Here is a 144,179-nt window from a genome sequence, read left to right on the forward strand (position 1 = left end):
CGAACACAAGGAGTGGCATTGTATAACGTCGGTGGGACTCGCTCGTTGGATTTCGTGCCGACCGGTAGTGCCCCCACGATCTCCGAGGACAGCGCAGCTCTGGCCGACTGGTTCGCCCTACGCCACCTCCTGACGCAGAGAAGAGCTCTCGCTGAGTGGTGCCCCGTCCTCGCACTCTTGCGACCGCGTCCACCTTTTCTATCTTGTTCTTATTTCCGTATGTCGTCTTTATGTCTCTCCGCCCCTCTCTATCTCTATATCTTCATTTTTCCTTATCCTTTTAATCCCTTCTTACCCCCATCCCTCGTGAGCTAATGTTAGGGTGTCCTTCCCCTGAGCAACAGTTACGGGGCTCACTTTTATTTTATTTTCACTCATTTAAAATCACTCCCCCCTCCAATAACGTCAGCACTTTACGCTAGCCATACAGAATCCTAAATTCGAACTCACCTGTGTGAGCACAATCTCAAACCACACGAACTGGCGAATGTAGCGGTGGTCTTTTCGCTGACGACGGCAATCCTCCTCAAATTCGACATGAGGACAACGAAAGCTGCTCATGAGGTTCACTTCGTTCACTGATCTATACTGTAATTTAACATCACACGAAACCACTTTTGTACTAGTCAAAATTCAGAATTAGGCAGTGGCTTGTATATTATCGCTTGCAGTACAAAAGGAAGGCTGCTTTGCACTAATCCTGTATAAAAATACCATTGATGTGATGTACCCACAGAAAAAAGACATTCAGTCACAAGTATCACGATGCGACTATTTAGTAACGAATAATCACAGTTAGCCTTTAGCAAAACCGCGACGTGCCCACGAGGAGCCTGTGCCGAGTGAAGAAAAAGAAGTGCCGAAGCGACGACGCGAGGTTGAGACTTAAGTAAAAATTAAAAAAATAATAGAACGGCAAAGATGAAGTGCGGCAAAATATTTATACATTAGTCATCATTCCTCGTGGACGGATGAAGTGAAAAACTTTGTTATGATACCCCGGAACGCAATTTTCATGTCTTGGCTAATCCTTCAGAGTAGGTATATATATATGAGCCATACATGAACACACATTATCATCATCATCGTGACATAACCGCTTTCGGATCACATGGTGTACTGGATAGTCGAATGAAAACTGGCCTCGTGGTGTTCTAAAGGCGTGGTGGGCTGCAATTGGACCACGTGTGCGGAGTATGTCATATAAGAAAGCAGTGGACCAGAAGCGAGACAGCTTAGCCTTACACAGGCCATCGTGAGACTTGCCTGGCTTTACCTCCGACTCGACGGCTTGCGCGAGGTCACAGCTCCCGGAGAAAAGGGAACCATTCGTCGATCCAGTTCTACGGTGGCTTCCGGCGGCAGCGGAGACGAGGCCCCCGCGGGATGGACAGCTGGGACAACAGCCAGCCAACGCCGACAGGCGACCGCCAGCTTCATCGCCGCCGTTGGCGTCTCGCCCTGCGAGGGAGACCTCGACTGTCTCTGCTATCCAGTACAAGGCCCGCCACAACTTCCTTGCCGAGGCAACGTCAGCTGCTGGTAAGAGCGTTGAAGTTTTCGTTATTCTCTTGACTCATTGGACATGTAGCTCACAGCCCGCCACGGTAGTCTATTGGTTGTGGTGCTCGACTGCTGACCCGCCGATCACGGGATCGAGTACCGCGCCGCGGCCGCTGCGGCCACATCCCCGATGTAGGCGATAATTCTCGAGGATCGAGTACTTCGGTATAAGTGCACGTTAAAAAGCCTCAGGAGGTTTAAATTTCCGTAACCATCGACTACATTCCCTCTCATAATCATATCCTGATTTTGAAACCCCATCAATTATTATATTATTACTTCCAGCTCATATAGGTTTCTATTGGTTTACGCGTAGATAATGTGCGTTTTTTTTCTCGGTCGCTGTCTTCCTTGCTTTCTTCTGCTGATTGTTTATTCGTGCACGTCCCTAGAAACCTGTATTTAGTCTCACGACAATTGGATGCCACGTACGTAGTTGAACGAGACCCTGTAAGTTAATCAGTCAAGCCCATAAATGCACCAAGTTTTACTTACATCTTTACATATAGCTTGTACTTGCGATTCGTGCATCTCATGAGCATGCGTTGTATTTAAGGAAAGTTTAACGTTTCCAAAATGCGTAGAGAAAAGGGCTGCCGAAAGTACGCAGCTTGTGTGGGTCATGTTTACTCATCTGCTGCAAGTTCTAACCGGTTTCGGCCGCGGGTGTTTACAAAAATATGACCTTTAGCTGTGTGTAGATATCCGTGGGGAAGACCTCACATCAAGTATTATGAATCATGTATGGATCAACAATTATTGTAACCTTTTTTATCTCTCTTTCTATTTGGTTTTTCTGCATGCATTACTGTAATCTACAAGCAAAGCCGTTCCAGTAGAGTATAATGAATTCCGCTCTCTTGATGGACGAACGTATTTAATATTATATTTACGGTCACACCTACAACGCTGTGCACAGATATTTCATGTTACCTAAAGAAGCTAGTGTTATGCCCGAAAGAATGCATGTATCTGCTTAATCTGTTACCAAAGGTAAATCTACGTAATTGTGAATGTAATCAGATTTGCATTTTTTTCGAAATTACTAGCTTTTTGGTGTTTTGTTTGTTTCTTTTCACGTCCTACTACCTGTATTTTCGTGGGTTTCTTCTTTTGTGTAAAGGCTGTCTTGTTATATTGTGAGATTCGACTTCGCCCATATTTCACACTGGTTCTCTTATTCTTTATTGCTCTGTGGTTTTCACCCTTGCCGACCTCAACTTTAGAGACCCCAAAGTGACCATGCTGATCAGCCTGCTCATGGACGACGACACCCTGCTCGAGCTCGCCTGTGCACCGTCGTTGGCTCAAAAACGTGGCCAGGATTTGCCCATTGCCTGGCCAAGACCAGGGGCACTTTGCGCAACCTGACACTCCAGTCGACCGGTTTCTACAGCCCACCAGACTGCAAAATGATTGTGTTTCAGGAACTGGACGTGGCCCCCTCATCAAGGCTTTGTCGTGGAACTTGAAATGGTTCCGTGTATTTCAATTCGTGTAAATTCGTGTATTTGTGTGTAAATTCGTGTAATTCGTGTAAATTCGTGTGTTCGTGTAAATTCGTGTATTTTGTATCTAAGACCAAAGGACCCGTGAAACTTTGGCAGCCTGAAAGAAGGCGACTCGGTCATAATAGACGTTCAAGACAGTCCGCCACAGTTTACAGTCGCATACAAGCTGTACGGGTGCAACTCGAACACTGTGATGCGACGCTGCACAGGAGAACGCCCGATCTGTGCCAGGGTCTGGTTCGAAGAAAGTGAAAAATTCAGATACTAAATCAAGATCAAGAACTTTTTGTTTGATATTTACATTTGTATAATTGGTATTTTTGTGCTTTTTTATTCAATGTATAATAAAGAGCAATGCTTCGAAGAAGAGCCATGATTATTACACTTTCGCTAGTCAGCGAGACCGGTGTACCTTCTTATTCAGGAGTCTTAAATGAGTCGACATGCGCGTGCTGGTCCAAACCTCACCTGCTCTCACTTTGCAACGAATCATTGCTTGCCGTGCGGGGGCCCTGACAGGCAGAACACAAGCACGTCGTGCTTTCTGGGGTAGATGGTGCCATCAATCGACAACCTTGGTTCGCAATGCTCTTTTGCAGAGGCCGGCTAGATTGCTCCAATAAAAAAAATTTATGCGCTAAGTTGATTGGTATTAAACCTATTTATAGCTGGATCTAGGCAGAAGTTGGCTGTATCCGAAGGTAGTAGCAAATTTGGTGTTACTGTTTTCCTTGCGGTCCTCGGTTCTCAACCTATGGTATCGGTCTTTGATAAGGAGTCTGTGCTCTGTAGATAACCCAGGAGCTTTACAGCCTTTTCTGTGAATAACTGTTGGCTTCTGCACTGCAAGTACTTAGGGATTTACCCAATTTTTGTGACAGATGATTGTTTGGATACCCGTTATAATGATGTTATGATGGGTTAACTGGCAGAACATGGGAGAGGCCTTTGTCCTGCAGTGGACGGAGTCAGGCCGATGATGATGATGTGCCATTTGTTTACAAAGTTTTAATACATAGTGAACTAAAATATACCACATCCATTTGGGATCCGTCCTTTACTCTCCTCCGGTCTTGAGCTAGTCCAACATTATTCTGCCCGCTTTATCCTTGCAAGCTTCTGGTGTACCTTAAGTATCACTTCTATGATAGATTCTAGATCTTTTGTCACTCATCTGTTGCCACCTTTTCTCAGGCATATGTGTTTTTCCCAAAATATGTCACAAGTGCACCCTGCATAACAACCATAATATCTCTCCACTGTACATCTCCACTCTTTGTCCCAAAAGTGTGGGAATCATGCAATGCTCAATATAATCAGTCATTTATACACATATAATCAGTCACATTAGATTACACATATAATCAGTCATTTATTACCCTAACCTCACAGGACAGGAACAACCTTTTTAGATCAGTCCAGTTGATAGGTCGGGCAAACAAATCGATTGCACTCAGACTCACTGAAGAGGTATGTCTCTCACTTTGGAGTCACTGAGACCTCTGAAATGTTTTCTGAGCCAAAATGTCAAAAATTTTCTTCCAAAGGACTCACTTGGGCACAAACTCACTAAAATATTACTCATCAGGGCTCACTCAAACTCAAACTCTCGGCTCGATCTTAGTCTGAGTGAGTCCGAGTGAGTTGAGCCGTGAGTGACCTTGCTGACCTATTCACGTCCATTGTGCATGACTCCCATTTTCACAATATTTTATACTCAGTGCACTGCAACTATTGCAAGAAATAACTGTTATGAATATTCTTTTTTTTTTTCAAAACAATAACAGACTGGATGAATGTTAATGCCGTAATTATGATAAAAAAGTGCTTAACAATGCTTGGAAAATGTTTTAAAAATGTTATGAGGCTGTTCCTATATTTCATACGTTCACTTGCACTATTCGTGTAATTCTTCACGTATGTTTGAGTAATGCTTGTATTCAATATGAACTTGTATGTGCTAAAATGCTTGTACATTTTCTATGTATACCTACCCTACTAAGAAATGGTACCATATTGCTGTACCTATAAATAAATAAATAGATAAATATACAACAATAATAATAATAACAATGACAAATGATGTGATAGTGCATTTTTTGCAAACTGTCTGATTCTTCTCTGTTTAATTGACACTTGCACTGTTATTTGTTTAAATATGAAATTATGCTAATTTCGCAAATTATTGAATTTTTGTATGTTCAGTTACGACTTAGCTATCATTTTTAGCTAACATTGTACGTACAGAATAATTGCATTATTTTAATCTACTGCACGCCTGCCCTCCCGGAGGTCATGGTGTGTAGAGAGAAGTGCGCTTTGACGTGTGAGGGTGCTCGCATTGAAAACCTATACCACTTTATAGAACAGAAAACTGTACCTTTAGACTGTTGTATCAAAATAACATGTAAATAAGTAATGGCGGCGTACTGAACTGCAATACTGCAAGGACAGATGGCGTTCATTCTAGTTCACTATAACACTGAAATTGCTTTGAGAGCTATGGTTCTAGAGGTTTTTTTCTACACTCGCACGCCAGCACAAAATTATTAGATGCAAGAAACTGGAGGCGATGACACTATCTGACAGTCATCGCGTTTTTATAAGAGAATATCGCCAGACGACCGAAATGGACCTCAACTGGCAAAGGCACACGCAACAACGTGGTAAGTGAAATCATTTTATTGTCGTAGTAAACAACTAGACACAAAAAAATAATTTGTCTCAAACTACACAGCAATGCTCTATACAAGCAATAAAATATATCTAAGCATAAAATAACGCTCAAATATGCACGCTAACAGCCTACTGAATCATAATTTGCCTTCAGCTTACTGCTAGGGCAGCTTGCTAAAAAAAATAAAATGAAAAAGAAGCGCATCATTCGCCTGCAACGGAATTGTTGTAAGCGAAACGAGGCCCATGTGCTTAGATCTAGGTGCACGTTGTACCCCAGGTGCTCGATATTTTTGGAGCCCTTCACTACAGGGTCTCTCATGCATATCATGGTTTTGAAAGTTAAATGCAAACTATTTATTATATCGTTTATGACAAAACACCCAATGTGCGTCCATACGACCCGACTGCAACACAGTAAAGCTTATCGAGACATACCAGCATAGTCACGATTATATTGATCGCAATTGGTTCCTTGTGCATGTTGTGAAAGAAGTCAACCGCGATATTAAAAAAAGAAATTGCAATCCAAAGTGGCCAGTGCAACACTTGCTGCAGTATATCCTGCTCAGCAAACCGACTGAAAACGCGCCTCGAGCAAATAGAACTGTGCACACTAGCTGGTGATGGCAGTGACTGCAACCAACAGCGCCAAAAGGAATCTGGGCATGCATGCCGAAGGGGCCCGCTTGGCAGTACGGCAAGTGCCTGGTCAGGAATGCATTCTCGTTAGAATTGGTCCTGCACTTGTATGCAGCTGTGCATTTTTTTTTACGATGATAGCACATTTGTACAGAAGCACAAGTTTAAAAGATACACTGCGATAAAAGTTTGTAAAATACACTATGCATTTGCAGTTGATTGCGATTTTAACAGTACAGCAAGAATACTCACGCAGATTTCTGAACAATAAAAAAAAACTGAAGATAAAGCACTGTACACTTAGTTTACAAGGACAATGAAAATACCACTTGGTTCACTTATTGCTGGTATTCCAGGGTTCCTGAACTTCTTGCTAATTTGTTTCTTGCTTTAAGAACTTATAATGCAATGGTGAAGTTAAACTAGTGTTGAAACTGTCAAATGACAAAACTAGATTAGGGTAATAACATTGAAGAGTGGGAAGGTCTTGATGAGGTCAGAATTGGGGAAAGACAGGGTGACCGATCGGCACAGTATTAGTCGAAGAAAGCTCCCAGAGAAGCAGAAGAATGGCATAGAGTTCTAACCTACACATGCAGGAGACTAATGAATATGAATGGTATCAACGAAAGAACACCACATGTAATGGAGAATCTGAATACCATTTACAAATTGAACTCTACACTAAGCCATGACAAGAAGGAGGTGAAAAAACGAATAGGCATGGTGCTTGAATGGTTTAAGAGCTACTCAGAAAACGAATGCAGTATCACCATCATGCAACTAAGAACATTTACTACAGCTCAATATTCATGAAAGACTTACATGCAAGAATAGGAAGAATCGAAGCAAATGAAGCATTATGAAACTAATTATTAATATGTGGGTTTTAATACATTATGAAACTATGGCTTCGAGTGTTGGGATAGGTAAAGTGAAATCTTGAGAAAAAGTAATTTACACTACGTAACAAACGCCTTCAGAAAGGAGGACAAGAAAAAGCCTTAGTGAACCAATAAAATGTCAGATAGACTTGTGTTATGAGGGAACCCCGGAATGATGCCGACTATGAAAGTAGTGTGCACAGGCTCAGAGAGAGCTCAAACACTGCACTCAACCTGAAGAAAAAATGAAAGAAAACCGGCCACCCTTTATGCAGTCCGCATAAAAATGGGGATGCAGAAGTGGCATTAAGAACAAATAAGATACATAAAAAATGACTATGAAAAAAATTAGCAATACAGTCATGCAATGAAAACTTGTTGCTGGCAAGTGTGTTCTTCACATTGAAGGAGCAAACAACGTGCTAAGCTATATAAAGACAAAGCACGCAACACGGACAGGTGCAAAATTTCTGACGCAATTGAAGCAGTTTAGAAGTATAGCACTAAGGTGAAAAATAGGTAAGCTTTTTCAAATCACCGAAGACAATAATAGATGAAAGTACTGTACCTCAAGAGATAAAGAAAGGAAGCACCAAAGTGGGATGAACCAAAATGCATGCAGCAAAGGGTAAGAAGGGCAATAAGCAGGGCAACTTATTTGAGTTACAGTAGAGGTGGCGTCTAATTTTCACTAAAATGAAAGCCAGAGCTCTTATTGAAGTCCTAGTCACCTAAATCAGTGCAACGTCTGCCCTATGCATTGAGGTGGAAGGGGTCAATGCAATGAATGTCCCTTTTCCCCACCTGAAGGGGAACACTGTACATGCCTGACCAAACAAAGATCAGCTGGAGCTATGGAATGGATACCAAGACATGGGATATGTCAATTTATTGTACATTTTGACCTCAAATCGCGCCACTGACCTCAGTTAATTGCTGTGTCAGTGAAATAAGCTTCAGATTAGTACCAACTGTGCAGGAATTGCACCTGGTTAAGTACGAATAAGCAGTTGTTTGCTCTAAATAACTGCAATTACTGGTGTCAGTGCATGCACTGACACCAGCATTGTCGCAGCACAAAGCAAGTGTAAAAAAAGCAGCACCCATACCAAGTTGGCTTCACTTTGCAAAGTGAACAGTTAGGGTCGATTCTATGAAAGATAGAAAAACATGGTATACTTGATATCTCAGATTTTTATCTTTTTCTTATAATATACCCACACGATGCAGTCACTCAAAATAACATTTAGTTTTCAAATGAACACTTTTTTATACCAAGGAAAGATGAGAATCATTGCCAGGTGACAACGGCCATCTTACCAAAAGTGCACTTTCCTGAATGCATGAACATGCTAACAGTGATGCAAGCTGTTTATCACAAATATCTTCTTACTTAGTACAATTAGAAGTAATGAAGAAAAAGCTCACGTGATCATTCAAAATTCTAGATAATCTAAGTATTTTTAAAAATTCTCAAAACACCATGTTTATGAAACTCGCTCATTTTTTGGGTGCGATTTCTGCTTTTGTGATTTACATAGCTAGATCATGTTTACAGTTCTGATAGTACCTAATCAGGATAATTATACTCTGCATTTTTATTTGTCTAGTGATTTTCAAGGGAGTGAAAAAATACCTGCTCTCAATTTTAATCAAAATGTTTTAAACTGCGCTATTATATTCTGGAAAAGCATGGTAATCATTTTGGTCAGAACTAACTTACAAATTTTCAAACATCGTGTTTTCACAAAGCAGAATATAAATCATACATTTTTTGAAAAGAATTTACAGTAACGCACTTTTTTTGCTCCGATTTTGCAAAATAACCGTAGAGAGGTATTTACGAAGAGTACAAAGTGTTTCTTAAAAAAAGCTACCCCTTTAATGAAATGCATTTGAGTAGTTCGCGACTTGGCTGGCGTTCGATACCACTCAGCCCAAAGAAAGCCCCTCCAGAAATGTCCTCCTTTTCTTCCCGTTGTTCAGATAGAACAAAAATTTTGTATCTTGGATACTAATCAGTCAGCTTTCCTAATGCATGCGACCTGCCTTTCTAATTGTGCTAAGAAATAAGATATTTGCAATATATAGCTTGCATTGCTGTTAGCATAAGCACTTTTCGTAAAATGGCCATCATCAGCCGGCGATGCTTCTCGATGTTTCCTATGTTGGCAAAATTGTTTGTTTGAAAACAAAATGGGATTTCGGGCTGTTCGATCATATGGGCATACTATAAAAAAACGCATGAGGAAAATTTGAGATATTAACCATACCACAGTTTTTGATCGTTTTCCGAATGGACCTTAATTAACTGTGAGTACATTTATAGATTTCCTGATTCTACAAAGTGATGCATTCTTATTGTCAATTGTCCAGGTGGCATACCCCTCCTTTTCATGCATTTTTGCAATGGAGAATCTAATTTCATCGAAACATGCTTATTAACTCCACCACAGTCAGCAGAGCAAATATTAGTCATATAGCACAATTTAAATGATTAGAGACGAGTGCTCCTTTGGAAAGTATAGCTCTATTTGGGACATATAGGAAAATTCTTTTCACCTTTAAACTATGCACTTTAGGCAACTACTCATCTTTTCAAAATACAACCTGCCTTTTTGATGGTCACACGACACATGCAGCCATCCCCTTAGAAAGAAAAAATAGGATACGTTTTGGTGTGCTCACCCGAAACCCTTCAGATTTTGTAAGCTTTTCATTCTGGCAATCTTGGCAGTCTTAGATCATCGCACAACACTCCAGCCTCCTACCATAACCTAATAAAATGACAGGGATACAGCTCTAAAAAGGTCGACTCTGCATCTAGACTATACTGTAGTGAAGAAGAATGCATTAGAAGCTCACAAAAAGAAGAGACAATCCGCTGTGAAGGTAGTACACCTCCCGACACCGGCAATGGGTAAAACAACATTATTTGTGTGATACTATAGGTGCATTATATATTAGGACTACTGAGGCACATAAGAACCCGAACGAAATGCAAGCATAACGTAAGATCAGATATTGCTAAAGAAAAAAACCCACCTAATCTGAAACATGACGAAGCCACCTACTTCAAACGCACTAAAATTGGGCAGGACATTTCATTTTCCCACCAATGGCTGTCACACTAGTTTTTGAAGTTTTCTTTTCGCAGCTGATTTCAATGCCTTAGCTTTGCTTAACTCTCTGTACTTGAAATTTTGAAACCAGAGTATCCTGATTCGTACATTTTTTTCAGGAACAATTTATGGCAGTCTCGACTGCAGAATGGCCCTTCGGGGATCTCCAGCGTCAAGAAGTGTGCAAGATACTCCTACAAGGTGTGCAACAGCGCCGATTAGTACATTGAATAGGGCTTCCAGTTTATGAAAAAAAGAGAGCGCTGCCTCAGTTGGCACAGTGATATGTCCTCGTGGCTTGCCCTCTATCTCCACAGCATCATGTATACCTGACAATCTGAAGACAGCTCTTGGCTGCTATCCTTCAGCAGTACTGTACACTTCTCACAAACTTTTTTCTTTAGGAAAGTGTGTACCAAATAACCCGACACATAACAAAATATATTTGGCTCAAGCACATTAACTGATTCATCTCCAGACAAATTTATATACTCAGTTTGTTCACTGATAGAATGCTTCATCTTCCTTTTTTCGATTTGGACACACAAGCTATTCAACAAGTCGAATAGCTGAACTATTCTTTTGACAAATTTAGCTGTTTTCATGGCTTCTGGCGGAAGAACTGTGAAGGCTACGAAAGCTTTGATGGCGAAATAAGCGCTGTTGCTTAAAACCTGTGCAGCGAACAACACTACCATATTCCCAAACGGGCTCTTGTATATATGTTCATCAGTCAACTTTGGGACATACTTCAGCTTCATATGGTGGCTAGACTGGTATAAATTTCTTATGAGCTTCCAAGATACAACAGATTCACCGATTTTAAGGTCATATTTGTGCAAGTTATATCCCTTGCAGCTTTACACAAGATATATGCATTAAAAATGGCCTATCAGGACTTGCGCAAAGTGTTTTTGCTACCGCACAATTGCTCCCCCTTGGTCACATATTATTGCTTTTACAGAGAGCTTGCATAATTTTAGGTTGCTGAATAGCTGCTCGAGCAAGAAAAGAACGGGTCATGAATGAACTGTGCCATCCCTTGTTAAAAAGGCTACTACTAGGACCCATTTTTTGGCTTTTCCTAGTGCCACCGCGAGCATAGTAGTATTCGCTACACTGCCCGTCCTATCTTCTTCATTATCAACATACCCGTGAATAACATCTTCTGTAGGGTCGTACTGAAAGTTTCTTTTCAATGAAATTTCATTGAACACCAAGCAACAAGCTCGTTCCGATTAACGGTCAGTTTTCGGTTTGTTGATTAGATCGAGGATAGCAGGCAGCAAATCAGATTTAATGGTAACGGCAGATATCAAAGTCCTCAGCGTTCTCACAGTTGAAAGGCTAAAAAATTTGAAAAAATATTTATATGCCTTCAGAATTGAAAAGGAGAGATTTAGTGCAAGCTTACTAAATAGCATGGGCCAATGGCTCCCATGTTTTCTGAGGGGTTCACAGGCACTTGTACTTTTAGTAGGTCTAAGAAGTCCTTGCTGAGGTGATTTCCAGCTTCAGCAATGAGCTCTGCATGCGGGAGAGTACGGTTCACAGGTCTTTTTATTCTGGAGATGACTCGATGAAGCCTCATGACTATGCTGCAGTAGTGCTGTAGCTTCTGCTTCGTACGTGGGGCCCGCAATTTCGGGACTCTGATCCTGGCCTTTTTCGATGTGCCTGGAAAATGGATGGTGAAAGCAATGTAATGCAAATGCACAAAATTACCATATTTATTATTATCACTAGCCTGCCTCTGAACAGAAAGCCGAAACTTACTCTGTATGGGTGTGGTGCCCACAAATTGATGTCCTTTAGGTTCTAGGGAGGCTATTCCAAATGACGTAGATGCCTCAGATAGCACTACAAGGAGAGAACCAATAGATCATATTTTGCATTTCCTCAAGCAAGAGAAGATTCACATGAAATCCTATATGAAGACAAGCAAGTATGGTATGAAACTTACGGTCCATGGAAGTAGAAGCCTTGGCTGCTTTAGTGAATTGAAGCGGGCATGTTAACATTACATGAATCAAATAAACAAAAAGATTTCAGTACATTAGAGTGAAGTCCAATTGGAATGAACTAATTACTGGGTGTAAGGATGTGGGAGCACTTACTTGTATTTCCTAAACGACATATTTATGGAAGCTTTCGTAATGATCATAATCGATAGGCCAGTTTATTGTTCAGAGTTCTGAGTGTTAAGTCTGTCGGCAAACTATCCACAAGGAAAACGAGCGAAAAGCTGTCTGTATTTGGTCCTTGTAGTCCTACACGCGTAATGGCTGGTGTTCGCTCTTCGTGTGCAAGGGCATCGGTGGCTGGTGTTCACTCGCGACTCATGCAAACGTTTCGCAAGATATAAGGCGATACCTATAGAAATGGTCAATCGTGGACGGCACATTTTCTGTGCACGTAAAAATTTTCTAAACATCACCACACTGCTAAAAAGGGCGAGGCATTGCAACAAGTCTCAATTAAAAAAGATTCCTCAAGCTGCAGCACCGTCGTAAATGAACATAATGAAAAGTCGACAACAGTCACCAAGCCTTGCTGCTAAGCAAATTTCAGCTTCCAAACCAGCCTTTCCCATAACATACTCAACTTACGACATTGTGCCAGTTTTCATGACGAGCGAGAAAATCTAGTGTTTAATGTGCCATAAATGATATAATTCGGATGCCCGCAAAGAGCACGATGCGCTGCATGCTGTGTGTATGTGCATGTGCTTGTGTGTATGTGTGTGCATGTGCTAGGGTGTATGTGTGCGTGTGTGTGTGGCTGTGTATTAACGTGCTTGTGTGTGTGCCTCTGTATTAACGTGCATGTGTGCTTGTGTGTGTGTGCGTGTGCACGTGCATGTGTGCGTGTGTGTGTGGAAAAAAGCTATGTCGCGCTCGCGCAAAATAGCTTTCTTTGCCGAAAAGTTATCCAGCTAACAAGATTTGCTAGATTTGCTACCAAGATTTGCTAGAAACATGGCTCCTGCTGCTTGGAGAAGCACGACAAGCGATGTCCTTTTGTCCGCAAAGCTTTTGTCCACTACACAAACTTTTTATATATTTTGGACGAACAAAAAACATTTTGTGGTATAGATACTTGTCCTTTAAATTTCAGTATAATTCAATGGAGAATATTGTGTAATCGCACTGCCACACGCGCCGGTGCCCACCGTGGTGAAAATCTCGTGTGTTTTACGCCGTCAAGAGCTGGGAATTCTACCCGGATGACGGGCTCCAGTGGGGCTAGACTTACCTGCGTGTCATGTTGATAGCGGAGTTTGTTTACCGCTTCTATATCGGCCTGAGCCGGATCGAGTTATCGCTGAATAACTACACACGCTGTTATCGCCTGGACCATGGTACGCTTTCTTTCTTCTCTATTTAAGAAGTATGAAAATTGGGCCTTGGCCACAAGTGGAGCCAGCTTTGCCAAAAAGTGAAGGTATGTAAAACGATCGCAACAAAAACAATAACAAGTATAATGAAAATATAAAGTACAAATGGCACAAGTATGCAGAGGTTGTGGTACATACAAGAATTAAAAAAACACTTACGTTAACGACTCTACAAAAGGAATTGATCAGTCCACCGTCTTCGAGAAAACTCACAGCGCTTCTCGAGAGCCAACCTCTGTTTGTTGAAGCAGGACCATGACGGAAGCACTTTGTGCACAGATAAAGGGCACCTATCGAAAGCACAGTGTTTCTTGTCCCGTGAAGCAGACACTGCTTTACAGAAGCTTCTTTTCTGCTGTGGCCTTCCGGCATTCAAATGGTGTAATTATCTTACGCGACGCAATAAGACGCATGTAGGGTTCTTCGAGGCGTATGTAGAAGTGCGTAAATGAGCGACCGTTATTGAGATTCACGGAGATTCGTGGCTGAGCTGTGGATCACTGTATGACAAAATACATTAAATACGTGGTCACCAAACCACGTAGTTCGGCGGGTCTGGGGCCGGTTACCCAACACGAAATTGGGTCACCCGACGCAACCATATTATTTGTGGTTTCTTAAATGTATTGTAATGATTTTCACCTGAATTTAAAGAATTTACCGTGGACAAAAAATCACCTTTTTTGCGGATAGGATCCATACTCACAACTTCGAATCACGTATTTCCAAGGTTGTGCGTACGGATCGAACATAAAGGAAGGATGATTTTTCATCTAGTTCACTTTCGTTCAATTTAGGTTCGAATTATTATTTAGAGGTAAGAACCACGGCTAATGCCCCTGTGCTTTCCTTGGCTTCCCTGTCGGTTTCATTAGCTGCGTACAAACGATACGATGTGTGATAATCGGTATAACACGAAAAAAGCGTTTCTACGTGGGGTTCAGCAAAAATGAAATCTTCCATACTAAACGAGCACACTCTACATTTAATAGTACAGTGCTTTGTTTCATAGAGTTCCCGATTGAATTCAATTCTTTTAGTAGTCTGTATTATTGTGTTTAATAAAAAGTCTTTAAATTTACACTATTTTTCTTCATTAATCGCGAGTCTCGTTCTGGCAGACTACATGCCATCAGGTAGTATGCGAGGGATTTTAAATGCGGAGCATTTCTTGGTCACGCGAGGTCGCGGATCCGGCGTCGGCGGTGTCGTCCACATCCCTACTGCACATGCTCGCGTCTCGTGCCAACTACCACTCCCCTCCTCCTCTCCCCCGGCAAGGCCCACGCCGGCAGCGTCTGCTAGTAAAGAATCGACTGCTCGCGCTTGAAAACCATTCACTGGCCACCCCTATAGGCAGGCACTGCATCGCGCGTTCGGAATTCAGTCACGGGCGTATTGACTTGGCTTTCGCCTGTCCTGATGCTTTGCTTGACTCGAGTACATGCGATAGGAGCAGAGCAACAGTACCTTCAACCATTCGTGGGGCACAACCACAGCGTCCCGCCACTCGTTGAAGACAATCCTTCTCCTTCGTTCAATGAATCAGAAGAGTAAAGACGAAATAACAATTAAGCATTCCGGAACCATGCTAAATTACGTAACATTCACGCGATACCCCCAGCTCACTGCGACGCATTTACTAGAGTTCCCCCTGTGGAGGGATGTGGGCTGCTTTTTTTCGTCAGCTGCCAGCTCGTAATAAGATCTTGTGCTGTGCGTGACGCCAACGGGCAAAAAGAGTGTTCCGCACTCGCCGCAATGGCAACAGGCAGCGCCGACTGACGCTCCCACTTTTAAATACACATGTATACCCAATAAAGTGAACGAAGGGATGACCGCCATCAGAGCTCAGTCGTATAGCATCAGACGTGTAATTCGAAGGTCGCACTTTCGCTCTAATATCGAGCTAACTTTCACTGTCTTTAATGACGAAAATTTTGGAAAGAGAATGTCCAGTGAAAGACGGTAAAGGTTGCACATAACGCAATGAAAAATACGAGCCAGAGATCACTCTATTTCATGTATATTTTTTTCCGCTACACTTTCCCAACGACCAGGCCTGCTCTAATATGACGCGGCCCTGAATGCTACGGCTTCCGGAACAGCTGATGGATCGACCGCACACGCGTCGCACGGAGCATGTGAACTTGCCCTCAATTCATTGGCTGCAAGCTGTATACAATAGCGTGTAGTGGTGCGCCACAAAGGAAGATGCCGACAAGCGTTTCCTCTGCACAGAACACTGCAGCCGTCACACTGGAGTGCCGCCAGCAGTAACCGTATGCTTACCTCGAGCGTTGCTCAACGCTGCGGTTGGGAATGTGAATCTAAAATCATGCCTGGGGCTCTGTGGAGGATCGGCCGAGTTTCGCCCGAGTTGGACGAAACTCGGGATCTTCCCGAGCCCTGGCGACACCCCCTTAAGAATGAGCCAACAGTAAAAAAAAATCAAATTTACCACTCAGCGCGCTGAGGCGTTTGATTGGTTACGATAGAATTAGTCATCGCGTCAAGGACGATTGACTAAGTTGGGCGGTGTTTTCAAACCAGAGGCATCTTTTTCCATTCGTTTTTTTTTTATTCTAGTGAGTGCTGAAGTGATTGATTGATATATTGGGTTTAACATCCCAAAACCACCATATCATTATGGGAGACGCCGTAGTGGAGGGCTCCAGAAATTTCGACCACCTGGGGTTCTTTAACGTGCACCCAAATCTAAGCACAAGGGCCAGCCGCATTTTCACCTCCATCGAATATGAAGCCGCCACAGCCGGGCTTCCATACTGTGACCTTCGGGTCAGCAGCCGATTATATACCACCGCGGCGGGGCGAGTGCTGAAGTGCACCCATGCTATATAATGCCCGCAATATGTATGTTTTGGAATAATCGAATGGTGGGCTCGGAAATCAGTACGAGCAGATTGCCTTACAAGATCGCAAAAGCAGCTAAATACGAGGCCACGTGTTAATCATCCTAAGCCTGTACATTATGGCGCGCTGCTCGGTCAGTGCACATCGTCTTTGTTTTCTTCACCCGCTAGCACTCGAGCATAGCGGGTTGTCTTCACCCGCTAGCACTCTTTGTTCGCCAGCACTTGAGCACATGCGGCCGGCTAATTAGCTATCAGGGGCAAAGTTCCTAAGCAGCGGGTCTGTTCCTCTTAGCTCGCGGTACGTAATCTCCTATAGTTCCATGACTCACTCAGCATGTGCGGACGGACGGACGGAGAGGTGAATGGATTGATGAACGGACGAACGTACAGAGAGATATACAGACAGAATATTCACGGTTTACTAACATGCTTTCGCTGCAAAATAACACACACAAAGTAAACAAAAACTGTGTTTCTTTACTTTCTGTGTGTGTGTTATTTTGTGGCCAAAGCATGTAAGTAAACAAGTACCAACAAGGCCAACAATCAGTACTGTCACAATTAACGGTTTACCAATAAAACCCTCCGAAGCTTCGCCCCACTCTTCATCATTCACTCCGATAAAATTCCGTGATTTTTTGGCTGGACGGTATACTTGGTTAGTTAAGCCAGGACATGCTTTGACCAAGCTAATTATGCCCGGTCATTGTAAGGCCAAGGTAATTACGCCACATCTTAAGAACACCGAGCTGATGAAGGCATGGCAAGCTATAGAACTGTGCTACCTAAAGCATGCTAGGTGATGAGCACACCAAACTATGCTAATTACCTCGATGTTATTCATGAGCACGTTAGGTAAAACCATGGTATTTAGCCCTTACTGATACGATAACAGTCAGTATCTTGCTAATCAGGATTACGTTTAATAGCACCATACTGATCATGGCCTCACTAATAGCGCCTGAGATAATTGATTTTTATTTGAAGCCTTATCAATGAAGACAAAGAAGCTCAGTGTAATGGTAGTTAATCATCAGTCATTTAGTACAACCGAATTGAGACAGAGCTGACGCGGTCTTCACTTCGAAGCCGACGATGCACATGAGTAGACGACCAACATTAAAAAGATGCAAGAAGCTATAGGTTATCAGAAGCTCTTCTATTGTATACTGTAAGCTCACCAAATTATTTTATATGCAAAGAAACTGCCGCTTAGCGTTCACCGCATCAAACGCTTTACAGTCACACCGGCACCATCATAGTTACGAGTTGAACTGAGGCCTTCTAAGAATGAACGAGTTTGTATTAAGGTTCACACGTCAATTACCTTGATTGAGAGACGCCCGCGGCGCAGATCGGGTATGCCCACCACGCTTGGTCTTGCCGAGGAGCAGTAGCCAAGTCGTGCGGCACGATTAATCTATCAGCTTTATCGCACAGACTATGCATACATGCAAGCTCAAGTAAAAGTGATATCGCCACGTGGCTACGATGTCTCGCATTATATTTCACCGCGCTCACTACGTATCCTACCACAGCTGCGTTCCCGCCATGATGCGAATGCCCTTAGTGGACACCTGTCCTTATATTATTCTGCAATATTTGATAGAAGCGAAGCGAGCAGCACGAGAGTTCTGCATGAGCGCGCTTGCTGCCTTCGAGAATGGAAATGATAATGCAGTAGGTGGAACGAATTCTTGTCTGAAACAGGACATACGCCCACAAACACGCCTGGGGGACTCGCTTGGCGACAATCAAACTTGACCCGCTGGTCGCAGCATCGAGTCCCAGTTGCGACGGCTGCATTTCTGATGGAGGCGGAAATGCTGTAGGCACATGTGCTCAGATTCGGCTGCACGTTAAAGAGCCCCAGGTGGTCGAAATTTCCGGAGCCCTCCACTAAGGCATCTCTCGCAATCATATGATGGTTTTTGGGACGTTAAACCCCACATATCAATCGGCATGTTGACTGAGTGGAGGTGCTAAAGTGTTCACACGTGGCGTATCTTTGATAAGCGCCGCAAATGTCCTACAGTCATTCCCAACGACAGGTGCGTTCCTGTAGCCATTTTCATCAGCGCTGCCATCACGCGCTTCGCGATGTCTTCATGCCATGGCTACCACAGAGCGAGCTCGGAGCAAACTCGTCTGCCCGAGAAGCTCGGGCCATTCTGCATAGCACCCCTGTCACGATTCAATTAGTTGTTTCATCCTATATATGTACACAGTTGAAGGGTTTGAGGGTAAAGCTGAACAACCAAAGAATCGCATTTTGCAATGGGCATATGAGCAAACTGAGATTGAAAGCGATCTGTTATTTAAGGTTGTGGGCTGCTTGCTGCATACGGTAAGGTAATAATACATGGCTCGCATTGCACGTGACGGTGCTGTCTGGCGGCGGCACTCTCTTGAATTGTATTTGAACATGCACGTTCAATAACATTCGCGTGCCCTTTGATGTTTCAAGAAAATATGTAAAAACATGACCTGAGCGGAACAGTAATGAAACAGACATCAACATTATTAGTCTTTTTTGTTTCCTGAATCTTAGATTAAGTCTGTTTTTTACACTATAACTCCAAATTCCGGCAATTTTTAATAAATAGTATTGTCCACGTTGAACTTCCTCTGGCTTCAATTGACGGGTAACTTATCGCACGAAATTTACCTCCATTTTCTCTTTTTTATGACTACCTTATCACTTATGCCGTAGACGCAATCTTTGACTAAATTTCTTGCTCTCTATAACCGTGCTTGTAAACAATATACAGAATAACAGTTTTACAAAAAAGAAAGCTTCTCAAGGGCGGAGGTCAAGCGTGGCGCTACGAAAGAATTACAAATACGTTCACTTAGAGCTAGAGCTGAAAAATAATGTGGTTTTATTTTGTGCCAATAAATGTATACACACCGTATAACACAATGTTACAACAAAGAACACTGACATAGAAAGGAAATAAACTCCACGAACACAAGTTATCGTTAGCGTCAGTATATGTCGGCAACCTGAAGTCTGCAGGGATCATCGCAATGCTAGGCAAAACTGACTTTAAAGTGGCCCTGCCACACTTCTTGAGCTTGGTCAGAAAGCATTGCCGATCGGTAGTAAAGACTCTGGACAACACGCGAGCCAAATATTATAGTGCAGCACGCGGCCTGGAATTCACAATAAATGATCAAATTCAGCTGAAAATTGCTTTCTCTTCTCCCGACAATTCACTGAGTAAATCCGAAAATCCCTCTTAGTAAGCTCATCTATCAGCCATTGACCGATTTGAACATGAGGCGCTCGGTCGTTATAGAGATTGCCGGGGCAGGCCGGGACTTATCCACGCGTGCACACATGATCACACTGAAAAAGCCACGCAATCGAAGAAAAAAAAAGAAAAGGTGCCAAATGTCACAAGACGCGCGTGACCTTATTCTTTGCGCCTGCCATCTCTCTCTGCTTAGCTTCCAACACTTTTGTCGGGACGAGAGAGAATGCAATCGCAGAATGCGACGGCTCTTTGTAACTCCACTCGCACTGGACGGAGTTTTACAATTTTTGCGCCGTTTAGTTCGTAAGGAAATAAGCTATTCTAGAGATTTCATTTCATGGTTACTTCACAAAGTGTTTCCGGGCCCCTTTAAAAAGAAAAGAAAAGGTTATTAGGGTAACATACGCTAACAAGTGACGTTGACCTCGTCGAGATCCTAATGTCAGAGCGCATACAGACTCCCACTAACTAGATTTTATTGGTGTTCAGATAAAACCGAAAAGCTGAGCGGAAGGAAACACGATATACTTACTTCCGGCTCAAATGGGAAACGCTAAAGTCTATAGTAATGATCCATAAATATTGTATATATAATGAGGCACTGGCCACTCATAACGAGAGAGAGAAAGAGAAAATAACGAGAAAGACTGAGGGTAAACAAGGGCCGAGCCGCGGTACGCTATTCTGCACTGAAGAAGGAGAGAGGGGGAAGGAAAGTTATAGAGGAGCAGAAAACATTCAGTGACTGCGCCGACACGTAACAATTTCGAGGAAAGACAGGCACTCGATGACCTTATGGAATTCACAAGAATGCAAGTTCATAAACCTGAAATAATAACCCCTGTAAATGCCACTAATAATATTGTACACAGCACCGTAATATTGCATTTTACTATATTATAGTAATTTATTTGAAACTTAAATATATCTTTTTACTTTTGCGTACTGCCACCGAAGGATAGTACTAACATCAGTGTTATGGGAAGCGGAGGTTATAGTCGTTACTCGCTCACCGGATTCCGTGCCGACCAGTTGAGCCCTCGCGATCTCCGACGTCAGCGTAACCCTGGCCGACTGGGCTGGCCCTACGTCATCTCCTGACACCGATCTCCGACGACAGCGTAGCTCTGACCAACTGGACTTGCCCTACGCCATCTCCTGACGCCGACAAGAGCTCTCGCAAGTGGTGCCCCGTCCTTGGACTCCTGTGACCGTGTTTCCATCTTTCCTATCTCTCCTATCCCCTTATATGTCCTCCCTCGTTGTACCAGCGCATATCTCTCTCTATTTATATATACCTTTAATCCTATCCTTTTAATCCCTCCTGACCCCATCAATTGTGAGCTACTGTAGAGGTGTCGCAACCTGGTGCAGACAGTTACGGGGCTCACTTTTCTCTTCCCTCTTATAACCACTTCTCTCTCTCTTTCTGTACACATGTTCAGGCTTGTGAACTCAGGCGAACATACTTTTACCTTTATTTTGTAGGCTTTGCTTTTTTGCCCTTAGAAGGAGAGAATAGCGTTTACATTCTCGGTAGCAGAGAATTAGCCGCCGCCTATGGGAGGCGCAAAGCTAGTGTTGGTGACCCTGTTTGACCGATAGGCCATAATGACAAACGAGGCTACAGACAGTGAAGAAAATTATTGTTACGAGAAAGCAGACAGAGAATATACAAGATATTTACACCATTCCAAAGCGTGGACAACATGGGTATAAAAGCACGCACCAGTCTCAAATCACGTTGCCATGTTCCTCGATGATCTTCTTTGGCCTTTAGTATGAGATATATTAGGGCAGCAAAACAGTAAAGATATACTCGCACTTTTCAACATGTCACAAATGGAACACAATTTCCTAAAAATATAAAAATGATGTTATTAGTAAACTTTGGGATATTGCACTGGTTTGTTTATTTTAGTGATTTAGTATTTTACTCAAGATCGCTCGTGGGCGGCTGGGTAGGAGCCGTTACACTTCGATGTGGTCAGGCAGTGTTGTGTTAGTATTGAACACCGCACTTGGAAATATCGTGCTCGACTGCTGACCCGAAAGTTGCGGGATCGAGTCCCGGCCGCGGTGGCCACATTTTCGATGCAGGCGAAAATGCTTGAGGTTTGTATAGATTAGGCACTCATTCAAAAACACCAGACACTCGAAATTTCCACAGCCCTCTATTCCGGCGTCTTTCGTTATCTTGTCGTATTATGGGGACATTAAACTCTAGCAATTAAAAAAACACCTTAGGCAGGGGTATAGCCAGAAATTTTTTTTCAGGGGGAGGGCGATTCAAGTATACTTTATGTATTTTCATGCGTGCGTTTATATGTGGGCCTATATATATAAACAAGCAAAGTTTAAAAATCACCCCGCCGCGGTGGTCTAGTGGCTAAGGTACTCGGCGGCTGACCCGCAGGTTGCGGGATGGAATCACGGCTGCGGCGGCTGAATTTCCGATGGAGGCGGAAATGTTGTAGGCCCGTGTGCTCAGATTTGGGTGCATGCACGTTAAAGAACCCCAGGTGGTTGAAATTCCTGGAGCCCTCCACTACGGCGCCTCTCATAATCATAGCGTGGTTTTGGGACGTTAAACCCCACAAATCAATAAATCAATCAAAGTTTGAAAATTATTTAGAGGGTGGCAGAGGGTTTTAACCCTCTAATTCCCCACCCCCACCACACACACGCATACACTCACCTACACCCAGGAGACTTAGGCATCCAAAGTTCATTAAGTTCGCTAAGAAAAAAAAGGAACATATCACGAACTCGTGTGTTTGGTTTCCCTTTGCAGCAGGCTCATGCAAGTATAGGATGCCTGAGACAATAAAGTATCGCCAGACTATTAGCTTGCATGACTTCCAAGTGGCCCGTTGTAAATGCGCGTACTTATACGCGATAGGAATAAGCACCCACACGTATAGCATTATGTAGTCCACAGTGTATACATGCGAGACTTCCATCGAAAGTGCTGCTATACAAATGGAGTTTCCGATGAAAGCCTGTGCATGAGCACACAGGAAGTAAAGTAGGTTTAGTCCGATTACGACCAGCTATAAGGCAGCTCCACATGCGGTCGTTATTGTCTCAAAATATATATACATCTGTCACGATTTCGTTGAATCACTTACAAGCTGAACTTATTTTCAATATTAAGAGTCAATAAACTGTGTTTTGAATTATTTTCGATGCCCTTTCATGCACTTGTGAATACAAAAACTCAAATTAATGTGTGGATATAGTAAATTGAAAATAAATTTAAAGGACATTGATAACGGTTGCTGGTCAATGACATAAACTCCCGCTGGCACAGTGTTTGCAATAACAAATAAAGGAATAAAGTACGAAATTTCTAATATTGCAGCATAAGGACTGTGCTTATTTGTATTACAATTTTTATTTTCCTTTTTTTTCGCTACAGACTGGTATTGACAATGTCAGCTAGACAACAAGGCCAAGCTGTCAAGACCCCTACAGGCCACAAGTGTCCGTTGAAGCGCCGACAGTGACAGTCTTCATCGGCGAATCGGAAGTGGTCTCAGAATGCGACGAAGAGGTCCAAACGACGCAGCAGGACAGGTTGTCTAGTTTGACAAAGGTGAAACCAAGCTTTCAGCCAAAACAAAGCCGTTGTCCACCACAGCAAAGTCAGCACTTGCTCCAGAGCCTAACCACCAAATGAACCTGGCAGCAGCCACGATCAAGTGGGTGACCATTTACCGAGCCCTCAAGTCTGCATGAATACGTCGACAACCGCGTTCCTGGCTGTGGTAGAATGGCTAAATTCTTGCGAGTCACCTGTGATGCAGAAAGAAATAACGAAATAACCACAAGAAAAACGGTGTCATACACAGAAGTTCGCCAAGCTATGCAGACCGATGCGATGAGCTACAAGACACAAACAATAGCCCCCGCGGGAACTGCGAGGTCACAGCAAACTCTGCAGGGACACCAAGCAGGCTGGGCAGCTCTAGACGCTGACAATACTCGTTGTGTATCTGAAGGCAAAACTTTCGAAGAAGCTAGAAGTAAGCCTACGAACCATGTGACAGTCGCGCATCTACGGGAAAAGACGTTCACGCAACTTGGCGCAAGTGCTTCTGCACAGACGGTTCATTATGCCTCAAGTGGTGAGGCCACCAAGAACGCAGTACCTGGTCACACAAATGTGGTACTGCAAGTGCAGAAGGCGTCCACACAGTTTGAAGATAAGCGGAGCAGCTTTAGCGCTCCCGCGCGAGAATATCAATGATGCTTCTCGCTGCGAAAATCATGAAAAACGCAAAAGGTGGAATCCTCGCCCAGGCTAGGTCTGCGATGCGACAGGGCAACCCATTCACGCAACTTGTAAATTGAAGGGCGTGTCGACAATGGCAGCACAGGACATGCGTGACTTCGCACGTCGTACAACTTCTCTGTCTTCGGGTGGTAGGCAAGTAAAGGAAACTAATACTGATCAATCAGCACAGAACGCTTCTTCCGTGCTGCTCAAAGGAGTGTGGAACCCAGCGATTTATTTATCACCGAGCACGCCACCATACGACAACACAAGGAAACTCTGTTAAAATGCGCAGGCAGCGAGAAACCCTCAGTTCAAAAAGCACTGACAAGCAGTTGTTCAGCCATATCTGCATCATTCAGTCAAGCAGGTCAGGGAGACCCTGCCACCCAACAAGGAAAATAATAACCAGAAAATCACTTTCAATCACCACTCAGCAGCACAGCCCCGCCCGGCTCCTCCATTTAAGCCTAAAGTGACCAGTTTGTCGATTATCAAGACAAAAGACGAAAAGAGGATCACTTTCGAACGATACTCCTCACACAAGCGTGTAGCAACAGGCGCGGCAAAAACTCTTGCTAGCCCAGGTGACAAAGCTTACCAAGACGAAGAGGCCAGCTATTCGTGTGTTACCAACATTCTTGTAGACGAGAATGCAACAGACCGAGAGATCGCCTGGCAACCCTTGCAGTCAACGCCGAAAGAAGCAGATGACTTCTCGCCATTATGCAGCACACAACTGGAGGTAAGCATATTATATTTGTGCTTGCGCTAAAAAAACTGGAAATACTTCTACAGGAGCAGTTTAACATGCATGAATAACTAACTTTTTATTCCCATCGATTCAACTAGAACAGTCAGTCGTATACCTCGTTCACTAAGTTATCCACTGAGGTGAGCAATTTAGCCACCCGAACAGCAGCATTCAGCAGAATGAAATGAAAACGGCTTGACGTAAACGCAGGTGCCATGGCTAAACTATTGACTATTATGAGCGGTATTTCTTGCTTCCTGTCTTATCATGAAACGAAGTCACGGTGAATAAATGATATGGCTTCTGTGCCGAAAGAAAATGAACATTCACGCTTTACATAAATTTGCCTCCTTGCATAACAGTGATAATTCCCATTACTGATTTATTTTCTTTATGTACCACCTGACACAATTATGCAACTCCAGTGGATACCTTTTTCAATTGTAGTGTGACCTAAATCACCTCAGAAGCACCACCTTACTTGCAATCAGCCACGTCTAACTCCGATTTGCCAATAGTTGCTCTCATAATAACTGGCATGATATGTAGCACAACACGATCGTGCCTTACAGAAATTTAAGTCCATTTTGTCTGACCCTCATTTTATCCCTCACTATGCATACCACATGGCAATAGCACATAGTTTTTTTTTTCATATAGTAACATATTCAGCTACTTCACAGAGTGTCCATTAGCGATTGTTGGAATTGTCAGTGTAAGCATTTGAATTATGACTAAAGGCTTCGACACGGATCATATGTTTATATATCATCAAAAAGGGGCGGCCTTTCGTACGATGTTCAACCATATTAGCTCGTAAAGGCGCCGTAAAAACGAGTGTTTAGTTCATCTTTGTAAGCTCTCTCATGTATTCTTCAAACAGTTTCTCTATTTAGCGAAGAATATTCCAAAGATTCTTTTCAACAGCAGAACTGTTTAAGCTTGCAATCTCTGATCGGGCCGAACGTTAACTGTCATACTCGTGCCTCCACCTTTGAAGTTCAAAGTGTCTAACGCAGTGATGTGGAAAGGAGAAAAGAGTAGGAAAGGAGAAAGAAAGAGAGAATTTAAACAAAAAAAACTTTCATGGCAAGGCGAGATTCGAATTCGTGTACCCATGATACGAAAGAGAACGTCAATACGAGTACTATGCGCCCACGCACGTAGAGCATGCACTTATGGGAAGCATATGATCGAGTTGTTGTAAGGATTTTGGGGGGATCTTACTATCAGCTAGAAAATGTGAAAGCTAGAGAAAGAGAGAACCACAGACAGTGAATAAAATGGAGGGGGAAGAAAGAGGGAGACATTGAAGGAGAGGTACAAGTAGAGCGTAAAAAAGGGAGAGATAAAAAAACAGAAAGAGGTACCGTAATACGGAAAAAAAGAAAGTGGCGCGGCGGAGGCAATAAAACTCTGGTGGGCACAGTCTCAAGACGAACACTAAGAAATGGCACACACTGAGTTAGGTGCTAAAAGTTGGGCGTGGCTTTGCTAAAGAATCCCTACACCTTTGCTTAGCTAATCCACCCCAGCTCTGCTGGTCATTGGTAATTTGCCTAAATGTTTCATCCGACTTATTCAATAAGACATGCAATGAGGTGTTTTAACGATAGGATTGTTGAAGAAGCCGTCAAGTGCCTATAAAAAAGGACGCCACAGAACAAATGAATGAAGGTTGCAGCAACCTTACGGTGGAGTGTGCCTTCTTGGGCGAATGAGAAAAGCCTTCTTGCAGGCTTGTGCCTTACAGTGGCAAAATGAGATACGCAGCAAAGGACAAACGAGAGGGCTCTATAAGCGAATTTCATTGAAAAGTATTTCTCGTGCATGAGTCTTTTTCTGCAAGCGTTACCTCGCCACTGTCTCGGAAAGCATAACTCTACCAGCTTGCTGTATGCTGACTCTACTTGCCCATAGCGCATAATTTCAAATGTTTCACGAATTTAGCGGACAGCCTTACAATGTCAGTATCATTTTTAACCTGCACTCAAACTAATATGTTTTATTACGTGATGCACAAGTCACCTCGAAACAAAGCAAGCACCCGGAAGTGTTGGACCATTGCAGAAGTGGACAGCCTGCTCAAACAGAAGAAGGTAAGCACGAATTTTTACAGACCTTTGCTCACTCAATCTAGCAGAAGATGGTTGGTTAATGCAGTCTTCTCCAAACCAAACGAATGCGTTCATAAGCAGCGCATGAAAAACATTCACGGTCACTGATCACGAACTCTCGTCGAAGAACCCTCGGTAAAATACTTGGTATTTTACCTAATTTTTGCATTTAGAAAAATAGATAAAATGTTGCGTATTTCAATAGGACATCCTTGGATATCATGGTGACTTTTCAGGTTATGTCGCAGGTTAGATCAAGTTAAGCACGTGCACTCCAATTATTGCTTGTTCTGTTTTCCATTTGGGAGATCAATACGGCAGAAATACTCTTGGTTCTATTGGTTATTACGTAATATCGAGACGTACCGAACGACACCTAATCACTATGTTCCCAAGGGCACATCACAATGATGATTAATGTCATAAAATAAGAGACACCATCAATAGAATTGTAATTTGTACAATACACGCTCTAAGACTACTGTGTTTACATAGTAAGAGAAATGCAGATGGCACTTTTCTACCAGCAAAACACGTCGTGAAAGGCTGCTCATGCGCCCATTGCTCACTTGCAAAAGCTCAAGCCTGGGCACTTATGGGCATATACATACTTTTGTAGAAATGTATTTATTTATTTACTTAACCACACAAGAAACCGAGAGAAAGAGACTACGCAAAGGGAGAAAATAAAGAAAAGCAATGAAGCCTACCTAGCTCAGCTCCTCCTTCAGGAGTGTGGCAGTTTGGGCTAGTTGGTATGAGGTGACGATACTGATAGCGCGAGAACAAAATGACGAACAAGAGACAAGAAGGACATGAGCACTAACTTCCAACTGAGTTTATTGCGCAGAGCGCGAAAACATATAGAGGAGACAGTACACCATGTGATAAAAACCATGTGGCACGAAGAGCAATACATGAGTAAGCGGGGAAAAACAAAAGCACAGAAAAAAGCAAAGAAAATTCTATAAGGAAACGAAACAGAAAACTAAAAGTAATGTAACTACTTCCGCGCACCGAAACCTTCGATGAACCTTAGTGCCTTCTCAGACAGAAACACGGGAGGGGGTCTTGCTAATGCATGACACCTCTTCGAGTGCCCTCTGCGCGGCCTCGATGATAACTCGGGTACGCTCATCCCTTTGCTTATACAGCGTCACTGTGTCTATGAAAAGAGGCACACAGTTGCCCTCAGTGCAGTGCTGAGCAGGAAAACCATTTTTCCCGTTTCTAACATTGTTAGCGTATTCTCTCAGTTGATCGTTCAGACAGCTTCCGGTCGTTCCGACATAACAAGCACATAACATGGAAGGGGGTCTTATAGACAACTTCCCTGACCCAGAGCGACAGAAAGAGGCCCGCGTGATTGCGGACCACAGAAAAAAGAGATACCCGAAAAACTTCATTTGAGCCACCACACATAGGACGATAGTTATAGCGCGAGAACAAAACGACGACACAGAGACAAGAAGGACACCAATGACAGGAGCGCTCGTGTCTTTCGTGTCCTTCTTGTCTCTGTGTCGTCGTTTTGTTCTCGCGCTATAACCATAGCCATGCCATACCAACTAGCCCAAGCTGCCACACCACCCGCAGCGCACAGAAGCAGAGGATACAAAAACCCCAATCAACCATAATTGGCAGCCCCCCGAAAAGCGTAGCGGTTCTATACATTCAGGGAACCAGCGAGATGTTGGCGCGGATCTTCAAAAAGGAAGGGGTTCAAATCGCGCACGTGCCTTAGTGTATGCTGGGCCGCCTCCTCCCCAGCCCGAAAGACCGGACAACACTGGACAGGACCCCCGAATTCGTTTACGAAATTCCGTGCGCCGAGTGCCCCCTCGTCGTATATCGGCAAAACGAAAAACCCACCGGAATGACTGAAGCAACACGCCAACGATGTGCGGAGGTTCTACAAAGAGCGTAGCGCAGTCGCCGAACATGTTGAGACGTTGGATCACCCGATAATTTTAGAAGCGACGGCCATCCTTGAAAGCGAGCCGAACTGGAGAAGGTTGTTACTGGAGTCGTGGCACATACAGAGGACAGCCCATAACATCAACCGCTCTCTTGGAACCCTTCCCTCAGTGTATGCACGCGGACTGCACCCCACAGCAAAACGAGAGAGAAAGAAAAACAGTCAAGCAGCTCGGAGCAACGTACGTAAACAGAGGTCACGTGGGACTCCGAGAAGGCGTGGGGCGCAGCGCGATCTATTCTCGCACGAAGCAAATGACTATGAATGGGGGGGGGAACGAGAGAAAGGAAGAAATAAGCGCATGCGCACAAGAAGCAGACCGGTATGCCACCCTCAGTCGACTGGAACTACCACCAAGAAGGCCAGCGGTACAGTGATGTGCACATTTTAACACGGGCCAGAGTGGAACTCATGATATGAAGCCGATTCGTTCAGGGAGAGGCAAAACCGTTCCGCCATGGCCTCGAAGGCCAGTAGGAGCACAACCGCGAAATTGCGCTCGTGCGAGCCACCTGGTAGGGCCCTGAGCGCCACTCGAAGTCCCGCAGCAAGAACACTGAGGCTGTCGTTCCTCGTTTGGATGTCCCGTTGCTGTGAGGTCAAAGTAGTGGGGTCAGTCGTCGTGCTTCTGATGACGGGGACAGGAACCGGCGGTTGTGAGAAAGCATGCGGTGTCTGCGTTGCCGTCGAGCGCTTTTGGACGACGGTAGGGGCAGGCTGAGCTGTGGATGAAGGCGGGGCCGTCGTCATTGTAGTGGGCACGATGGGCGCACTCGTTGTAGGACGAAGGGTGACCTCCGAGGTAGTGTGGCCGGTACCGGCGAGCGCATCTCGGAAGGAGCATCCCTTGATATAGAGGCGTTGCTGCCAGGGATCCTAGCATGCTGCAGGGCTTGGCAGCGAGTCACGGTGCCCTAGGTTGAGGCCATGATAACCGCGGCCCTGCAATAAAGCTGCCAGGCTGGACAGCGGGACTCGGTTGCAGGGTGTTTCCCGCTGCAGTTTATGCAACGAGGGTGTGCTGCACACGATCCTGCGGCGTGCTTGAGGCTGCAGCGCAGGCACCATTCGTCTCAATAGCAGGTGGCAGTCGCGTGCCCGAAGCAGCCGCAATGAGACCACTGCAGGAGCCGTGGCTGACGGGGTCGAACTGGGCGCCTTTGTTTGTAAAGCAGTATATCCGGCGGGACGGCAGTCCCAGCGAAGGTGAGGGTGAGACACGAGGGGCACAGGTGATGCAATGTTGTCGGCGAGGTCCTCGAAGGGGATCGTTGGGTCCACTCCAAAGACCATGCCAACACAGGTGTTCAGGTCGAGTTGTTTGGCTCGAACTTTGGTCGCGCAGATCGCTCCAACCTGAAGTAGGGCAGTCAGATCGATGGTAGGGTAGGTGTCGACAGAAACAAGGTTGCACCGAAAATCGACCCGCACAACGCTGGGTGGCTGGGAACCCCGAAATGAACGCGGCGATCGCATCCCCCGACGCACCCAGGAAGTTGGCCTTCCCGACAGGCCGAAAGACGATGGTGGCCACATATCCACTCGACAGAGGGTCACCAACAATGTAGGGACCGTCAGAACGCGGAGGCGTGCTTGGGGGCACACCACGCTCACTGGAGGCGGGCACCGTTTGCTCGGCAGTCCCAGTAGTACAGTGCCAGTATTTGAAGGAGATGAGGAGGTGTTGTTGCCAGGAGGGTATCCTTCGCAGATAGACAAGGCCGTGGCAAGAGACGAGCAAGCTCCGGTGTGCGCCTTCGCTTTGCTCGAAGCCGGGGAGAGAGCAGCAGTGTGATGACTGCTGACTTTCTGCGGCTGGGTTTTCTTGGAGCGTGCTGGCCTGGATTGTACCTGCTGCTGCTGTGCTGGCACTGAAAATGGTGCCGAGGCTGCCACGACGGCATCCTGATGTGTTGTTTTTTTTTTTTTCGGTTGAATCGCTGAGGTGCCATATGTAGCCCTTAAAAGGTCTGCGCGCTAAGAGCGCTGAGCGAAGATCGGGGTAAAGATGGAAGAGCAAAAACATGCGTCCTTCTTGGTTGAAATCTCATCCGCCTTTTTTTTTTCCTTACTCATGCATTGCTCTTTGTGCCACATGGTTTTTGTCACATGGTTTACTGTCTCCTCTATATGTTTTCGCACTCTGCGCAATAAACTCAGTTGGAAGTTAGCACTCGTGTCCTTCTTGTCTCTTTGTCGTCGTTCTGTTCTCGCGCTATAACTATCGTCCTCCTTCAGGCTTCGAATCACTTGCGTGACGCTACTATACTTTTAATTAAAATATGCTGTTCACATGGCTTAATCTTGCACATGTGCACGTGTTTCCAAAATGCTTCCTTAAATATATGCAAAAATTCCCTTAAAAAGTAAGTATACCGAGAAGTGTACTACACAGATCCCTCAAATCATTTTTAATCACTCTTTGTTCTTCTTGTAACGCACAGTCGCATTGACTGTCGCTCGCCACTTAAGCCGGCAGGACATTTTCGTTGCACAATTTAGATATATTTGTCACACACACCTCAGTAAACTTGAGTATAGGTTTGAGTTAGCTCAGTATCACTCAGGAACAGTTAAAGCACGTCACTAATTGAGATCGATTGTTATAGCTCTTGTTCTGAACACTTTCTTTTCAAGTGCACATTCACCCAATAAAATAAGCCAGTTTGTTCTTTTCTTCGCCCTTGCGGCGGAAGTGCCCTTATTGTTTTCCTCGCGAATATGTAATCGCCATGATCTCTAAATATACTACTTTTTCTTCGTTTCACCGAAATCACGGAGCAAAGAGCAATTGTAAGTGAGAAACCTTGACATAACGAAGTCGGTAAAACAGCAATGTACTTCATTATAAAAAAAACTTCCTGAAATTGAAATATAAAACTTCATGCGATGTCTAATCACCAAATGCTTCTTTTTTTTCTTTTTCATTGATGTTTTATGGTCACGAATTTGTGACAAAAATTAGATAGACGCCTTTAAATCGATAATTTTGTTCATTTGCTATGCAGGCGTTTGACCGGACAACGTTTATTGATACCCGAATAAACTGTTTCTGACCAGCCAACTTCCGAGTTAATAATAATAAAAGTAGTTTATATTAAGCAATAATTGCTACTGTTTTACGAGCCCAAACCATGATATGTTCGCAATGGCGTAGCCAGGAGTGTGCACACCGGGCATGTGTACCTCCCCCTTCCCCGTATCGTTTTTCTGTTTTACCAAGGAATAGAGGTCCCAAAAATGACACTCGACCACATCTGTCTCATGAATACCAATTCATATTAAGGGGGTGCCCCCCTTTTCCGAAAAAGATTTCTGTACACTCGACCACATCTGCCTCATGGCTACAAATTCATATGAAGGGGGTGCCCCCCTCTTCAGAAAAAGATTTCTGTCTACGCCCCTGTATGATTGTGAGGGACCCCATGATGGGTGACTCCAGATTATTTTCGACAACCTAAAGTGCTCAAAGGCGAACATAAACGTTTTTTTTTTTTCAATTTCGCACTTATCGAAACGCAGCCACCGTCGTAGGGAAGCAAACCCGCACCCTTGAGCTTCGCAGTAGTGCGGCAACTTTCATGCCTCCGGCTGTTTCCTGGGTAGTTTCTGTGTAGGTTTCATGACTAAAGTAGTACGCTCTGCTGTAACCTAAGGCACGAGATCGTAAAATGGGTCTACGTAGAAACGCTTTCGCTTGACTAATTGGCTCATTTCCTGGGTGTTACAGAAATGCAGCTTTGGAAATGTGACCCTGTATGCTTAAGGCGAAAATCGCAGTTGCTCGCGACAGATGTTGCCAATACGTCATGGAAAGTGATCGAAATGAAGGCCACTGACTTGGCCTCAGGGAGGAATTGTTTTTTCGGGTGTTCGAGTTCGTTGCTGCAAATTTTGCGAGAGCAAGGGCACAGGCAGAGCATTGAGATTGAGAAACTAATTATTATCTTGATCTTTGAATGAATGATTCGCGTGCAGCACTTCAAGCTATCCATGTGCAGAGGTTTGATTCCGCAGACGTGTGCTGGGGTCAATACAAGTGGAGCTAAATACATTTGCTCGATCATGTACATACGTGTCCACTGATAAAGGGAACACCTGTGTGCACAGCATGCTTAGATTTTCCTACCTTACGGAGGCATAGTAGCTTAAATCTCCATCAAACTATAGTGGTAGTTGAAAGTTCTGACTCCTATTGACACACTGATGATGTGCATGAAGATTGTTTTCATAACCACTTGCTGTTAGAGGGCCAGCAATATTGATGGCGTGCATTCGAGTGTTCCCTTCAAAAGTGGATGCTACTGTACATGATTTCTCTAGTCTTTATAAAGAGCTTTAAATGTTATTGAACAATCTCTGCTTGAGCTAAATCTAAGCAAACAAAAAAGCGAAAAAAAAAAACAAAACAAAGAAAGCTGTTTTCCAAAAACTCCATACTGTGGGCCCGAATAGCACTGACCTTTTTGCATAATTCGCCATTCAAACCTAATAAAGTCTTCGGAAACAAAAAAGCGTAATTTTAAAAGCCATAAGAGATATAATGCCCAATGTTCAATGTTTGTTATTTTTTTAAAGGCTCAATAAATATGCATTCTGTTCTACTTAGGGAAAAAAAGGCCTATCAACGGTGTGGCACATATATCAACCCAGATGACGTCCAGCAACAACCCAGATGACGTCCCACCAGTAGTGACAGAATAAATAAAGAAAGCCTAGGAGGAAACGTAAAGAGACGAAGCTGCTGGTTAGGATGGGGTAACATAATATTTGCTGAAAGACGAAGAACAGATTGTGTTAAAAAAACTAGCGACCATGTTTACAAAGTGTCTCCTGAGAGAAAAGTTACCAGAATTTAAAAAGAATGCTAACATCCTCTTATTGGATAAGAAAGAAGATAACAAGGACTTGAAGAATTACAGACCGTTCAGCTTGCTCTCCGTCTTGTACAAGCTGTTTACAAAGGGTAACAGAATCAAGACAACATCAGAATTCAATCAAACAAAGAAACAATCACGATTTCGAACAGGCTACTCAACAATCGACCACTCTTATACTATCAATCGTGCAATAGAGATATGCTCAGAATACAATCAAGCATTACACATAGCGTTCATATAGATTACGAGAAGGCATTTAATTCAGTAGAAATATCAGCACTCATGCAGACATTGCGAAATAAGGGCATAGACAAAGAATATATAAACATCCTGGAAAAAATCTACAGAGGATCAACTGCCACATAGTGCTCCACAAAGAAAGCGACAGAATACCACTCAAGAAGGGTGTAAGACAAGGGGACATAATCTCCTCAATGCTATTTACCTCGTGTTTACAGGAGGTTTTCAGAGGCCTAGAGTGGGAAGTGTTAGGGATAAAAGTTAATAGAGAGTATACTTAGTAACCTGCGCTATGCCGATGACATTACATAGCTAAGTAACTCATGGGACGAATTGCAGTTCATGATTACTCAAAACTAGACAAGGATGGTAGAAAGGTAAGTCTTAAAATTAATCTGCACAAAACGAAAGTAATGTACAACAACTTCAGAAGCGAATGGCGCTTCGAGATAGGTAGCAGTGCACTTGGTAGTAGGGCACTTGATGTTGCAAAAGAGTACGTCTAGTGAGGAGAGGTAGTAACCGCGGAGTAGAAGCACGAGATTGAATTAACTAGAAGTATAAGAATGGGGTGGAGAACATTTGGCAAGCATTCTAAAATCATTATAGGTAAATTACCACTACTCATCAAAAGGAAGGTATACAACAGCTGCATCCTACCAGTACTTACCTACGAAGCAGAAACCTGGAGGATTACAAAGAGGGTTACACTTAAGTTGAGGACAACGCAATAGCAAGCAATAGAAAAGAAAATGATAGGTGTAACCCTAAGGGACAGACGGAGAGCAGAGTATATCAAGGAACAAACTGGTGTTAAGGACATCATAGTCGAAGTCACGAATAAGAAATAATGGTCGTGGGCAGGGCACGTTGCCGAATGTAAGATAACCGCTGGTCATTAGGGATCACAGACTAGATTCCAAGAGAAGGAACGCAGGTGAGGGGGAGATAGAAAGTGAGGTGGGCAGATACATTAAAATGTTTGTGCATGTAAAGTGACAGCAGCAAATGCAGGACAGAGTTGCCTGGCGGATCAAGCGAGAGGCATTCGTCTTGCGCTGGGCGTAGTCAGGCTGCTGATGATAATGATGGCGACGCCATTTCTCTTAAGGTATACACTGTGGCCCCTTCCAAGCTACCCTGCAAGGCGGCCGTGTCAAATAGCTTCGTTTGCAAAATTATTCTAAAGATTTTTTATTAATAACACTAAGTATTTGCCCTGTATCTGAGTCGTCTCTTGTAATGGCTATCTCACGCTCCTTCTAATAATTATCGTGCTAATAACTGATCAATCACTTTGTGAAAGTATATCTAGAATAGGTGGGGACACTTAATGCCATCTATAAACTAGCGTATTGCAATTTTCATAACATGCTTCATATTTAAGGCTATGTTTGATAAAGCGAAGAGCAGACCAACGGGCCCAAAATTCTACTCTGTCAAAGTTGTTATTGTACGACTGCCAGTTGTTTGATCTCCGCGTAACATACATTTACTTTCGCTTCTGAATTTCCTTGTGTAATTTTGAACTTCAAACAAGAGCTGAAGTCTCATACAAAAGCTGGAAGCCTTGCTGAACAAAATGTTCTTGCCAACCCTCTCAATTACACATTCTTACTTTTGCGCGCCTGGCCTCCATGGCTGCGTCCCCTCCACCATATTTACCACAGCATTCAGAGCAATGATCAACATCTCTGGACATTAATTTGTAAGACTTCGATTGAACTGCAGAGAAAAATACTTTTCAAAGATTTTTTTCCAAAATTCGGCCTCGACTTCTCTTTTTGGTAGTGCTTTATCTAATGCTGCCGCTTTGGATTTTAGCTACAAGTGCACTTGTAGCCACATTCGGTTTTCTGAGAACCACAACAGTGACCAGCTATACTTTCTTCCTTCTCCAGTTCCCAATCTTACAATAACATTTCCTTGCTTATTTTTTTATGTCAATTCACTTATTCACAATTTAATTTGCAATTACTCCACTTCATATATTTATTGAAGGAAAACCAACACAAAATTTCTCGGGTGAGATGCCCTGCAAATTCATTTCCAGTGAGCATGCGCATATGATCTGCCAAAGATAAACACCAAATAAGGCTCGGAAGCTATTTCACAGCAATTTTCAAATTTCAATTTGGAGATTATGAACACCATTAAGAAGGACCCATTGGGACTCCCTTACTTCCCTCACGTCAACATGGTGCAGTCAGTAAAACAAGTTATGATGACGTCATAGCCGCGGTTTTTGTCGTGTTAGTTCCAGCAGTCCATACTTCTCGGCCGTGCATTGAAAGTTTTGTCTTTGGTGGCACTCCAGTCCCGTTTTCTATTCAAAAGGACTTCATGATCCCGACCGTTCCAAAGTGAGTCATAGTTCTGTGTGCTGATGTGGTTGAGAGCTGCACACACTGGGTGGCCATAGTTGCTCCTGGCAGCTATTCGTTTTTGGAGCTTTCTCAAACCGAAACTGGTCGATAATGAGCGGCATATAATTAATTATTTGTCATGCACTACAGCAAACGATGTGTCGCGTTAGGACTACTAGGCACCCAGAAACTATTTGCAGCAAAAAAAAAAATGTGAGGCCAAAAGATTTGTGTCGGCACCCCTTTATTGAGACCAGAAAAAGAGGGAAGTTTACAATGTAAACATGATTCCAAAAAAAGCACTCATTCGATTCACCATGATAAAAACCGTTGGTTTCAAGCAATATTTCTCTGACGTATACAATCTGCAATGGCTGTTTGCTGCTGCAGCACACAACGGCGTGCCATAACACCGGAAGACATCATCTTAATTTGTGACAACAGAGTGATAAAGTTGGGGTGATTTCCATGTAAAAGCTCGCTGGGATTTGTCGTAGTCCCAGCGCACTAGATCATGATGTTATTTTCCTCTAGGAACAGAACTAGCTGGATGTTCTGCTTCCAGAACTCCAAGAATTGTGGAGGCCCAACATTAGTAGTCACTATGGAAGTCGTCTTGATTTTTAATAAACGGGATATGATAGAAAGCATGAAGAGAGTAGACAAGAGAGTTTTTCAGTTATTAAGAACCCAAAAAATTTTTTAGGAACATCAGCATCACTAGGAGATTATGTGAGAAATTTCAACAACACCTTCTGCTTCTTTTCTTTTCTTTGAACACGAGTCAGGACACGCTCATATGGTCACGGTTAAAGAAACTGAAATTTGTAGGTTCTCAGCGAAACATGAAGCATACGTTGTTATTACAACCAAGCATTTTGTGGTTTTTAACAGAATTCCTAAATGCAGAACCCTAACCATCAAAGAGTATGTATTACACTTTTAACATCAAATTTTATTTACCCCCAAAGAAATTTTGGATCGGGCAAAAGAAGATTACACATGGTTGTCCTAAGTCGGGGGTCTCAGCAAGCAAGTGGCAATAATGACGTTTAGACTTGCAAGGGGCGAGATATGAATAAAGTCGAAGCGGGGAGTTGGGGCGAATCGAAGCTAGATGAAATTCGAACAAAATGCCAACTAATGTTGCCATTTGAAAGCAAGCATTTCCCATTGGTAATAAATAAGTAAATTTTGAAGGGGATATCATTAAAGGTTTCAATAAACATATCAATAATGACCTCCAGAATGAGTGCAACCTGGGAATCAATTCTGAAATATAGTTTTTGTTACACAGTCATGCCTTACAGCATGATGACCACATGAGGTGCCTTAAGGAAAGAAGGATAGAGCCCAATATGTAAGTCTCTGTGGCTTATGAAGAAACATCACGTGCGTAGCGGGCAATTAACAAAGTGTCCGTGGGCCACGTGTTTGAGATCCCTGTCTTAAGTAAAAACAGACTACGAATATACTTCACACGTGACATTTTTTTCTTTCCTGAATCAGGAGACTTTGCAATGGAAGTGGATTTAAATATTTACTCTGAATAAATAAATCTGCTTCACAAATGCTACTGATCATGAATCTAACGTGCCAAAACAAATAAAAAAAAAGGGGCGACCAATCTTGGCTAATAAATCATATCAAGTTTTAAAGCAACTCTGCAGGGTATGCCATAGTCTTGTAACCTGTACGATTCATGCAGACCTAGCGAGACATTCATTATAACTGGTCAAGTATTGAACAGATGCACTCTTCACTGATAGGTGATTTTATTAAAAATAAACCACCAGTTGAAAACAGCCGAGAAAAAGTTCAAAAAGCTAGTTGGTTCTTTTACTAGTGTTTAATAATTGTGCAGGCAGTGAAAAGGACAACCCAGAGGCCAGAAGGAAAGAAAATTGAAATACATCATGCTCTGTTGCAATTTGCACTAAGTGCTAAAAGTGTAAATATTCATTTAAACTACTATTTTGTCACTCTACTACAAAACTGTCCATTCCTGGTTTTAAAGCTACTGATATCAATACTTCAACACACTAATTCAGGAAAATATGGTGTTTTTTACCAGTCTAAACTGATTTAGTATTGTGCTTTAGAGTTCTTTGAAAGCAAATTGTTACAAAGGCATAGGAGAATTACCTAACTTACAGGACAAAAACTTTCGCTTAGCGTCTTCAAGGTGCTCAGAGGAAGTGGGGCACCATCGGATGTAACTGGAGATAACACTGGGAACAAGGTCAATCAAGCTGCTCAACAAGGTGTCCGCCAGCAGGCATGTGTGTTTCAGCAGTCGTAACCTGTGCACCCAATGCAAACAAGCTGTCGTCACACACACGAACATGCAAACACTAATTGCACTTACAATGCCCCTATTATGTGGAACTTAATCAAAGTATTATCATTGAAAAACACCTTGCAATGTCGACAGTGGTGCCAATGATACACAGAAAAAACTAAAATGGAAATTAATGGAACATTGGCCACAGAAAAGACAACAAGAAATAGTTTGGCTTTCGGTTTAAAAAATTTCAATAATTAAAAAAAACACCATGGAACATGCTGTCAAATAAAATACAAATCTTACAGTTTGATATTTAACAATTACATAGTAGACAAGCATAGTGAAGCCTTGCGATGGACATCAGAAGACTGGCCATGTCAGCACATCGTTCGATGCGACTGTGCTGTGGGCAGGCATGCCTCCACACCTAATTGTTAATCCCCAATATACACCTTTCAAAAACATACAAACAAGAAGACAATTCACCAGTAGCACACATACTTTTAAAAATGTTTCAAAAACAGTGATTTCTTCTACAACATTTATTGCGTCAAACCTAAAGTAGCTCTAGCTACAAGAAGCCAATCGAAGAACATAACATGCTAAGCCTGGTGCAAAATTACAAGGGACAGCATGCAGCAGCATTTCATAATTTCCCCAATATGACAAGAACCTGACACTTTGACTGGTAAGTGACATAAAGAGAAATCACCAATACATGAATGTCAATTCCAAAACTTATTTATCACAATAATATACAAAAGAATCCATACATATAGGTATAAAAAAGAATAATGCCTGTGCCTTTCTCCATCACAGCCCTATCAGCAATAGACATCTAAAATTTTATTGTACGGACTAAAGAAAAAATTTCTGGTGATCAAACACAAATATTTTCAAATTGGTTCAAATATTAGAGAAAAAGCGAAAAATTATCAAATTAAATATTTTCTTGATTATAAAGCAACACAAAATACAGAGTCGGCAAAGTTCATCCATTGAATAAAAAAAAAACATTCATGCTTGTATGCAATGCAGTGATGGAAGTGACATTTTGATTTTTGGAGCAGATTCTGGGGTAGAAAAATCGTGCTTCACAGCAGCCAATCTTTCAATTCAGTGGGGTTGCTTTATTTTACTAATTGCATAAAAATATACCTGGAAGATGGCTTTAGCACATGGCAATACAGTGAAAGATGGCTAAAGAACTAAAGCTTAGATACAAATGGGACATGAACAAGTGTAGCCATCTAGTGCCAAAACACAACTAAAGGTACGTCTAGTCTCCACCGGTTCCATGTGTAGCTAATTTTTGTTAATGATGAGTACAGCCATCAACGGTCATTACGTACGAAGTCTCGTGACTGTATAGTCATTAATGGAAGCAAAAAGGTCAAGAGATGAACTGGCTTCAATCATATAAAATACAACCTATATATAATCTGAAATAATAAAACAAAAGAATAGCATGCAGTCAGATGCACATACACTTTTGTGTACACTGAAAAAAAAAAAAGAGAATGTGATAGTACGGCCACTTACAGTGCATTTAAAGATACACACATTTCGTGGGCCTGGCGAAATCATTCGTTAGAACAAATACATATGTAAGCTGCTTAAGAGCGAGCCATCTTTACAGAAGAACTAGAAAGTATTGAAACAAACGTACCTAGCTTATATGTTAATTCAAGAACAGATTCCTCTCTTCATCAGCCACAGCTGCTCAATAGAGCAATTCTACACCTTACCCCCATGTCTCCCTCAAGACTAACAGTTTTCATACCTTATATTTTTGAAAGAAAAGTATTTACCAAGATCGAATAGTGAATTCCATGAAACAGCATGGTCTATTCTATTCATATCCAAAAAGCTATACACAGCTGAAAAATAAGAAAAAGAAAAGGAGAGCCTTCCAGCGAAAGAATATTGTGACACCACAAATTAAAAGAACTATCTTTTGCTTATGTATGCATGGGCCATTATGGCTCAGAAGTGGTCAAAACACGCTACACTATCGAGCTCTTTCACAATATATTTTTGTATATTTTCGAAAATGAACATCATCTACAACCTAGCACACGCTATTAAAATGCATGACACAGCACTCCCGTGTCTGAACTTCACGGCAGTGCTACTGTCCACCTTTTGTTTTCATTTATTCTGACTCATTGAATCTTCTCTCTGGGTAGGAGTGCCCCTTTTTGTATTGCAGAAGGGTCACTTATTGACTAGACTCAATGACTTTCCTCTTATAGATATTTTCAATGTGTGTACATCAATGTTTCTAACACCTGCCCACCCACTTCAAAGCAATTAGTTAAATGAAAGATATGAGCCTCAATGGCCAAAAATAAGCAAGGTATCCAAGTCGCACTTAGCATTGGTGGCTGCAAGAGTTGATTGATTGATATGTAGGGTTTAACGACCCAAAACCACCACATGATTATGAGAGACGCCATAGTTGAGGGCTCTGGAAATTATGACCACCTTGGATTCTTTAACGTGCACTCAAATCTAAGCACGCGAGCCTGCAACATTTCCGCCTCCATCGAAAATGGAGTCGCCGCAGCCGGGATTCGAAACCGTGACCTGCGTGTCAGTAGCCAAGTACCTTAGCCCGGCTGCGACTGCGGCGACTGTATTTCTGATGGAGGCGGAAATGCTGTAGGTCCGTGTGCTCAGATTTGGGTGCACGTTAAAGAACCCCAGGTGGTCGAAATTTCCGGAGCCCTCCACTACGGCGTCTCTCATATTTATATGGTGGTTTTGGGACGTTAAACCCCACATAGCAATCAATCAATCAAATCACTTCAACAAAGTGAAATTTTTCTAAGCTGCAAAGGCATGTGCTTATGCTTGACACAGTCATCACACTATTTCCAAGTGCTTTATGTTGCTTTTATGCTTTAGTTTCTGGTAATATTTCATATTGCCTTTCCAAGATATGTCACCTCAAATAACAGGTAATTTATTTTACGGGAAGAAACCGAAGAAACAAAGCCATAACATTTACAGGAAAGAAGGCATGTTGCGGCAACTGTCCAGTTTGAGAATATTAGGGGGACTTTTCTTTTTAGTAGAATTTTTGTGCCGGTTTAGCGGAATATGCATTTGAGTAGACCATGCCCGCCGTTGTACAATCAAAAGTTACTGGACGTTAGTAAAAATAGAGCTGCAGCTTCACATCTAAAATAAACGCTCAAATAGTTGGCAAATTCGAGTTGAAATCAGGCACAACACTGTCATGCATTTGAACAGTCAGGCATTAAATTCTGAAGGACGACGCCCAATGCAGTACGCATGAATTCATCGAGAATTTACGAGTACTACGCCACACAAAATAAGAAAAGTGATGCGATTCACCAAGAAACTAAGGCTCTAATTGACATGTGATGAATAAGCAACCATACGTAATGTTTGTCAATGTGTTGGCAAATAAAATACAGCCATGTCATAGCTTGGTCATGAGACAGAAACACATCTTCACCCCTTTGCCAGTTATTACCGATAACTACACAAGACGGAGTCACCTGAGCACGCAAAATCTACTAAAACAGACCTCATCCTTAATACGCAGCAATCGACGTGAAACTGCCGTGAATGAAAGAGACTCTAGTCTAGTAAGCAAACCTGAACAGGCCGTGACTAAGACAGTCTGCTCGACCTCAAGTGGAAGGTAATAAGACAAGTTATTTAGTTCGGCGGAAAAGGGAGCCTGGCATCTATGACATTACGAAACTGGCCTTGAACAGCTCGATCACACGAGGCCCTTTCGGGCCGATATCGTAACGCCATCAATGAAAAACAAGGCGAAATCGAACAAGAACACAAAGGGAAAAGTATTCTCACTAATCGTACTTGAGAAGGAGGCCTGTCAACAGTAAACGCCAGAGAAACACTTCCACGGCTGCTTCGTGTCGCAACCAACACAGGCACTGGCACTCATTCGTTTGCCGTTGACAGCTCACCCTTTGGAGAGCTCCGCCGACGATTGCTCTTCGAGGGACACAGTGAAAATGCGTCCCTTATCCTCTTACGCTACGTCAAACTACTATTCAACAAGAATGAATTCGATGTTGAGTGCGAGACAGCGCACTTTCAAGCACGGCACTCACCACTGCTCTCTTTCACAGCGGCTGGCGTTGCTCCGACGGCTAACGTGCGCTTTCAGGCAGGCTCACGCACGCGTACATACAAACCATGACCTACTACACTCCTGACCTGCCCAGAGAGCACCTCTTCCAGCGCCCACGTTCTAGTTCATACCTTCTGCCGCTAGGGCCGTCACCTACGAGCGGCGTGGCGCTAGGCAGCACCTGTTCGCTGTCGTCTGCTTCAGCCATCGCTGTGGCAGTGCAAATCGTTCTTATTGTGCATGAATTGTGTATGAATGTGTAAAATATGGCAAATAAAGCGATATGATTCCTCGTCAGAGTTGGCTGCATTCGTGTGGACGTTTGAAGCAGAAATAGAACCGTAAAAAAAGCACACAAAGGGTCACAGTGGCAAGCAGACGGGAACTTTTCTACAAATGAAGGAAAATTTATTATGAAAATATTTCTTGAATGAAAACGTAGTCCAACGAGATAAAAAAACTATTGTTAGGCATTCATTGTTCACACTGAATCACGATGGTTCCAGACGATACGCATACACAAATTGCAGAAGATACGCAGAAACACAGTAGGTCGTGTGCAGAAACTTGCAGACGGCAGATAGCTGCAGTAGTCAGCTCTAATAGTGGCCGCGTGCAGTTTTTTTTTTTTAGATGAGCTGACACCTCAAATGTAAGTATGGTGTATTGCTGCGTGCCATATTGCAAATCGGAACAAGGCAAACAAAGTAAAGTAAGTTTTCACGAGTTTCCTGCCACAGACATACGGGAAGAATGGATCGAGGCAATTGGAAGAAAAGGTGAGTCTTGTGTTTTTGAGAGTCGTTTCAATTCAGAACGAGTTGCAAGCTAGCAAGAAGCACCAGGGTGCTTTAGTAAACTTTATTTCCGTGTGTTATGCTAATTCACTGAGCTAAAAAACATGAAAGCTTTTTTAAAGTACCGCGGCTAATATGGCAGGCTCCACAAATAGTGCCAAGAAATTTAAATATAGCACACAAGAAAAAAGTAAATATACGAAATCTGTAAATTATGTAAAAATGCGTAGCGGTGGGTTGCGAGGGGTTCGAGCACCCTTCCCGAAGGCTGCCTCAACAAATGCCGCCGAAATCCATAAAAAAATTAATGATATGAAATATTTACGTGCTGCCTCCACAGTTTGTCTCTGTGTGTGTGTGTGTGTGTGTGTGTGTGTGTGTGTGTGTGTGTGTGTGTGTGTGTGTGTGTGTGTGTGTGTGTGTGTTTAGCGATGGACAACTCTTGAACACTGGGTGTCACTGAAGTTAGCGACCGAATTTGGTCAAATGTATTTCTCATCTCAAACCTCTATCTTCCCATACAGCTTTGTTCGTTTCTGTATAAGCTTACTTAAGGTAATTAGAAACGTTACGCCGGTAACGAAATGTGGCGATTAACTGTTCACTCTATATAGGGCTGGCAGGCGGTCGGGTATAATGACATAATTGAAGTCCTTCGTGCACGTATAGGCAGTTTGTCACAGAAGCAGACGCATGGTATCAGTCCGTCGCCCTCCTGCCGGCCGCACAGTAGCAGACGAACAGGTTATAGGTAGCGCCACCTACGGCGAGCGATTGAACGAGAGCGGGGACACGCGCTCCCATAGGAACCCCGCTATCTGAACAGGTCAGGAGTGTAGTAGGTCATGATACAAACTGCGCGGGATTTCCATAGTTGCCGGCGCTAAAGATATGACTGCGCTCCAGCTGGTGAATGTGGCGCTACTAGACGAATGCGTTTCTCTTTATTAAAGATATATTCAATACATAAAAAAGGCAGTTGAAGAAATGCTTTGTTTTTCAAATAACAATTATGTAAGTTATATTTGGTATTTAAAAAAAGCTTAAGTGGATTGTGATGAAAAAAATAACAACAATAAATAGCCATTCGATTGGCGGCAAACTTGACAGTAACATTTATTTTTATAAATATCAAAACAAAAAGTGTCACTTACTTCATCAAAAGCTAAAGTGAATGTTCAGAAAATGGTACCAGACGATGAACGGTTCAGAAGAAGCAGACGTACTGTTTGCGAACCAGAAGGACACACCGCAGAGGCAAACCTACACAGAAAAGGCGTGCAACATTTTGGACCCGGCCGTGTTGGTGTTGGTGAATCCGGACTATGACAACCTCGAATGTGTAACCCTCGTGTATGATGACTATGAGCTCTCTATAGAGGCATCTAGACAACTTCACATCTGCAAGACCAGGTTCGTATTGAAATTCTAATCCGCATCGTCTCCCTACCCTATCCATACTCCATTGTATTGTCACCTGAGATAAGCATCCTTGTGTAACTTCCAAATACGCATTGCGATCTCTTTTATGTGACTAGACTGAGTTTGAGCATGCGAAAATCGTAGCGCCGATAGAATTTCTTCTTACCATAGGGTGGAAGGGATAAAATGCCACGTTGTTTTGGCGATCATCGAATATCGAATGCATGCATATACGTTTATCTAGAGTTTGTACGCTGCAAATGCGGGTGTCGTCCTTGAGGCCAGTTTACGTCTTGTCAGCGATTTCAGCAAACTATACACACAGCAACACAAATACGCATATCGTAGTCTTTCTTTTCGTTCGACAAGCAGACTTATGTTTCATACTCCTTACTGCTTCTTACGGCAAGCAGTACAGGCGAACCCCTCGTTCTGAAGAGAATTTCTTATTCGCAAAAATATAAAGAAACGCAGCCAGTTACATCGACACAACCAAAATTTATTGAAAGAAGCCGCTGATCTTGCTCTCATTCACGTTGCTTTGAAGGAGCTTGAGGGCTTGAGTTTCGCAGCTTCGCAGGCTTTGCATGGCTTCGTCGTCGTTGTGGGCTTCGAGGAAAGTGCGAATGAAGTCGAAAACATGAAGAATTTCGCGTGAACTTACTCACCTTTATTTCGTTTGTGCTGCTTTCTCCACTGTATTCGTCCCTCTCTGTGCACACTGCCTATGATGCTGTCGCCAGGGTGCCGTCGTCCAGGGGCAGCGTCAGTGGGAAATAGAGCCCCCCTCCCCCCCTAGAATATCCGCCTGCTCGCCTTTTGAAGAGGGGGAGGGGGTACTTCCCCACAAGATCAAGTATAGTCTAAACAACGCATATGTTCCAAGGCTATCTGCCCCCCTGTGGGACCACACTTGTCGCGGGTGTCTCCGCAGTGAAAAAATCTTGGCGTCGCAGAACTTCTCGCGCACGATCAAGTCGGTGTCGGCACACAAGCAGTCGTGTGGTTCAACAGCGTCTGGTATCGCTTACCGACACAGCGAAGCGCGGCGCGACCCATGCATCAGGCAGTGGCTTTAGATCATCACTGTTTGCACAAGAAACACCCGCCTCCGGCTCTTTGGAACTTCCGTGTTTCCAGCTAGCTCAAGGTTTGAAAAAAAAAGTTGTGGATCTCTACAGGGAACTTTCATCATTGCGGGAGTGTGTTTTTAAAATCTCTTCACTGTCGAGAGGGGGCAAATGCATTGAATATCATGGACGTTCAAGGCTCGCCGGGAACGACAGATTTATTCGTTGCCACGACAGTGTCGCTTTTGAGAGATTTCGTTATGGAAACGTTCAAATGTATAGGTCTAATTGAACGCGCGATAATTTCATGCTTCTAAAGAAGCCACTACTAACCCAGAGGCACTTAAAGTTCTACTTATACAAAAACAAGAAAAGAAAAAATAAGATAAACATGGTTACGTTTGCTTCAGACTGAACGCAATTACTGTTTTACAACCTAAAATATCGTATGTGTGGCGACAGAATGCGATGCTCTATTTATTCATTCTTCGTCGAAAATTGTGAGGTTATTCATTGACGAGAGTGGGCACTCCATCGACATCTGTTACGGAGGCGTTGCCAGAGGAAAGAGGGAGGGAGAGGGGAGCGGGCCAACTTGGCTGAGTAGAAGATGAAGAGCACATCAGTAGCGTAGCCAGAGGAGGGGGGGCAGGGTTCATAACTACATTCTCGCCGAAATTTTTCTGTTATGCATGTGTATGTATATATGCACGCATACGAACACGCTCATGAACATACCTATAGCATTGTTGAAGCCGGTCTGCCCCCCCCCCCCCAACCTCGAAAGCTTTACATTTTACATGTACGCACACGTACAAACCCACGCTAGAACATACATAGAAGAGGGTCAACCATGCTCCCCCTCCCCCGCCGAATAAAAAAAAAACCGGGTGTCACGGAGCATATTTTTTTTACGGGTATGAATATTTATGTGAGAGGTTCGTATATACGTCTCTATGCAGCTAAGAAATATACGTATGTAAAGAAAACATATAAGAAAAGTAGGGAGGTTAACTAGACTAAGTCCAGTTTCCTAGCCTACTCGGGGGAGAGAAGAATAAGGGAGTAAAAGAGAGATGTAGAGAGAAGGAGATGGACATTGCACACATGGTGCAGTGTTTCACAGGTTGTCGCTCAGTGAAGTTGCCCTGAATAATTGTAGAAGGGCTCATGTGGCTTTCCGGCTGATGTACTTGCAGACCAAGCACCCAAGATCTCCTGAGCAAAAGAACGACCATCCGGTCTCCTCAAGGCACACTGTAGAGTCCGTCGGTTTCGTTCAAAGTCGGGACAATGGCAAAAGACATGGTCAAGAGTTTCTACGTAATTGCAGTCGTCACAGTCGGGGGAGTCAGCCATACCGATGCGATAACTGAACGCATTGGTAAAGGCTGCGCCGACCCTAAACCTACACAACATTGCAATGTCACGTCGCGAAGTCTTTGATGGCAGCTGTAGTTGGAGTATTAAGCAGAGGTTCTACAATGGTTAGCAACTGAAGGCCTCTGGCCGCCCATAGTTATTTGTTTATCAATCTTCGAGGCTATACATGGGTAAGAAAAAACAGAAATAAAGAGATAGAAAGAGATAAAAGGAAAGAGAAAGAAATGCATGGAAGGAGCGAGAAATAGAACGAAATGTTTATAGATAGAAAAACCACTAGCGGAGGACGGTTATAGTCAGTAGCGAGTGAAAAAGCGGTGTCTGTAACGTCGCAGGGAGCTCATCTTCCGAGAAAGCCATGTGACTGCGGCCCCCGTACTCCAGGCACCATACAGCATCATGGCCACCATTCCGGTGAGAATTATCGGCGCTGTGCTTCGACGCTTAATCCTCTCTAATCTTAAAAGTTTCCCAACGAAAGAGATTAGGCAAGAAAGGAGAAAGTGGTAGATGTGTGTGTGTGTGTTGCAAAAACGCTGTCTCGCTCGCGCGAAATAGCTTTCGTTGCCGGAACGTTATGAAGCTAACAAGATTTGCTAGATAAGAATTAACAAGATATGTTAACAAAAGAAAAGTCAACAAGATCGCCGGAGCAACAAAGGATCTGAAGGTATCAACTAAGAGGTATGAAACGTAAAAGACAGGGATTGCGCTCAGCCGACATCTCTGCCGGTAAGCTGCTCTCCCAGCTAGACAATGAATATGGTAAGGAGAAAAAAAAAACACTGAGGCGGAAATAAATAATATCGCCCTTGTAAAAATCTGTCCCGACTGTCTGAGAGTTCAATTCACCACGGTGGTCTATGGTTCTCGACTGCTGACCCGAAGGTCGCCGGTTCGAATCTCTGCTACGGCGGTAGAATTTCCGATGGAGGCGAGAACGCTTGAAGCCCTGCAGTGTGTTTAGATTTAGATGCACGTCGAAGAACCCCAGCTGGTCGAAGTTTCCGGAGCCCTCCTTACTACAACGTCCCTCATAATCACATCGAGGTTTTGGGATGTTCACCCCAACAATCATTATTCTTGTGTAGGAGTTAGACGGCACCTTTGTTTGCTCACTATAAAGGCGTACAACACGTCGACTGTCACATGTGCGGTTTTCGGTCAACATGATCAGTTAACGAGAACGTACAGCAGTTTTTCCATATTTGTTGTCTGCGGCTAGATTAGGAAGTATTTCCCCACTTTCGGGGGACGCAAAAGAGTCTCCAAACATGTTTCAAGTTTTCAGATTAAAGATGCAGGATCGTTACTATTCTTACATGGCGAAAACTTGCACGTGTTAATAAAATAACTGAAATCGCACATGATCACCTTTATACGGTGAAAGAAGGAAAAGAGAGCCAAGAATACGGCACAAGGCAAGCGCTAAGTTAATGAGTGGATAGCAATATCATGGCCCACGCCAAAAAATCGTGGGCTATGGCGCTCGTCTGTATCGACTTCCGGTTCGAGAAGCCGTGCCGCCCGACAGGCAATCTTGCCAGTGCCGTCGCTTTTTGCTTTCCTCACAAATTGCTGCTTTATATGTTGGATTGTTATGCAGCTTAGATGAATAACAAATGCAGTCTTTGCGTGGCAGGTGTAATGGTATGAGCAATCATAATCCTATTCAAGCAGCATGCACCTCCGGACGTATGTCCTGCGATAGCTTTAACACTTAGCGGTTGTTTTGTGGCATGGGCCTTTCAGACGCTCAGCTGTATCATAAATTTGACACACAGTAGCGGATGCGAAATGGGCTATGCAAATATATTGTATCGGTGTATACTTCATCAGGCAGAGTACGCGTACTTATGTAGTCAACCTACATTGAGAATTGGCACCTTGGGTTCATATGTGTGAGTGATTTTGAGGTGACCACAATTTGTGCTCGAAAATACCAAAACAAGCTGATTCTGCAGAAGATTACTGCGTGTTTCAAAGCATAAACACGCTGGAAACCTGCCTCTCACTGTTCCTCGTGTTTGCCCATTTCCACTTTTGGCCTCGTTCTCTAAATGCGCGAAATATGATGTATTCGCAAAAGAATTCTAGAACACAATCACTAAGCAAGCGGCTAAAACACGTCGATGAATCGCACATGTTTCCTACTCTGTTACACAGCGCAGCAGGCAAGTTGAAGTGGCGAAGCAATATGTCTCGATCCAGAAGTACCGTAACAGACGACGTGCCATTTTGCTATCCACATGACTTGCTACATTTTCTTCCGTCTACGTCTTCCCTCCCGCTATAAGTAATAGGTATTACCACGTGTAAGTGCGAATATTTTGAACGTGTTGCTTGAGGTGAACTTAGCGCTGCAGCCACGGAACCACAGGCATCCATACCTCCCGATCTGATTACATTATTGATGCCTTCACTCATTTCTTAGTCTGAAGCAAGGCATTCATTCATTCATTCATTCATTTTAGGTTGACATTCGTTTCATCTCCGGCAACTGAATGCTTGGCAGAATATCAGATTTGTATTCACAGAAAACTTGCTTCTTCCTCTTTTTAAAGCGGAGTCTGCCCATAATAATCAATCACCGTAACTCGAGATTAGCTCGACTAAACTGACCCCGTGCATGGGAGGCACTGCAGCGTAACACGTGCTCGCGGCGTTTTTCCGCCACACCGTCGGTCCCCTGCAGAAGAGCCTGCTGGACAGCGAACCATTCCGGCAGCTCCTGGAGGCTATGGAGCTGCGCGTGTGCTCCAGACAGCGCGCGCTGTCCCAGGATTTCCAGACGTGCCTGACCTACACAATTGTGGCGCTGGTTGCTCCGGACTGGAACAAAGTCGGACGGTACCTCTGCCAAGGTGCGCACCATGCCCGACGGATCTCTTTTTTCATACGGCGTAGTTACACATAGAACAGAGAGTCATGGCTGCACCCGTCCTGCAAAAAGTTGGCATGGTCGAAATTTGCACGCGAACGCGGTTTCGACATCAGTGGACAAGCCGGCCGCAAGTGCCCCCCCCCCCCCCCCACCCGCAGCCTAAAAGAGCACTGGCACAGACGTTTGAAGGCGAGATAACTCGTGAGATAGATTTTGTGTGTATACAAACACGCGTAATCTTTGAAGTATCAACAAATATTATTACCTAGGACACATTTGAAATAATTGTTAAAGTGCATGCCACGCCACCGCACACGAAACGCGCCTTTGTTTTTGATGTAAACAATCAATTTCCACCTGCGCCCCGAGATAGCGTTGGCTGCCGTGATCTTTGCGAGCGCTCTCTACTTTAGCAGGCCTTTTCAATGGAAAGAGAAGGGCAGACTTACGGACGTCCTTGCCTAGGAAGCGCACCTTGAGGCGGTCACTCACAATTGCGGGTCCTCCCCTTCCACCTTTTGAAATAGAGCTGTGCGCAAGGCGCTCTCGTACCCTGCTTTGTTTGAAAACCAATCTGTGTGCCGCTTCACTCGGCACTTATTGAAACCGAAACTGCGACTGTCTCCAAAAAATTAATCATCACATGCTGGAGCCCACGAGATTTTAAGCAGCGTTGAGTGGGACATTAGCCTAAAAGAAAGGACGAGATGCACACTTCGACTTAATTGATGAGGATTTGCGAGCACTGAGTTTTTATTTCGAGTTATCAGACAAAAACAACAACTCAATAATTCCAAACTAATAACGTCAGTAGTTCTGGTACGAAAAGTTCTTTACACAGTGTTGCTTTTTTAGCGCTTCTTTAGTTCTTCATTGACTGTAATAGCAAACTACAAAAATAGTGCAGGCTGATCAGGCGCTAACATCGCCCCGAGTTTGCGTTTGTCTGGGCACGGTATATGCATTGGCAAATACATTCGACCGTTAGTTTCATGTTCATCAGTGAACCTCTATGTGAACGTGACATTAATGACCAGACTTTCGGAACAATAGTTTACCAGTCTTAATTAAACTACGAAAGAAATCACACGGAGTATGCATTAAGAAAGAATTCTTTCTCGGATTTCGAAATGATGTACCCACGAATTCGTTTTGCGTCTCAAACAAAACACTTAAAATGTAATCAGTAAGTCACTGGTAATTGCTTGATGCATTCAGAAGATAGTTAATCTTGCTCATTTGTCTTTCTGTTTTTGTTTTCTTTCATTGACCTTCTTTTATTTTTCATTTATTATTGTGCAGGGAGAGACTTCCTAGTTGCCGACGGCGTCATACCAGCAGTAGGTAATTGTGCTTTTCTGACTGCCTATCTTGCCTCTGTGTTTTGTTTGTGAACTTCGAACGCGGGCCCACAAGAAGCTAAGACTGTAATAACAGCGAGGCCCTTTATGCCAGCCGTCTGTTCTAATCCGCGAAAGGTCGACTATCACCATCATCATCATTAAACGGGACGCGCTATCTTCGTCCTCTTCTTCATCTTCTTTTTCGATCCCAGAACACGGGCGCCGATTTGCTGCTTGGCACTCGATAACTCTGGTGGGTGAGAAGAGAGAATTTGCAAGTGTGAAATTCTTGAGGAAAGGGGTCATTTTTTATTTATTTCAATATACTGCAGTCCTGATGCAGGGCTTTTGCAGGAGTGGATGAGCTATACAAAACTAATACAAGCAGAGCAACAATAATAAAACAACACTACAACAATAAAACTGAAATACATTACAGCAATATATAAGAAAACATCACTATGATATTGCAAACATGATCTTTACCTGTTTTCTAAATGGACAATAGGGGCATCAATGAAATTTTGTAATGATAGTGAACGAATACTGCCCGATAGGGAATTCCGGAGGTCTAAATACGTGGGAAAAAACTAAATTTGAATGTGTTAGTATGAGCAAATAAAGGGTTTGTGTTCAAGAGGTGGGAGCTGCGGGTGCAAGATTCTTCCATAAATGCGATGTAGGTACCACCAAAGATGCCAGGAGAGGAGTTGATCACTGTATATAATCGTTTTAAAGATTCGATACAATAACGAGAATGTAATGGTACAATGTTCAGTGATTGCAGAGCCTGTGTTGGTGAGAAGTTGTGGCTGTAGTTAAGGCATATGAAGCGGATGGCCTTACGTTGAACGCAATCAAGGATTTTTAGGTCACCTTGTTTGTGAGGGTACCAAATGACAGATGCGTATTCTAGAATAGGGCGAATCAACGTTTTATACAGAAGTAATTTGGTATTACGGGGGGATTTAGCCAAAGTACGGCGCAAATAACCTATCTTTTTTAGAGCTTTCGTGTTGATATATTCAATGTGGTTGGTCCCGGAAAAATTTTAGTCAGAATCACACCCAAACATTTTTCTTGTGAGACTCTTTCAAGTTGTATACCATCAGAGTAATAATCAAAGGAAAACGGATTCTGTGCATTGGATTTGCATGACGACTGACATTCATCTGCCATGTTTCACACCAAGAGCTGAAAGAAATGAGCGATTGTGAAAGATGGTGATGATCTTCTGCAGAATTAATGGGTTCGTATAATACGCAATCATCTGCATAAAGACTTATTTTAGATGAGGTGAAGTGAGGTAAATCATTATTATATATGAGGAATAGTAATGGGCCTAGTACAGATCACTGAGGAAGACCTGACGTTACGTCAACAAGGGATGAATCCACTAAGTTAAAGGAAACAAATTGTGAGCGATAATGAAGGAAACTGGCGATCCAAGAAACAAGACGGGAATTATTGAGTATGGTATCTAATTTCACTAGCAACTTAGAATGAAGAACATAGTCGAAATCTTTAGAGAAGTCAATGAAAATGGCATCTATTTGATTTCCTATGTCTAGGTTAAAGGCGACGTCATGAACAAAATCGACTAATTGTGTAACCGTGCTGTAGCCTCAACGGAATCCGTGCTGAGCAGGCGTTGGAATTTCATTGGAGTCGTGGAATTCAATGATATGCTTGTGACCATAGTGTTCCAACATCTTGCATGACTGCGGCGTAAGAGATACTATTAGCCTGTAATTAGATATGGGTTGTTTATCACCAGATTTATACACAGGCAAAACTCTCGCTATTTTTTATGAAGATGGTACTTCACCACAGTCTAGGGATTTCTGGAAAATTACAGTGAGGTAACGGGCTGTCCATGCAGAGTATCTCACAAGAAAGGAATTCTGTATGCCGTCAGAACCGGAACACTTCTTGGTGTCGAGATTCAAGATTAAGTTCAATACACCTTCAGTGCTTATTACAATATCACCTAGTTTATTGGTTTGTACGTCATGATTAAAAATTGGAACAACATGATTGTCGAGGGTGAAAACTGACTGAAAATGAAAGTTAAATGCATTAGAAACCACGATGAGGTCGTTTGTAATGGTGTCATTAATCTTGAAAGAGAAACTGGTTGTTGTACTAGGCAAGACTGAAGTCCAGAACCTATGAGGATTAGATTTAAGTAAGGGTTGATGAGTGGTTATTTATAACAAGGCATGATTCCCACTCACGTACCTACGATACGAAGGCGTGTATCGTAACCACTATCGGCTATCCAGGCACGCTATGCAGAGCAAAACATAGCCTTGTATAGTATACAATTGCAAGGGGGTGGGAAGGAGAAGTGAGATTGAGGAGGAAAAAAGTGAGAAAGAGTAAATCATAGAGTTTAATGGAAGAAACAAATGTACAGATGAATATCAAAGGAAAGAGAAAAAAAGGCAGACGGAGAGAGAAAAAGAATGAAATTTTTATACAGAGAGGAAAGTAAACGGGCACAAAGAAGAAACTGGAAAAATAAGGTGAATGGAGAAGAAATTAGAAGAAAAAAAGAAGGCCAACATGCTCAGAACTTTTTTCCAGCTTGGTGCTTCTATACGGTGAAGATGGCGTAAAGTTAAACATATTTTTAAAAATTAGGATACGCTGTATTGAAATAGGCGATTTCTACAGTAGACGTTTATAATAGTCTTGTGTGGAGGTTGAATATGCTTAAAAACAATGAGACAACTGTCAAATTGCGAAAGTAAGAACTGCTTAGTTTTGCTCTTTCTTCTTTCGTTCATTAAACTACACACGATTAGATAGTTTACACAAGAAGGTCTCTATTCTCATATCATCTCTTTTTATGTCACAAGACTGGCAAATACTGGCTACAAAGACAAAGACCGAGCTGACACTGTGTGGTCTCGGCATCAGGCTGCGACATATGACGGTAAGTCGGTGCTACGACCTTGTTCACTTTTTTGTGCTCATCCATAATGGAGAAGGAGCGGTACGAATACGAAGTTGAGAGTACGGTGAAAAGTGCGGTGCTCATTGAGCATGATTCAGGTTATACTGAGACACTTGTTGTTAAGGACACTATAATAGTATCCATGTGTCAAAGCCAACTATAGTTGCAGCACCTTGACGCATGACAAACCAAAGGTCTGTTGTTTTTCATTCGACCGAACCATCCTGATGCCCTTCCCTGTAACACATGCAGTGTTATATAGACCCGACAGAGGAAAAGTAACCAAATATTGCTAGCTTATAGAAGGGCAACCTTGCAAATCTCGTATTGTAAGTGCACCTACCTACCCTAATTACTGTTTGATCCGGGAGAAGAACTCTGACTAAATCGCTAGACTTGAAAACAAGTAGTATTTGAATCTTGTCGTTGCCTTGATGACTTCAGCCACTGTGGAACCAGCAAATCTTCATCATAGAATGAAACATAAAGCAAAGCTAGTAAACCCTCTGGAAGGAACATCAGCAAGCTAGGTTATGTTGGGCTAGGTGAGTGTACTACTACTACTGCTACTACTATCACTCTCTACTACTACTACTAGTACTGCTGCTGCCACTACTACTGGTATACTACTACTATTGTTGCTGCTGCTACCACTAGTACTGCTATTAGTATTACTATAGTGAAGAAGAAATCGATCACCGATCTCGTGACTTTTTCTTGTATTGATGATAGTTGGGAGATAATATCAACGTACTTATTCTTCACAATATTATTATTATTATTATTGCTGCTGCTCCGGCAGGTGGGTAGAGCACTGCTGCACCACGAGTGTCAATATCTTTTTTTTTGATGTTTTAAAGAAGACAGGAAAGCTCATAAATACATTAGAATACTTGCGTGTTGTCACCGACCGCTAAAACAGAGCATTTATGCATTTGCCATTGCATCAAGTATCAAGAAAGCGGCTTCATTGAATTAAAGCCGATGGACGACGTTTCCCTCCATACTATATATGTATGTACATCAACACTTTGCCCCAACCATTTTTCCGCTCAGCAATCTCCAACATCTTTTCGCAGCTGGTCGACCTTCTGGGAACGTCAAAAATCAACCATGGAACTTGGGTTCAGCTGCATGAGAATGAGGTTGCGATAGAGCCCATGGAGTGCTTCGTATTACCAAGGTATGATTGTCGCTAAGTTAGCTCTTCCTACACTTCTGTCTAAGGCTTGAGCGCAAGAACAGAAACTTTTCGAGCGCACGACCTACACAAACCACCTGTACCTTTTCCAATATAGAAAGCGCCGCACCTTGCCTGATCACTCGCAATGCGCGATATGAGGGTCAATCAGAAATAAGTCACCTGAAAAAACTAAGTCGATCAGCTCACTACCGTCGGAGTCATGTATCACTTGATGCGACAGTCGAAGTTCACCGGTAGGCAAACCAGAAAACGACCGAATGTCAGGAAAATGTCCGCCAAATATTATTTAGTTTTTTCCATAAAATCCGTCTCGCCAAACTAAAATTTTAACTCGCCGAAAGTGATCTGTGGCGAATAAATGCACTGGAAGATATCAAATCGAGTCACATCAAACAAAAAAGCTGTTTATATTGATTTTCTTTCAAGATGACGGTATAGACTGACGAAAACAAAGTTTTTTTACAAGGTCTGCTATCGCCTGTATGACATTCTGAAGTGCACAGGAACGCGAGTCGCATGAGTTTACCCGATAACTGATTTAGGTACTACTTATGCCCTTGAAGGAAAACTTTGGCCCAAGGCCATCTCATATACTTTTTATTCAAATACATACAAATTGAACGCAAGAGTGCTCTAAAGAAACGGAATGATATTCTGGAAACAGCAGCAGAACGTTTATATAGTACCTCACATATTTCACGAAAATTGCCAAAAAATTGGTGAATCTTCAGAAGGATTAAAACGTGCGGAGTTTACAAACCCATAACTCAGCACCACAAACATATCTTTTTGAATTTTGTCAACCGTATTTGTCAAAATATCTCAATCATAGCAATAATAAACAGAATGACGACTTGTTGGAACTTGAGAAGGATTTTTGCTTAAGTCCTGCCCGGCCGTGGTGCTCTAGTGGCAAAGGTACTCGGCTTCTGACCCACAGGTCGCGGGATCGAATCCCGGCTGTGGCGGCTGCATTTTCGATGGAGGTGAAAATGCTGTCTCATGTGCTCCGATTTGGGTGATCGTTAAAGAACCCCAGGTGGTCGAAATTTCCGGAGCTCTCCACTACGGTGTCTCTTATAATCATATAGTGGTTTTAGGACGTTAAACCCCCCATAGCAACGAAATCAAATATCAATCAAATCAATCATTCCTTAACTCTTGTCCGGCCATATTAGCGGTGAATCTCAGAGGAGAGTATGGTACATACTATGGCCCCTTAGATGTACTACATTAGTTGGAGTTTACAGAATTATCTTATACATATACAGAGTACTGAAATCTGCATGAATTGTTTCAGTAGATGTCGCCGTATTCGACTTTATTAAACACTGACGGCTTAAATAAGAAAAGTTACGAGCTGTTCTACTTTGTGTGAGTGGATGACCAGCAAAGCTGCGTAGAACGCTCTTAACTGAAGTGACATATTATTTTGATGAAAAGTGTAGAAGGGCACAATGTTTTTTTCAGCGTTTGTTTTGTTAGGATCAACCAACTCGATTTGCAGCCCAGACGCGCCGTGTGCAGCTTATTTATGTTTGATAAACTTATTTATACCTGTATTTTTTAGTTAGTTATTCTGTTTATTTTCAATGCACTGGTGGAAATTAGTGGAATTGTTCTGTGGCACATACCTGCTAAGGGTTTTTCTGTTGTGTTGTTAACAAGTAGCTTTTCGCTGAGTTGCGAATTACCTATACTTATGTGCTTCTCTGTAAAAGTTCACTTGCTCTAGAGTCACTTCATTTTAGCTTTTTTTTTTTTGGCAAATGCCACACACCTCATCACAATGGATGTCCCCGTGGGCTTGTTTTACGAGCATCACATAATCTTCAAACGACAAGTGTTTTTTCTCGTCTCTCCACGATCGCTATACGGAAAGGCCTTGGATCGTGCCCGCCAACTCAGCACTTAGCAGTGAAATGCTCAGCCACTCAGTGCTGTTATTGCTTCACATATAGAGCATAAGGAAGTACAAGCCATCGGGCAAGATTGAAGCGACCTGTACGGAGTGCTACAATTTACACAAACAACCATGGCAGCTGAAGTAAGTCAACGTAGGGTAATGCATTCCGTTGTAAATAAGCTTAAGCATCAGCGTCAGAATGAAATCATGAAATATGCGGCTGCAGCTCTCAAGAACTACCAGGAAACAAAGGTTTCCCATCTTATGAGGTGTACTAATTTTAAACAACACAGAATTTAAATTATTTAACTGTGACAGACAGCGTAATTGTTTTCCAAGAGCTAGATTATACGAAGAGGGGAATATTTCTTGCACTAAAAAAATGACAAACACAATTGACTAGTTATCGAAATTTGCTAATTGTCATTTAACGCAGTTCTTTCAGTGTGAATATTACAATTTACGAGTTACCAGTTTAATTCATTTCAATTGTTCTTGTTACAGCCTGAATATTGCAACGGCCACAGCAGTGTCCTTCAAACTTTTCTCCGACTGTCCATTCAGAAGCTTTAAGGACCTGAAAAAATTCTGGAAGAACACCGTAAGTGCGCTATAATGCGCTGCATTGATTCCTCCGATGACCACACACATTCCGTGCATGTACTCGCGTTATGAAAACAAATGTCAGGCGTAGTAACGGACCATTCGCGTAAGATATTACAGAAATGCAAGTTCAGAGTACAGTATACATAGTGCTAAAGCCATTTCTTTGTAATAAATGCTGCCCCCCTCCCCTTACACACCCTTCCGCCTCTGCCCTACTTTCGAGAGCAGTCACCACTCGCGGCACATCGGCAAATAAACAGCTGAGCTGAAGTTGTCTCTCAACTGAGCAGTCTAGTGATTCTGCCATGGATATTAATACGTTATCTCGTATGTCTACAGGGAGGATTGGCTTCCGTGCAGTAGCACAATGAGCGGTATTGGTTGATTCCGGTGCAAGCAAGCTGTGTGTGGTGCGTTTTCGTCCTGAGTGCCCGAAATAGCGGAGAAGGGCGCCACTCAGCAGGGGCTCTATAGGGTCACACCATTATGTTTTGTTCTTAACCCATCGTGCCTGACATCAAGTTTACATCACCGGCGAAGCAGGCACGTGCGATACATGCAACAAATTGTGAAAATGCCAAACAAGCGCGTTTCCTGCTGGCAGAAAGTTATGCTTTCTTCCTTCAAAAGCGAATTGCATTAAGCTACCTGCGCTGTCTTGAAGCCTGTTGCATTTCGATGAGTGCATAGTCAAATATACGATGAGCGCGTAGTCGAACACCCTGTCAACCTTGGCCGTTCTCTCACAAATACATAAGTAAATAAATGAGTCAATAATTCTTTTACGTCAAGTAATCTCCGCCCTGCTTGTCATGTGGTGCCTAGCAATGAACGAGGTGGCTGGAAAAGAGGCAAAAAAAAAAAGGGTGTTTGCACAACAAAGAACAGCTCACAAAAAAATCCCGTTAATGCGCACAAGGAGTCTCAACAGCTTTTCATGACTATCATTCAATGTAGTTATCGTACGTAAAGGATTTTTAATGAGCTGCCTAGAATGACACGGAATAGAGAACCTACACTCTAAACACTGTGGACGGTATCGAAGCAGTAAAAAGGTCAAGCTACTCTTCAGAGTATTCCTCTACTCCAGCAAAACATTAGATAGAGGGAAATTCATTTTCACTCTGCATGAAATGAGAGATTGAAACTGTTTTTTTACTCTATCTCTGAGAGAGTGGAGTACCCATATACTCTTAAGGCATGAGAAAGTAAAATGCGGCTATACTCTTGATCTTGATTACATAAAGATGCCTTGGCACATTGCGAGTGATTATCACCACCTAATAGGCACACATATATGCAGTGAAACGTACTGCATTTGTTTGCTGAGGCGTTAAAGACGATTAACAAAAAGAACAGTGTTTTCAGCGCACGCCTGTGAATTTCATCGCCCAGGAAAGCACTTGGAACTCCTAATAACCGTATTTTTTAGCTTTGCATCTGTGTAGTGAAATAAGCGAATAAAGTAAAAGCTCGTTAATTCGGATTTCACGGGACCGGAAAAACTGTCCGAATTGACCGAATGGAAAATTATCGAATGAACAGGGAAAACAACATTCAAAATCAAGCTGCAGAAGCATACCTTTATTTGTTGAAGTATTTTGTAATTGTCGTCTGCGTTTTTGTGCAGATTCTGGCTGACATCACAATTCTTCTTAACTGTTCCAAATGGCCAACAGCATGCGAGCTGTCGGCAGTGTTCAGGCAAGCGTCCACTAATATTAACAGCGCCTCCGAGACTTCCCGTGAGGTGCGATGAGGTCGCGGCTGTATCTCCTCGCATGATTCTTCGTCGGAATCGTGGTCTTCATGGGCGCCCGTTACATCATTAATAATCTCTTGATCGGTCAGGAGACCACTCGTGGCGACACCATGATCGATCGCGATGTAGTCCTGAAAGGTCACATCTGTAGAAAGGACAGCATCGAAAGTCGGGCAGTCAATGTCGGTGGACTCGGCTGACACCTCCTCGATGCCATCGTCAGCTACTGCTGCATGCTCGGGCCTCACAAAACCGCTGTGCCGAAAACAGTTGGCGATTACTTGCGGCGGAGTGTTTTTCCAGATGTTGGCGATGATGTGGACTGCGCCGAGTAAGTCCACTTGATACAACTTTCCAGCTTCTGAGCATAGGTTCATTCGTTCTAGCAGGTGCTTGCGGTACTTCGACTTCACGTAGTGAATGATGCCCTGGTCCATCGGCTGAAGAGCAGACGTAGTGTTGGGTGGCAAAAAAACTACTTTGATGCTCTTCAGTTCGACTGTACAGTTATGGGCACTGCAGTTGTCAACAACCATAATTATCTTGCGGTCCTTCGACGTGAAGTGCCGGTCCAACTGCTGCAGCCAGCCGCGAAAAATGTCCGATGTCATCCATGCCTTCCTGTTCGCTGTGTACTCGACAGGAAGGCTTTTGACGTTCTTAAAACAACGTGGCTTAAGCGCCTTCCCGACGACAAGTAGTGGCAAGCGCTCCGTGCCAGTCATATTGGCGGCAAGAAGCACAGTTATCCTTTGCTTGCACTTCTTGCCACCAATGCACGCGTCCCCTTTGAAAGTCACCGTCTTGTCGGGCAGAGCTCTGAAAAATAGAACAGTTTCATCTGCATTGAACACGTCACGTGGTTCATATGCGGCGATGTGCTCCAGCAGCTTCACATTTCTCCACTCGGTGGTCACGCTTTCGTCAACACTGGCCTTTTCGCTGCACACACTCCTGAAGACAAGTTCGTGTCTCTCTCGAAACCTCGCAAACCACCCTTCTGACGCTTTGAACGATTCAATGTTCATCATTGCAGCGTACTTCTCACCTTGCGCCATGATGAGAGGCCCGCTCAAAGGCAGATGCGCGTTGCGACAGTCAGTAATCCACCGGAGCAAAGCTTCTTCGAGCTGGTGATGAGCTGCGGTTCGCAACCGCTTTCTAGAGGCATGAAACTTCTCGCTTTCGAAGGCTTGTCGAATCTGTTGTTTATTTTTCACGTACGTTCCTAACGTGCTCCGCTTCACATTGTACTTGGTCATAACCTGCTGTCGCGATTCGCCGTTCTTCAGTGCTTCCAAAATTTCCACTTTAGTCGCCAAGTTCTTCGGGTCGTAGTTCTGCCGCTTTTTCGGCGTTGCCATCACTGTAGTGCACGATGGTGGTGGCATGCAAATACGGTCACAATGGAAGAAAAAGAGAACTCCGCAAGAAGAAATGCTTCCGACACGACAACACAAGGGAAAATCATAGAGAAATAAAAAAAAAAGGTTAAGAGTGGACACTCCCGTAGACCCCAGCGGCTCAATCGACCTTAGCACACCTGGTGGTTGGTGAGAGCAAGTGGCGTGCGCTTCCCGTTTCGGTTTCACTGGCGCAAATTTTGAATTTCTTTGCATAACCGACGTTTGGCTATGACGAAAGTTCATGATTTCAGACCACTTTTCATCGCCCAAATGGATAGTTTTTGTAGGTCATTTTGATTTAGCGATTCCCTGTTTTGTTTTGTTCAGTGGTTCGTGCGAATGCGTCGTGACGTAATTTTTATTTTGATTAAGTTATAATAAAAATAGATGCAGGTAATGATAATTCACTAAGGTTTATTCATCGCGCTTGTGTTTTTCTTTTGAAACAAGTGATCAATGTATATATCAGTCAAAGAGACAAAGTATCCACAATGTTTTATTCAAAGACAAGGTAGAGTCTGAGAATATAAAAAGCACAATATGACAAAGGTAGACAACAAATGCATCTCGCGTTACAAATAAATTGTAACAAATATTGTAACAAATACAGAGAGAACACAGACAACGCACACATCGCTAGAGTTGGCAGAAGCCGAGAAGTTGGTGAAGTATGACACACCGGGCCAGTGGGTAAGTAAGGATCTATGGCAAAAACACAGCGCACAATGCTGATGAAGAAGGAAGAAGTGACATATACACAGCAATGAAGTCGCGAATCACGTCTGGGGTTAACCGAAATAATGCATAGAAAAAAAAGCGCACAGAAACCACACGACACAATATAGCAGAAAGGCAAAGGTGCAGTGTGCTGGCTGTGCTTAAGAACAGCTAGCCCAAAATGAAAAAAAGCAGATTTGGTGCCTGCTTGTCCTTAGAAAGGTAGGGCTTTGCAGCTTGCTCACTACATGAAAAACAAACTTTATGCTACAACACTGGCAGGTCTTGTGGCTCTTCTTATGCGCCGCCTTCGTCAAAAACTTAAGATCCCAAGTGATTTGCATCTGGGTGTTGCTGTGACGCTTGCGAGCTAAAATAGATTGTAGTCATCACTTATCCAGAATTGTGGACCTTAATTGGTGCTACGAGAGCGGTATTACAGGGCTAATAAATAGCAGAAGGAAACCACTTTGGCACATTATTTTTCACAAAGGCTCTGAATCTTACGTTATCACTCAAGCTATATAAAAATAAAATGGCAGCGTTCGCAGCCCCATCAAATGCTACAAGTTTAGGTATTCTTTTGAAAATTTTGATGGGCGAGATGAGGAGGTTGACGAGAAGCTAAAATACAAAAAGTGTGATAACGTGAACCGTGCCCACTTCATACTGTGTTCCTTACCCGCTCGAAGACATTTCAACAAGCGGTTTTGTTATCCATACATTACTTGAGCTGGAGAGATAAAGCATACACAGTGACCAAGCGACCCACAGTAAAGTGTACAGTTCGCCTGCATTTGCTACAAAAATACAGACAGGATACCCAACATTCTTTTTAAGGTTATGCAAATCACTTCGAGCGAATACACAGTGTCCCTACTCCTCATAGCGGGTAACCAAAACAATGTATGCAACGAAGGAGTGGTTAGTCCAGTTGAACTGAATATAAGCATATAAGACCATAATGAAGTATGCTGTAACGAAGTAATAACATAACAAAGCTATTGCAGGATTCGGCTCAACTCGAATACTTTAGTGTAAACCCGCCGCTAATTGCTAACCTTTGAACTTGTCAAGCTGTATGCCTGAGATTAAAGACTGGAACCTAACCCTATCTAAGTTTCGGTTCACAAAACGCACATGCCAACATAAACGAACCCGGCAAAACATTTTCAGAAACTTTGCGTGACACCCAGCAGAGCAGAAATGAAAATCGCCAGCACTTGACAGATGGTGATACAAAACATCGCACACTTCCAGGTGATGTGCAGTGGCCTCAATCATGGCAAGAAAGTGAGATTCAAGTTGTTGTACGTATGCAAAAGCTGCTTCTGATGGCACAGTGAGATTCCCAAAAAGTTTGCTGGGGACGTGGTATGCTTTGAGCATTGTGAAATACTGGTGGGTACTCTTAAGCGTCTCACTGTCGTCTTTCAGTAACTGTGGGCAACTGCAACCATCACATGCATTCCGAAGGAAGTGTTCGATGAGAAAACCAGCTACATAATATGCAGCGGAGTCATCGATAATATGGGAGTGAATGTTGGTCGCAAGTTCAGAGAGATCGTCTAGAGCGGGAAAGTCGTCAGGCTGTGGCTGTGCACACTCCTCATTATCCACAAGAGACGCACTGGTGAGGGAGAATGGCGAGAGCTGCTCCTGGAGGAGGTCACATTCATCATCCTCGACATTTCCGTATTCTGACAGCTTGAAGAGTTTTTTTATGCAGATGTGCTTCAGGCCACAAATAAATTGTGCTACATTGGAGTTGGCGTTGCAATCCTGTTTTTGCCTAATGTGGCCAAATATGTTCTCCAGAGGATCCTGTTGAAGCCTGCGTGTTAACAGGTATTCAAAATTGTAATTTTTGGAGAGGTCGTCCCATAGTTGACAAATAGCCTGAATTGTAATTTGCCAACCTACGATGGTTTGTGGTTGACGTCTGCCAACAAACTGCCATGATGCAATCTAGGGAAGCTGGCATCGGAGGAAGTCAATCAGCTCTGAATCATTTTTCATGATTGCATGTCGCAGCTTTTGCGAAGTTCTTTTTTTACTCGAGCTGTTAAAGGCATCGAAAATCCCGTCCATACGATCACAAAATTGAGCTGTAGTGATGGCCGAGGCAGGCAGCACCTTCGCATACACCATTGCCGTGATAGCAATCGAAACTGATGCACTGAGGACCTGAGTTGCTCTGCTGACCTTCATATTGTCACGAGGTTGTGATACACGCAGCACTTGAGAGGAAGCACGCAGGAGTCAGGGCGGTGTCAGGCGAACTGTTTATTGGGCGAACTTGTGCCCAGCAAAACGGGGCCAAACACAACTCATAGCAACAGCGGCGTGAACAGTCGTCGGCCGACGGAAAAAAAAGAAAAGACCCCCAGTGGCGCACTGCGCCGGCTTTTTATACACGCGTCGTAACGCGTTCCAAAGTGGCATACAAGATAAACGCGGCCTGCGTTGCGCTTAACAGAAAGTGATAGCGTCTTCCTTCGCAAACGAAAAGAACCGCACGTGTCAGTTTTTTATACACGCGTCGTAACGCGTTCCAGAGTGGCATACAAGATAAACGCGGCCTGCGTTGCGCTTAACAGAAAGTGATAGCGTCTTCCTTCGTAAACCAAAAGAACCGCACGTGTCACTACCCCCCTCTGAAAAAGCATCGTCCCGATGCTAAAGACAGAACATAAGAGAGAGTACATGCAATAAATTACATTAACAATGCGTCACAGCTAATCAGCGCGCGTAATAAGGTTTAAGTCGCACCACGTGTACGACTTCGGGTCGTGCACGGCGTCGTTGGGATGACGTTAAGCTATCGGGCACGATCTCATAGTCCAGTTCACCACGACGTCGGACTACCTTGTAGGGTCCAAAGTAGCGTCGCAGGAGCTTCTCAGACAATCCCCGTCGTCGTATCGGCGTCCAGACCCAGACAAGGTCACCTGGTTGGTATTCGGTGTGGTGTCGTCGAAGGTTGTAGTGGCGCCTGTCGACCGTCTGTTGGCTCTTGATACGCAGGCGGGCTAGCTGTCGAGCTTCTTCAGCGCGATCCAGGTAGCTGGCGACGTCGAGGTCTTCTTCGTCGGTGCCGACCGGTAGCATGGCGTCAAGCGTCGTTGTTGGGCTCCGTCCGTAGACGAGCTTGTATGGAGCAAACTGCGTCGTTTCCTGCACGGCCGTGTTGTACGCGAAGGTTACATACGGGAGAATGGCGTCCCACGTCTTGTGCTCGACGTCCACGTACATGGCCAGCATGTCGGCGATGGTCTTATTTAGACGCTCGGTGAGGCCATTCGTCTGTGGGTGGTACGCGGTGGTTCGGCGGTGGCTTGTCTGACTGTACCTCAAGATCGCTTGCGTTAGGTCAGCCGTAAAGGCCGTACCTCTGTCGGTGATGAGGACCTCGGGGGCTCCGTGGCGGAGGACGATGTTTTCAATGAAGAACATGGCGACCTCGGTGGCAGTGCCCTTGGGCAAGGCCCTTGTTTCGGCATAGCGGGTGAGGTAGTCAGTCGCTACGACAATCCATTTGTTGCCAGAAGTTGACGTCGGGAACGGCCCCAGTAAGTCCATGCCGATTTGTTGGAATGGCCGTTGAGGTGGTTCGGCGGGTTGCAGAAGTCCGGCTGGCCTAGTTGTCGGCGTCTTGCGTCGCTGACAGTCTCTGCATGTTTTTACGTAGTGGGCGACGTCGGCAGCGAGGCGAGGCCAATAGTACTTCTCTTGTATTCGTGACAGTGTGCGGGAAACACCAAGATGTCCGGCTGTCGGGTCGTCGTGTAATGCTTCCAGAACCTCTGGACGTAACGCTGAAGGTACCACGAGGAGGTGGTCGGCGCGGAGCGGCGAGAAGTTTTTCTTCAGGAGGACGTTGTTTCGCAGAAAAAACGAAGCCAGTCCTCGGCGGAATACTTTCGGCACGTCGGCGGTCTTGCCTTGCAGGTAGTCCATGAGGATCTTGAGCTCCGGGTCAGCTCGTTGGCGTTCCGCGTAGTCGTCGGTACTTATGGGTCCCAGGAAAGAGTCGTCGTCCTGGTCATCCTGGGGCGGCGGATCGACAGGGGCGCGAGACAAGCAGTCGGCGTCGGAGTGCTTTCGTCCGCTCTTGTAGACGACGGTGATGTCAAATTCTTGTAGTCTGAGACTCCACCGTGCGAGGCGCCCTGATGGATCCTTCAAGTTAGCTAGCCAACACAAGGCGTGGTGGTCACTCACGACTTTGAAAGGCCTGCCGTACAGGTAGGGGCGGAACTTTGATGTAGCCCAGATGATGGCAAGGCATTCCTTTTCTGTCGTGGAATAATTGGCTTCTGCCTTCGAAAGTGACCGGCTAGCGTAACTGATGACCCTTTCAAGTCCGTCGGTCCTCTGCACGATCACGGCGCCGAGCCCTGTGCTGCTTGCGTCCGTGTGAATTTCGGTGTCAGCTTCTTCGTCGAAGTGCGCCAGTATTGGCGGCGTTTGCAGGCGTCGCTTTAATTCTTGAAATGCCTCGACTTGCGGCGTTTCCCATTTGAAGTCGACGTCGGCCTTCGTGAGGTACGTCAGTGGCTCGGCGATCCGCGAAAAGTTCTTCACGAAGCGCCTGTAATAAGCGCAGAGGCCAAGAAATCGGCGTACTGCTTTCTTGTCGGTGGGTGCAGGAAAGTCGGCGATCGCAGCTGTTTTCTGTGGATCATGGAGCACTCCCGACTTGCTGATAACGTGGCCAAGGAACAATAGTTCCTCGTAGGCGAAGCGGCACTTTTCTGGCTTCAGGGTAAGTCCCGAGGCTTTGATTACCCGAAGAACAGCTTCAAGGCACCGGAGGTGCTCGTCGAAGTTGGAAGAAAATACGACTACGTCGTCCAAGTAGACGAGGCAAGTCTGCCACTTCAAGCCTGCGAGTACTGTGTCCATAACCCGTTGGAACGTCGCAGGCGCCGAGCAAAGACCAAAGGGCATGACCTTAAACTCGAATAGGCCGTCTGGTGTTATGAAGGCAGTCTTCTCTCGGTCTCTCTCGTCTACTTCGATTTGCCAGTAGCCGGTTTTGAGATCCATCGACGAAAAATACTTGGCGTTGTAGAGTCTGTCCAGAGCATCGTCTATCCGTGGGAGGGGATACACGTCTTTCTTCGTGATGTTGTTCAGGCGACGATAATCGACGCAAAAACGTAGGGTTCCGTCCTTCTTCTTCACCAACACCACGGGTGATGCCCACGGACTCGTAGACGGCTGAATGATGTCGTCACGCAGCATTTCGTCGACTTGTTGCTTGATGGCCTCGCGTTCCCGTGCAGAAACTCGGTAGGGGCTCTGACGGAGCGGACGGGCATATTCGTCGGTTATGACGCGATGTTTCGCGAGAGGGGTCTGACGAAGCCTCGACGACGACGAGAAGCAGTCCTTGTATTGGTGGAGTAAGGCTTTGAGCTCCTTTTGTTGCTGCCTGGAAAGGCTTTGATTGACGTCGAAGGCGGGCGCGGACACTGCTGTCGACGTTGCGGCTCCCTGAGAATCAGTGAGGGCGAAGGCATTGCTCGCTTCCACAAATTCGCTTAGATGTGCTACCGTCGTGCCCCTATTTAAGTGCCTATATTCGTTGCTGAAGTTCGTCACCATTACCTTGGCTTCGCCGTTATGAAGCGTTGCGACACCAAAAAAAAAAGAAAGAAAAGAAAAGACCCCCAGTGGCGCACTGCGCCGGCTTTTTATACACGCGTCGTAACGCGTTCCAAAGTGGCATACAAGATAAACGCGGCCTGCGTTGCGCTTAACAAAAAGTGATAGCGTCTTCCTTCGCAAACGAAAAGAACCGCACGTGTCAGTTTTTTATACACGCGTCGTAACGCGTTCCAGAGTGGCATACAAGATAAACGCGGCCTGCGTTGCGCTTAACAGAAAGTGATAGCGTCTTCCTTCGTAAACCAAAAGAACCGCACGTGTCAATATTAGAAAAAGGTTTCTGATGAACGTGCCGTTCAGTCAACTTTAGAGCCAATCGCAACCGCAACTCATGTGAGGATTGGTAAAGGCTTACAATGTTCGACCAGTTAACGATGTCATCCCCAATGTATAACTTGTGTGCTTGGACATTATTGTGTGTTGTTTTAATTAAATGCGGTACATCGAAAATGTAATACACCCGCTCACCATTAACTTTAAAAAAAGGCTTTGCTACAGTCACTCTTAGTTGGTTAGCGGGACTTACATTTGAACTGCCCTGGTCACAAATGACTGCTTTCACTGCAATATTAATGCTCCTAAGCTCCAAAATGAGTGACACCAGCAAGTTATGCATAACAGATGATGGTGTTGATATGTGCCCTATAGTAAAAGCAACCGGTTGAACCCACTTTCTCGAAACACCAACAAGAAAAAAAAACCAGTGCTCGATCAGCAATGGTTGAAGTGCGATGAGTGCCATCATCTGTAAAACCCTGGACAACGTCTCTTGCAGCATCATAGTACAAATTCTTTTTGAGTGCTATTTCGTCGAAAACTAAAGCGCACACTCGGTCCCGTTCATTCCAAGCTTGAGTATTTGTTGCAATGGAAGAAAGGATTCCTGGAATTATGCCTGGAGTCGTCTTTACATTAGCTAGCCACCTCCTTAATGAACGCCGGGAGGGCAAAGAAAAATATGGAGTCAGAAATCGGTATGCTCGCGGAGCTCGGAAGTTTAAGTGAAGAGCGAATTTCTCGAACCACACGGGAAACCGCTTGCCCTTGCGTTTGGGCCTCAAGCGAACATGTGCAGAAAGAAGTTTAAAAACCTCCTCGGTGACGTGCGGTCGGATAACTCCAAGGGCCTTTGAAGTCGATGACGGCACTTGGTGAGGCTATCTCCGCAGTCTCTTGATAGTTTTCCGCTGTGCTACTACTTTGGCTTGCAGATGTTTAATGGTTTGCTTGAACTTCATTGATGGAGACATTGTCGCTGGCACACAGGAACGCACTGCAATAAACAAAAAAAAGAATGTAAAAGCGAAGAACAACTAATCCCATACGAGCACTTTCCTCGCTCTTTCAGACCCAAGGTGCACAGCTTTCTGTGGTGCAAAGTTTTCGATTCCACTACCTAAAAACAAACCATTCACAATGTTGACAATGCACACAAAAAAAAAATGACAATCACTGAGAGCCCACCCTTACATTTTGTAAGTCACACGTAGTGTCCTTTTAAAGATAGTTTCCTCAGAATGTCCTAAATATAAAATAGCACATTAAAAACAGCTGCAATAAAAGCATAGTCACCATTTTCTTTAGGGCACTCAGGCGTGGAGCTGTTGGCGGAGACGTCTTCTGGAGGGTCTTGTGAAGCTTGTTCAGTGCCTCAGACAGTGCTGTCGGAACAATCTTGCGAGCAGCCTGCGGAAGTCTTTATATCAATCCACTCTGGTGTTGAAGTGAACATACAACTTACCGGTCACACAAGTTCCTTTTGTGACAGCTGAACGACTGGTTAAGGTTTTCTCCGGCAAGACAAAGTCAGCAGAAGTTCTTTCACCAGCTACAGGGGAGCTGCCACCCGCAGAAGTTTGGTCAACAGTCAATTTGGGTAAAAAAAAAGAAATCGCGACACTGAACGCACCCTGCTCATCGGGGCACCTCAATGTGTGGGAGCCGCTTTTTGAAGCCTCTACCGCAGGTCCTGAAGAAATGAAATTGCGACAATGTGTCAGTAAGAGGCTTAAAATAACACAAACTGAAGCTCATCCGCACCTTGCAGTGCAGCTTCTGCAGTCATGTCACAGTCACTATTTGAAGCGAAGCTCAGAGAACCCGCATATATGTGCAGTTGGTACAAGTTACAAAGCTTGTATCATGGGGAAACTTAAACAGCTCTTTCAAACGCATAAATTGGTCGAACGTGGAAGAAAAGAGAAGGCACCAACTAGGAAACAAGTAATTTGTGATTTTTGGAATTATCAACAGTGCCAGCTTTCACTGATGAAAGGTATATGTACATGTGCACTCAGGCTTGAAGATATCGTGAAATAGCCCTTTAAAGTCTTTCAAAACAAGTTGCGCAGGTCAAGAGCATCAAAAAACGACAGAAATGTAAAGCTGCTGTTAGGAAGGTAATAGCCCACAATTCACAAAATTTAAGACTTTCCAAGTGTTACTTCTATAGTGAGGTTTCTCCATCGGCTACAAAGATCTTCGCAGTTAACTGTCGCCACTGATTCAATACAAGTGGCTGCTATAGCACATATTTGAGTTTCAGTCAATCACTTACATGGTGCAGCTAGTTGCACACTGGGAACAGCCATTTTTGTAAGCCTTGTGTGCCCAGGGTCCATGAAACTTTGAGCAGTAAAATAGTCGCTACAAACCCTTTACGTTGCGTACAATAGGCTGGCCGGCTTACTCAGGAGATCATCGCGTCCAGCATACTGCATCCATGCTTTCATTCTGCATTGGCAATGAACTATCAGCTGAAAGAGGAAGTGCTTGAATAGTGATTTTTTATTGTTACCCTCACTGAGCAAGTACGAACAGTAAGCCTAAAGACATGCAAACCATACAAAAGCTTTAACACACCTGCCGTCCCGTGGTATGCGGAAGAAACTCGTCCCAATCTTCTTGTGGGTTCTGCCATTGTTGAAGCACCACGATACACAGCAGTAGATGCCGTAGCTTGGACCGCCGGACGGCATGGCATCGGCGCGGTCTGAAAATAGTAAGTGGATGCTTCGCTGTCAAATTATGAAAAATATATGTGCACGTCATAAGTGAACCAGCAAACCCCTTTGAATGATTAACTAATCTGCACAATACAAAACCAGTGATACATCTCTGACCCATAAAACTCTGACTTACAAAGCTAGACGTCAAGACCACGTACAAAGATCTTCAGTAGTTTCCAGGCCGCTATCCCTTGTAATGCAATGATATCGCGGCCTGGGAACTTTAGAGCACCTTCGTGCGTACGCAGTATCAGTAGTACATTGGGAAGAAAAATCGTAGTTGAAATTTGTGCGGTAAAATTATATTGGGAACGTCAAAAAAATTTGTGGGCAGCTTGCACTAGTGGCACAAGGCTAGCGAAGAAACGAAGATGATGGCCACTTGGCTAGTCCAGATTTGCCTCCAGCACACCAAGAATTATTCGTGTTCCGAGCCTTCGGGAAACGCGTCGTGAAGCATGCGAGGCCCAGCGAACACTTCTCAATATTTTGCACCGAGCCACCGAGCCTATGACCTAGCTGCCCAGCTATGCTCAGCGCACAGACGCTCGCGTCCGTGGCAGACGCAGCACACGTCGCCTCGGCTTGACGCCGTGCCGCCTTTGCTATACTGCATAAGTTGCACAATGTTCCCATCTAGCCGCCGCATAGAGCTGCAAACTTTCTTTTTAGCGAACTTCCCCGTCCTTACAAGCTTCAGAAAAAGGTTACAACTGCGTGAATGAGACGCCACGTAAGAAACAAACTCGCACACACGAAGCGCAACGCGTGTGTGTGCATCTTTCTATGCTTGTTGCATGGTGTTTTATTCGCGCAGGTGTAACCGCTTTCTGAAAAAATGACCCAACGAGCCCAACAACATGTCATTCAACAAGCTTCGCTTGAAAACGTGCCTCACCTGTTATCTCACGCACGAAAACGCCGACGCAGTCGACATTGACGAAAGCGACGAAAGCTTCCCGCTGTCAGTCATGCATGGGCCTGTCGCTGGGTGGATGGTGTTTATGACAGTACGGCTGAAGAAAAATAATCGCGTAAGGTGTGTTGAATAAATTGTTTTTATGTATAGGGAACATACCAGATTTGGGCGTATAATTATTATTTTGTAAAACAATTCTGTTGCATTGATTATAACTGTTTTTTTTTTGTGCTTGCGTCCTTTGACGTTTGGTGAGAGCACTAGTTCGTTACGTAGCCGTGACGCACTTCCTGAGGCCAGGTTTCGCGGAGTGTCCTCTCTTGTCTTTTTCTTTCTCTATGAGAAAATGGCGTCGGAGGCGCTGAGTGGAGAAGAAAGAAGACGCCGACGTTCGGTGACGCTGCGATCGCCCCCACTAGTTGATGATGATGGCGATGCCACTCAGGTTTCGGTTTCACTCCAGTGGTGCCAGCGCTGCTTTATCATACTTTTGTGTAGCAGCAGCCATCAGTATTTGTCCGAATTAAGCGGTGTGGAGCCGAGTTCCGACGAAATAACGAAGGTTTGGTCCCATAGATTAACATGCACTTTGGCCGGGACCAATAGAGCCATCCGAATTATCCGAATTTCCGAATTGATCGGCGTCGAATTAACGAGCTTTTACTGTACTATCTTATTTATTCGGTCACCATCTGAATTCGAAGCAAACGGCCATGACAGTCTCTTTATACTAAAATTGTGGGCACAGTCACTGACCCTTCCTTATCAATGAGACGTGTCATCATCATTTGTTTAATTTCCTCATTTGTAGATGCCATCATCAGTGTGTGCCTGCTCGAGCTCGTCCTGTTGGCGCCTTCAGCAAAAGCAAGATATTTGACCCCTATAGCCGCAGTAGTAAGAGCAGGGGCAAGTAGGACCCGGTATGGTGTAATACGGCTGTGGACGCATCGGTGGTGACACTGACGCCACAGGTATACATGGCCACCAGGTGTATCTGCTGGGATAGTGGTGGGTGCTGAGAGGGCCAAAACTTCGGCGTACATTGGTACCTAACGAGGTCTGGATTCGGTGGAACAAGGTAGATGTGACGCAGACGATATATCTTGCCTAGTGATGACCCGCAAGTTGGCTGGAGCTGAGGGTAAAGTAGATGGCGGAAGGCAGGAAGAGCAGTGCCCATGAAGCTCCTCACGAACGATGCCGCGGACCAGGGAAGGGATGTCTAGGGCCGCAGGAAGACGAATGTCCAAGGCATCGTAGCAGAGATGAAGAGACTGAAGTTTGTCTAGTCTCATGCAAATGGTGATGACATCTTGAGTCGTGGTAGGATTTTGCGATGCAAGGGCGTGGAATGAGACGGTATTTATGCCTTTGATAATATGGCATGTTTGGTCGCTTTGGGGCATAGATAAGTTTATACGCTTGCACAAAGCAAGAACATTCTCAGTGCACGAGGTGTAAGATTCACCCGCCAGATGAATGCCTTCAGCAGCTTCTTTGTTGCTGCTTCCGCGCGAACACTGAGGTAACCAAAAATCTGACAAAGCTGCCGTGCGAATGTGTCCCAGTCGGAAAGATCTTGAAGGTGGTTCCAAAACCAGGTTTTAGCAACATCAGTCAGGCAGACAGGGACTGCACGTAATTTGTGTAGAGTATCCCACCTGTTCAACTAGCTGACGAGGTTGTATACTGGTGTGTAGCCATTCTTCAATGTCATCCCCTTTGAGACCCGAGAACACTGACGGATACCACTGGTGGCTGTGCATGGCCAGAGTCGACGGCGGAGGTTGCACTGGGCCGGCGGTGTTGGATGACCCAGGATTGTCTTGCACTGATTTGGAAGGTGGTAGTAAATGACGACCCAAGCGGAGCTCCAGTGATAACGTGCGAGAGTACTTGGGGATTGAGAGGCACCGTCCCCTATTTACGAGCAATAGCTTTATTCGAGACGAGCCCGAGCTGGCACACACTGATGATGGGATGTAGAGATTAGGAAATTATACAAATGATTACAACATGTCCCATTGATAAAGAAGGGTCAGTGACTGTGCTCACAACATTCATGTTTATCGCTACGACTATTGCAGACGGAGATGATCGTGTAAGCCTAACGTACGGTACGGCTACAGTTGGTGTGGCTTGAGTGGTTGAACGGGAATAGGTACGCGACGAAAAATGGCCAAAAATATGTGCAAGGATGTGAAAAAGAGAACTCAATTGTTTAATGCACACTTCATAAGCACAATGTTTTTTACACAGAAATGACTAACCACTTAGCGAGTCAGTGGAAATGCCGTTCATATAAGCGCTAATCTTTTTCTACAGTAAAAACTTGTGGGACAAACGTTTTGATCTCACGAAGCAAAAAACAAATGGATTAAACATGTTACCTACTGTCTGGCCGGTTTTTATAACAGTGGAGGCACTCAAATCTGCACTTCTAAACAAGAAAATGCAGACAGATCATAAACATTACCTATCACAAGAAAAATATACAGTGGTTACCGTGTCAGGCCCACAATGTGCAGTGCGTCTAGAGGTCGAAGGTTCGAATCCTACTGAGTAGTTTTTTTTTACCTTTTTTTCTGTGGTCCTCGTATTTAGCCATCCTGACCATCCGGCGCGCGAGGAAGTCTGTAATGACAATTAAAAAGTCATATTTCTGTTATTTTTTTTCGTAAGTTGTACTGCTACTCTCTTCGGTGGGGTCATGCTACTCTGCTTCGAGCAGCTTTATATTACTTTGTTGAGAGGTAGTGCTTTGACCCGTTCTGGGGGAATCACTGTACTCTGCCTCAACAAAAGGTGATTTACCCTGGAAAAGAGAGCAAAATATGCGACAACAAAATACTCTCCCAAAGAGAGTGCCACACACTCTCTTAGTTTTTAGTGTCTATGGCATTCTATTACGAAATGAAATTGCATCAGATAATCCCCCCCCCCCCCCCCGTTGTCGCCTTATATTAAAAAAACAAAATTCATTCATTTTTCCAGCTGCCTTGAATAGATGGCCGCTGCGAAAATAATGGGCAAGTAGCAATTTTCCAATCCACGGGGACACTCTTGAGCAATTCTGAATAACTCAAGGTGTTGTTCGACGCAATAATGCTTTGCAGAATGCTTACGCGTCTTTTTGGCATCACTAGTTTCAGCTGCGTTGCGACGTTGCATGAGAGGTATAGGGATACTACTGCAAGCGAAAAGTTTCCTGATCTCTCACAGGAATTGCAGACCTTCGTACTTTTAAGCATCCTGCTCAATACATTTTCCCTAAAATGATACCAACTGAATTGGCTCTTCTTGCTCAGATGAAGCTTATATTACACAACACTGAAAATGGGAAAGTGAATCTCGGCCTATATTTTGAACTATAGAATCTCTAGGGTCTCTGAGGTTGTCAACCAAAACATTTTGTTGGGAAAGTTAAAGGATGACTTTATTAGAGACATAGCATATTTTTCAGTCAAAGTATTTAAAACATTACACTTCGGTTGTGATGATCTCGGCAAAATGTTGAAATGAGATACAAGTTAAATACGACATCCACCAGAGGAGCATACCCAAAAGAACACTGAAAATGTACATAGTAGAACATTTGACATGGTTTGACCGTGTAAAGCGTATGATCAATAAAGTCCTGAGAGAGATTAGTATTCTTCTCAACATTTCTCACGATCGTCTTCAATGTATCAACCAACTTTTTCCCGACGCACTTTTTCTTTCAATCATAACCGACATATTGCTCATCTGCTGAATCCAAGAATGAAAATGTCAAGCTCGCGTAGTCGCAAAAAGACATGGTTGGAAGAGCGTGTGAGGTACCATACCTCTCCCTTATATGTGATATTATAATAAAGCACAATATCATTTATGTTCCTTTCATGTACCTGGAAATTTGTGCCGGAAATACTAACTCGGGCTGGCTCGTCATAACATCCAAGCGCCGCAAACACTAGCCGAACAAAAAAGCTAACAAGCACACGTACAGGCGCTAACCGAAAGACTGCATCAAGTAAAACAATCTCATCTTGGCCATGTACAACAAATGCTACAGCTCTTGCTGTTTGCATTACCGAGCGCAATTGAGAGCGGACAGATAGAAAATTATTTCAGCATATTGCAAGCAGCGAAGATGTGCCCATTTCAGTAGTTACCAAGGTGGATCAGTCAACAGTGGGTTTAGAAGCTGTGGATTCCAAGCACTCAAATGCGCGGAAAGCTGTCAGCCTGCTTCAAAGGTGACAGGTGGTAAACGGTGCTTGTTTTTTCTAGTTTGCGACCTTATAGCAGCACATAAACCCTGGAAAGCATGCTGCAACAATCCTTAGCAAGCAAATACGTGATACAGGTAGCGAATAAATGTATATTACACCAACGGTTGCTTAATACCAATTGTGGTGGTGGTACTTGTAAAACGTGAATTGTGGTAGTATATGCTTTATAAGGTTGTAATAAAATTGAGATATGAATTCATATCACTCAACGAGTCATAGTATATCCTTGCTGGTCTCTGCTTTGGGATTCACGCTGGTGACATCTAGTTTCGGTAAATGTGACGTCTATGTTGTAACGTGAATGTCGACATTGCGTCTGACAACAAAGTACTTTGTACATGCCGACTCAAAGCCATAAATTTTGGCATAAGCAACTGCACGCTGACTGCTTCTAGTAAAATCGGTTCCCACAATGCGAGGGATCTGTAGGAATGTTTTTCTTTGTTTTCTCATCTCTTTCCACGAGGAACGACGCAAAGGGCTCAATGGCTTGATTTCGCTTGCCCCGTTTTCGCCAGATATATTCCGCGACAGCCGAAAACCATGAAAGGAACTTGTGTCTAGTTTATGCAGCCAGTGAAACCGAAAAACTCGAGGGCTTCGTGCAATGAAAATTGCTGCCGAGAGCGGGAATAAGTATACTAGATACACATATAGGATAGTGCATGTACCGCATTCACTTGAATGTCGTGCGTAGTATATATTCAGTTATGTGCATATATCTGTGTCCACCATGGTATAAAGTGTGGGATTTGGCTAGTTGGTAATGCATTATTCACCATGACTTCGACAAAATTGTGAACGCCTCTGGCTGCTTTCTAGCACGCTTTCGTTGTCTTTCAGTGTATCTCTTTACCGAAATTGCGTGCCTTTATCCTCTCGTCTGCGTCTTTTATTGGTATCGCATTGTTTTCGTCCTCTTAGTGCATGCGTATTTAGCGTCTTTCAGTGCGTTTCCGTGCTTTCCCTGTGCAGAATAACTCGGCCATATATTTATTGCTGATCACCCGTGTCTGATCAAAATGGGCAGATGCAAAATATATCCCAGACGGGGTTTTTCACGCAAGTGTAAACTCTTCTCTGATGTATCTTTTTATTAAGTTACAGGAAAACTTACAGCTTGCAGAGAGACGACGACAAAGCGTTCGAGTATCCAAGCGCTTCTCTCTGTGCTCTTCGATTTTTTCGGTGAAACCTTCAGTTTCGTATGGTGCCTCGGCTCTGCATCTTGCGGCCGTGAACGTGAGGCCTTCCGGAGGACCGCCTGGCCAGCATTCATCTCGACTGACCTCCGCGAGGAAGAGAGGAACCTCACTCAGTGACAGCGAGTACACACAGCTGTACTCGGCCGCCTCTGAAGACGACTCATCCGACGATGATTTTATTCCTGCACGGAGCAACGGGGCGAAGAGAAAGATCATCAACGCAGTCTCGCCCATCTCTGCGTGTACAGCGACTATGAAGTCAAGGCATGAACGATGGCCACAAGTCCTCATCTTTGTGCCAGAGGGGTCCTCAGGAAACCTGCGACTACTGAACAGGAAAGCACTCTCTGCTTTTTTTGGAACGTGTGGTACCTCATGAAATCAAGGAAATCAGAGTAAATACGCGAAAAAATAGACTCGTCATAGACATATTCCACGTGAATGCGCAATTGGACCACTAAGACAAGTGACTGAGCTACGCGGCATCAAAGTGCGTCCCTTTACACCGATTGGCAACTCATCCATAGCTGGTCTGATATACGACGTAAACATTGCGATTCCCGACGCTGATTTGCCCACCTTCATCAAACCGGCAAATGAGGACTCTGTCATCACTCAGGTACACCGCCTTGGGAAGTCGCGCTGTGTGAAATTGGTCTTCAAAGGCGATTGCACACCATCCCATGTCAAAGTCGGACATTTTCGAATTCCTGTTTGGGCTTTTGTGCAAAAGCCACTTCAATGCCACCAGTGCTTTAAACTAGATCACGTCAAAGGCGTTTGCCCGAACTCACTACGGTGCCCCCGGTGCACAGAGCCCCGTTTGGAAGATGCGTGTCAATCCACATTTCTTAAATGCGGTAACTGTAATGGCTCACGCACTGCCTCACGGAAAGACTGCCCTCGAATCAAGAAGGAGCGCACGGTGCTTAAGCAAATGGTTACAGACAATTCGACCCACAGGGATGCTGCCGAAACAGTCCGGCGTCGGCAGTGGCGTCGATGCCATCGTTTGACCTCAAAGACTGCGCAAGCTCGAAACGACAGCGCCACCTCTACTGCTGCACTATTAAGTCAAGCCGCAACAGGACCGACAAATTCAAAGAAGAGTTCGGGGAGGACTATTTCTGCAGAGCAATGGCCTATTCTTCCAAATCATCGCTAACCATAGAACGTCAGCAGACGACGCTCACTCAGGGGTCTTCACCAACCGCTGATGACACACATAAGAAAGGTGGCAAGTCATAACTATGCTTCGTTCTCTCATGAATGCCATACGGGAGATCTTTTTGGACGTGAGAAAAACGCTCGCTAGAAGTGCTGTCTAAGTAGTGAACGCTTTAAGCCCAGTACTTGAATCGCTCGAGTAAAAATATGGCTATCGATCACCATCATTTCTGAGAAGTCAAGGAAGCATCCATCATTCAGCGCAACTCCAGTTAACTAAAACTGTGTCTTTTCGGACTTTCGCCAATTTGTGTGCGTTATTATGTTCCAAGTCATCAACATTTGTGAACCCAAAGCGTGTGGGAGCTCTCCTTTCTCTCAATTTTTTCCATCTTTCAAACTCCCTCGTCCCTATCCCCAGTGTAAGGTAGCATACCGGTCGCTCCAGACTGGTTAACATCCCAGCCTTTCCTTTCCCTCCTGTTCCTCCTCCTTCCTACAGCTTGCAGATTATTCCTTATCGCAACAGTTCGTTCTGTGTAGGAGCACACGCCTATTAACTCCGATCTACTGGTGCAGTACGGCTACCGCCTCCCGGACCAGACCGAGGAAATGATGATATACGTGAAGGTGCAGTTCCGAACGAGACGCGACCACTACTACGTGTACCCGATCCTGTGCTTACGTCCCAGGGAGGCGCAAATCTTGGAGCGCATCAATCCTTATCCCATCATTGGCTCTTTCCTGCAATACGTCAAGCTCAGGATGGGCCAGCTGTGCAGCGAGCCGTTCTCTATGGTGTCCCGCATCCCGGTGTTCCCCACCCCGCAGCTGCGCTGGACGGCCAAGGATGCCCAGGTGGGTATTTACCACACGCGCAACTTCAGAACGGTGTATAGCTGAACGTTACGTGCGATGTGAGAAGTGTCGCCTGTATAGCAGTGGGACAGCTGTGGCCTGACAGTCAAACCGTGTGTGTGTGTGTGTGTGTGTGTGTGTGTGTGCGTGCATGTGCGTGCGTGTGTGTGTGTGGTACAGAAAACGTACTGCGTTTTGGCCGGGTATCCATTGCATACGAAAGAGCAGAATAGATGAAGAAATTAGTCGGCTGCGTTATGCTGCAAATCACCTGTTCACCTGGGCACACGGGGGATCAAGAAATGAAGGGGGGGGGGGGAGAAAGCTGACCTCCGATTCCATTCAGTTTTCAATCCATACAGTGGAATATCTCCCGTCACATCCTGGAAGCCGGCCTCTGCTACAATGACACGAGCAGTTATGCACGTTATATACTTGGCGAGAAAGTTTACAAAACACTGTTTAACTTCATACACAACACAGCGCTAACGCCGCACATGTGATAGAGTGTAATATGCATTTAGGATAGATGAGTGACACAATAAAAAAAAGCTGGCAGTTGCTCCATGTACGAATACAACCTACGAGCGAAGCTCCTTAGAAGAGGGACGCAAACGACTATGCGCCTGATGTCGCTGCTGGCTTTCATGAAGGCGGTAGGGTTGTGAGCGGGCGGGAAGAGCGTTTATCTTGCTCTTCCCGCCCGCTCACCCTGCTCTATGGGGAAACGACTGAGCGAGTGAGTGTGCAGCGCGCGCCGCACAAGTTGGCCCAGGGTACGGACCAATCACTGGGTGGAGTGGAACTTCGAAAACGCCAGGGAATTGAAGATGGCAGGGCGAAGCGATGTTTTCGTGCATTTCGCGGCTTGGTGAGAAAAGGCAGGGACACAGAAAGGGGGCGGGGGAGGGAGACATGTTGGAGATGGGTGCGAGTGAGAATGGCTGCGCTCCACAAAAAAAAAAAAGGAACCTACCAGCTCCTTTCACGAGCTGACCACCCACTTCCCAGATAGCCAATAGGCAAACTGAGCTATAAACGCCCAAATTTCAAATAGCGCTTGTGGAATGGAAGCCGCCGTTCATATCCACTGCATTAAACTAACCGCTTCGCTATATATTCCGCCACACAGGATCGGTCCACTTCGCTTTGTGACCAGTTTTTGCGCAATAAATTATGTGTGTGTGAAAACGGAGCACCTATCTGCAAACATCGTGATGTCAACCTGTATCACGTTGTCGCACATAATGTTGGTTAAGTATGTCGACAAACAATCGACAACGAAAACGAGTGAAAAGCTGTCTGTATTTGGTCTTTATAGTCCAACACGCGTAATGGCTAGTGTTCGCTCTTCGTGTGCAAGGGCATCGGTGGCTGGTGTTCGCTCGCAATTCATGCAAACGTTTCACCAGATAAAAAGGCGATACCTGTAGCAATGGTCAATCGTGGACGGCACATTTTCTGTGCACATAAGAATTTTCTAAACATATCCACGCTGCTGAACAGGGCGAGCCATCGCAACAAATCTCAATTACAAAGGATTCCCAAGCTGTAGCACCGTCGTAAATGAACATAATGAAAAGTCGACAACAGTCAACCAAACCTTGCTGCTAACCAAATTTCAGCTTCCAAACCAGCCTTTCCCATAATATACTCAACTTACAACATTGTGCCAGTTTTCATAATGAGCAAGACAAAATCTATGATGTAATGTGCCTAAATGATATAATTCGGATGCCTACAAATAGTACGATGCGCTGCATGCTGTGTGTGTATGTGTGTGCTTGTGTGCATATGTGTGTGTTTGTGTGTATGTGTGTGTATGTGCATGCGTGTGTGTGTGTGCATGTGTGTGTGTGCGTGTGTACTCATTTATACGAATATGTCAAGACAACACCGAGAAACTGGGCTCCTGCTGCTAGGAGAATCATGACAGGCGATGTTCTTTTTGTCTATAAAGCTTTTGTCCACTACACAAACATATTTTATATTTCAGACAAACATAAAATATTTCGCGATATAGATGCTTGTCCTCTAAATTTCAGCATATTTCAACGACGTATATTGTGCAATCGAACTGCCACACGCGCCGGTGCCCACCGTGGTGAAAATCTTGTGTGTTTTACGCCGTCAAGAGCCGGGAATTCTACCCGGATGGCGGGCTCCAGTGTGGCTAGACTTAGCTGCGTGTCATGTTGATAGCAGAGTTTGTTTACCGCTTGTATATCGGACTGAGCGGGATCGAGTTATCGATGAATAACTGCACACGCTGTTATTGCCTGGACTAAGGTACCCTTTTTTCTTTTTCTGTTTAAGAAGTATAAAAAATTGGGCCGGCTGTGCCAAAATTGAAGGTATGTAAAACGATCGCACACAAAAAAACAATAACAAGGATAATGAAAATATAATGTACAAATGGCACAAGTATGCAGAAGTAATGATATATAAAGGAATTAAAAAAAACTCACAATAACGACTCTACAAAAGGGATTTATCAGTCCGCTATCTTCGAGGAAACTCACAGCGCTTCTCGAGAGCAAACCTCTGTTTGTTGAAGCAGAACCAGGACGGAAGCTCTTTGAGCACAGATAAAGGGCGCCTATCGAATGCACAGTGTTGCTTGTCACGTGAAGCAGACACTGCTTCACAAAAGCTTCTTTTCTCCTGTGAGCTTCGGGCATTCAAATGGTGTCATGATCTTACGCGACGCAATGAGACGCATGTAGGATTATTCGAGGCGTTTGTAGAAGTGCGTAAATGAGCGACCAATATTGAAATTTATGGAGATTTGTGGCTGAGCTGAGGATCACTGTGTGACAAATACACTATATACACAGTCATCAAACCACGTCATTCCCTTTTTCACCGATGGGATACGTACCCACTACCTTCGAATTACGTATTTCAAAGGTTGTACGTGCGGATCTAACCAAAAAGAACGGTGATTTTTAGTCCAGTTCACTTTCGTTCAATTTATGTTGGAATTATCACAATAGAGTTAAGAACCACGGCTATAGTCCCCTGTGCTTTCGTTGGCTTTCCTGTCTGTTTCATTAGCTGTGCACAAACGATACGATATTAATCGGTATAACACGGAGGAAGCGTTTCTACATGGGTTACAGCATAAATGAAATCTTCCATACTAATTGAGCACAATATACATATAATAGTGCAGTGCTTTGTTTCATGGAGTTCTTAATTCAATTAAATTCTTTTGGTATTCAATAATATTGTGTCTAACAAAAAAAAAACGAGCCTTTATATTTACACTCTTTTTCTTCATTCATCGCGAGTCTTGTTCTAGCTGACATGATGCCTTCAGGTATTATGAGAGGGATTTGAAATGCGGAGCATTTCTTGGTCGCGCGAGGTCGCGGATCCGGCATCGGCGGCGCCGTCCACATCCCTAATACACATGCTCGCGTCTCGTGCCAACTGTCACTCCCCTCCTCCTCTCCCTCCGCAAGGCCCACGAAGGCAGCGTCTGGTAGTAAAGAACCGACAGCTCGCGCTTCAAAACTGTTCACTGGCCACCCTTATATGTAGGCACTGCATGGCGCATTCAGAATTCAGTCAAGGGCGTCTTTACTTGGCTTTCGCTTAACTTGACGCTTTGCTTGACTCGAGTACATGCGATGCGAGCAACAGTACCTTCAACCAGTCGTGGGGCACAACCACAGCGTCCCCCCACTCGTTGAAGCCAACTCTTCTCCTTCGTTCAATGAATCAGACGAGTAAAGACAAAATAACAATCATGCATTCCGAAACCATACTCAATTACGCAAAATTCACGCGATAGCCCCCGTTCACTGCGACACATTTACTAGAGTCCCCCTGTCTTTTTGCATCAGCTGCCAGCTCGTAATAAGATCACGTGCTATGCGTGATGCCAACTGGCAAAAAGAGTGTTCCCACTCACCGCAACGGCAAAAGGCAGCGCTGACTGACGCTCCCACTTCTAAATACACATGTATACCCAATAAAGTGAACGGAGGGATGACCGCCATCATACCTCAGTCGAATAGCATCAGACGTGTTTTTCGAAGGTTGCACGTTTGGATCCTGCCAGTGGCAAATTATTTTTTCGTCTACGTTTCTTTCTTCACATTTCATTGATTGATATGTGGGGTTTAATAAACCAAAACCACCATATGATTATGAGAGGTGCCGTAGTGGAAGGCTCTGGAAATTTCGACCAGCTGGGGTTCTTTAACGTACACACAAATCTGAGCACACGGGCCTACAACATTTTCCCCTCCATCATAAATGCAGCCGCAGCAGCCGGGACTCGATCACGCGACCTGCGGGTAAGCAGCCGAGTACCTTTGCCTCTAGACCACCGCGGCGGGGCTTTCTTTACATTTACACTACAAGTACTTCTAATATCATCCTCTTGTCATCTTTATCTGTTAGTGCTCATCATTTGTACCACTTAGTAATTATAGCATTAATTTAATGGAATTATTCAATTACATGAAACCATTTGTTTTATTGACAAGATTTGCTGCGACAGGCGACGTATAGCGCTTTGAGAACTCGAGTGTTCACGGGAACTCGTAGAGCAGAAATACTCGTGCTCGTAATGCAGCAGCCTGCTCGAATATTCGCACTGTAGATCCGTTCGCTTAGACTGTTTGTTTCTTAATCCTCATGCTTCGCCAGGTGCTAGCCGTGCTCGTATATGTTACAGCACTTTTGCTCTAATATTGAGCTAACTTCCATTGTCTTTAATGACGAAAATTTTGGAAAGAGAATCTTCAGTGAAAGGCGGTAAGGGTCGCACATAACGCCATGAAATATGCAAGCCAGAGATCACACTATTTCATGTATATTTTTTCCAGCTAAACTTTTCCAACAATCAGGCATGCTCCAATATGACACGTGGCCCTGAATGCTAATGCTTCCGGAACAGCTGATGGATCGACCCCACACGCGTCGCACGGAGCATGTGAACTTGCCCTCAATTCATTGGCCGCAAGCTGCATACAATAGCGTGTAGCGGTGCACCACAAAGCAACATGCCGACACGCGTTTTGTCTGCACAGAACACTGCAGCCGTCACACTGGAGCGCCGCCAGCAGTAACCGTATGCTTACCTCGAGCGTTGCTCAACGCTGAAGTTGGGAATGTGAATCTAAAATCATGCCTGGGGCGCTGTGGAGGATCGGCCGAGTTTCGCCCGATTGGGCGAAACTCGGGATCTTCCCGAGCCCTGGCGACACCCCCTTAAAAACGAGCCAACAGTACGAAAAAATCAAATCTACCGCTCAGCACGCTGAGGCGTTTCATTGGTTACGATAGAATTAGTCATCGCGTCAAGGACGATCGACTAAGTTGGGCGGTGTTTTCAAACCAGAGGCATCTTTTTTCGTACGTTTTTTGTTTCAGTGAGTGCTGAAGTGATTGATCGATATATGGGGTTTAACGTCCCAAAACCACCATATCATTATAGGATACGCCGTAGTGGAGGGCTCCGGAAGTTTCGACCACCTTGGGTTCTTTAACGTGCACCCAAATCTAAACACAAGGGCCAGCAGCATTTTCGCCTCCATCGAATATGCAGCCGCCGCAGCCGGGATTCGATACTGTGACCTGCGGGTCAGCAGCCGAGTATATACCACCGCGGCGGGGCGAGTGCTGAAGTGCACCCATGCAAAAAAGTGTCAAAAACTTTCCTGATGTTTTTAGAGACACCTGGTGCTTAAATTTATATTGCAGCTTTTTTGATTCCAGCACTAAATCTATTTTAGAATAATCAGCATGGTAAACTCTGAGATCAGTACCGGTGGATCGCCTTACAACATCGCAACAGCAGGTAAATCGGAGGCCACGTGTTAATCATCATAGTCAGCATGTACATTATAGCGCACCTCTCGGCCGGTGCACATTGTTTTTGTTGTCTTCGTTCACCAGCACTTGAGCACATGCGGCCGGCTAACTTGCTATTAGGGGCGAAGCTCCTAAGCCGCGGGTCTGTTCCTCTTAGCTCGCGGTACGTGACAGCCTATAGTTATACATGACTCACTCAGCATGTGCGGACGGACGGACGAAGAGGTGAATGGACTGATGAGCGGACGGACGTACATACAGACAGACAGACAGACAGACAGACAGACAGACAGACATACAGAACGACAATTCACGGTTTACCAATAAAACCCTCCGAAGCTTCGTCCCACTCATCATCATTCACTCCGTGGAAATTCTGTGATTTTTTGGCTGGACGGTATACTTAGTTGGTTAGGCAGGGACATGCTTTGACTAAGCTAATTATGCGAAGTCATTGTAAGGCCGAGGTAATTATGCCAGATCTTATAAACCAAGCTGATGAAGGCATGTCACGCTATAGAACTGTGCTACCTAAGGTATGCTAGGTGATGAGCTAACCAAACTATGCTTATTAACTCGATGATATTCATGAGCACGTTAAATAAAACCATGGTAATTATCCCTTACTGATACGATAACAGTTAGTATCTTGCTAATCAGGATTACGTTTAATAGCACCATACCAATCATGGCCTCGCTAATTGTGTCTGAGATGATTGCCTTATAATTGAAGCCTTATCAATAAAGACAAGGCAGCTCAGTGTAATTTTAGTTAATCATCAGTCATTTAGTACAACCAAATTTAGACAGAGCTGATGCGGTCTTCACTTTGAAGCCGACGATGTACATGAGTAGACGAACAACATTAAAAAGATGCAAGAAGCTCCTCTCTTATATACTCTAAGCTCACCAAATTATTTCCTATGCAAAGAAGCTGCAGCTTAGCGTTCACCGCATCAAACGCTTTACAGTCACACCGGCACCATCACAGTTACGAGTTAAACTGAGGCCTTCTAAGAATCAACGAGTTTGTATTAAGGTTCACACGTCAATTACCTTGATTGACAGACGCCCGCGGCACAGATCGGGTATGCCCACCACGCTTGCTCTTGCCAAGAAGCAGTAGCCAAGTCGTTCAGCACGATTAATCTATCAGCTTTATCGCACAGACTATGCACACATGCACGCTCAAGTAAAAGTGATATCGCCACGTGGCTACGATGTCTCGCATTATATTTCACCGCGCTCACGACGTATCCAACCACAGCTGCGTTGCCGCCATGATGCGAGTGCCCCTAGTGGCCACCTGTCCTTATATTAATCTGAAATATTTGATAGAAGCGAAACGAGCAGCACGAGAGTTCTGGATGGGCACCCTTGCTGCCTTCGAGAATGGAATCGTCCATGCTCTAGGTGGAACGAATTCCTGTCTGAAACAGGACATACGCCCACAAACATGCCTGGGGGACGCGCTTGGCTAAAGAACAGCTCGACAATCAAACTTGACCCGCTGGTCGCGGGATCGAGTCCCAGTTGCGACGGCTGCATTTCCGATGGAGGCGGAAATGCTGTAGACACATGTGCTCAGATACGGGTGCACGTTAAAGAACCCCAGGTCATCAAAATTTCCGGCGCCCTCCACTACGGCATCTCTCGTAATCATATGGTGGGTTTCGGGATGTTAAACCCCACATTTTAATAGGCATGTAGACTGAGTGGCGGCGCTAAAGTGTTCGCACACGGCATATCTTTGATAAGGGCCGCTAATGTCCTAGAGTCGTTTCGAACGCCACGAGCGTTCCTGTAGCCATTTTCATCAACGCTGCCATCACGCGCTTCGCGCTGTCTTCATGCCATGGCTACCACAGAGCGAGCTCGGAGCAAACTCGTCTGCCCGAGAAGCTCGGGCCATTCTGCATAGCACCCCTGTCACGATTCAATTAGTCGTTTCATCCTATATATGTACACAGTTGAAGGGTTTGAGGGTAAAGCTGAACAACCAAAGAATCGCATTTTGCAATGGGCATATGAGCAAACTGAGATTGAAAGCGATCTGTTATTTAAGGTTGTGGGCTGCTTGCTGCATACGGTAAGGTAATATTACATGGCTCGCATTGCACGTGACGGTGCTGTCTGGCGGCGGCACTCTCTCGAATTGTATTTGAACATGCACGTTCAATAACATTCGCAGGGCCCTTTGATGTTTCAAGAAAATATGTAAAAACATGACCTGAGCGGAACAGTAATGAAACAGACATCAACATTATTAGTTTTTTTGTTTCCTGAATCTTAGATTAAGTCTGTTTTTTACACTATAACTCCAAATTCCGGCAATTTTTAATAAATAGTATTGTCCACGTTGAACTTCCTCTGGCTTCAATTCACGGGTAACTTATCGCATGAAATTTACCTCTATTTTCTCTTTTTTATGACTACCTTATCACTTATGCCGTAGATGCAATCTTTGACTTCATTTCTTGCTTTCTATACCCGTGCTTGTAAACAATATACAAGATAACAGTTTTAGAAGAAAAAAAGCGTCTCAAGGGCGAAGGTCATGTGTGGCGCTTCGAAAGAACTACAAATACGTTCATTTAGAGCTAGAACTGAAAAACAATGCGGTTTTATTTTGTGCCAATAAATGTATACATACCATATAACATAATGTTAAAACAAAAAACACTGACATAGAAAAGAAATAAACTCCACGAACACAAGTTATCGTTAGCGTCAGTGTATGGCGGCAGCGTGAGGTCTGCAGAGATCATCGCAATGCTAGAAAACTGACATTAAAGGGGCCCTGCCACACTTCATGAGCTTGGTCAGAAAGCACTGTCGATCGGTAGTAAAGGCTCCCGACAACACGCCAGCCAAATATTTGAGCGCAGCACGCGGCCTGGAATTCACAATAAATGATCAAATTCAGCTCAAAATTGCTTTCTCTTCTCCCGACAATTCACTGAGTAAATCCGAAAATCCCTCTTAGTAAGCTCATCTATCAGCCATTGACCGATTTGACAGGAGACGCTCGGTCGTTATAGAGATTGCCGGGGCAGGCCGGGACTTGTCCAGGCGTGCACACAAGATCACACTGAAAAAGCCGCGCAATCGAAGAAAAAAAAGCAAAGGTGCCAAATGTCACAAGGCGCGCGTGACCTTATTCTTTGCGCCTGCCATTCCTCTCTGCTTAGCTTCCAGTGCTTTCGTCGGGACGAGAGAAGAGAGAATGCAATCGCAGCATGCGACGACTCTTTGTAACTCCACTCGCACTCGTTCGTGAGGCAATAAGCTATTCCAGAGAGTTCATTCCACGGTTACTTGAAAAAGTGTGTCAGGGCCCTTTTAAAAAGAAAAGAAAAAATTAGGGTGACATATGCTAACAAGTGACGTTGACCTCGTCGAGAACCTATCGTCAGAGCGCATACAGACTCCCACTAGCATGCCGATCGCTGACGCATAGCTTCCCGGTAAACTAGATTTTACTGGTGTTCAGATAAAAGCGAAAAGCTGGGCGGAAGAAAACACAACGTACCTATTTCGGCTCAAATCGGAAACGCTAAAGTCTATAGTAATAAGCCATAAATATTGTATATATAATGAGGCACTGGCCACTCATAGCGAAAGAGAGAAAGAGAAAATAAGGAGAAAGACGGGGAGGTTAACAAGGGCCGAGCCGCGGTACGCTACCCAGCACTGGGAAGAAGAGAGGGGGAAGGAATGTTATAGAGGAGGAGAAAAATGTCAGTGACTGGGCCGACGCGTAACATTTCCGACGAAAGACAGGCACTCTATGACCTTATGGAATTCACAAGAATGGAAGTTCATAAACGAGAAATAATAACCCCTGTAAATGCCAGTCATAATATTGTACACAGCACCGTAATGTTGCATTGTACTATATTATAGTAATGTATTTGAAACTTAAATATATCTTCGTACTTATGTGTACTGCCACCAAATGATAGTACTAACATCAGTGTTATGGGAAGCAGAGGTTGTAGGCGTACAGATATCGTTTTGCGCTCACTGGATTCCGTGTCGACCGGTTGTGCCCTCACGATCTCCGACGTCAGCGTAGCCCTGGCCGACTGCGCTGGCCCTACATCATCACCTGACATTGATCTCCGACGACAGTGTAGCTCTGACCTACTGTACTTGCTACGGACAGTGAAAAAAAAAGAGAGGCTACGGACAGTGAAAAGAGGCTACGGACAGTGAAGAAAATTGTTGTTGCGAAAAATCAGACAGAAAATTCACAAGATATTTACAATATTCCCAAGGGCGGACAACAAGGGTACAAAAGCAAGCGCCAGTCTCAAATCACGTCGCCATGTTCCTCGACGATGCTCTTTGCCCTTTAGTATGAGATATATTAGGGCAGCAAAGCAGTAAAGATAGACTCGCACGTTTCAACAAATGACAAACAAAAGAAAATCTTCAAAAAATATGAAAATGATGTTGTTAATAAACTTTGGGATATTGCAGTGGTTTGTTTAATTAAGTGATTTAGTATTTTACTTAAGGTCTCTCGTGGGCGGCTGGGTACGAGCCGTTACACTTCGATGCTGTCAGGCAGTGTTGTGTTAGTATTAAACACCGCAATTGGATATATCGTGTTCGACTGCTGACCCGAAAGTTGCGGGATCGAGTCCCGGCTGCGGTGGCCGCATTTTCGATGAAGTAAAAAAATGCTTAAGGTCCGTATAGATTAGGCACTCATTCAAAAACACCAGACAGTCGAAATTTCTACAACCCTTTATTCCGGCGTCTATCGTTATCGTGTCAAATTATGGGGACTTTGAACTCTACCAATTAAAAAAACACCTTAGGCAGGGGTATAGCCAGAAATTTTTTTTAGGGGGAGGGCGATTCAAGTATACTTTATGTAGGTCATGCATGCATTTATATGTGTGCGTAAATATATACACAAGCAAAGTTTGGAAATTGCCCCGCCGCGGTGGTCTTGTGGCTAAGGTACTTGGCTGCTGACCCGCAGGTCGCGGGATCGAAGCCCGGCTGCGGCGGCTGCCCTTCCGATGGAGGCGGAAATGTTGCAGGCCCGTGTGCTCAAATTTAGGTGCATACACGTTAAAGAACCCCAGGTGGTAGGAATTCCAGGAGCCCTCCACTCCTCATAATTATAGCGTGGTTTTGGGACGTTAAACCCTACAAATCAATCAACCATAGTTTGGAAATTATTTAGAGGGTGGCGGAGGGTTTTAACTTTCTAATTCCCCACCCCCAGCACACACACACATACGCTCACCTTCGCCCAGGAGACTTAGGCATCCAAAGTTCATTAAGTTCGCTAAGAAAAAAAAAAGGAACATATCGCGAACTCGTGTGTTTGGTTTCCCTTTGCAGCAGGCTCATGCAAGTATAGAATGCCTGAGACAATAAAATATTGCTATACTATTAGCTTGCGATGACTTCCAAGTGGCCCGTTGTAAATGCGCGTACTTATACGCGATAAGAATAAGCACCCACGCGAATAGCATTATGTAGTCCACAGTGTTATAATGTGAGACTTCCATCGACAGCGCTGCTACACAAAGGGCGCTGCTGATAAAAGCCTGTGCACGAGGACACAGCGATTAAAGTAGGCTTAGTCTGATTACGACCATATATAAGGCAGCTCCACATGCGGTCGTTAATGTCTCAAGATATATAGGCGTCCGTCGCACGTTAAGTCACGATTTTGTTATTTCACTCACAAGCTGAAGTTTTTTTTAATATTTGGAGTCTATAAAACTGTTTGGAATTATTTCACATGCCTTTTTATCCACTTGTAAATAGATAAAATAGAATGGAAGTGTGGATATAGTAAGTTGAAAAAAAATTAAAGGACATTGAGAGCTGGTGCTGAACAAAGACATCAACTGCTGCGAGCACAGTGTTTGCAATTACAAATCAAAGACTAAAGTAGGAAATTTCTATTATTGCAAAATAAGGACTGTCCTTATTTGTATTACAATTTTATTTTCTTTTTACACTATAGACTGGTATTGACAATGTCAGCTGGACACCAAGGCCAAGCTGTCAAGTCCCCTACAGGCCGCAAGTGTCTTTTGAAGCACCGACAGTGACAGTCTTCATCGGCGATTTGGAAGTGGTCTCAGAATACGACGATAAGGTCCAAAAGACGCAGCAGAACAGCTTGTCTAGTTTGACAAAACTGAAACCAAGCTTTCAGCCAAAGCAAAGCCACGTCCACCACCACCACAGTCAAGTCAGCACTTGCTCCAGAGCCCAACCGCTAAACGAACCTGGCAGCAACCGCGATCAAGTGGGTGACCATTTATCGAGCCCTCAAGTGCGCATGAACACGTCAGCAGCCGCGTTCCCTGCTGTGGTAGAATGGCTGAATTCATGCGTGTCCCCTGTGGTGCAGAAAGCAAAAAACGAAATAACCACGAGAAAAACGGTGTCATTCACAGAAGTTCGCCAAGCTATACGCACCGACGTGATGAGCTACAAGACAGAAACAATGACCCTCGCGGGAACTGCGAGGTCACAGCAAACTCTGCAGGGACAACAAGCAGGCTGGGCAGCTCCCATTGCGCACAATACTCGTTGTGTATCTGAAGGCAAAACTTCCGAGGAAGCTGGAAGTAAGCCTACGAACCATGTGACAGTCGCGCATCTACGGGAGAAGACGTTCACGCAACTTGGCGCAAGTGCTTCTGCACAGACGGTTCATTATGCCTCAAGTGGTGAGGCCACCAGAAACACAGTACCTGGTCACATAAATGTGGTACTGCAAGTGCCGAAAGCGTCCGCGCAGTTTGAAGATAAGCGGAGCAGCTTTAGCGCTCCCGCGCAGAATATCAATGATGCTTCTTGCTGTGAAAATCATGGAAATGCAAAAGGTGGAATCCTCGCCCAGGCTCGGACTGCGATGCGACAGGGCGACCCATTCACGCAACTTGGTGAATTGAAGGGCGTGTCGACAATGGCAGCACAGGACATGCGTGACTTCGCACGGTGCCCAACTTCTCCGTCTTCGGGTGGTAGGCAAGTAAAGGAAACTAATACTGATCAATCAGCACAGAACGCTTCTTCCATGCTGCTCAAAGGAAAGTGGAACCCAGCGATTTATTTATCACGGAACACGCCACCATACGACAACACAAGGAAACTCTGTAAATATGCGCAGGCAGCGAGAAAACTCAAGTTCGAAGAGCACCGGCAAGCAGTCGTTAAGCCACATCTGCATCATCCAGTCAAGCTGGTCAGGGAGATCCTGCCACCCAACAAGGCAAATAATCACCAAAAAATCACTTTTAACCACCACTCAGCAGCACAGCCATGCCCGGCTCCTCAAATTAAGCCTAAAGTGGCCAGTTTGTCGATTATCAAGACAAAAAAGGAAAACAGGATCACTTTCGAACAATACTCCTCACACAAGCTTGTAGCAACAGGCGCGACAAAAGCTCTTGCTAGCCCAGGTGAGAAAGCTTACCAAGATGAAGAAGCCAGCTATTCGTGTACTACCAACATTCTTGTAGACGAGAATGCAACAGACCGAGAGATCGCCTGGCAACCCTTGCAGTCAACGCCGAAGGAAGCAGATGACCTCACGCCATTATGCAGCACACACCTGGAGGTAAGCATAATATATTTGTTCTTGCGCTAAACAAACTAGAAATACTTGTTTAGGGGCACTTTAAGATGCATGAAAAACTAACTTTTTATTCACATCGATTCAACTAGAGCAGTTAGCCAAAATACCTCATTCACTAAGTTATCTACTGAGGTGAGCGATTTAGCCACCCTACAGCAGCATATGGCAGAATGAAACGAGAACGGCTTGACCTAAACGCAGGTGCCATGGCTGAACTATTGACTATTATAAGCGGTATTTCTTGCTTTCTGTCTTATCAAGAAACAAAGTCACGGAGAATGAATGATATGGCTTCTGTGCCGAAATAAAATGAGCATTCACGCTTTACCAGAACTTGCCTCCTTGTATAACGGTGATAATTTTCATTACTGACTTATTTTCTACTATCTATTGCCTGGCACAATTATGCAACTCCAGTGAATACCTTTTTTCAATTGTAGTGTGACCTATATCACCTCAAAAGCACCACCTTACTTGCAATCAACCACGTCTAACTGATTTGCCAGTAGTTTCTCTCATAGTAACTGGTATGATCTGTAGCACAACACGATCGTGCCTTACAGAAACTTAAGTCCATCTTGCCTGACCCTCATTTTATTCCTCACTATGCATATCACATGGCAATAGGACATAGTTTTTTTTTATATATTAACATTCTCAGCTGCTTCACAGAGTGCCCATTAGCGATTGTTGGAATTGTCAGTATACGCATTTGAATTATGACTAAAGGCTTGGATGTGGATCATATGTTTATATATCACCAAAAAGGGGCGGAATTTCGTACAATGTTTAACCGTATTAGCTCGTAAAGGCGTCATAAAGAAGAGTGTTTAATTCATCTTTGTAAGCTCTCTCCTGTATTCTTAAAACAGTTTCTCTATTTAGCGAAGAATATTCCAAAGATTCTTTTCAACAGCAGAACTGTTTAAGCTTGCAATCTCTGTTCAGGCCGAACGTTAACTGTCATAACCGTGCCTCCACCCTTAAAGTTTAAGGTGTCTAACGTGGTGATGTGGAAAGGAGAAAAGAGTAGGAGAAAATAAACTTTCATGGAAAGACGAGATTCAAATTCGTGTACCCATGATACGAAAGAGAACGTCAATACGAGTACTATGCTCCCACGCACGTAGAGCATGCACTTATGGGAAGCATATGATCGAGTTGTTGTAAGGATTTTTGGGGGGAACTTACTATCAGCTAGAGAATGTGCAAGCGAGAAAAAGTGGAAGCGAGAGCCCAGACAGTGAATAAAAAGGGGGGGGGGGGGAAGAAAGAGTGAGATATTGAAGGCGAGATAGAAGTAGAGCGCGAGAAAGAGAGATAAAAAACACAAAAGAGATACCCAAATATGAAAAAAAAGAAAGTGGCATGGCCGAGGCAATCCAACTCAGATAGGCACGGTCTCAAAGCGAACACAAAGAAATGGCACACACTGAGTTAGGTGCTAAAAGTTGGGCGTGGCTTTGCTAAAGAATCGCTACTCCTTTGCTTAGCTAATCCACCCCAGCTCTGCTGGTCATTGGTAATTTGCCTTAATTTTTCATCCGACTTGCTCATGATGACACGCAATGAGGTGTTTTAACGATAGAGAAGTTAAAGAAGCTGTCATTAAGTGTCTATAAAAAAGGACGCCACAGAACAAATGAATGAAGGTTGCAGCAACCTTACGATAGGGTGTGCCTTCTTGGGTGAATTGGAAAAGCCTTCTTGCAGCCTTGCGCCTTACAGTGGCAAAATAAGGTACGCAGCAAAGGACAAACGAGAGGGCTCTATAGGCGAATTTTATTGAAAAGTATTTCGCGTGCACGAGTCTTTTTCTGCGAGCCTTACCTCGCCGGTGTCTCAGAAAAGCGTAAGTCTACCAGCTTGCAGTATGCTGACTCTACTTGCCCATGGCGCATAACTTCAAAAGTTACACGAATTTACCGGACAGCCTTACAATGTCAGTATCATTTTTAACTTACAGTCAAACTAATATGTTTTATTAGGTGATGCACAAATCACCTCGAAACGAAGCAAGCACCCGGAAGTGTTGGACCATTGCAGAAGTTGACAGCCTGCTCAAACAGAAGAAGGTAAGCACGACGATTTTCAGACCTATGCTCATTCAAAATAGCAGAAGATGGTTGGTTAATGCAGTCTTCTCCAAACCAAACGAATGCGTTCATAAGCAGCGCACAAAAGTAATTCACGGTCACCGATCACGAACTCTCGTCGAAGAGCCCTTGGTAAAATACTTGGTAGTTTACCCAATTTTTGCATTTAGAAAAATAGATAAAATGTTGCGTATTTCAATAAGACATCCTTGGATATCGTGGTGACTTTTCAGGTTATGTCACAAGTGAGATCAAGTTGAGCATGTGCAGTCCAATTATTGCTTCTTCTGTTTTCCATTTGGGAGATTTATACGATGGAAATACTCTTGGTTCCATTGGTTATTACATAATGTCGAGACGTACCGAACGACACCTAATCACTATGTTCCCAAGGGCACATCACAATGATGAATAATGTGACAAAATAAGATACATGATTAATAGAATCGTAATCTGTAGAATACACGCTCTAAGACTACTGTGTTTACATAGTCATAGAAATGCAGATGGCGCTTTTCTGCCAGCAAAACACGCCGTGAAAGGCTGCTCATGCGCCCATTGCTCACTTGCAAAAGCTGAAGCCTCAGCCCTTATGGGCATATACATTCTTTTGTAGAAATTTATTTATTTATTTATACCCCACAAGAAACCGAGAGAAGGAGACTACGCAAAGGGAGAAAATAAAGAAAAGCAATGAAGCCTACCTAGCTCAGCTCCTCCTTCAGGAGTGTGGCAGTTTGGGCTAGTGTTGGTATGAGGTGACGATACTGATAGCGCGAGAACAAAATGACGAACAAGAGACAAGAAGGACATGAGCACTAACTTCCAACTGAGTTTATTGCGCAGAGCGCGAAAACATATAGAGGAGACAGTACACCATGTGATAAAAACCATGTGGCACGAAGAGCAATACATGAGTAAGCGGGGAAAAACAAAAGCACAGAAAAAGGCAAAGAAAATTCTATAAGGAAACGAAACAGAAAACTAAAAGTAATGTAACTACTTTCGCGCACCGAAACCTTCGAGGAACCTTAGTGCCTTCTCAGACAGAAACACGGGAGGGTTCTTGCTCATGCATGACACCTCTTCGCGTGCCATCTGCGCGGCCTCGACGATAACTCGGGTACGCTCATCCCTTTGCTTATACAGCGTCACTGTGTCTATGAAAAGAGGCACACAGTTTCACTCAGTGCAGTGCTGAGCAGGGAAACCATTTTTCCCGTTTCTAACATTGTTGGTGTGTTCTCTCAGTCGATCGTTCAGACAACTTCTGGTCGTTCCGACATAACAAGCACCACATGCAAAGGGGGTCCTATAGACAACTTCCCTGACACAGAGCGAAGGAAGGAAGAGGCCCGCGTAATTGCGGATCACAGAAAAAACAGATACCCAAAAAACTTCATTCGAGCCTGCACCCGCCACGACAGCAACAGAGGATTCGAAAACCCCAATCAATCTTAATTGGCAGCCCCCCGAAAAGCGTACCGGTTTCATATGTTCAGGGAACCAGCGAGATGTTGGCGCGGATCTTTAAGAAGGAAGGCGTTCCTTTCACGCACGTGCCTTCGTGTACGCTGGGCCGCATCCTCCCCAGCCCGAATGACCCGACAAAACTGGACCTGACAAAACCGGTGTCGTTTAGGAAATTCCGTGCGCCGAGTGCCCCTCGTTGTATATAGGCGAGATCAAAAACCCACCGGTACGACTGAAGCAACACGCCAACGATGTGCGGAAGCTCTACAAAGGGTGCAGCGCAGTCGCCGAACATGCTGAGACATTGGATCACCAGATACATTTCGAAGCGACGGCCATCCTTGAAAGCGAGCCGAAGTGGAGGAGAAGGTTGTTACTCGAGTCGTGGCACATACAGAGGACAGCCCATAACATCAACTACTCTCTCGGAACCCTTCCCTCAGTGTATAAAAGCGGACTGCTCTCCACGGCAAAACGAGAAAAAAAGAGAGAGAGGAGGGGGTCATTATCCACCCCGCGAATGCTTTGAAGATGCCGCTGCTACGTAGCCTCTCCAGTCACCACTGAGGAAGGAACTAAGTCAGTTTCAAAACGTCAAATTTCTTCAAAACTTTTGGTTGGGGTCTGAATCATCTCTCAGTTTCATACATAACCAGCGAGACTTCGGTCGAATGTTTACATTCAACTTCCCGGGAGCATGTCCTATACCTGTTTCTATGCTTAACTCTGCATTCAGTTGATGACTGCTTTTTCAGGGGGTTTGTAGATTTGGTGAGACTGATTAATTTGAACGGTGCAGAGAACAGGACACGAACTCCCACACATTTTCCGATTTTCTTAAGCCGGTGTGATATCTGGTGTTTGTATAGAACAACGGCTATTTTTTCAATTTCTATCCGTGTTGCTCGGAATCTGACCCTGCCTCTGCTCTCTCCCATTGGTCTGCAGGACAGTCTTGCTGAGGCGTTTATCGCTTCTGTTGCTGAGACTATCCTGCGGACCAATAGGGCAGAGCAGAAGCAGAGACAGGATCTAAGGAACACGGATACAGAGCATGAAAGGATAGCCGTTGTTCCGTACGAATACCAGATATCACACAGGCTCAAGAAAATCGGAAAACGTGCGGGAGTTCGTGTGCTTTTCTCTGCACCGTTCAAATTAATCAGTCTCAGCAAATCTACAAACCCCCTGATAACGCAGTCATCAACTGAATGTAGAGTTAAGCACAGAAACAGGTATGTGACATGCTCCCGGAAAGTTGTCTATACGACCCCCCTTTTTTGCCATACTTGGTATGCCAGAACGACCGGCAGGTGTCTGAACGATCGACTGAGAGAACACGCTAACAATGTTAGAAACGGGAAAGATGGTTTTCTTGCTCAGCACTGTACTGAGTGCAACTGTGTGCCCCTTTTCAAGGACACAGTGACACTGTACAAGCACAGGGATGAGCGCACCCGAGTTATCGTCAAGGCCGCGCAGATGGCACGCGAACAGGTGTCACACATTAGCAAGCCCTTCGTGTCTCTGTGCAAGCCCTCGGTGTCTGTCCGTGAAGGAACTAAGGTTCCTCGAAGGCTTCGGCGCGCCCAATTAGTTAAGTTACATTTATTTTTTTGTTTCGTTTTCTTATAGAGTTTTCTTTGCCTTTTTCTGTGCTTTTTTTTTCTAACGAAGTGACTTTGAAAGAGGAAAAGGAAGAAAAAAGCGCAGTTCTGTTACTGTCTCTCTCAATGGAGGGCACCTCCACAGTTCTGCGCAGGGAATGGGGGAATGGGGATTAAAGAGACAGAAGAAAGGGGTAAGAGAAGGGTGGTGAAAATCATTTGATTGCTCGTATCAAGCACGCGCGCAAGAAACCCAACGCAGCAGACGCAATAGACAAAGACCGCCGATAAGCCGGGGATAGGAGATGCACCCGTGATAGGAAAGAAAAAAAAGAAAACAAGAAAAAAACCACTGGACAAGTGGAAAGAAGTTAGGGCCTTCCCAAACTGATAGAGAACGGTAGAGAGGGTCTGCTCCGAGAGCGCAACGCGCCAACGAAGGCCAGGAAAGAAAAAATTGACCCCGTATCAGCATGTAATCTGCAAATGTCATCGATAGTCTTGCGTGTAAAGAGAGTGAACAAATATTTTATTATTCTGCGCAAGAAAACCGGTGAATGGTATTTTAGAGGCGCTGCGTTAGAGTGCCTCGAGCGTGCAGCGGAGGCAAACGAGCGCTTTAAGCGACGCCATACGTGAGACATGAGCGCTACCTGGCAGTCTTCTTGCAAATCAAAGCGCGTGTTTTGGGACGGGTGTGCGCCCGTCTCAGAGGTGATAAGGTGAGAAACGCAAGGCGACGGGTAGGTGCCACCACTATCGCGTCTTAGCAGAGCATTGGAAACACTCACCTTTTCATGCAAGCGTTTAGTGGTCAGCGCAGCAGGATAAGTGCTACGGTCTTTAAAATTACTTATGTATGCATTTTCTAGTAAAAGATGCACGTGCAGAATATATACGTGTTGTTATCGTGCCTCAGACTTGTGCAATAATTGCTTATTAATTGACAATTTCACAAGTATGAATGCTAAAACTTGAGAAACATTGGTGGTTTCGAGTACCCGAGGCTGTTAGGAGTGGACAAACAGACAAATGTACAGACAGACAGACAGATGGACAGACCAAAATTTTTGCGTCGAAGGTCCCCAAGAAAAACTATCGCCTTTAAAAAAAAGCAGTCAAGCAGCTCGGAGCAGCGTCTGTAAACTAGGTCTTGTTGGACTCCGAGGAGGCGTGGGGCGCGGCGCAATGTGTTCTCGCACGAAGCAACTGACTCTGAATGGGGGGGGGGGGGGGGGGTGAACGAGAAAAAGGAGAAATAAGCGCACGTGCACAAGAAGAAGTACGGTATGCCACTCGCAGTCGACTGGGACTATCACCAAGAAGGCCAGCGGTGAAGTGATGTGCACATTTTAACACGGGCCAGAGTGGAACTCACGATATCAAGCCGATTCGTTCAGAGAGATGCCAAAGCGTTCAGCCATGGCCTCGAAGGCCAGTAGGGGCACAACAGTGAGATTGCGCTCGTGGGAGCCACCTGGTAGGGCCCTGAACGCCACTCGAAGTCCTGCAGCAAAAGCACTGAGGCTGTCGTTCTTCGTTTGACGGTCACGTTGCTGTGAGGTCGAAGAAGTGGGCTCAGTCGTCGTGCTTGTTGTGACGGTGACAGAAACCGGCGGTTGTGAGAAAGCGAGCGGTGTCTGCATCGCCGTCAAGCGCTTTTGGACGACGGTAGGGGCCAGCTGAGCTGTGGATGAGGGCGGGGCCGTCGTTGTTGTAGTGGGGACGATGGGCACACTCATTGTAGGACGAGGGGTGGCCTCCGAGGTAGTGTCACCGGTACCGGCGAGCGCATCTCGGAAGGAGCGTCCCTTGATGATGGAGGCGTTGCTGCCAGGAGTCCTAGCATACTGCAGCGCTTGGCAGCGAGTCACATTGCCCTCGGTTGAGGCCATGATAACCGCGGCCCTGCGATAAAGCTACCAGGCTGGACAGCTGGACTCGGTTGCAGGGTGTTTCGCACTGCTGTTTATGAAACGAGGGTGTGCTGCACACGATCCTGGGGCGTGCTTGATGCCGCAGCGCACGCACTGTTTGTCCCGATAGCAGGTGGCAGTTGCATGCCCGAAGCAGCCGCAACGGGAGCACTGCAGGGGCCGGGGCTGACAAGGTCGACCTGGGCACCTTTGCTTGTAAAGCAGTATATCCGGCGGGACAGTAGTCCCAGGGAAGGTGAGGGTCAGGCAGTTGCCTCTGCGTACACCGGACACGAGGGGCACAGGTGATGCAATGTTGTCGGCGAGGTCCTCGAAGGGGATCGTTGGGTCCACTACAAAGACCATGCTAACACAGGTGTTCAGGTCGAGTTGTTTGGCTCGAACTTTGGTCGCGCAGATCGCTACAACCTGAAGTAGGGCAGTCAGATCAGCGGTAGGGTAGGTGTCGACAGAACAAGGTTGCGCCGAAGATCGACCCGCACATCGCTGGGTGGCTGGGAACTCCGAAAGGAAGGCGGCGATCGCATCTCCCAACCAAGCCAGGAAGTTGGCCTTCTTCCCGAAAGGCCGAAAGACGATGGTGGCCGCACATCCACTCGAAGGAGGGTCACCAACAACGTGCGGACCGTCAGAACGTGGAGGCGTGCTTCGGGGCACACCGCGCTCACTGGAGGCGGACGCCGTTTGATCAGCGGTCGCAGTAATTGAAGGAGATGAGGAAGTGTTGTTGCCAGGAGGGTATCCTTCGCAGATAGCCAAGGCCGTGGCAGGAGATGAGCAAGCTCCGGTGTGCGCTTTCGCTTTGCTCGAAACCGGGAAGAGGGCAGCAGTGTGAGGGCTGCTGACTTTCTGCGGCTGGGTTCTCTTGGAGCGTGCTGCCCTGGATTGTACCTGCTGCTGCTGTGCTGGCACTGAAAATGATGCCGAGGCTACCACGACGGCATCCTGATATGTTGTTTTTTTCCGGTTGCCTCACTGAGGTGCCATATCTAGCCCTTAAAAGGGCTGCGCGCTAAGAGCGCTGCGCGAAGATCGGGGTAAGGACGGGAGCGCAAAAACATGCATCCTTCTTGGTTGAAATCTCATCCGCCCTTTTTTTTCCTTACTCCTGCATTGCTCTTTGTGCCACATGGTTTTTCTCACATGGTTTACTGTTTCCTCTTTATGTTTTCGCGCTCTCAGTTGAAAGTTAGTTAGCAATAAACTCAGTTGAAAGTTAGCACTTGTGTCCTTCTTGTCTCTTTGCCGTCGTTCTGTTCTCGCGCTATAACTATCGTCCTCCTTCAGGCTTCGAATCACTTGCATGAAGCTGCCATACTGTTTATTAAAGTATGCTGTTCACATGGCTTAATCTTGCGCATGTGCACGTGTTTCCAAAATGCTTCCTTAAATATATGCCCAAATTCTCTTAAAGAGTAAGTATACCGAAAAGTGTGCTACACATATCACTCAAATCATTTTTCAATCACTTTTTCTTTTCCTTGTAACGCACAGTCGTGTTGACCGTCGCTCGCCACTTAAGCCGGCAGGACATTTTCGTTGCACAATTTAGATATATTTGTCATACGCACCTCAGTAAACTTGAGTATAAGTTTGAGTTAGCTCAGTATCACTCATGAACAGTTAAAGCAGGTCACTAATTGAGATCGATTGTTATAGCTCTTGTTCTGAACACTTTTCAAGTGCACATTCACCCAATAAAATAAGCCAGTTCGTTCTTTTCTTTGCCCTTGCGGCGAAAGTGCCATTATCGTTTTCCTCGCGTATATGTAATCGCCATGATCTGTAAATATACTACTTTTTCTTCGTTTAAACGAAACCACGGAGCAAAGAGCAATTTTAAGTGAGAAACCTCGACATAACCAAGTCGGTGAAACTGGCAATGTACTTCATTATAAAAAAACTTCATGAAATTGAAATATGAAACTTTATGCAAAGTCGTAATCACCAATTGCTTCTCTTTTTTTTCTTTTTCACTGATGTTTTATGGTCACAAATTTGTGACAAAAATTAAATATACGCTTTTAAATCGATAATTTTGTTCTTCGCTATGCAGGCGTTTAACTTGATAACGTTTATTGATACCAGAATAAACTATTTCTGACCAGCCAACTTCCGAGTTTATAATAATAAAAGTAGTGTATAATAAGTAATAATTGCCTCTGTTTTAGGAGCCGAAACCATGATATGTTCGCAATGGCAGAGCCAGGGGTGTGCGCACCGGGCCTGTGTACCTCCTCCTCCCCCCTATCATTTTTCTGTTTTGCCAAGGAATAGAGGTCACAAAAACAACACTCGACCACATCTGCCTCATGGCTACGAATTCATATGAAGGGGGTGCCTCCCTCTTCCGAAAAAGATTTCTATTTACGCCCCTGTATGATCGTGAGGGACCCTATGATGGGTGACTCCAGATTATTTTCGACCACCTAAAGTGCGTAAAGGTGAACATAAATGTTTTTTTTTCAATTTTGCACCTATCGAAACGCAGCCGCCGTCGTAGGGAAGCAAACCCGCACCCTTGAGCTTCGCAGTAGTGCGGCAACTTTCATGCCTCCTGCTGTTTCCTGGGTAGTCTCTGCGTAGGTTTCATGACTAAAGTAGTACGCTCTGCTGTAACCTAAGGCACAAGATTGCAAAATAGGTCTGCGTAGAAACGCTTTCGCTTGACTAATTGGCTCATTTTTTGAGTGTCACAGAAACAAGGCTTCGGAAATGTGACCCTGCATGCTTAAGGCATAAATCGCAGTTGCTCGCGACAGATGTTGTCACACACGTCATGGAAAGTGATCGAATTGAAGGCCACTGACTTGGAGTGAGGGAGGAAATTGTTTTTCCGAGTGTTCGAGTACGTTGCTGCAAATTTAGCCAGTGCAACGGCACATGCAGAGCACTGAGAACGAGAAACTAATTGTTATCTTGTTCTTTGAATGAATGATTCCCATGCAGCACTTCATGCTATCCACGTGCACTGGTTTGATTCCGCAGAAGTGTGCTGGGGTCAATACAAATTGAACTAAATACATTTGCTCGATTATGTACATACGTGTCCGTTGATCAAGGGAACACCTGTGTGCACAGCATGCTTAGATTTTCCTATCTTACGGAGGCATAGTAGCTTAAATATCCGTCAAACTATAGTGGTAGTTGAAAGTTCTTACTCTTATTGACACACTGATGATGTGCATGAAGACTGTTCTCATAACCACTTGCTGTTAGAGGGCCAGCAATATTGATGGTGTGTATTCGAGTGTTCCCTTCAACAGTGGATGCTACTGTACATGGTTTCTCTAGCCATTATAAAGGGCTTTAAATGTTATTGAACAATCCGTGCTTGAGCTAAATCTAAGCAAACAAAAAAGCAAAAAAAAAACAAAACAAAACAAAGAAAGCTGTTTTCCAGAAACTCCGCACTGTGTGCCAAAATAGCACTGACATTTTTGAATGATTCGCCATTCACACCTGATAAATGGTTCAGAAACAAAAAAAGCACAATTTTAACAGCCATTTGAGATATAATGCCCAATGTACAATGTTCGTTATTTTTTTAGACTCAATAAATATGCATTTTGTTCTACTTTGGGAAAAAAAGGCCTATCAACAATGTGGCACATATATCGGTGGAGGTAACAACTAAGGACAATGGGTATATTTTCTATATTCAGTTGCAACCACGCTTTTCTTGATTTATGTAAGAACTATAGTGACAACCCAGATGACGTGACACCAGTAATGACAGAATAAAGAAAGCCTAGGAAGAAACGCAAAGAGGCGAAGCTGCTGGTTAGGATCGGGTAACATAATATCTGCTGAAAGACGAAGGATAGATTTTGTTAGAAAAACTAGCCACCCTCTTTACAAAGTGTCTCCTGACAGAATAGGTACCAGATTTTCGGAAGAATGCTAGCGTCGTCTTAATGCATAAGGAAGGAGATAACAAGGACATGAAGAATTACAGATCGTTCAGCTTGCTCTCCGTCTTATACAAGCTGTTTACAAAGGCTAACAGAATCAAGACAACATCAGAATTCAATCAAACAAAAAAACAATCATGATTTCGAACAGGCTACTCAACAATCGACCACTTTTATACTATCAATCGTGCAATAGAGATATGCTCAGAATACAATCAAGCATTACACATAGCGTTCATATAGATTACGAGAAGGCATTTAATTCAGTAAAAATATCAGCACTCATGCAGACATTGCGAAATCAGGGCATAGACAAAGAATATATAAACATCCTGGAAAAAATCTACAGAGGATCAACTGCCACATAGTGCTCCACAAAGAAAGCGACAGAATACCACTCAAGAAGGGTGTAAGACAGGGGGACATAATCTCCCCAATGCTATTTACCTCGTGTTTACAGGAGGTTTTCAGAGGCCTAGAGTGGGAAGAGTTTGGGATAAGAGTTAATAGAGAATATACTTAGTAACCTGCGCTATGCCAATGACATTACATAGCTAAGTAACTCAAGGGACAAATTGCAGTTCATGATTACTGAACTAGACAAGGAGGGTAGAAGGGTAAGTCTTAAAATTAATCTGCACAAAACGAAAGTAACGTACAACAACTTCAGAAGCGAATGGCGCTTAGAAATAGGTAGAAGTGCACTTGGTAGTAGGGCACTTGATGTTGCAAAAGAGTACGTCTAGTGAGGAGAGGTAGTAACCGCGGAGTAGAAGCACGAGATTGAATTAACTAGAAGTATAAGAATGGGGTGGAGAACATTCGGCAAGCATTCTCAAATCATTAATGGTAAATTACCACTACCCCTCAAAAGGAAGGTATACAACAGCTGCATCCTACCGGTACTTACCTACGAAGCAGAAACCTGGAGGATAACAAAGAGGGTTCAATTTAAGTTGAGGACGATGCAATAGCAACCAATAGAAAATAAAATGATAGGTGTAACCCTAAGGGACAGACATAGAGCAGAGTGTATCAAGGAATAAACTGGTGTTAAGGACATCATAGTCCAAGTCACGAATAAGAAATAATGGTCATGGGCAGGGCACGTTGCCGAATGTAAGACAACCGCTGGTCATTAGGGATCACAGACTGGATTCCAAGAGAAGGCACACAGGTGAGGGGGAGACAGAAAGTGCGGTGGGCAGATACATTAAAAAGTTTGTGCATGTAAAGTGACAGCAACAAGTGCAGGACAGAGTTGCCTGGCGGATCATGCGAGAGGCCTTTGTCTTGCGGTGGGCGTAGTCAGGCTGCTGATGATAATGATGGCGACGCCATTTCTCTTCAGGTATACACTGTGGCCCCTTCCAAGCTACCCTGCAAGGCGGCCGTGCCAAATAGCTTTGTTTGCATAATTATTCTAACAATTTTTTATTAACACCAAGTATTTGCCCTGTATCTGAGTCGTCTCTTGTAATGGCTATCTCACGCTCCTTCTAATAATTATCGTGCTAATAACTTATCAATCACTTTGTGAAAGTATATCTAGAATAGGTGGGGACACTTCATTGCCATCTATAAACTAGCGTATTGCAATTCTCATAACATGCTTCACATTTCAGGCTATGTTTGATAAAGAGAAGAGCAGACCAAGTGGCCCAAAATTCTACTCTGTCAAAGTTGTTATTGTACGACTGCCAATTGTTTGATCGCTGTGTAACATACATTTACTTTCGCTTCTGAATTTCCTTGTGTAATTTTGAACTTCAAACAGGAGCTGAAGTCTCATACAAAAGCTGGAAGCCTTGCTAAACGAAATGTTCTTGCCGACCCTCTCAATTACACAATCTTACTTTTGCACGCCTGGCCTCTATGGCTGCGTCCCCTCCACTATATTTACCACAGCATTCAGAGCAAGGATCAACATCTCTGGACATTATTTTTTGTAAGATTCGATTAAACTGCAGAGAAAAATACTTTTGAAAGATTTTTTTCTAAAATTCGGCCTCGACTTCTCTTTTTGGTAGTGCTTCATCTAATGCTGCTGCTTTCGATTTTAGCTACAAGTGCACTTGTAGCCACATTCGGTTTTCTGAGAACCACAACAGTGACCAGCTATACTTTCTTCCTTCTCCAGTTCCCAATCTTACAATATCATTTCCTTGCTTATTTTTTTATGTCAATTCATTTATTCACAATTTAATTTGCAATTACTCCACTTTTTCATTTATCACAGCCGCCTGCCACAACCATTTCTTTGACCATCCCCCAGAGGTGATTGCGCGGCCAAATACCAAGCGACAACTAATTGTGCTCCAACATCTCTTTATATATCGTATCAATATAAAAAAAAGAGACAACTAACCTACAATGAAACACCGTCTACCAGTAACGCATCTATTATGGCTACCGAATGACGAGCGTGTAGCACAAATCATTTCAATTTCTGCGTCCACTGCAGATAGCTCAACATCGGACAACGGCAGCAGCTGCACATGTGAGGTCACCCCTGCTCATCGAAAACTAGTATTATAGGTGCTGATGGCAGCTTCACTATGACATGAGCGCTCACCAACTAATCTTTCTTTGACATAAACTTTCCTGAATTCAGACTCACCCAATTTTTTTTCTCTCTCGAAGAGAAATAAATTCAGAAGTTATAGGCTTGAATATTTAGCTGCAGCACATATAGATTGATAAGTGGGTTTAACGTCCCAAAAGCACCATATGATTACGCGAGACACCTTAGTGTAGGGCTCCGGGAATTTAGACCACCTGGGGTTCTTCAATGTGCACCCAAATCTGAGCACACGGCCCTACAGCATTTCGCCTCCAAAGAAAACGCAGCCGCCGCAGCCGAGATTCGATCCCGCCACCTGCGAGTCAGCAGCCGAGTGCCTTAGCCACCAGACCTCCGCGGCGGGGCAGCTGCAGCACCTATAGCATCTGTAAGTGCAGCCGACGTTATTTGTGCACAGGAACTTCTAATTGCACTCCCCTATTCTCCAATGTAACAACACGTGTAAAGCCGGCCTGAATAGAGTTAGTGTATATGCTCCCTATGGGAGCATATACATTAACTCTATTCATCACTGTATTACTCTATTACTGTATATGCATACAGTATATATGTATATATATGTATATATATATATATATATATATATATATGTATATATATATATATATATATATATATATATATATATATATATATATATATATATATATATATATATATATATATATATATATATATGTATATGTATATATGTATATATATATATGTATATATGTATGTATATGTATACAATAACATATACAGGTAGCATTTACAGTATCTGTAGGCCTGAAAACTGTAAAGGCCATAGGTCTGAGTGAGTGAGTGAAACAACTTTATTGACGATCCGGCATAGAGGGGGAAGGGGTAGGGGGATTAAAGCAAGACACTAGCTTGCTCGGACGTCCCGGAGCAGCAACATACTCGCGTCAAACCCATGGGGGTGCCGCTTTCGGCCGCTGGCGTTCCAGGATGCTAAGCACGTGCTGGACCACGTCTCTTTGGTTGCCTGGCTCTCGGCTGATGATTTTGCTGCTTATGGCAGTTGGCAATACTTCTTGGTTACCCGGCGGTGGTGCACAGTGTCAGAGGAGGTGTCTCTGGGTGGCTCGTGCCTTCTTGCAGTGTTGGCATACATCAGTGGTGTAAACCTCCGGGCAAACGTGCTTTGGCCAGACGGGGGTCCATATGGCTTGTACTTGCAACTGCCGTAGTGTGGCTGCTTCTCTGCGTTGTAGGTCTCGGTGAGGCGGTGGGTAGAGGCGTCTGCTCGTTCTGTACCACTGCGGAACGTCGGCGTAATTTGTGATAAAATACTCTCCGTCTTCGGAATCGGGTCATTGCGGCTCCGAGGAATGCGTTGACAGACCCGCGGCTAGTTAGCGCGTGTGCCTCCGTATCTACCTCCTCGTTGCGGTTCGGGCCAAGCTCAGCTCCCCGGCGTGCGCAGGTTACCACTTGACGGTAACGGCAAGAGTATGTTCAACTATAGCAAGACCGGAAACCAACGTCACTAGGTCTCAGAAAACTTTGAATCTCCAGCGATTCGTTCTTGTATATATTCGGTCGATCTGCACAGTATGTGAGCGCGTTTTAAAAGACGCCAGATGTCTTAATTCAAGGCTACCTGCCGAATAATCGGAAGTATTTAGCTTTTTCTTGCATCTCGTGGTCCATAAACTTTTAACGCTGACTGCACCTCAGAACTTCCACTTGCCCTCTCACCAACCACTTCTCAGTGCTGTGAAGGTGCGCTGAGCTAATATCGAGATACAACATAAGATATTGACACAAGTATTTGACACACATGCGAAATACCATATCAGAATAAATGTGTCCGATACGACTTTTGTCTTTCTATCTTTAATTGCTGTTGCAAATTTGTGGTTCACTTACAAACTTGCTCTTCAGTTTACAGCGAAAGCTGTTATGAGATCACAACTCTGGTCACGTGCAGTTGTCTGCCGCTGCCCGTGTCTCTAACCACCTCGCTCGAAATCGGAAGAAAAAAAAACCTAGCACCAATGAGACAATGGGGCTCGATACCTGGGCCGCTGGGTGCCAGCCCGGGATTCCACCACTGAGCCACATAAGTGCTTGGGACTCGTTGGCAAACTTGCCTTAGGCAGGCTTGATGTCGGGAAAGCAATTGCGTTAATACGCCTTATAAAGCGTTTTAAAACAGCGATAGAACAACCAGTCGTCGTGCAATAAGAATAGCGTAACGATTGGGTCGTCCGATGCACCAACACATTACAAAAGGTTGTTTTTGTTCCCCTACTAATTAAGGTGCATACCCACTTAAACCATAATTCCTCATCATCGTCAGCCACTGCATTAACCATTGGCACAAAATTCTTTACAAGCATTTAGCGGATACCACGATTATCAAAAGAATGATGAAAAATAGCATAGCGAATGTCAGTCACCCTACTAACCAGAAATTATTACTATAAATTCCGTAGTGGGTATCAAGCAAGTGTGATTGCAGCAGTTACCCAATGTGTGTTTTGAAAAGACCGCCCTTCTTGCTTTCGTTGTGACTGTGCTGCACCTACAGCGCAGGCCTGGCATTTTTTATTTAGTTCTAGAGGAACGCACACACTTTCCGCTTGTGGCCCGCGGCCCACACAGGATACATACATATATATATATATACATACATACATATATATATACATATATATATACATATATATATATATATATATATATATATATATATATATATATATATATATATATATATATATATATATATATATATATATATATGTGACGCTATGATGAATGGGAGACGTGGCCTGGCTCATACGCCATGTTTATTCTATTCTCTCTTCTTCTTTCTAGCCTCTACTTCTAACTCCTAACCATCGCTACCTTCTTACATTACCATCGCTAACTTCTTACGTTACAGGATTCCCCCTCCCTCCAGAAGAAGTCGCGTCAGACACTTAACAAAACAACAAAAACGGGTGTTCAAGCGAGCGAAAAATGTCAAAATGCACATTAGTTCCATTTCAGAAGGGAGTGCTTTAACTCGCACAAAAAATCTACCGCAGAGGAAAGCAGTCCGGTCATATCTAAGAGAACTCGGGTGGACGAGGCTGGCTGTTGCGTCCTGGATGGCATAACCCCGCCCTGCACATCTGCACTGATGATGACACGACTTGAGGTCTTGTGAGGAACGAACAAGGCTTGAAATCTGTGTAGCATTGGATCGACGGATGTTTTTGGCATCGGATCCAGCGCCGTCGTGGCAACAGACGCTTTGCTTCTAGTCGGCGTGCGTGAGACCCAAGGCTGATGGGAGGAAGTCTTTTTTTCTCCGTTGTATACGTGGTAGCTTCATGCCTTTTTCGTAACTTTCTATGGCGTTCTCTCAGTTTGTTGGATAGCAGACACGGCCTGGAGAACTGGTGCAGAAAATTTTGTCGACGTTGCTTTCTGCGATAATGGCTTAGGCATTGGCTTTGTCTTTGCTTCTTTAATTGCTGTTGTCTCTTATGACCTTTAAGCCACAAGTGTACTCATGAGGAGGTTTTACTTGATCGTTGTTCTTGTTCGAGTAGTCGTTGTAGTTCCTGGGTTTCATGGAGTTGCCTTTGTTGAAATTGCTCGTTTTGTTGCGAAAGTTGTTCAGATGGGCATCTCTCAGGAACATTAGTCTGCTTTTCTTTGCATGGTGATGTGATTAGTAGATAGTCGGTGGTCGATACTGTACTGCTGGGCTTCTCTTGTGATGAAAGCATCGTGACAGACTGATGAGAAAGCTCCCAAGATGGTTGTGAGTCATCATTGATTGCAAATGCTTGTGTCAGTTGACAATGCGCCGGCGTTGGTGGATTCGAAATTCCTGCAGTGCTTTGACTCACATGTTTGTTATCACTTGACGATGAGAGCACAACAGACTTGGCTTCGGGTGGTACTGACGGCGTATGTTTTTCTTTTTGCAGCCTGATTAGGCTGAGAATATCTGTCGAACGACCCTGGTCCGGAACGTCAGGGTAAGGGCTGGTATTGTGAGAATTCACCAGCTCGTCACGCCTAAATTCTCTCGCACGTTCGAAACCGTCTCGGCCTTGTGGGTGACACGAAGCATCAAGGGATTCGGGTGGTTCAGTAAAATGTGAAGTGTTGTGGTGCAGTGAACACATTGAAAATGCCGATTTCATTGTTCTTGGAAAAGCCGGCTTTAGGTTTAGTCTTTTGGCAAAATGGTCTAGATTCCTTTCGGTATACGGAGGCTTTACCTTATCTGTTGCGACGTGCGAGTTGCCAGTCGGTGTTTGAATGCGTGTCGTTTTTTCGGAAGAGTCATATGATGGTACAATGCTGGTATATTTTCTCTGAGGTCTCGTTTGGAAAATAGGCTTACTGCAGGAAGACTTCGCGTAACTGTGATGGGCGAGTTGAAAAGCCTTCCGCTGATGAAGTATGAACAGGTCTTAATAGTATTCTTTGAAACGGGTGATCATTTCTTCTTTGATCTTTTTCCAAGACTCATCGTTCTCGAAGATGTGGGTGAGGTAAAATTTGAATGCCTCACCTGAGATGTAGTCAGTAAAGTTGATGACCATCTTCGATTCCGACCAGGATGCAGCGGTGGCGTGGAGCTCGAAGAGGTTGAACCAGTCTTCTAAGGGTCCGTCGTCCGCTGATCCGGTGTATTTGGGGATGTCAAGGTCAACAGATGGTTCTGACATGATGCTGGTCGATGCACTTGTACGGTAGTCCATGTGTGGTCAGGGTGTCTTGCAGAGAACTGCGTAGATGATGAGCGACTGATGAAGGGGCTGGCAGGTCTTCATCCTGTTGACTCGCGTGACGCTATGATGTATGGGACACGTGGCCTGGCTCATACGCCTTGTTTATTCTATTCTCACTTGAATCCTGTAACGTAAGAAGGTAGTGATGGTTAGCAGTTAGAAGTAGAAGCCGAGAAGGAAGAAGTGAGAGTAGAATAAACATGGCGTATGAGCCAGGCCCAGTCTCTTATTCATCATAACGTCACACACACATACACACACATATATATATATATCTATATATATCAAGCATTTTTTTTTTCGTGAGACACCCCATGTTGCTCACATTACCTTGTGTTAAAAATGATCATGAAATAAATATTTTATAAACCAGTTTCGGCTTCCAGCTTTTAGTCATTAGATAGATCGGTATCGATATTCTTCTCGAAACCTGATGCCGAACCTTCTTTAGACACGAGCCATACATGGGATATGGGAAAATAGCAATGTTAGATAAAATTTTGTTCGCACCCTCCCCCCCCCCTTCCGCTTCTCACGGACTCACTGTCCCGGCCCTTTACGGGACTAAATTTGGTGACTGCGGCCCGGGTGCAAGTTTGACACCACTGGCCTATATCTTCGTATCTGCTTAATCCACACTGAATAAACTGCACGCCTTCTATACCAACAAAAGAAATAAATGTTCATGAACAACTTGTACGGCCCGACATTTTATGCCTAGGCATAGCAAACGGCACTATACGTTGCTCATTGTAAAGTATAGTACAAGTACAAAATGTGCGGCATACATGTCCCAAAGATGATGTTCATATCCTAATCGCCATCATGAAATTATTGTAATACCTTTACTAAAATGGTTCCGAGTGCACACAATATAAATAAGAAGTTGTCGGTTTACTAAAACGCAAATTTGGGCTTCTTTGTCTTGCATAAAATGTGAACCAGAAAAAAATTATATTATTTGTGGAGTTTAAAACTATTAAAATGCATGAAAAACTTTTCGCCTGTCTGCAAGAAGCGCATCGGCTACTAACCCGCAGGTCGTGGGATCGAATCCCGACGGCGGCGGCTGCATTTTCGATGAAGGCAAAAATGTTGTAGGCCCGTGTGCTCAGATTTACCATAGTTCCACGTTAAAGAACTGCAGGTGGTAGAAATTTCTGGAGCCCCCCACTACGGTATTTCTCATAATCATATGGTGGTTTTAGAACATCAAACCCCATATATCAATCAATGCAAGAAGCACAGCAGCGGCTACCCCAGTGTAGTGTGCTTCCAAAACAAAGAAAAGGTTCCTATTTCAGTTTTCCAGTGCAGAGTTCGCCAGAAATAGATAAGCCGGAAACAGTATGTGAAAAATTACGGCGATACACAGCAAACAAGTAGAATGACTGAGCTTTTTACGAAAGCACATGGCCGCGGCGGGCCGTCATTCAAACTTTTTCACTCCCATGTGGCGGAGTAATTCCAGTTAGACATACTAGAATGACCGCGCTTTGTGCGATCTTGCCTCGTTCAATTTTGATTTCGCCCGTCTTGTTCGGCGATAACTATCTGGAGCTAAGTGCTACTTTCACGAGTTCCATGACGACGAGTTTGCTTTGATGCGATCCACTGTAACACAGGCCTGTGGTGCGGTGAAACTATTTCGAGATGTCTGCGTGTGTCAGTTTCCATAATAATGATTTATATGTGTATACCTACAGAAATAACTGTAATACCACGATTAAGAAAAACATTTTTACGTGATCTGTACTACAAAGGCCGTCACATAAGCATATGTGATGAAGCACGCACGTGCTGGAGATTGTGTCTGTACACAATGAATAAACTCATAAAAAGAAATGCAGTTCTTGCGAAAACAGGTAGTATAACTAAGCAGTGTCGATATACTAGCACAGTGCGATTCGTTCTTTTTACTTGGTTTTGTAACTGCCTCATATGTGTCTTATGGGGCCCGTTCATAAAACACATTTACCAGCGTCAGATGAAGCGAAGAAATCAGGTTCATTTAAAACAACTGACAAGGTTACACTCACCCAATTGAAACTACGTTGTATATCACGCGCGCAGGAAAATGTCCCGTTTGTTGCTAAGGACACCATTTTAACCACAAACCAAACCATATCCCCAGTAGCGTAGCCAGAATTTCGATGGGAGGGTTCGACCACTCTTTCCACATGTTTGTGCGTGTGTGTAAAGACGTATGCGAATTTCAAAGTTTTCGGGGTGGGGGGACCATGAACCCCGCCATCTACTCTCCCTGGCTACACCGGTGCGCATTCCTCTTCACTACTTGACTGTCGCCACAGACGAACACGCCACACTGGAAATCATTTTCTTGAACTGAATTTTGCAAGAACTGAAAAGCGCCACAGATCTCCACACACCGACACGGTAGCGAAACATCGCAGACGCTGCACGGCGCGAAGTCATATATGTCGTTCAAATGGGAGGCTGCTATCACCATTTGTGGACTCTACAAAGGGGCATTCAGACAAGCCTCGCAAATGTCCCCCGCTCACATGGACGAGGCGAACAGAGGCGAACCAGCGTCACCAGACCATTCTGGTGGCTTGTACCACCCGTTTCACTAGCTGTCTTGTACGGAACCACCAGCCCGTTGCTGCACTATCCCGGACAACGTTTATCAAAATAGCTTGGCCTAGAAACTCTGATCCAGGAGCACGTGCGACAGTAATGGCCAAAATCCGCGCGAAATTCTGCCATATCCTTTGCCGCGGGGTGGGTAGTTTCATTTGTCGGAGAAAAGGTCCCGTCGTCTCCGAGGCGGCGCGGGGAAGACACGCGCAGCCGCTAATCTGTGATGTCATTCTCAGGTAATCCGCAACTCCCGCGTCTCCCTCGAGGTATAGTGCCTAGAATATACTGGCAGTATTCTACGCACTATACTCGAGGCTTTCTCTTCGGTGTGAATACCCCATAACAACAGTCATGAGCAGTCCAACGGGCCGCGAAGCAGCAAAAAGCCTTGGTCTTTCTACTCCGACGTGGGAGCGGCCCGCCTCGTGCTAAAGCGAGTTCCAAAGGATCCAATAAAGTTTATCCATCCATGCAACCACCCGTACAAACTACAAAATGACACTCGAACACATCTGCCTGGCCAGCCCCCACTTTAAATGAAGGAGACCTCCCTCCACTCCACCCCCCCCAAAAAAAGACAATTCCGGTCCATGCCCCTGTACACACCTATATGTTTCAAACTATTTGACTCTTCCAACATGAAAATTAACTGAATATTGTCAAAACTTTACACTTAAGCACAAATGACAGCTACTTTTTGAACCAAAACCAACAAACAGAATTTAGGTACTGGGAGTCGAAATATTAACATCTTAATCTGATGTACTAATGTGTAATGGCTAGCGAACATGGATTTGTTTGCTGCAAAACCATGTGATCACTGCAGTGAGTCGCCAATGGCTTCAGTGTTACAAGGACACTAGTGTTATTGTTGGTGTAGCTGCGCTATGCCCGAAACATTGGTAGGAACACCGCACAAAAGAAAACTCGGACAATACAAGGCAACACACACACAGTGCTTCCCTGCCCTGAACTTCTTTTACGCTGTGTTCCCTTGAATATACAACCAGCATGCCCACTCTTCGATGCTAAGGTAAAAAGTTGGTTTGGCGAAGCAAGCCGAGGGCATTACATTGCTTTTAGAAGTGCCTGTAAAGCATTCTATTATTTTATTTTGTTTAAAACTATTAGTAGTATGGCAGTGAAAGTCATCCTGCACTTTCAAGAAACTTATAAAAATGAGCAGCAGTGCACTCGCATGCAGCAAAACTATGAAAACACATTGAGTGCATGGGATGCCATTACACCACATTCATGGGGTTCTACCTATCGATGACATCACAATGTTCCAAGGCGCTTATTCAAATTCATACAATGTGTGCATGTTTCAATCCGTCAGTTACAACCTGTACTTGAGATATATCCCCATTTTTACAACCCGGTTCTTCTGTATTGCAAACTCTATTTTGTTATGTAGCACATACTTGGAATGAGGGCATAAACAGCAACTCTATCAAACTCGAGCACTTCATGCCGTCTAGTGCAGTCAATTTGTAGGAAGACTTAACCTTTTGATCGCATAGAAACAGTGATTAAATGATAGAATATTCTGAAACTACCAAGGTCCTAATCTAACTAGCTCCTAAATGTACTCCAAGACAACTATCAACAGTCAGCCAGGTGCACACCTGCTTAGCTGTGAACAAATTAACAATACTAATTACATGCTTCTGGTTCCAGTTTGACATGCTAAACAAGGTGAACTCTGCTGTGCTGCTTGCCTGGCTGCGCCACAACAATGTTCCTTGCAACATCAAGACCAAGAAAAGCGACATCCTGTCAAAGATAGCTCAGTATGCTGCTGAGGTTTGACAATGTAGCTCACCATGCTTCTCAGGGGTGACAGCAGCATGATTACTGCAAGAAGCTCCTAGCAGCAAGACGACTGCAGAAATATTCTTCTTTTTCTTTTCTTATTCAGTTTTTTTATTTGACAAAATAAAGCACGATGCCGTTGCATGTACCACTTTTTTGTACATCCACTGTAGTGTCACAAATCGCTTCCTGTGGCACTGCTGACCTTTATAACATATATTTACACTTTTCACAACAGACACACCTCACACAGCATCTTGACCAACTTAGGTGTTCCTGTTTGGCCAGGTAGAATGCATCTGCCTATGAAGGTTATGTACACTATTTACACTTCCTCATACTGGGACTGACACACACTGCACACTTTAAGACAGGTAACCTTGTGACCACTCCTCCTTTAAAGTCCACTGATTCCAGGGTCTTGTGCTACATCAAAACGGTGCTGCTCCTTTCTATGCAGGCACGTGTCGCCATGAGTCACCAACAGTCATTTCGCTACTTGCAAAAGGAACTTTGTACCACAGCCACATAACTTACCGCAGCCTAACGTAGGTTAAGCATGAAGAAAAAAACATAAACATAAATGCTTATTGCAATCGGTGCTGGGCCTTCTCAGATGGAATGCAGACACTTGGTGAACGACAGAGCAGCAAGTTGAAGATGGCAGTTGGTGCTAACTATTATTTTCCCAGTGCAATACAACTTTTTTGAGTATTAAATAAATGGCACCTCGGAAAAGTCTTTCATAAAAGCTACATTTTGCCTCTGGCGACAATGTCCTCAAGAGAGAACAAATGCTACAGACTAACAAAACAAAACCTGAAATTTTCACATCTTGCACAGTTGTTATAAAAAGAATAAAGACAAAGAGGACCAAAAAAGGCCTAGAAATAAAATAGCGTACTGTAAAATTGCACCAATGTAACACACTTACTTTTACTTTCATCTCTGTGCTTTTCTTCCAAACGTTACCTGTAGAATATTAAGTTACTATACAAGCCACCTGCAAGATGATAGACTGAGCACACCGCATGGATTCTACTTGCTGCCAATAAAACAAGCAGCAGAAACTCAGACTAAAAATGAACAAGAGTCAAGTTATGTAGCAGACTTTCCCAAAGTAGGAAATCAAAAGGCATAGCAGCCCAGTACAAGCTTGCAAAGATTTTTAAATGTGATATGACTGGCTACCTTGAAGAAAAAAGAGCGTAGGACTCTAAAACAAAGTTTCATTGAAAAATATAACCAATCAAAGTTGTTTGTATACGATCACTTGCACTACAAGAATTTGATGTTACGTTATCAGCCCAAAAATAAAATGCAATCACTCCCGTGGACAGCAAGTCGCAGAATATATATGATTTGATGAAATGTGGTGCAAGTTTGCTAGAATCAAAGAAAGATGTGTAGTGCCATCATCACCATCATGATTTCTCAATCACCGCGCCGCGCCTCTCGCGCAGCTAATGCTAGCTCGAGCTGCGCGAGGATTAGAACAAGCTAGCGTACTTGGTGTGTCGGACGTGGAAAGCCACGCGGCTCCGCTTCAGGCGTGGAATAAAGTGGCGAGAGAACGACACGACCACGTTGGCCGCCGTCCCGTCTTCCTCTCTTGCAACATTGGTGACCCGGAGAACACGCCCTTCGCGGAGCGGCCCGCTGCCATGTTCCCGCAACTCTGCCCGCCAGTGCCGCCGTTCCAATCGACCTACCCCAAGGAATGGTTCATGCAGCTCGATGCCGTTCTTGCGCTGAATGGCGTCACAGACCAGCCGCTGATGCATGCCATTCTTCATGACGCCCTTCCGGTAGAGTTGCGTCATCTCTCTGCCACTTCAACCTCCAGCCAGCAGCCTTACGATGACCTCTGCTCTACGGTGCTTGCCAGCTATGGCCTCACCTACCCTCCGCTGCCGTTTACCCGCGACTTTCAGGTTTTCCCTGCATCGCAGTGTGCTGGACCCTCCGGCCCGAAGCTCTCATCTGACCGCAACCTAACTTCCCCGACAACGTCTCTCTCCACCTTGGGTCCGGCCACTAGCGCAGTGATTCTCCCACCCGGTCACAGATCCGACGAGGTTCTTGAAGTCGTTCCTGCTGCCGACAACCTGTCCACCACGAAGTGCGTTTTTTCGAAGTCCTCGGCCGATGGTCCTTCTGGCACGCTTGCTACCTGCATGTTTTCCACGAAAGCGACGGCACGTGACACCGTGGCCCCACCAGACTCCATGACGACCACCTTGCCGCCCGCATCGGAAAGGTCACAGGTGACCTTTCGCCCGTTATTGACTTGCCGACCTCGAAGCTTTCGCCTTCAACAATGTCCGATAAACGAGACTTAACCTCTCGTCTGGCCACTAGCGACGCGTGTCCTGCGCCCGACTGCCCATCCGCCAAGGTTCTCGACATTTGGGCTGAATGCAACCAGTCAGCCACGAGGTTTGTGTTTTCATCGTCCTCGGCTGACGACGCTGCAGGCATGCTTACCACCGGCTCGTCTCGGCCGACCTCCATGGCTCACAACACGGCTGACACGTCAGGTTCTACGACGGCAACTTCACCGAACGCCCTGGTGGCTACCACGACGATGGGCATTGTCACGCCCGCTATTCACCTCCCGGTTGCGGAACCTTCACCCTCCCCGATGTCCGAAGGCGACTGTCGACCAGCCTCAATGTTCTGCACGTCCTGCCAGCAACGACCATTATCGTCCTCGCAGTTTCCCGCAGCTGAAGTTAAAGCCACCAGCCATCAACCACGGCCAAGCTTCCAAGACGCTGCGACTATGACTGACGCGCTTGAGGACGGCGTGCCCGGTCCGCTTCAGACAGGGCTCACCAGGCATCCAACGCCTGCGGTAGAGCAATCTAAGGGGTGTTGGCTGGAAGCAGCCATCAATTATGCAGACCTGCACGCCAACCCTCGTGCGCGGACTACCGGAGGTCATTACAAGAGCACAGGTGTCCCGTCCAATACTCCGGGCGAGCCCACGCTGACTGGGTTCCACCACCCCCATTCCACGGAACCTTTGCCTCCGGACGGCAACAACCAGACGTGTGTCTACAACGCCAGCTCGCGTGTCACAACCGCGACGGCACTCATAGCTCATACGCGTCTACCACACATTACCCTACGTCGGCGACAACAACGTGCTTGGCGTCACACATTGCGGCAACTTTTGAGCCGCCCTGCTACGCAGCCACGAGTTGCAGTCACAGCCCTGAAGACGGCGCAAGCGCCTACTCGGCCTATCCGACGCAATGTCCCACCACTCGTTGTGTACCCGACTACCCACCGTACACTTGGCGGCATTGTTAAGACACGTTCCTGCGTGCGTCGGCACGTCTATCTATACCGGCACGTCAGACGCCGCTCGACTTTCAGGTCTGTGTTACGTCGACCCCAACGTCAAAACCCGCACTGCCGACCCTCTGCCGACGTTAGCAGCATGACCTCGCGACACACGGTCCACTCTCGGCCTGTCCGACCAGGTCACCGTGAGACCCGCTTGTCGGCTACCACAGCGACCCGGCACTTCCTCCTTCGTCCCTTGCGCTTCTCCCAGAGTCGCCCACCGGAGACACACTGCTTACCGATGGCCCATAAACGTTGACAACCTGGACTTGCCAAATGAACACTTCATGGATTGTCGTTCATGTATATAGCATTTGTCGCTCTCTTTTTTCATATACCTTCAAATCGCGCAAAGCGCTAGGGGGGGAGCCCTGTAGTGCCATCATCAACATCATCATTTCTCAATCACCGCGCCGCGCCTCTCGCGCAGCTGATGCTAGCTCGAGCTGCGCGAGGATTAGAACAAGCTAGCGCACTTGGTGTGTCGGACGTGGAAAGCCACGCGGCTCCGCTTCAGGCGTGGAATAAAGTGGCGAGAGAACGACACGACCACGTTGGCCGCCGTCCCGTCTTCCTCTCTCGCTACAGATGCATGCCATCAAATATATTTAACAATTTAAAAACTATTTTTTTATTTATTTATTTATTCAGAATAATCCTAAGGGCCCTCTCACAGGAGGGTATTACATAGGGGGGGGCTATAACACATACAGGTACATGAAATGATTAATATAACCAGAAAACACGCAAACTAAACACCATACAGCTACTAAATACATTAGAATAAATATAAGGTCAATATTCTTACCGCATAATCTTAAATAATCAGAAGAAATAATATGAGTCAAACAATAATAAAACTAAAAAAATATTTTAAAATTGAACTACACAAAGAAGGAAATAGAGTCACAAGAGTACAATAAAACGCAATCTAGCTTACTACAAACACACGCGCCATTAAGCATAAAGGAATGGCAACATCACCGAAAACACGTGTGAAAACTAAATTAGGCAAACACAGCAATAAATAACACGAACCATGAACATACGCAGTTTCTACAAAAAACACGGTTTGCAGAAAAATGAAAAAAGAGGGGGGAATACCGCAAAAGGTTCACACGCTTGCACTCATGTTTAGTAGGTTCTGAAATTCAATGATATCGGTGACGGTTGCAATGTTTGAAGGTAAGTCATTCCACTCGGTTATTGTGTGCGGTATGAAGGATCTAGCATAATGAAAAGTGCGACAAGGGAAGCGTTCGATTTTAAAGAGATGATCGCGGCGCGGAAAGATGGCAGGGGGTGGCCTGAAGAAGTCCTCGTGAAGTGATGTGTGATGGTAGAGCTTATGAAGTAGTGATAAGCGAGCAATTTTACGGCGACGTGATAAGAGTTCATGTTCGGCACGAAGTTTCAATGAAGTGACGCTGGTGTGACGTGAATAATCAGAAAAAATAAAACGTACAGCACGGTTCTGCAGGGCTTCAATGTTTTCAATAATGTAGTCTTGATCGGGATCCCAAATGGCTGAGGCATATTCAATTTTAGGACGGATTAGGGTGATATAAGCCAGTTTATGCAAGTGCGAGGGGGTGTGTTTCAAATTACATTTAAGGAACCCGAGTGAGCGATTTGCTGAAGCAAGGGTGACGTTAATGTGGTGATGCCATGACAGGTCAGACTGAATGTAAACCCCAAGGTATTTATAAGAAGTCGTAAGCTCCACTGAAGTATTATTTAGTAAGTAAGACGTTGGAATACGGGACGCTTTTTTTAGTAAAACACATTAGCTTAGTCTTTGAAGGATTTAGTGTCATTTGCCATGCTGTGCACCACGAAGTTAAAGAGACAAGATCAGATTGTAGAGATTGTCGATCAGTTTCAGATGAAATGGTACGGTAAATGACACAATCGTCAGCGAAAAGCCTAACTTTAGAAATGACTGAGGAGGGTAATTCGTTAATATAAATAAGGAAAAGCAAGGGACCAATCACACTTCCTTGGGGAACTCCAGATGAGACTTCAACAAAAGGAGAGTTAAAGTTATTGACAGACGTTAGTTAAAGTTAGTGACAGATTTATATTAAAGAATTATGCTCCAGGATTGTATTTTAATGTGTATTTCATTGTAAGGACCTAATAAGGGAATTACTATATTCATTACTATAATCAAGTGTATGTGCTACAGACACTTCATTTTGCAATTCAAGCTCTGCTGAAACAGCTCACAAACACAAGCTAATGCCCAGATGGTGAGCTTTCCTGGAGTAACAGCTGAACACTTACTCAGGTTGAGTCAACACCACATCATTTTCTATATTTTCATCAGTGCTGAGATGCTACATATGAGAGGCTAACAAATAACGACCTGGTGTTTAGGTGTATGCAGTTAAGGAAGAACCCTTTCCTAGTTACAGGGTGCACAGAAAAACAATGCAAAAAGCATTCTGAAACCAATATACTCAATAATAGAAAAATTTTTAAATTGTGCCCATACATCACCAAGTTAGCTACATTTTTAATTAAAATAAATCTGCGGCATCTTCCTTCAAGTCACTTTCAGTGGCCACTTCACCACAGTTCATGTTGCATACTGAATGATATTACTCCCTACGCTATCATTATCAAAGCCCAGTACACAATGTGAGTCATCCACAGTTTTCATTGCATTTCATTTTTGGCAGATTGCACCACGTTTGCACACGTTCCCCCTCTTTCATGCCCACAAAATTTAGGGTAACATGGCTTTCTACGTGACAGAAAGAATAGCAGAAACTATGTTTGACAAACTTTCAGTGCAAATGCCAGTGTTTCACTCAGATTACTGTGGTATGAATTGCAGGGTGAAATTCATGTTTTGTTTCAATTAAATGTGTAAAAATGATATACATAGCTTAAAGACGACATGGCTTTTGGCAATGGCTTTGTTAATAATCATCCCAATACTATAACATCCCCGACTTATATACACTGTTTAAGTCCAAGCTCCCTTTTCCCGTCAATGAAACGTGCTTTTTCCCATAAGCACATTTATAGCATCCAGTCAGTAGAGAAAACACATTACGAAAATTCAGGAGCATAAAAGCTATTCACAACAAGGTGCTGTTGCATTTCAATATGCACTTAATTGCCTAGAAATAAATTGAACCACCTTAAAGACCAACTGTGTTAAGACGAATTCTTGTTTCAGACGAACAGCACGAGAGTGTTTGGTTTGCCATAGACTCGATACCAAAAAATCTGCTTAAGACGAACTACGTAACAGGCGGCTTCTATTAGAATGAACTGTTACAGCAACCAACAAGAACGGGCGAACAGGAGAAAGCAAAATTAAAAACAATTTCCTGGTGCAGAGACTCAAAGTATATCGAAAGCAAAGTGAAATGTGGATGGAGAAAGCGAGATATAATGAAAACCACATATGTGGCACTAGCACTCCGAACAGAAGAGCCAGATGGATTGTTATTACCATCACATAATGGCGCCTTAGCACATGTGTTCAGTTTGAGTTGTTTTGCATAAGGCCTGTGTGCGTCATATCTGTTCCCGCCTGAATCTAGCAACTTGTGATGCGCCATTTTTATTGTGAAAGTACACAACAAAGGAAGGTCATTTTGCACACTAAATACAGCTGCATTGTGTCGTTTTTGTGAGTAGTGTAAACGAAGATGTTTGGCTGCATGTCGTTCAGGAAAAGTTACTGCGAGCTGAAAATAAGAAAATATCCAAACATCAAATAAAATCTTGCAGACTTTCATAAGCAACTTTGCAGATGTTGGCTTTGTCAATGTAGGAGTATGCAATTGAAGCGTATTCAAAAGTGATAGTAAAGCCAGTAAAACAGCCTCTCAAAAAGTAAACAGTCAGAAGGACAAATTTTCTGGTCTTTGAAGGAAAATGATGCTTGTCTCTCCTTTTTTATCTTTTTCTGATTGCCCAAATAGAGTCGTGCTATAGCTTTATAGTTGACATGTGGTAGAAATTTATTCATGAGCATATTTCATATGAACTTGTGTAATCCAGTACCAGTAGGATTAGTCTTAAATACTCTACTTCAAAGCATAGTTTTTATAAAGCTGAGCCAAGTAAATGCTCTTTCTTGTTCTTTTCCTCCCCATTGCAAGTATACTTCATTAAGTGTTTTCAAATAACACATTTGTGCATACTACTTGGCATGTTAGCATTTCGTTTTCCGGGGCACTTATGATCAGACGAACTCTTGATAACATGAACAAATGATCGTGGTCCCTTCAAGTTCTTCTTAAAGGGAATCTACTGGAATATTATTTATAATATGTGAAATACACTTCCAGTGAAAAAAAAAAGCATTCTGCTTCGATCGCCACTTCCATCACTGCTATTTATGCCTAAATTCTGAATGTGTGCTTTTGTTTCGGTGTTGTACCACTGTCTGAATAGGCCTGTATGTGTGTTTTTGTAAAAAAAACACAGATGCAGTGTAAAACTGTGGAATAGGACCAATTTTAAGAACTACAGACATCGAATTTCCATAGTAACTTACATAGCCACAAAAGCAATGTCCTGCTCTTTTTGGAAAATAGAGAGAAATAAAGGTTCACAAAACCAAAACCACCAACAAAAAAATATTTACATTGTAAGAAGCACAATACAACACAAAAATTATGATAGTACTTTTGTTCTTATGCACCAACACCCAGCCTCTGTTTTCAACACAAAGCTTTTCAGCCTTCTTTGGGCAGTTAAAACTTCATCTCAATATCGTTCATAAAAAATGCTACAAGTAATGAAGATCATGCAGAAAAAAGTGCTATCAGTATTCTTCATCAATGACAAATGAAAATATAATAAAAACAGCTAATGCTTAAAAGAAAACTCGACATGATGGTAAAAATTAAGAATAAAGGACAACTGAGGACAATAAAGCAGTTAATGGCCGTTTCTCTGTGCTCATGACAGCAGAGCCACGACTGTGGAGCCATAACAGCTAATGCTAAAAGAAAACTTGACATGATGGTGAAAATTAAGAATAAAGGGCAAATGAGCAGCAATAAAGCAGTTAACTAGGTTAGAGGACAGTGGTCCGTTTCGACCACAAACGTCAAACCGGAGGCATAACAGGCTAGCTTTTGAACGGCCCACACGAGGTAAGTGCATTTCTTTTTAGAGGTATTGTATGCCTCTTCCCTGCAGCTCAGTTTTCAACCTAAATGCAAAACTGGCCTTTCGTTACCAACACTGTCTTCCTGGCATATTAAAGCTCCCATGTCGCGATCACTTGCGTCGTATCAAATGACAAATCCCTTAGAGAAATCGGGTGCCATGAAAATGGGCTTTTCGCTTAGGGACCGTTTCAGCTTGCAAAACGCATTCTCTTTTTCTGTATCCCATACCACTTTAACCGGCTCATACTTTCAAAGTGCGTCAGATAGACGGCTGGCAATGCTAGAGCAGCTTTGCACGTAGTGCTGATAGTATCCAGCTAGGCCCAACAATGCCCTTATCTCAGATTTTGTGGTTGGTCGTGGATAGTTCACGACGGCGGCTACCTTAGTTTCTGACGGTCTATGCCGGCCACGCCCCACAATGTGTCCCAGGTAAGGAACCTTGCCGCACTTTAGATGACATTGAGCAGGTTTCAGCGTAAGACCAACTCCTTTCAGCCTGTTCAGCACGACTCGTAAATGCTCAACGTGTTCTTTCCAGCTGCTTGAGAAGATGGTGACATCGTCAAGATACGGCAAAGCGAACTCAGAGAGGCCATTAGGAGCGCAGTCCGTTAAGCCTGAAAAATAAAAGGGCACATTTTTTAATCCAAAGCTCAGCTTAAGTGGACGATACATAACGAATTGAGAAACAAACGTGGCGTAGAGTCTAGCGCGCTACATCAAGGAGACTTGCCAATACCCTTGCATGAGATGTAACGTGGAAATATAACTAGACTGTGACAGCTTCTACCCTCTCTTCTAGATTTGGTATTAGGTAAGTTTGGTCTCGAGTTATGGCGTTAAGACGCCAATAATAGATGCATGGCCTAGGATCTTTTCCCGGCACTTGACCCAATATTAGAGGGGATGTAAAGTCACTCCCGCCCGGTACTACGACTCCTAACTCCAGCATTTTATCGATCTCCTCATTCATGATCTGCTTTTGTACAGGGGAACATCGACATGGCTTGCTATGGCAAGACTTGTCCAGTTCAACAAGGAAAAAATTGAATTGTTCTGAACCACTCATGCTATTCCCCATAGTAACATCCGGAAGTTCTTCTTTCCAAGAATCAAACAGAAACGAACAAGCAGCATGTTATTGCGTCTCTTCATGCATGGAAGATTCTTTATTTAGTTCAGCTAGATCGATTACTAGTGATTAATTGCAGGCGGTTCGGCTCACGTCATCGGTATTATTTTGAATATGTCCTACTGTGGTGCATGTGTTCTTGTGCATTCACCTTAATTTCACGGAAAGTAGGGCACTGCTGTTGATAATATTGGTGTTTTAGATGTTGTCATACATTGAGCTTTCACTCTGACGTAAATTGTTATTTGACTTTACTGTCCCTTTAACATAGATGCCTATGCCCCTATGGGAGAAAGTAACAACATATGCATGTATGCAATTGAAGTCTCTGTCGTGGAGAGGCGTATGTGGGGATACCCGTATGCGGAGGAGAGAGCAGAGGTTCTTGTAAAAAGGTCCCCCCGGCAGTGCTTGTAAGGACACGATGGTGTTCACACTGAAAAGTTTGACGATCAAGGTGCCATGATGCGTTACGAGATTTCTGACAGTAAAATGACGGTCACCATTCATTTCCTGCAATTCCCATGTGCCTGAAACAAAACATCTGAAACGGAAGTGCGTCAACTAAGACGACAAACTCCAGGATGCTGTGAAAGACTATCTCGTCACGGCCCCAGAAAATACAGGAACAAAGAGTCCTTTGGTTTGTTCATCACTGAGATCGTCGTCATGTATATAGCGTCCACTTCGAATAATATCATCAATTATACTAACAGTGCCATTTCCTTTTTCTTTTTCACTTTACAGCTCTAGCATATGACTTGTTAAGCATTATTTTTATACGACACTTTACCATACAGTTGCCTTAGCAATAAGTATAACTGGCATTACATGATTGATTCTTGAATACTGTGGGGGTACACACACTCCCCTGTAAAGTTGTTTGCGCCACGTGGCGCAGGTGTCTCACGAAGAAGCCATAATTTGGGATTCAGGGTTATTGAGTGATAGGTGGCTTTGCGTACATGAGCGGTGATCACTGCTCTCACCATCATCATGGTAGTTACAGTGGTTGCGCCAGCAGGGACCCCTATCGGCAGGCAAGCCTTGGTGGGGGGTCACAAGAACTAGGCTGGTCTCTTCTGCGCATGGCGGTTGTTGCGAATGGTTGTCTCTAGCGTGGGTTCCCGGTCCGTGGCACCACAAGTTGTGCGTTGGGGGCCCTCGTGGTAACTCAAGCGTTGGCGACGCCGCCTTGGGTGTGTTATTGTGATTTAGTGTTGTTTAATAATGTGTAAGGATGTCTTAGCGTGTTGATCACGATTTCTGTTATAATGATTCGGCAGACGATATCTTCATTCTAAATTAGCTAAATAAACGTGTATCGTTTGTCTCTAGCGTAGTTTGGTTTGATCCGACCGTGTCTGCTGTGTCCGTTCACTCGAAGAGCCTGGTGGTGGCGCTCGCATTTTTGATACCCCACAATATTTGTACCAAAAACCATGTTGAGCATTTATGATTGCGAGGTGTTTCCGTGAACAATATTCAATACAGCTGATGTAAATGAAATGGGGCAACAACATTTTGAAACACTCACGTCTTCAGGATGACAGGATCGAAGAAAAAAAAGCTTCAGCAGATATACAACCGTCTGCTGCAAAATATGTACCAATATTTTGCAAACCAATCTACATTTTATTAAAAGAGGGGATTTAGGTAATGGAAACCACGCACATAGACTATCAAGAGATAGCTTGACGTGTTGCACAGTAGTGGTGCACGTGGACCGTTTGCGCCCTCCAAAAGGGCCAGCCTGGGCGCTGCCTCGGGGAAAGACGCTTTGGCTCCAAAGAAAGACGGAGACTGTCACCCTTGCTGGCCAATTACTGCTGCCCGGAATGATGGTCGCTGCATAGCAGTCTCGCCCTGGGCCAAGCCTGCCGTATACTAAGTTTAGTTAAATAAATGTTGCTCTTTGTTTTGACATAAATCCTCCGTCGTCCTTGTTTTAACTACAGATGGGACGCTGCAAGCCCAATACCCACAAGGTATAACTTCGGGTATAAACCATTCCAGGTTGTAAACCACCTAGATTGGGGCCCTTTAATACACCGTCAAATGCCGAGCAACCACCCCCTCCCCAAGAAAACAACACCCTCCTTTTTTCAAGAGATATAAAAAAAGCACCAAATAAGTGCGAATGTCTAGTCGGTGACCAAGCAAGCGCCCCCCTCCCGAATCTGGTCGGGTTATCCTTCACCGTAAAGGGGGCGCTTGCTCGGCATTTTAGGGTAAACTCAATGTGACCATGATTATAACTGGTCTTAGTCTCCCAAAAGACAGTTAAAACATGCCAGGTGCATACACATAATATATTTGTTAAAGGAGTACCAACACAAAATTTCATGGCTGAGATGCCCTGCGTATTTGTTTTCAGTGAGCATGCGCATATCATCTGCCAAACATAAACAGCGAATAAAGCTTGGAAGGTATTTTACAGATATATTGAAGTTTGAATTTTGAGATTATGAACACCAATAGGAAGGACCCCATTGGGACCCCCTTACTTCCCTCACATCACCACGCTGCAGTCAGTAAAACAAGTTATGATGAAGTCATAGCCACGGTTTCTGCCGCGTTAGTTCCAGCAGTTCATACTTCTCGGCTATGCATTGAAAGTCTCGTCTTTGGCGACACTCCAGTCCCGTTTTCTATTCAAAACGTCTTCGTGATCACGACCGTTCGAAAGTGAGTCATAGTTCTGTGTGCTGATGTGGTTGAGAGCTGCACACACTGGGTGGCGATGGTTGCTCCTGGCAGCTATTCGTTCTTGGAGCTTTCTCAAACCGAAACTGGTCGATAATGAGGAGAATATAATTAATTATTTGTCATGCGCTACAGCAAACGATGTGCCGTGTTAGGACTACTAGGCACCCAGAAACTATTTACAGCAAAAAAAAATGTGAGGCCAAAAGATTTGTGTTAGCACCCCTTTATTGAGACCAGAAAAAGAGGGAAGTTTACAATGTAAACATGATTCCAAAAAAAGCACTCATTTGATTCACCATGATAAAAACCGTTGGTTTCAAGCAATATTTCTCTGACTTATACAATCTGCAATGGCTGTTTGCTGCTGCAGCACACAACGGCGTGCCATAACACCGGAAGACATCATCTTAATTTGTGACAACAGAGTGATAAAGTTGGGGTGATTTTCATGTACAAGCTCTATGGGATTTGTTGTAGTCCCAGCACACTAGATCATGATGTTATTTTCCTCTAGGAACAGAACTAGCTGGATGTCATTCTGCTTCCAGAACTCCAAGAATTCTGGAGGCTTAGCATTAGTAGTCACTATGGAAGTCGTCTTGATTTTGAATAAACGGGATATGATAGAAAGCATGCAGAGAGTAGACAAGAGAGTTTTTCAGTTATTAGGAACCCAAAAACTTTTTAGGAACATCAGCATCATTAGAAGATTATGTGAGAAGTTTCAACAACATCTTCAGCTTATTTTCTTTACTTTGAACACGAGTCAGCACACGCTCATATGGTCACTGTTGAAGAAACTGAAATTCGTAGGTTCTCGGCAAAACCTGAAGCATATGTTGTTATTACACCCAAGCATTTTGTGGTTTTTAACAGAATTCCTAAATGCAGAACCCTAACCATCAAAGAGTATGTAATAGACTTTTAACATCAAATTTATTTACCCCCAAAGAAATTTTGGATCGGGCAAAAGGAGATTACACATGGTTGTCCTAAGTTGGGGGTCTCGGCAAGCAAGTGGCAATAATGACGTTTAGACTTGCAAGGGGCGAGACATGAATAAAGTCGAAGCGGGGAGTTGGGGCGAATCGAAGCTAGATGAAATTTGAACAAAATGCCAACTAATGTTGCCATTTGAAAGCAAGCATTTCCCATTGGTAATAAATAAGTAAATTTTGAAGGGGATATCATGAAAGGTTTCAATAAACATATCAATAATGACCTCCAGAATGAGTGCAACCTGGGAATCAATTCTGAAATATAGTTTTTGTTACACAGTCATGCCTTACAGCATGATGACCACATTAGGTTGCTTAAGGAAAGAAGGATTGAGCCCAATATGTACGTCTCTGTGGCTTATGAAGAAACATCACGTGCGTAGCGGGCAATTAACAAAGTCCGTGGGCCACGTGTTTGAGATCCCTGTCCTAAGTGAAAACAGACTACGCATATACTACACATGTGACATTTTTTTCTTTCCTGAATTAGGATACTTTGCAATGAAAGTGGATTTAAATATTTACTCTGAATAAATAAATCTGCTTCTCAAATCCTGCTGATCATGAATCTAACATGCCCAAATAAATAAAAAAAAGGGGTGACCAATCTTGGCTAATAAATCATATCAAGTTTTAAAGCAACTCTGCAGGGTATGCCATAGTCTTGTAACCTGTACGATTCATGCTGACCTAGCGAGACATTCATTAAAACTGGTCAAGTATTGAACAGATGCACTCTTCACTGATAGGTGACTTTATTAAAAAAAAACCACCAGTTGAAAACAGCTGAGAAAAAGTTTAAAGAGCTAGTTGGTTATTTTACTAGTGTTAAATAATTGTGCAGGCAGTGAAGAGGACAACCCAGAGGCCAGAATCAAAGAAAAGTGAAATACATCATGCTCTGTTGTAATTTGCACCAAGTGCTAAATATGTAAATATTTATTTAAACTATTATTTTGTCACTGCACTACAAAACTATCCATTCCTGTTTCTAAAGCCACTGATATCAATACTTTAACACACAAATTCAGAAAAACATGGTGTTCCTTACCAGTCTAAACTGATTTAGTATTGTGCTTTAGAGTTCTTTGAAAGCAAATTGTTACAAAGGCATAGGAGAATTACCTAACTTACAGCACAACAACTTTTGCTTAGCGTCTTCAAGGTGCTCAGAGGAAGTGGGCCACTATCGGATGGGCACCAACCAATAGTTTGGCTTTGCGTTAAAAAAAATTCAATGATTAAAAAAAACGGCATGGAACATGCTGTCAAATAAAATAGAAATCTTACAGTTTGATATTTAACAATTACATATTAGACAATCATAGTAAAGCCTTGCGATGGACACGAGAAGACTGGCCATGTCAGCACCTCGTTCGATGTGACTGTGCTGGGCAGGCATGCCTCCGTATACACCTTCAAAAACATACAAACAAGAAGACAATTCGCCAGTAGCACACATACTTTGAAAGGTGTTTCAAAAACAGTGATTTCTTCTACAATATATATTGCGTAAAACCTAAAGTAGCTCTACCTACAAGCAGCTCATCGAAGAACAAAACATGCTAAGCCTGGTCCAAAATTACGAGGGACACCATGCAGCAGCATTTCATAATTTCCGCAATATGACAAGAACCTGACACTTTGACTGGTAAGTGATATAAAGAGGAATCAGCAATACATGAATGTCAATTCCAAAATTTATTTATCTCAATAATATACAAAAGAATCCATACATATAGGTATAAAAAAGAATAATGCCTGTGCCTTTCTCCAACACAGCCCAATCAGCAGTAGACATCTGAAATTTTATTGTATGGACTAAAGAAAAAATTTCTGGTGGTCAAACACACATATTTTCAAATTGGTTCAAATATTAGAAAAAAAAGCGAAAAAGTATCAAAGTAAATATTTTCTCATTTATGAAGCAACACAAAATACGGAGTCGGCAAAGTTCATCCATTGTGAATAAAAAAACATTCACGCTTGTATGCAATGCAGTGATGGAAGTGACATTTTGATTTTTGGAGCAGATTCTGGGGTAGAAAAATCGTGCTTCACAGCAGCAATTCTTTCAATTCAGTGAGGTTGCTTTATTTCACTAAGTACGTAAAATTATAACTGGAAGATGGCTTTAGCACATGGCAATACAGTGAAAGATGGCTAAAAAACTAAAGCTTAGATACAAATGGGACACGAACAAGTGTAGCCATCTAGTGCCAAAATACAACTCAAGGTGGGCCTAGTCTCCACTGCTTCCATGTGTAATTAATTTTTGTTAATGATGAGCACAGCCATCAACGGTCATTTCCGTACAAAGTCTCGTGACTGTATAGTCATTAATGGAAGCAAAAAGATCAAGAGATGAACTGGCTTCAATGGTATGAAATACAACCTATATGTGATCTAAAGTAATGAAACAAAAGAATAGCACGCTGTCAGATGCACATATACTGTTGTGTACACTGAAAAAAAAAAAGGAAAAATGTGATAGTACGGCCACTTATTGTGCTTTTAAACACACGTACATTTCGTGGGCCTGGCGAAATCATTCATTAGAACAAATACATTTCTAAGCTGCTTAAGAGCGAGCCATCCTTACAGAAGAACTATAAAGTATTGAAACAAATATACCTAGCTTATGTGTCAATTCAAGAACAGATTCCTCTTTTCATCAGCCACAGCTGCAAAATAGAGCAATTCTACACATTACCCCCATGTCTCCCTCAAGACTAAGAGTTTTCATACCTTATATTATTGAAAGAAAAGTATTTAACAACATCGAATAGGCCCCGCCGCAGTGGTCTAGTGGCTAAGGTACTCGGCTGCTGACCCGCAGGGCGCGGGTTCGAATCCCGGCTGCGGCGGCTGCATTTCCGATGGAGGCGGAAATGTTGTAGGCCCGTGTGCTCAGATTTGGTTGCACGTTAAAGAACCCCAGTTGGTCTTAATTTCCGGAGCCCTCCACTACGGCGTCTCTCATAATCATATAGTGGTTTTGGGACGTTAAACCCCACATATCAATCAATCAACAACATCGAATAGTGCATTCAATGAAACAACATGGTCTATTCTATTCATATCCAAATAGCTATACACAGCTGAAAAATAACAAAAAGAAAAGGAGAGCCTTCCAGCAAAAAAACATTATGACACCACAAATTGAAATAACTATCTTTTGCTTATGTATGAATGGGCCATTACGGCTCAGAAGTGGTCAAAACATGCTACACTATCAAGCTCTTTCACAATATATTCTTGTATATTTTCGAAAATGAACATCATCTACAACCTAGCACACGCTATTAAAATGCATGACACAGCACTCCCGTGTCTGAACTTCACAGCAGTGCTACTGTCCACCTTTTGTTTTCATTTATTCTGACTCATTGAATCTTCTCTCTGGGTAGGAGTGCCCCTTTTTGTATTGCAGAAGGGTCACTTATTGACTAGACTCAATGACTTTCCTCTTATAGATATTTTCAATGTGTGTACATCAATGTTTCTAACACCTGCCCACCCACTTCAAAGCAATTAGTTAAATGAAAGATATGAGCCTCAATGGCCAAAAATAAGCAAGGTATTCAAGTCGCACTTAGCATTGGCGGCTACATGAGTTGATTGATTGATATGTGCGGTTTAATGTCCCAAACCACCATATGATTATGAGAGACACTGTAGTGGAGGGCTCCGGAAATTTCGGCCACCTGGGCTTCTTTAACGTGCACCCAAATCTAAGCACACGAGCCAGACACATTTCCGCCTCCATCAGAAATGGAGCCGCCGCAGCCAGGATGGCTACATGAGTTGGTCTCTTTTGTAAAACACAATTATACCTATATTACACAAATTTATGGCTCCTCGAGGCCAAATAAGAGTTGCTCACAGAAAAGAAAGAAGAAATATAAATTATAAGTTTAACATGTTTCAAAAGTAAGGCTATCCAAATCCTAGCCTGGATGCACAAGAGTTGCAATAAAATGCATTTTTGCTTCTATGCTGCTTTTGCTAAGGAAACAGCGTACCTGAGCGAGTGACTAAATCTTAATAGCATGGAGGCACTCTTTGAGCCCTGACCCCATCTTTTCTACATGCCCATACAATGGGATTGGCAAATATAATCTGCGCACGTACGTGCTTCACTGCTCAAGCATAATGTATCACTGAGGGTGACATAATGTTCCTAGAGGTCTGACACTATGTCCGCCGAGTCACTTCAACAAAGTGCAAATTTTACTAAGCTGCAAAGGCATGTGCTTATGCTTGACACAGTCATCACACAATTTCCAAGTGCTTTATGTTGCTTTTATGCTTTAGTTTCTGGTAATATTTCATATTGCCTTTCCAAGATATGTCACCTCAAATAACAGGTAATTTATTTTACGGGAAGAAACCGAAGAAACAAAGCCATAACACCTACAGGAAAGAAGGCATGTTGCGGCAACTGTCCAATTTGAGTATATTAGGGGGACTTTTCTTTTTAGTAGAATTTTTGTGCCGGTTTATCGGAATATGCATTTGAGTAGACCATGCCCGCCGTTCTACAATCAAAAGTTACTGGACGTTAGTAAAAATAATGCTGCAGCTTCACATCTAAAATAAACGCTCAAATATTTGGCAAATTCGAGTTGAAATCAGGCACAACACTGTCATGCATTTGAACAGTCAGGCATTAAATTCTGAAGGACGACATCCAACGCAGTACGCATGAATTCATCGAGAATTTACGAGTACTACGCCACACAAAATAAGAAAAGTGATGCGGTTCACCAAGAAACTATAGGCTCTAATTGACATGTGATGAATAAGCAACCATACGTAATGTTTGTCAATGTGTTGGCAAATAAAATACAGCCATGTCATAGCTTGGTCATGAGACAGAAACACATCTTCACCCCTTTGCCAGTTATTACCGATAACTACACAAGACGAAGTCACCTGAGCACGCAAAATTGGAGTGAACAATCTACTAAAACAGACCTCATCCTTAATACGCAGCAATCGACGTGAAACTGCCGTGAATGAAAGAGACTCTAGTCTAGTAAGCAAACCTGAACAGGCCGTGACTAAGACAGTCTGCTCGACCTCAAGTGGAAGGTAATAAGACAAGTCATTTAGTTCGGCGGAAAAAGGAGCCTGGCATCTATGACATTACGAAACTGGCCTTGAACAGCTCGATCACACGAGGCCCTTTCGGGCCGATATCGTAACGCCATCAATGAAAAACAAGGCGAAATCGTACAAGAACACAAAGGGAAAAGTATTCTCACTAATCGTACTTGAGAAGGAGGCCTGTCAACAGTAAACGCCAGAGAAACACTTCCACGGCTGCTTCGTGTCGCAACCAACACAGGCACTGGCACTCATTCGTTTGCCGTTGACAACTCACCCTTTGGAGAGCTCCGCCGACGATTGCTCTTCGAGGGACACAGTGAAAATGCGTCCCTTATCCTCTTACGCTACGTCAAACTACTATTCAACAAGAATGAATTCGATGTTGAGTGCGAGACAGCGCACTTTCAAGCACGGCACTCACCACTGCTCTCTTTCACAGCGGCTGGCGTTGCTCCGACGGCTAACGTGCGCTTTCAGGCTGGCTCACGCACGCGTACATACAAACTGCGCGGGATTTCCAGAGTTGCCGGCGCTAAAGATATGACTGCGCTCCAGCTGGTGAAGGGAGCGCTACTAGACGAATGCGTTTCTCTTTATTAAAGATATATTCAATAATTAAAAAAAGGCAGTTGAAGAAATGCTTTGTTTTTCAAATAACAATTATGTAGGTTATATTTGGTATTTAAAAAAAGCTTAAGTGGATTGTGATGAAAAAAATAACAACAATAAATAGCCATTCGATTGGCGGCAAACTTGACAGTAACATTTATTTTTATAAATATCAAAACAAAAAGTGTCACTTACTTCATCAAAAGCTAAAGTGAATGTTCAGAAAATGGTACCAGACGACACCAACGCTTCAGAAGAAGCAGACGTACTGTTTGCGAACCAGAAGGACACACCGCAGAGGCAAACCTACACAGAAAAGGCGTGCAAGATGTGGGACCCGGACGTGTCGCTGTTCGCGAATCCGGACTATGAACACCTTGAATGTGTAACCCTCGTGTATGATGACTATGAGATCTCTAGAGAAGCGTCTAGACAACGTCACATCTACAAGACCAGGTTCGTATTGAAATTCTAATCCGCATCGTCTCCCTACCCTATCCATACTCCATTGTATTGTCACCTGAGATAAGCATCCTTGTGTAACTTCCAAATACGCATTGCGATCTCTTTTATGTGACTAGACTGAGTTTGAGCATGCGAAAATCGTAGCGCCGATAGAATCTCTTCTTACCATAGGATGGAAGGGATAAAATGCCACGTTGTTTTGGCGATCATCTAATGTCGAATGCGTGCATATACGTTTATCTAGAGTTTGTACGCTGCAAATGCGGGTGTCGTCCTTGAGGCCAGTTTACGTCTTGTCAGCGATTTCAGCAAACTATACACACAGCAACACAAATACGCATATCGTAGTCTTTCTTTTCGTTCGACAAGCAGACTTATGTTTCATACTCCTTACTGCTTCTTACGGCAAGCAGTACAGGCGAACCCCTCGTTCTGAAGAGAATTTCTTATTCGCAAAAATATAAAGAAACGCAGCCAGTTACATCGACACAACCAAAATTTATTGAAAGAAGCCGCTGATCTTGCTCTCATTCACGTTGCTTTGAAGGAGCTTGAGGGCTTGAGTTTCGCAGCTTCGCAGGCTTTGCATGGCTTCGTCGTCGTTGTGGGCTTCGAGGAAAGTGCGAATGAAGTCGAAAACATGGAGAATTTCGCGCGAACTTACTGACCTTTATTTCGTTTTGCTGCTTTCTCCACTGTATTCGTCCCTCTCTGTGCACACTGCCTATGATGCTGTCGCCAGGGTGCCGTCGTCCAGGGGCAGCGTCAGTGGGAAATAGAGCCCCCCTCCCCCCCTAGAATATCCGCCTGCTCGCCTTTTGAAGAGGGGGGAGGGGGGACTTCCCCACAAGATCAAGTATAGTTTAAACAACGCATATGTTCCAAGGCTATCTGCCCCCCTGTGGGACCACACTTGTCGCGGGTGTCTCCGCAGTGAAAAAATCTTGGCGTCGCAGAACTTCTCGCGCACGATCAAGTCGGTGTCACCACACAAGAAGTCGTGCGGTTCAACAGCATCTGGTATCGCTCACCGACACAGCGAAGCGCGGCGCGACCCATGCATCAGGCAGTGGCTTTAGATCATCACTGTTTGCACAAGAAACACCCACCTCCGCCTCCGGCTCTTTGGAACTTCCGTGTTTCCAGCTAGCTCACGGTTGGAAAAAAAAAGTTGTGGATCTCTACAGGGAACTTTCATCATTGCGGGAGTGTGTTTTTAAAATCTCTTCACTGTCGAGAGGGGGCAAATGCATTGAATATCATGGACGTTCAAGGCTCGCCGAGAACGCCAGATTTCTTCGTTGCCACGACAGTGTCGCTCTTGAGAGATTTCGTTATGGAAACGTTCAAATGTATAGGTCTAATTGAACGCGCGATAATTCCATGCTTCTAAAGAAGCCACTGCTAACCCAGTGGCACTTAAAGTTCTACTTATACAAAAACAAGAAAAGAAAAAAAAAATAAGATAAACATGGTTACGTCTGCTTCAGACTGAACGCAATTACTGTTTTACAACCTAAAATATCGTAAGTGTGGTGACAGAATGCGATGCTCTATTTATTCATTCTTCGTCGAAAATTGTGAGGTTATTCATTGACGAGAGTGGGCACTCCATCGACATCTGTTACGAAGGCGTTGCCAGAGGAAAGAGGGAGGGAGAGGGGAGCGGGCCAACTTGGCTGAGTTGAAGATGAAGAGCACATCAGTAGCGTAGCCAGAGGAGGGGGGGCAGGGTTCATAACTACATCCCCGCCGAAATTTTTCTGTTATGCATGTGTATGTATATATGCACGCATACAAACACGCTCATGAACATACCTATAGCATGGTTGAAGCCGGTCTGCCCCCCCCCCCCCCCAACCTCGAAAGCTTTACATTTTACATATACGCACACGTGCAAACCCACGCTAGAACATACATGGAAGAGGGTCAACCACGCTCCCCCTCCCCCGCCGAATAAAAAAAAAACCGGCTGTCACGGAGCATGTTTTTTTTACGGGTATGAATATTTGTGTGAGAAGTTCGTATACGTCTCTAAGCAGCTAATAAATATACGTATGTAAAGAAAACATATAAGAAAAGTAGGTAGGTTAACTAAACTAAGTCCAGTTTCCTAGCCTACTCGGGGGAGAGAAGAATAAGGGAGTAAAAGAGAGATGTAGAGAGAAGGAGATGGACATTGCACACATGGTGCAGTGTTTCACAGGTTGTCGCTCAGTGAAGTTGCCCTGAATAATTGTAGAAGGGCTCATGTGGCTTTCCGGCTGATGCAATTGCAGACCAAGCACCCAAGATCTCCTGAGCAAAAGAACGACCATCCGGTCTCCTCAAGGCACACTGTAGAGTCCGTCGGTTTCGTTCAAAGTCGGGACAATGGCAAAAGACATGGTCAAGAGTTTCTACACAATTGCAGGCATCACAGTAGGGGGAGTCAGCCATACCGATGCGATAACTGAACGCATTGGAAAAGGCTGCGCCGACCCTAAACCTACACAACATTGCAATGTCACGTCGCGAAGTCTTTGATGGCAGCTGTAGTTGGAGTATTAAGCAGAGGTTCTACAATGGTTAGCAACTGAAGGCCTCTGGCCGCCCATAGTTCATTTGTTTATCAGGCTTCGAGGCTATACATGGGTAAGAAAAAACAGAAATAAAGAGATAGAAAGAGATAAAAGGAAAGAGAAAGAAAGATATGGAAGGAGCGAGAAATAGAACGAAATGTTTACACAGAGAAAAACCACTAGCGGAGGATGGTTATAGTCAGTGAGTGATTGAAAAAAGCGGTGTCTGTAACGTCGCAGGGAGCTCATCTTCCGAGAAAGCCATGTGACTGCGGCCCCCGTACTCCAGGCACCATACAGCATCATGGCCACCATTCCGGTGAGAATTATCGGCGCTGTGCTTCGACGCTTAATCCTCTCTAATCTTAAAATTTTCCAACGAAAGAGATTACGCAAGAAAGGAGAAAGTGGTACGTGTGTGTGTGTGTGTGTGTGTGTGTGTTTGTGTGTGTGTGTGTGTGTGTGTGTGTGCGTGTGTGTGTGTGTGTGTGTGTGTGTGTTGCAAAAAAGCTATGTCTCGCTTGCGCAAAATAGCTTTCGTTGCCGAAAAGTCATCAAGCTAACAAGATTTGCCAGATAAGAATTAACAAGATATGTTAACAAAAGAAAAGTCAACAAGATCACTGGAGCAACAAAGGATCTGAAGGTAATAACTGAGAGGTATGAAACGTATAAAGACAGGGATTGTGCTCAGCTGACATCTCTGCCGTTGAGCTGCTCTCACAGCTAGACAATGAATATGGTAATTAGAAAAAAAACACTGAGGTGGAAATAAATAATATCGCCCTTGTAAAAATCTGTCTCGACTGTCTGAGAGTTCAACCCACCACGGTGGTCTATGGTTCTCGACTGCTGACCCGAAGGTCGCCGGTTCGAATCTCGGCTACGGCGGTGGCATTTCCGATGGAGGCGAGAACGCTTGAAGCCCGTGTGTTTAGATTTAGATGCACGTCGAAGAACGCCAGCTGGTCGAAATTTACGGAGCCCTCCACAATACAACGTTTCTCATAATCACATCGTGGTTTTGGGATGTTCGCCCCAACAATCATTATTCTTGTGTAGGACTTAGATGACACCTTTGTTTGCTCACTATAAAGGCGTACAACACGTCGACTGTCACATGTGCGGTTTTCGGTCAACATGATCAGTTAACGAGAACGTACAGCAGTTTTTCCATATTTGTTGTCTGCGGCTAGATTAGGAAGTATTTCCCCACTTTCGGGGGACGCAAAAGAGTCTCCAAACATGTTTCAAGTTTTCAGATTAAAGATGCAGGATCGTCACTATTCTTACATGGCGAAAACTTGCACGTGTTAATAAAATAACTGAAATCGCACATGATCACCTTTATACGGTGAAAGAAGGAAAAGAGAGCAAAGAATACGGCACAAGGCAAGCGCTAAGCTAATGAGTGGATAGCAATATCATGGCCCACGCAAAGAATCGTGGGCTATGGCGCTCGTCTGTATCGACTTCCGGTTCGAGAAGCCGTGCCGCCCGACAGGCAATCTTGCCAGTGTCGTCGCTTTTTGCTTTCCTCACAAATTGCTGCTTTATATGTTGGATTGTTATGCAGCTTAGATGAATAATAAATGCAGTCTTTGCGTGGCAGGTGTAATGGTATGAGCAATCATAATCCTATTCAAGCAGCATGCACCTCCGGACGTATGTCCTGCGATAGCTTTAACACTAAGCGGTTGTTTTGTGGCATGGGCCTTTCAGACGCTCAGCTGTATCATAAATTTGACAGGCAGTAGCGGATGCAAAATGGGCTATGCAAATATATTGTATCGGTGTATACTTCATCAGGCAGAGTACGCGTACTTATGTAGTCAACCTACATTGAGAATTGGCACCTTGGGTTCATATATGTGTGAGAGATTTTGAGGTGACGACAATTTGTGCTCAAAAATACCAAAACGAGCTGATTCTGCAGAAGATTACTGCGTGTTTCAAAGCATAAACGCGCTGGAGACCTGGCTCTCACCGTTCCACGTGTTTTCCCATTTCCACTTTTGGCCTCGTTCTCTAAATGCGCGAAATATCATGTATTCGCAAATAAATTTAGAACACAATCACTAAGCAAGCGGCTAAAACGCGTCGCAGAATCGCACATGTTTCCTACACTGTTACACAGCGCAGAAGGCAAGTTGAAGTGGCGAAGGGATATGTCTCGAACCGAAAGTACCGTAACAGACGACGTGCCATTTTGCTATCTACATAATGACTAGCCACATTTTCTTCCGTCTACGTCTTCCCTCCCGCTATAAGTAATGCAAATAGGTATTACCACGTGTAAGTGCGAATATTTTGAACGTGTTGCTTGAGGTGAACTTTGCGCTGCAGCCACGGAACTGCAGGCATCCATATCTCCCAATCTGATTATATTATTGATGCCTTCACTGATTTCTTAGTCTGAAGCAAGGAATTCATTCATTCGTTTTAAGTTGACGTTCGTTTCACATCAGTCAACTGAATGCTTGGCAGAATATCAGATTTGTATTCACTGAAAACTTCTTCTTCCTCATTATAAAGCCGAGTCTGCCCATAATAATCAATCACCGTCTCTCGAGATTAGCTCGCCTACACTGACCCCGAGCATGGGAGGCACTGCAGCGTAACACGTGCTCGCGGCGTTTTTCCGCCACACCGTCGGTCCCCTGCAGAAGAGCCTGCTGGACAGCGAACCATTCCGGCAGCTCCTGGAGGCTATGGAGCTGCGCGTGTGCTCCAGACAGCGCGCGCTGTCCCAGGATTTCCAGACGTGCCTGTCCTACACAATTGTGACGCTGCTGGCCCCGGCCTGGAACAAAGTCGGACGGTACCTCTGCCAAGGTGCGCACCATGCCCGACGGATCTCTTTTTTCATACGGCGTAGTTACACATAGAACAGAGAGCCATGGCTGCACCCGTCCTGCAAAAAGTTGGCATGGTCGAAATTTGCACGCGAACGCGGTTTCGACATCAGTGGACAAGCCGGCCGCAAGTGCCCCCCCCCCCCCCCCCCCACCCGCAGCCTAAAAGAGCACTGGCACAGACGTTTGAAGGCGAGATAACTCGTGAGATAGATTTTGTGTGTATACAAACACGCGTAATCTTCGAAGTATCAACAAATATTATTACCTAGGACACATTTGAAATAATTGTTAAAGTGCATGTCATGCCACCGCATACAAAACGCGCCCTTGTTTTTGATGTAAACAATCAACTTCCATCTGCGCCCCGAGATAGCGTTGGCTGCCGTGATCTTTGCGAGCGCTCTCTACTTTAGCAGGCCTTTTCAATGGAAAGAGAAGGGCAGACTTACGGACGTCCTTGCCTCGGAAGCGCACCTTGAGGCGGTCATTCATAATTGTGGGTCCTCCCCCTCCACCTTTTGAAATAGAGCTGTACGCAAGGCGCTCACGTACCCTGCTTTGTGTGAAAACCAATCTGTGTGCCACTTCACTCAATTATTGAAACAGAAAATGCGACTGTCTCCAAAAAATTAATCATCGCATGCTCGAGCCCACGAGATTTTAAGCAGCGTTGAGTGGGTCATTAGCCTAAAAGAAAGGACGAGATGCACACTTCGACTTGAAGTACTTAATTGATGAGGATTTACGAGCACTGAGTTTTTATTTCGAGTCATCAGACAAAAACAAGAACTCACTAATTTCAAACTAATAACATCAGTTGTTCAGGTACGAAAAGTTCATTACACAGTGTTGCTTTTTTAGCGCTTCTTTAGTTCTTCATTGACTGTAATAGCAAACTACAAAAATAGTGCAGGCTGATCAGGCGCTAACATCGCCCCGAGTTTGCGTTTGTCTGGGCACGGTATATGCATAGGCAAATACATTCGATCGTTAGTTTCATGTTCATCAGTGAACCTCTATGTGAACGTGACATTAATGACCAGATTTTCGGAGCAATAGTTTACCAGTCTTAATTAAACTACGAAAGAAATCACACAGAGTACGCATTAAGAAAGAATTCTTTCTCGGACTACGATTTCGAAATGATGTACCCACGAATCCGTTTTGTGTCTCAAACAAAATAAAACACTTAAAATGTAATCAGTAAGTCACTAATAATTGCTTCATGCATTCAGAAGGTAGTTAATCTTGCTCATTTGTCTTTCTGTTTTTGTTTTCTTTCATTGACCTTCTTTTATTTTTCATTTATTATTGTGCAGGGAGAGACTTCCTAGTTGCCGACGGCGTCATACCAGCAGTAGGTAATTGTGCTTTTCTGACTGCCTATCTTGTTTCTGTGTTTTGTTTGTGAACTTCGAACGCGGGCCTACAAGAAGCTAGGACTGCAAACACAGCGAGGCCCTTTATGCCAGCCGTCCGTTCTAATCCGCGAAAGGTCGACTATCACCATCATCATCATTAAACGGGACGCGCTATCTTCGTCCTCCTCTTCATCTTCTTTTTCGATCCCAGAACACGGGCGCCGATTTGCTGCTTGGCACTTGATAACTCTGGTGGCCGAGAGAGGGAGAGAAAAAAAAGCAAGTGTGAAATTGTTTAGGAAAGGGTTGATGAGTGATTATTTATAACGAGGCATGATTCGAACTAACATACCTACGATGTGAAGGCGTGTATTGTAGCCACTATCGGCTATCCAGGCACGCTATGCAGAGCAAAAAATAGCCTTGTATAGTGTACAATTGCAAGGGGGTGGGAAGGAGAAGTGAGAGTGAGGAAGAAAAGTTGTGAGGGAAGAGAGTAAATCAGAGTTTAATGGAAGAAATGAATGGACAGAAAAATATCAAAGCAAAGAGAAAGAAAGTAGACGGAGAGAGAAAGAGAACGAAATATTTATACAAAGAGGAAAGTAAACGGGCACCAAAAAGACAATGGAAAAATAAAGAGAATGGAGAAAAAAGAAAGAAAGATAAAAATTAAGAGAAACAAAGAAGGCCAACAAGCCCAGCACTTTTTTCAAGTTTGGGGCCGCTATACCGTGAAAGTGACGTAATGTTAAACGTATTTTTGAAAGTAAGGATAAGCTGTATTGAAATCGGCAATTTCTACAGTGGATGTTTATAATAGTCTTGTGTGGAGATTGAATTTGCTTAAAAACAATGAAACTGCGGAATTCCGGAAGTCAGAACTGCCTAGTTTCACTCTTTTGTTTTTCGTTCATTAAAATACACACGTTTATATAGTTTACACCACGAGACCTCTATTCTCAAATCATCTGTTTTTACATCCCAAGACTGGCAAATACTGGCTACGGAAACAAAGACCGAGCTGACGCTGTGCGCTGTCGGCATCAGGCTGCGACACATGACGGTAAGTCGGTGCTTCGACCTCGTTGACTTTTTTGTGATCATTCATAATGCGGAAAAAGTGGTACGAAAATTGAGAGTACGGTGAACAGTGCATGCGTTGCTCATTGAGCATGATTCAGGTTATACTGGGACCTTTATTGCTAAGGATACTATAATAGTATCGATGTGTCAAAAACAACTATAGTTGCAGCACCTTGACACATGACAAACTAAGGGTCCATTGTTTTTCATTCGACCGAGCTGTCGGCTAGCCATCCCGATGCCCTTTCCTGATAAAACATGTTGTGTTATATAGACCCGACAGAGGAAAAGCAACCAAATAATGCTAACTTATAAAAGGGCAACCTTGCAAATCTCGTATTGTAAGACAATACGAGATTTGCAAGGTTGCAAACTCCCTGACTACCTACCCTGAATATTGTTTGATCCGGGAGAAGAACTCTGACTAAATCGCTAGACTTAAGGACAAATAGTATTTGAATCTTTTTGTTGCCTTGATGGCTTCAGCCACTGTGGCAGCAGCAAATCTTAATTGTGGAATGAAACACAAAGCAAAGCTGGTACACCCTCTGGAAGAAAAATCAGCAAGCTAGGTTATATTGGGCTAGGTGAGTGAACTACTACTACTGCTACTACTATTACTACTACTAGTACTGCTGCTGCCACTACTACTACTAATATTAGTACTACTACTGCTGCCACTACTACTGGTATACATACTACTACTGCTAGCATTACCACTATATATACTACTACTACTACTACCGCCACTGCTATTATTATTATTTTCATTATTGCTGCTACTGCTGCAGCAAATGGGTAGAGCAGTTCTGCACCACGAGTGTCAATATCTTTCTGTTGGATGTTTTAAATGAGACAAGAAAGCTCATACTACATTAGAATTCTTGCGTATTGTTACCGCCCTCTGAAACAGAGCATTTATCTATTTGCCATTGCATTAAGTATCAAGGAAGCGGATTGATTGAATTAAAGCCAATTGACGACTTTTTCTTCCATACCATATATGTACGTACA

The 144,179-nt window shown here is 44.2% G+C and overlaps 4 protein-coding genes across 13 annotated transcripts in view; 2 read left to right on the plus strand and 2 right to left on the minus strand.

The window, feature by feature from the left end:
* The window catches only part of LOC142775820 (uncharacterized), a 69,916-nt gene extending 26,879 nt beyond the window's left edge, over window positions 1-43,037 (minus strand). The window contains exons 1-4 of one of the 5 annotated variants that reach the window (XR_012887044.1): window positions 42,948-43,037; window positions 38,700-38,848; window positions 12,175-12,258; window positions 5,742-12,075 (exon numbers count right to left, since the gene is read on the minus strand). The gene's annotated coding sequence lies outside the window, so the exon portion shown is untranslated. The other 4 variants (XR_012887046.1, XR_012887045.1, XR_012887048.1 and 1 more) reach the window with 4 other exon arrangements.
* Window positions 1,122-3,443, plus strand: LOC142775821 (uncharacterized). The gene is made up of 2 exons (XM_075877979.1): window positions 1,122-1,542; window positions 2,790-3,443. Exons 1-2 carry the CDS (start codon window positions 1,387-1,389, stop codon window positions 3,033-3,035), a joined length of 402 nt encoding a protein of 133 aa, XP_075734094.1. The 5' UTR covers window positions 1,122-1,386; the 3' UTR covers window positions 3,036-3,443.
* A 1,707-nt stretch (window positions 43,038-44,744) lies between the features above and the next one.
* LOC142776896 (uncharacterized) lies at window positions 44,745-95,348 on the plus strand. The gene is made up of 11 exons (XM_075881226.1): window positions 44,745-45,177; window positions 47,975-48,053; window positions 50,335-50,503; window positions 51,826-51,867; window positions 54,731-54,807; window positions 55,908-56,011; window positions 58,443-58,539; window positions 79,261-79,539; window positions 91,367-92,974; window positions 94,981-95,067; window positions 95,322-95,348. The coding sequence occupies exons 1-11, from the start codon at window positions 44,939-44,941 to the stop codon at window positions 95,346-95,348; spliced, it is 2,808 nt and encodes a 935-aa protein (XP_075737341.1). The 5' UTR covers window positions 44,745-44,938.
* On the minus strand, window positions 68,375-72,120 carry LOC142775818 (uncharacterized). 6 transcript variants are annotated; one of them, XM_075877974.1, is made up of 7 exons: window positions 72,012-72,120; window positions 70,968-71,097; window positions 70,795-70,838; window positions 70,015-70,074; window positions 69,847-69,944; window positions 69,678-69,791; window positions 68,375-69,378 (listed from the first exon to the last, which is right to left on the minus strand). In XM_075877974.1, the coding sequence occupies exons 2-5, from the start codon at window positions 71,081-71,083 to the stop codon at window positions 69,934-69,936; spliced, it is 231 nt and encodes a 76-aa protein (XP_075734089.1). In that variant the 5' UTR covers window positions 71,084-71,097; window positions 72,012-72,120; the 3' UTR covers window positions 68,375-69,378; window positions 69,678-69,791; window positions 69,847-69,933. The 6 variants fall into 6 exon arrangements, 2 of the variants coding, with proteins under 2 accessions (XP_075734089.1, XP_075734088.1); XR_012887043.1 differs by having other exon boundaries at window positions 69,847-70,074; window positions 70,795-70,861; XR_012887042.1 differs by having other exon boundaries at window positions 70,663-71,097.
* Window positions 95,349-144,179: the final 48,831 nt, after the last annotated feature.

The sequence above is a fragment of the Rhipicephalus microplus genome, chromosome X (assembly GCF_043290135.1).
Source record: "Rhipicephalus microplus isolate Deutch F79 chromosome X, USDA_Rmic, whole genome shotgun sequence".
Lineage (NCBI taxonomy): Eukaryota > Metazoa > Arthropoda > Arachnida > Ixodida > Ixodidae > Rhipicephalus > Rhipicephalus microplus.

Coding starts and splice junctions, on each gene's coding strand:
- LOC142775821 (XM_075877979.1), top strand. CDS start 1,387: ATGGACAGCTGGGACAACAGCCAGCCAACGCCGACAGGCGACCGCCAG. Junction 1,543..2,789: donor CGAGGCAACGTCAGCTGCTG/GTAAGAGCGTTG, acceptor CCTCAACTTTAG/AGACCCCAAAGTGACCATGC.
- LOC142776896 (XM_075881226.1), top strand. CDS start 44,939: ATGTTCAGAAAATGGTACCAGACGATGAACGGTTCAGAAGAAGCAGAC. Junction 50,504..51,825: donor CGGACGGTACCTCTGCCAAG/GTGCGCACCATG, acceptor ATTATTGTGCAG/GGAGAGACTTCCTAGTTGCC. Junction 51,868..54,730: donor CGGCGTCATACCAGCAGTAG/GTAATTGTGCTT, acceptor TTATGTCACAAG/ACTGGCAAATACTGGCTACA.
- LOC142775818 (XM_075877973.1), bottom strand. CDS start 71,083: ATGCCGTCCGGCGGTCCAAGCTACGGCATCTACTGCTGTGTATCGTGG. Junction 70,075..70,794: donor TGGACGCGATGATCTCCTGA/GTAAGCCGGCCA, acceptor TCATTTCTTCAG/GACCTGCGGTAGAGGCTTCA. Junction 69,792..69,846: donor AAAAGGAACTTGTGTGACCG/GTAAGTTGTATG, acceptor AGACTTCCGCAG/GCTGCTCGCAAGATTGTTCC.